Here is a 144,179-nt window from a genome sequence, read left to right as displayed (position 1 = left end):
AACAATAATTCAATGCACATTGCAATGACTTTAGGGAAATTGCAGGAATAATTGCAATTTGATTGGGCGGAGAGAACGCGACGCGTGCCTTCCGTTTCGAGAAATCCAAGCCGAATGGCGATTTTGTGACAATGGTCGCTGCAATTCGCCCAGCATGTCCCACTTTTCGCCGCTGTGCGCGGGATTTAAATCATACGGCGAATTGTTTAAAAAATTCAAATGTTTGAAAGCATACTTTTCTTATTACAAAAAAAAAATCACACCAATCTTCCTCGAGAGATTTTTATTGAAAATGTCACTAAACTATCATGTATAATATAAATTCTGTTTTTAAAAATAAAACTCGCCCATGACGGCCTAATGAAATACTTTTCAAATTGGCTCAAAACATAAAAGAACAAAATATCTTCTGCTGATTTTTTTTTTTGCTTACAAGAGACCAGATAAAAATGGGAATTTGAGATGATTTTCTCGTATGTAAGTAGATTAATAGTATTGATTTAATTTTAATAAATGTGTACATATATTCTAATAACACTCCCCTTGCGGAATCCTCCGCCAACTTTCACAAATCCACCATCCAGTCACAGAGCTTTTTCTTTTTTTTATGTATTTATAAATATGCCAGCAATATTTTCATGTGATTTTTAACGTGTTTCTCTCACTCTGTGTACATCTTCTGCTCACTGTGAAAATGGATCTCCTGAATGAAAAAAAGAAGAGCCTGAGAATAAGACTTGGAAGAAGAAAAAAATAAAAAAAATACCGTGTATTATTTTGTGAATGCTGCAAAAACTGCCCAAATCACTTCGTTTGCATTCGCCTTAGCGGCCTCCGCCTCAAAATCTAAATCCAAAAGTTCCCGGACACGCCTCATGGCCAATTCATAGTCATCATCGTTGAGTGGCGAAAAGGCATTCTCCAGGACATCACTTGCCTGTGCCAAGTATATCAGAGACAGCATTCTCTTGTCCATGCGTTGTGGATCATTGACCCACTTTGAGAGAACTGCATCCTGGATCTATACAGAAATAAATCTAGAAATCACCTCTCTCAAAATCGCTCCCAACCAATTTTACCTTCTTGACGAGTTTGCACTTAATAACATTATCACTGAGTGGATGTGTAGTCATGTCGAATAGGAGAAAGTTCTGCTTCTCTGTGGTTAGGACACCCTTCTCCACCAGATTCTTCGCAAGGCGCTCCCGGACATTCTTTAGTTGATACCGCAATTTAAGCGGATTCCACGTTTCTCCACTGAGGTACTCAATCCAACTCTGCACCGTCTCCGGTGGATCTGTCTCCTTAATGTGCTTCAGAGCCTCATCCAGGAGCACATCACCAGTAGGTGTATCGGACTTGAGGCAGAGTTTCCGCGAGCACAGCCCCTTCCGACGCATTCCAGCGCGCTCTAACTCCACACGACCCCGAATTCCCAATTCAATCAGAATACATCCCCGGAGGCCGCTCGAGATACAATCATTCCAAAAAGATGTATACCCCTGAAAAGTTTCACATTTAAAAATATTCCTTATTAAAAATTCACTTTTTCAATATATAATATATTTTTCTTTTTAAACTTAGCATTCAATACGAACAAAATATCTTTCCTTGATAAATAAAAAAAGGAGCTATTAATCTCATTTCAATTACACTATGCAACACGGTTTTTTTAACGGAGATCTCACATGGTACGTTTGATAGAGTCAAGTCCCCTGATTAAGAATCTGGTCTTGGTTTTGCTCCTATACGTAACAATTTTTTTTTTTTAATACTTTTATATTTTTTCTGCTTTGCCTTACATTATCCGTTATATCTCAGGTTCTAGTGAACGGAACTTGAAAAGTGTGGGTGCGTTGGAAAGCTCATTAGTCGAGCTTCAATTTTGATTATTACAAAAAACCTTGTAAAACCACTCCTTCGGGGTGTAAAATTGAAGTTTCTCTAAAAATTACCAAAAAAATGGTCCTAAAGTGAGGTTTTAAAAATTTGTATAAAATGAACTAAACAAAATATTAAAAATCCAATGAAACCAGGTGATAGGCCACACTTAGAACTACAATTTTGTTCATCTGAGACATCGGGCTCCGATCACTCTAAATGCCTCTTTTGTTGGTTTTTGCCATTTTCCAAAAATATGAAGTACCTATTTTAGAGCAAATTCCCTAAACATTTCTGAGAAAATATCTTTTAAAACTTATGTGAAACATACATAAATGTGGAGATTCTTCTTTGAATCGATCGGGGGACCATCAACATGTTTTACATTTACATTCCCAATCAACCCTCGTTAAAAAGCTTCCAATTTTCCTTTAAGTAATTCAATTTTTGTTTCTATTTATTTCCATCCATCCATCTAAGACTATTTCTAGTAGAGGCTAATTTTAAATGAAAGTACGATCTAAAGTCATTGAAATATATTTGCGAAATGATCGCTGATGCGTTTTCTATCTATCATAAAAAGCATTCTAAAATGAATTTAGGGGTTTCCTCTCGCGGTTGAATGTTGATTAGTGATATTAATGAAAATCATGTTGATGGTCCCCCGATCAATTCAAAGAAGAATCTCCACATTTATGTATGTTTCACATAAGTTTTAAAAGATATTTTCTCAGAAATGTTTAGGGAATTTGCTCTAAAATAGGTACTTCATATTTTTGGAAAATGACAAAAACCAACAAATGAGGCATTTAGAGTGATCGGAGCCCGATGTCTCAGATGAACAAAATTGTAGTTCTAAGTGTGGCCTATCACCTGGTTTCATTGGATTTTTAATATTTTGTTTAGTTCATTTTATACAAATTTTTAAAACCTCACTTTAGGACCATTTTTTTGGTAATTTTTAGAGAAACTTCAATTTTACACCCCGAAGGAGTGGTTTTACAAGGTTTTTTGTAATAATCAAAATTGAAGCTCGACTAATGAGCTTTCCAACGCACCCACACTTTTCAAGTTCCGTTCACTAGAACCTGAGATATAACGGATAATGTAAGGCAAAGCAGAAAAAATATAAAAGTATTAATAAAAAAAAATTGTTACGTATAGGAGCAAAACCAAGACCAGATTCTTAATCAGGGGACTTGACTCTATCAAACGTACCATGTGAGATCTCCGTTAACAAAAAAAGTTGTGAATTTGTTGCATAGTGTTATAATATTGAAAAATTTAATTATCAAAGTGGTGAGTGAAAATAAAAAAGTACATTTCATAAATTTTTCTTCAATTTAGTGGCCCAATAAAGTTAAAATAATGAATAGATATATACTTTCTCTAGATAATTATGATGATATTTTAAAAGGCAAAAAGCTACAATTTTTTTTTATTATACACGCATCAATTTTTCTCGTATATGGCTTAAAAATTAATATTACTTTATTCATTCGCAATTTTACATGACATTATTTTATCTGACGATTTTTTTAATTTATTATTACTGATATTAATTCATTTTTTTCAGTAAATATTGTCAATTTTTTGATTTTATGTAAAGTCGTTATTCAATCTATTCAATAAACACAAATTGAAATAAATGTTATAATTTTGTAACATTTGATTTCAGGAGTAGGGGGAAGTGGGGCCACTTTGAAATTAGGATTTTTCTCTTATTAACACTAAACCTAGCAAGACCTGGTCAAAATGACCGGTTTAAAATCAACACATATTTAAACGATACAATATTATTATTATTAATATTTTTATTATTATTATTATTATTATTAATAAAACGAGTGCTATTGAGAAAAGTCCTCTTGAAAGCACAAAGAGTTATAAATGGTTTAAGATATAGGGTTAGCGTCCACCGCCGTCTTAGTGTTGGTGACCAACCTCCAGAGCTAAAAGGTGGAAATGCTCCTTCGTAGGTTGTATAAGCCATCTGAGCAAAACAAAAACCAAAAAGTATATACTGTACAAAATTGAAAGTAAAAAGTGAGAAAAAAACGAAAGACAAGTACACAAGACGACAGGAAGAATCGAATGAGCCGCTGCTTCTTCTCTCTGAGTAGCTCATTCCAGAGTCACCCCCATGACAAAGAGTGAGCAATGAAGAATGCGGCTCCCCGACCTGGGGACAACGAGACAGGAAGACCTGGCAGACGAGCCCGGCTGCAGTAGCTCAGCCAGATAACCAGGCTGACCGCATTGAAGCACCCGACATAAAAAAAAAGACTGCTCGTGACTGCAGGAAGAGTGGGAAAGATTGCCCCAATACAACAATATGATAATGAGAGACATGGTCGTAAGGACGAAGTGAAAATATGAAACGAATGCAATTATTAAAAGTTACGGTCAAGCGCCGAAGCGAGGCTTTATCGCACGAAAAAAATAACTCAACACCATAGGAAAAAAGCGGAAGAAGCAGGGCACGAACTAAAAGTAGCCGAATATCCTGAGGGATGAAGAATTTATGTCTTCTAAGTGTATAGAGGGAAAAAGTTCACTCTCCTACTGATGTAGGATATATGGTCGTCCCAAGCCAAAGAATCGTTGAAAATGACTCCAAGATTTTTATGGACGTTTGGGATAATTTCACCATTGAGATTAAGAGGACTAGGAGAAGGACGGGATCTCCCACACGAGATGATCAAAGCTTGGGACTTTTAGGGTTCAAGAGCAGTTCATTTTAGAACTAGCCCAGCAACTTACTGAGCTTAGGATGCAATTCGCCTCAGAGAAGCAGACGTCCGGAGCATTATTATTGCCAAAACAATAAATGTCTATCTAACTATCAAACTTTATGAATCTCTTAAAATATGCATGTGATATATTTTTCAGGGTTTTTTAAATTTTAATTTGCCGCTCTTTTCAAGACAAATTTGTTGACTACCCTACCCTGTTGCAGTTTGTCATTTGACTGAAAACCGACCAAAAATGGTCGGTAGGTTTAGTGTTAATTGAGTCTTATCATGATATAATTTAGCTCCACAAGCAGATTGAGAAGCTAAATTACACCATGATATGGCTCAATTCCATTTTAAAATAGGAGAATAATCCCAATTTTAAAACTGCCCCACATTCAAAGGTGCCGCACTTCCCCCTAAGTATCGCCTATAAACTAATTTTATGTCACGCCTCTTTAAGTGTGTTGCCTAAGTAAAATTGTTCTTTATAAACTCTTAATGACTTTTATAGGATAGTGAAACTCTCTTTACAAAGCAACCATGACCACTTGACCTAAAGACAATGATCTTTAAAAAATGGATCATGTCCCGTACGAGACTCGTATTTAAAAATAAATTTATAAAATTTATTTTATTTAAAGGACATTCTTTTCTAAACATTGTCCAAATCCCGCAACTGCTAGTATTTTTTTATACGCCGCCATATTTATTAATTTTAAACTTTTTGTCTCTATAGTGGAATTTCAAGCGTATAGGACATCTTCTAGGCTTTGGTAAGCTAAAGCAGTCACTTTTATTGGCTTTTTAGGATTTAATAGGCCATTTGCCTTTAATAATCTAAACCTAAGTCAAAATTTTCCAAAAAAAATCTGAAGTAAGTGTAACCTAGATTAGGTCCACTAGGGTAAAGTGGGATAAGTTGGACAGTGGTACAAGTTGGACAATGGTACAATTTGGACAGGGCTTTTTGTCTTGATAAATTTATTACTTCATTTTTATTTGTATATTTTTTATGCTTTAATTTTATAATTTGGTTCCTTGTGTTTTAAAACAAATTTTGTACTGTATTTATCAAGAAAAAAGCCATGTGCAAATTGTACGGGCGAATTGTCCAACTTGTAAAACTAATTCCAAATTATACATTTTACCCTACTTCGTGACTTAACAAAGATATTCGGAGTATGAAGTTGATGCCAAAGCATATCCAAGTATGAACCTGCATTTGGATAGGTCAACTTATTTCTATATCAGGCTGAGATCGACACCCCTTACCCCTTATGATTTGCAAAGCTTTTCTTGGTAATTTAATACGATTTGTAAAGCGGTCTTCAGACTATAAGAGGTTTAGTCCAGTTCCCGACCGTCTCAAAATCCTAAAGAGCAACCTTCTTTATTGCTTTTTCAGAATTTTATATGTCATTTGTCATTAATAATCCAAACCTGTCAATTTTTTCAAAAAAAAAATTTTTTCAAAAAATTTTTCAAAAAAAAATTTGATTGTTAAAAAAAATAATAGTTATGCCATGCCATATGGCTAAGTCTCAGATCTAAAGCACGTATAAGGCTGTAAAGCTAAGATGCAAAGCTGCACTCGACTATTAAAAGCCATATAAAATGCAAAGGTTTTATAATTCATTCTGTATATTGGTGTAGGGGAGACCGGGGAGGTTGGGACATCTTTTTCATGTTTTGACTTTGAGACAGTATTCCAAAAAAACACGATAGTGTATTACAATTTCTATGGTCTATAAGGATACTTATGGGTATTGACTTTATAAAAAGTACTCGATAGAACTTGGAAAACAACTGAGTTTTCTTGGAGAAGATAAAACATTTAACTTAACGCCTTGTCAGAAACCTCCCCGATGTGGGGCAGTACAGGACGCAAAAGGGGATGTTTGGGACGCGTTTTGCATAATCAAATAAATCAAAAATATACAATTTTTAGCAATCTTTAAAAAAGTGTTCATAGAATTTAAACAATAAAATTGAGGATATCCATTCTTCTAGTCAAGATAAATCTTCATATTGCCTACGCTTGAGTAGTAGATAAATTCCATTTATTTCAATAATTTATGAAAAAATCGCCTTGTTCCACACTACCCCTGTCCTAAACCTCTCTGGTATCCCCTAATGTTCATTATAAATTCTAGATTTATTGGGGTGTTCTATGTTATAGTAATCAATTGCTTTCAGGTCCCATACAAACATTTACTGAAATTGAAAAAAAATGATCAGTATAAAAAGTTAGTGAAGTATTCTTGGCAAAGAGAAAATCTAAGAAGTAAGGAATCACTTTTTCTGATCACTTTTAATTTTTTTTAAAAGAGCCAAATGAAATTTTTTACTGGTTAATCCACTGATCTACTGCAGAAAAGCGTTATTCTTTGTCTCGAAGGAAAGTACATTTCTCAGCAAATAAAGTTCTTCTTTCCACGTTATTTGCAAAAAAAGATTAGATTTAAACTGATTAAAGTAGCTACGATTAATTTAACCAAATTTCATTAAAGTGTTGGACAGACCCTAAACCTGGCTTAACCTAATTATAATCAAAATAATGATTATATGGCCAACTATTTTATCCGGATAAAAACAATGTCTTTCTTCATAAATTATTGAGTTCAACAAATTTAAAAAAGTCACAATAAAATTCAGTTTTTTTTTTTAATTTTTCAATATACAAAATCACTTTGTCGTCTTAAGAAATCAAGGTCGTCACTTTTTTCGATCTATCACGTTTCAGATTTTTAATTCAGAGCTTGAAAGTCGAGCTTCAGTTCACTCGATCTATATTATTGTTTCAATTTAGAATCATTGGATAAGGACAAGATCTTATTCAGTTACAAGGCAATGCATTAAGTAGTCTTTTTTATTTAATTTTCCAAATCCAAAAAAATGAGAAATGTAAACTCTCTTGCAAGTTTTTAACTAACTGGATTTCTAAAAGTAAGATGTTTTAAAAGAAAAAAAGGTTTAATTTTTTCTGATTGTTTATAGGTGAACAAGGGAAATTCTGTAATAGTAAGACAATATCATATGACAAATTTTCGTGGTAAAGTCAGGAGCAAGACAGCATTAAAGCCCAGCTGGTACAGAATGGCCATTGCAAGAAGCTCTCTATTAAGGTTTTTGTAAATTATACAGATTTATGATAAGTTCTTCCGGATTTACCATATAAAAAATTTTGAATTTGTCATATGACATTGTTATACTCTTGCAGAATTCCCCTATAAGTCACACAACTTTTCAATCGACTTCACTAAATGTTTAAAGCACGTGTAAAGCCCTTGTAAACACCTAAATTCGACACTTCAAGACAATTTATGATTCGCATTACTACGAAATGAGTAATTATTTCAAGTGCTCTTGATTTAACGAATCATTGAACGTCGAGTTTATTTTTATTAGATTTAAAATTGGTATCAAATAGCCCAAAAAACTACAAAATAGGGGAAACTGGGTTACCACCAAACACGGGGTAGCACAAAACACTAATATTTATTTCTAAACTACATGGAATATCTAGACCATTTCTTCAGTGAACAAGCATCCCTATAATGCCTAAAATTTCTATAAATCTTGCCCTGTGAAGTCGAATATCGCATTAAAAAATTGCAATGTTTGGTGCTACCCCGTGTTTGTTGGTGCCCCAGTTTCCCCTACATTTTTTAACATATTTTTTTTGTAAAAATTTACAAAAAAAATCGAAGTGGCAAAAAGTTCTTCCTCCACTCTACCATAGATGTTTACGGATGATATATTTATTGGACAAACAATTCATATAATATTTCTTAAGAAGAAATATTTTAAATAATTTGAATATCAAAACATAAAATATTTTATTAAAGTTACATAAAGTTCAATGTTTCGACTGACACATTTGCAAAGGCGATAAAACCAAAAAAAACGACAAAAACCCTTTTAAAATTATATCGGTTGAGTTGTAAAATCGAGAATAACTTTACAATCACAAGAATAATACAATCAGTGGTCCCCGATGCCTTTTTTTATTACAAATCTTGATAATTTTATAGGTTTTGCAATGTTTACGATATGATAGCCCTATCTCTGAAGAACCAATTGCTATCAAGACATTTTGCTATTGTTGCCTTATCAAAATTTTATATCGAATAACCTAACCAAGAAATTTCCATCCTTTTAGTAAAAACTGTGTTATTTCACAGAAGTGTGAGAATTCTTAAACTATTTCTTTATAACTTCGGTGCTGATTCCAAGAAGTTTTCAAGGAATTCCGTTTAATAAACACGAAACTTTATCCCAAAATCTGACCTAAAATTCACGATTGTTTGCATTATCAAGAATCTTTTTTTTTTGATTTTCTTTTAATACACAATTTTTAGCCACGCGTTAGAACCTGTACTTCCATGAAAAACCCGAACATATTGCCAAAAACCAGGAAGTACTTCCTGGGTGCTGGGTGCGATAAAAAGAATGAAAAGAGCTAGAAACCCGTGAAAATGATAACTTCTATCCATGCCAACAAACCTCTTTGTCTTTGAGTCCAAGCAAGAGAACTTCTTCCATAAGTGTCAATCTTGTCTCCTTGGAATCACAATCATCCACATCGTTTTCATTATCGTTCCTCTCATCATCATTATGATTTGCTGATGAATTTGATGCGCCCTGATCGGAATTGCCTGGATTTTCACTCCGATTTTTTACACGTCGCACAAGACCCTCACTTCGATTCATGTTTTTCCACACCGCTACACTGTCAACCGCACCAAATTTATTTACAAACTATTCATTAATACACGTACCAAACACTTCACAACTTAATTCTATGGAAATGATAAGTTTTCACACAAAATTTTCGTGTTGACGTCGAGGAATTTATATTTTTTTTGCACCTTCTCCCCTTTTCAACAGAAGACTGACATTTTTAACATCTTCTTCTTCTTCTCCACATTGTTGTGCAGTGAATAGGCCTTTCCAACAAAAGTCCTTCCAAGTAATTTTCTTCTACGTGTGCTATTTCGCAATCAAAAAAGTGAGAAAAAGGTGATGAATTTTACTTTTCCACGTTAATACCCCTTATCATTGCATTTATAAGTCTATCTGCATTATAAAAATGTAATTACTTAGTGCAATATTATCAGTGAAATTGAAAAATTCTTCCATTCATAGAAAATTGAGGTTAGATTAGTGAAGTAAAAAAGTGGCATGTTTTGATATTTTTAGCTTCTATTTTTGGAGAGAAAATTAGAAAAAAATGGTAGTGGATCCAACGGAAAAAGGTGCTGAGACCTCTGCAGAGGCTCAATCTAAGAAAGCCGCCAAGAAACAGGCAAAAGATGCGGCGAAGGCAGCTAAAAAAGCTGAACATAGAGCAGCAGCCGGCAAACAGGAGGATGTTCAGGAAGAATCTGAAGATTACTCAGCGGGGAAATATGGTCAGCCCGTTATGATTCAGTCAGCTGAAAAGTTTCCAGACCGTTCTTTCGTTCATGTTTCTCAGCTGACCCAATGGGTTGGCAAGGAGCCCGTCTGGGTGCGCGGAAGGGTTCATACATCCCGGAGCAAAGGGAAACAGTGCTTCCTGATCCTCAGACAGCACAGTAACACAGTGCAGTGTGTTATTGCTGTTAATGATGTCGTATCGAAGCAAATGGTGAAATTTAGTGGAAAGTAAGTTCAGGTCGTTCAGGTAGTTCTTGGAAGTTATTTAGCAAATCTTTATGGTTTTATTGCCTTCCCCGTTCAGCATTCACAAAGAGAGCATCGTGGATTTGAGAGCCAAAGCTATTTCTGTGCCTACAAAAATTGAATCATGCACTGAACAATCCCTGGAATTGTCTGTTCTCGAGATTTATGTGGTTTCTGCGGCGAAAGCTCAACTTCCACTGCAAATTGAGGATGCTGCTCGTCCTGAGAATCCAGATGTGAGTAATTTATTTTGCGATAGGGTGAAGCCTACACTTATGGATGTTATACACTTATGGACAGCGTGCAAAAATCTTAAGTTCTTACGTAAAATAGACTTCGAAAAGTTATAAAATTATTAGTTTATGATGTAATTAACAATTTTTTTGGCCTTTCGAAAACTGTTTAATGTAATAACTTAAGATTTTTGTGTTGTCCATAAGTGTGTACAACATCCATAAGTGTAGACTCCACCCTACCAAGAAAAGCCAGTGATAAGCCTAGATCAGCTTATAGAGATCCAATTCCTTAATCGCAAATTTGGATTGTGGCAAACTCGAACGATATTTATACATAAATAATGCAAATTCCGTTTAATAATCACGGAAAAAAATCTTTACCCAGAGCGTAAAAAAATCTTCCGTTCCCAGTTATGTGCATAACGGATTCAATGCGTGTCATATTTTTATGTTTTTTCGGTTAAACTTTTTGACCGAGGCTGCAATGTGATTTTGTGCTCTCTGGGACAGGATAATGACACGAAAAGCATTAATGTATTACTTTTTGGGTAATGCGTTATTTAATAGTAGTAAAACAAATGACTTCAAACAACAAATATTTTATTTATTTTTTGGTCTTGAAGTACAATACTACAAACTGTTTTCAAAATTTGAAAATGATTGTAGACCATCATTTTCAGCCTCTTCAGTAGAGGAGTATGAACACTGAAGCACTGGCACAATTATCTTATCACTTTCTTGTTCTTGAGAACTATTATTTGAATCGATTTCTGTCACCGTACTTGTCCAAAATTCCTTGACTCTCTTTCAGAAAGGATCCCTGGGCCCTGCTTTCATGATGACCTCTTTTAATCCTTCATAGGTGGGGCCCATCAGGGTGTCTTCATTCTCGTATCCGGCATCTGAAAAATGAAAAAAAAATTGAGGTTAAAAGATAACATTTCACTTTTGCTACAGTATTTTCAATTAATTTTATCAACTCACCTTTAAAATCATTTACTAACTTAGAAAATCCAATTTCCTTCCTGCAGTACACTTGTTACACTGTCCATTTTCATCTTTTATTCCTCTAATTTTTCACACTAAAAACTTTCCAAGTGCGGACTGGACTCTGTCTGATGCAATAACTCGCCGAAGTGCTATGTCGTGTCTGTGGAGTAAAAGACCATGAATGAAAGAGACAACTCTATGAATATTTGCTGAGCTGGGTTATACACTTTACTTACAGCAACAAAATCCTTACCAGTGGCTTATTTTGTCGCGCTCGGTATTAAATTATGACCAGTGATCACCAAAGACAATAATGCTTAACTGGAAGCGACAAAATCACTATTGCGGCCTGGGATATAATTTATTACAAACGCAAAAAATCATTAAATAGTGGTTTTATGCTGATTACTGTCAGGACTATGACTGAAGGAAACAAAGTGTATTTCGCTCAGGGTTATAATTATCACAAGCCCGTACATTGGATTGGCCAGTAAGGCTAGCCTTACCCAAACCGCTCGCAAATTTTTCTCCGTGAATTCTTAAAGGGATGAAAAAATTGGATGAGAAATGTATAAAAGTAACTGAAAATCTCTAAAGTCGATTATCTCGGAAGCTATGAGATATAGAGGCTTCAAACTTTACATCCATTTAGAGCCTCTTTCAGGCTTGATATGTGCAAAATTTAACTTTAAAGTAAGGAAAATTGGAAGAAAAATGTATAAAATTGTCTAAAAAACTTTAAAATCGATTTTCTCAGAAACTATGAGAGATCAAGCCCTCCAACTTGACATCACACTTATCGTTTAGGCTTAAGAAGTGCAAAATTCGCGAAAAATTTAATGATCTGCGAAAATCCGTGAAAAATTTTCCGCTTTTTCCCCACCCGACGCTACGAACAAAATTTTTTAAAATTGCAATCTTCAACTTGAACTATCTCAAGAAATCATGGAGCAATCTCCAAATTATTTTTAAAAATTGGTCTACTCAATTAGCGCTACAACATGAACATAAAATGGTTCAAATTGCATAGGCCAATTTCGAGAAAAGCTAGAAAACCGGTTTTAAACCGGTTTAGAACCGCTTTTTCAAAAAACTAATAGGACAGAAATCGTCGTACGCGCAAATAGATATATTTTAAAAAAATTATGAAGATATCTCTTTCCAAACCGGAGATATTGCGTACTACGGACGGCCGGACGGACGGCCAGCCGGACCCGAAAATGGCAGAGTACTATTTTCGGCATCAGGGTTGTTCAAAATATATACCCTGTGAATTTCAGCTCGTTGGGAGCACTTTTAGAAAATCGGAGTATCACTATACGTGTGATTAGAAGGAATCACAGCTAAAAAATATATTTGGTCAGCAAAAATAAATAAGTTTGTTCAGTAAAAAATACAAATCTCTCCAAAAATGGGCTTAATTTTTCTATCCATAAAGATCGAAACTTTGATGAAAATTTTACTGCCTTTAAAAGTTGTAAATTTAGTCACTTCTCAAATTTTACGTTTTACTGCTACAAAAATGATACTTACTATACTCATACAAAAATGATCTTATAAAAACTCAAAAACAATTAAAAACCCAATGGGGGGCAGGGCAAAACTATTGCCCCCACTGCACTACATTCAAAAATGAAGTAAAAATGGGTATATAATTCGTAATTATTTTTACTTTCTTTTTATAACATAATTTCAGTAATATATTTTTCGAAAAGAAGGCAGTTGTCACGTAATTTTTTCATAGAATTAGGGTAAGTGTGCCAAATTTCGGCATAGTTGCATATAAGCACCGAAGTCCTAAGTTTGAAATGCAATATTTTTAATTCATATTGATATTTTTTGTTACTTCCTTTTCGGGAGGGTTGTGTGGAACCTTCAAGACCAGTTTATTATCTTTGTTTTCTTTAAATCACTTCCTAAAATAATGAAAAATTAATAAAAATATGGACACTGCATTGGGTAATATTTCGGCCACTTTGAGTGAAATACCGGCCAGCTTGTTTCTGACTACCTTTTGTGAAGCAACGGATAGAAAATTTCAAAACGTCAAACGGAAAGAGTTTAATATTTAGTTTCATACGTTTATATGACCCACAAGCCCTGAGATCTTCCGTGTAATTTGTCCTGAAGGTCTGAAGAATTTATCTTGGCATCTCAAATTCACGCGCAGATTCCCGTAGCAATTTGCCCTTCCTGAACTCTTCCAAGGCCTTTTCCACTTCATATTTTTCATAGAAGCGATGGTTTTTTTTCTCTGAACATTGTAGAAATCAGAAATTGAAAAAAAAAACAAAATTAATAAAAATTTAGGAAAGCAAAAGATGTTGCCGAAATAGGCAACACTACCTCATCGGAGAGACGCTCACAAAGTATATACTTTTTTACGCGAAATACAGGATCAAGCTGGGATATTTTTTCCCGAAATTTTAAGATTGATTCACTATTAACATGAATAGAAACAATCTTTAATGAAAACTAATCAATTTTCATAAAAAAAAACACCGAAGACATATCTTCTGCACCTCACCACAAATCAGAAGACTGCTAAAAACACAAGTGATCTGTCACTTTTTTTGTAAGACTCTTTCCACACTGAGTTTTTACAACACAAATTATACCTAAATTTAACTGTCTTTGTGTTAATACATCCTAAAATGAATACATATTTAAAAGCAAAATGAATTCATTGACTATTCGAAGATTACATAAATAATTTTAATTAATTTATTTGCATGGCCGAAATTACACTCAAAGTGGCCGAAATTAGAAACTGGCCGAAATTTGGCACCATTACCCTATTATGGGAGACAATGCACTACTCCGAGGTACAGTGACGAGCGTTCCTTATCAATTACCTATAAATTGGGCGTAGGCTAATCTATGGTGAAAAGTAGGACCACCTTTATTATCCCATTTTATTTGTTACGTTTTTTTTTCAAAATAAAAATTATGTCCCCCCCCCTGCCAACAAAATTTGAGATATAGCCCCCCCCCCTTTAACCGAAATCCTGGGTACGCCCTTGTATATCAAATAATGTGAATTGCAGGATCCAGAAGGACTCCATATCCGTGTTAATCAGGATACACGTCTGGACAATCGTGTCTTGGACTTGAGAACACCGGCCAATCAGGCCATCTTTCGGCTCGAGGCCGGTGTCTGTCGACTTTTCCGTGACATTCTTACTGCCAAGGGATTCACCGAGATCCACACGCCCAAGATTATTTCGGCTGCCAGTGAGGGAGGTGCTAATGTCTTCACGGTGAGCTACTTCAAGGATTCAGCTTATCTGGCTCAGTCTCCTCAGTTGTACAAGCAAATGGCTATTGCAGCAGACTTCGATAAAGTCTTCACAGTAGGCGCTGTTTTTCGTGCTGAAGACTCCAACACTCATCGTCATTTGACGGAATTTGTGGGCTTGGATCTTGAGATGGCTTTTAAATATCACTACCACGAAGTCATTGAGACAATTGGGGCTACATTCACGGCAATGTTCCGGGGATTGCGTGATGAGTATGCTCAGGAAATTGCTGCTGTCAATCAGCAGTACAAAGTTGAACCTTTCCAATTTCTCGATCCACCGTTGAAGCTCAACTTCTCCGAAGGTGTGGCTATGCTGAGGGAAGCTGGAGTGGAAATGGGAGATGAAGAGGATCTCTCGACACCCAGCGAGAAACTTCTGGGGCGTCTGGTGAAGGCAAAGTACGGTACTGACTTCTATATTCTCGACAAATTTCCATTGGCAGTGAGACCATTCTATACCATGCCTGATCCCAAGGATTCGCGATACTCCAACTCCTACGACATGTTCATGCGTGGAGAGGAGATTCTGTCCGGTGCTCAACGTATTCACGATCCTGAATACCTTACGGAACGGGCAAAGCATCACAATATTGGTAAGCTTTTTAAAAATTTTATCGATTGGGTGGGTTTGATTTTATAGGGACATCTCCCAAAAAACTTGAAAATGAATCAATTAAGTATTTTAATTTTCGATCAAGAGATTGATAATTCTAATTTTGTGACTATTTGAGAAATTAAAACACAAAAGGCATCACTTTACAATCAAAGGGTGACTTTAAAATGTGTTCTTTTCAAATTTGATCGAATATTCCAATTATTGGTCGAAATTTTTAATAAAATCTTAAGATTCTGTTAGAATATATTTCTCAAGCAATCTCACAATGCAAAGAAAAGGAAAAAACTACTATTTAATTTAGTTTAAAAATACATTTTGAATTGTAATTGCAAGTGTCCCACTTTCCAAAGTTTACCCTATCTTTGTTTTGAGTTGAAGAAATTTGTCCATCATTTACAGCCAAAATTTCAAACCTCGAAATCTCTAATAATCCAAATACTAAAAGCGTAATCACACAGAAGATTATATAGGGTAAATGTCCTAATTCAAAACCATTTCCAGACACTTTTACTTTGACAGAAGATTCAACACATTTCATATTTTTTCTGAAGAGAATAACATAAATTTGCTCCTTGACTCTTCAAGAATATTACTGTTTTTAGTGACAATTCTTTAGATATAATTTGAAAACTTCTTAATACAAGAAAAACACACAAGTGCAGAATGTTTCTATTGGAAACAAATTAATCCAAATGGAGACAAGGGAATGTTTCTAATTGGAGACAAACAGTGTAAGTGAAACCGCGACGAAAGGCTTTCAAAACCTTGTTGAATTACTCTAGAGTGCAGGATTTTTTTTTCTTATTCCTGGTCTTTTCACCTTTCCCATCTAAAACAATTAGAAAATCTCTCCAAAAAAATCATATTTCCGGGGTTTCCTATTGAAGCATTTGCAGACACTTCAGAAAAAACCTTTTTGTTCAGGAAATAGGTTATTATTTCATTTGAAAACTTCACGTACCGTTAACAATAAAGATTAGCACTTAATTTAACCAAAATTAGCCAGAAATATGACATAATGTTAAACAAAACGAATAAACAACAGTCACCTCATTCTGTTTTTCATTGGAAAACATGGTCGATTGATGAAAAATTCGATGGTAAATGGTACACTTTTAATTTTTCTGAGAAATTAACAAATTAAAATTTGTGAATATGAATGGATTTTCGCTTTATTTAGAGCAAAATTGACTAAATAATGAAATTGTGGTATAGAAAATATATAAATATAGTAATTTAGTACTGTATTTATCATAAAAACAGTGACGTTTCCATTTGGAGCAGGTTTTGAATTACCTTAATTTACCCTATCAAAAACATTGTCGCCCGAATTTCTCTCTAATTCGGGTGACATTTCGGTCCCAAATGCCCGAATTTGAAAGAGTCTACTGTAAATTTAATTTGGTGTGATGTTTAAAAGAAGAAGAAGAAGAGTGCGAAAAAGTAGGATAGACATGTACAGATCTTTAGAGAAAGAAAGGGATGTCAATTTCGACTTTATGAAATTTTCCCAATCTAAAAGGCATGCCGATGACATACGTTTTCTGTTATAAAGTTAAAATTTAGAAAAGAAAAAAAAACAGAATCTATTACAGCTATTACAGAGTTAAAAAAATAAGAATGTAACACATTATCTTCTGGCTAAACATTGAGTAAAATCTGATATCATTTGAGGACCATATAGCTTGCAAAATTTGTACACTGATAACAAACTATAATAAATCAACTTTAGACAATAAAACTTTTCAGTTGATTCCATCGCGAAATGTGCAATTATAAGAGCCATTATTTAGATCAAAGGAGAATGGTCAAAACTATATGGGCGCTGGTCCCGGAATCGCCACAAACGAGAGTAGGCGCATTTTGTAGGTACTGATATAAGATTGAAAAATTGCCGTGACCCAGGACCATAAACGCTGGGAGTCCTTGTAAAAATGCCTTTATCCTTTCGATAAATCGCTGTTTTGACAACGAATTATACAAGAACGGCTAAAGTGATCTTGATGAAATTCGGTATAGGGTCACTGTATGACTTAAAGTTTTTATCCATGCATACCACCCCCTCCCCCCACCCTCCATTCTGATAGCCCCCATACAAAATGGGGGCACTTTACCTTATAACTCCTTTCTAAGAGGAGGTAGAAAGCTGAAATTCGACAAGGGAACAAAGCTTAGGGAAGACTTTTAAACCATGTATAATATCTCCCTCCTCTGTCCCCCTTTCTGGTAGCCCTCATACAAAATGAGAGCATTTCACCTTATAACTCCTTTCTGAGAAAAGATAGGAAGTTGAAATACAGCACGGTAACAAGGCTTAAAGAAGACTTTTTAACCATACTGCCCAAACTCTTCGTCCATCACCCCTTCTGGTAGCCTCCATACAAAATAAGACTATTTTACCTTATAACTCCTTTCTAAGAGGAGGCAGAAAGCTGTAATTCGACTAGATGTCTATAAATGCATATAAAATCTAGAAAATTATTGTTAACGTTATTAGTTATTCATATTTTTTCATTCTTTTACAAACAAACTACTTCTTCTCAGAAAAGAGGTCAAAATGTTCTCATTTTGTATAGGATTACTAGAAGGGGTGGTGGAGGAGGGGATTAACATGCATGGTTGAAGTGTCTTCCATAAGCTTTGTTCCCTTGTTGAATATCAGCTTTCTACATCCTCTTAGAAAGGAGTTATAAGGTAAAGCGCCCCCATTTTGTATGGGGGCTATCAGAATGGAGGGTGGGGGGAGGGGGTGATATGCATAAATAAAAAGTTTAAAACATACACTGACCCTATACCGAATTTCATCAAGATCATTTTAGCGGTTCTTGTATAATTCGTAGTCAAAACAACAATTTTTCGGAAGGATAAAGGCCTTTTTTACAAGGACTCCCAGCGTTTATCGTCCTGGGTCCCGGCAGTTTTCTCAACGTTATATCAATATCTTCAGAATGCGTCTACTCTAATGTTTGTATGAAGATGAACCAGCGCCCATATACTTTTGATCATTCTTCATCATTGTAAAAACAGTTTTTATGCTCTGGAACTGTTCCTCCATGGTTTAGAACATTGATCCCAGAACAAAAGTTGTTACCTATACTAATGTCTATCCAATGACATAGGTCCCGTTCGTGGCGATTCCGGGACCGGATTTGACCATTCTCCTTTAAACATTGTTATTTAAAATATGTTCATAATTCTTGTTACATTTCACGAAATTAGAATTTTGTTGGATAAATAATTTTATTTTGTCATTAATTGATCTTTCGTAATATTTATTGCTCGAATTTAAATAGAGATCAGTTTAACCCGCTTTTTATGAAAGGTGAAATTCTAGAACGTAACCAGTCACAACTGATTACTGTCTATTTCGTTTGTCGATTGCCTGGTTAATCGGAAATTTAGCAATGGCTAAAACCAGTTATTTCGAACAACACTCCAAATTTTGCTCTAAATTAAGCGAAAATTCATTTATATTCACAAATTTTAATTTGTTAATTTCTCAGAAAAATTAAAAGTATCTTTTCACCATCGAATTTTTCATCAATCGACCATGTTTTCCAATGAAAAACACAATAAAGTGACTGTTGTTTATTCGTTTTGTGTAATATTTGTGTCATATTTTTGGCTAATTTTAGTTAAATTAAGTGCTAATCTTTATTGTTAACGGTACATGAAGTTTTCAAATGAAATAATTATCTATTTCGTGAACAAAAATGGTTTTTCTGAAGTGTCTGCAAATGATTCAATAGGAAACCTCGGAAATATGATTTTTTTGGAGAGATTTTCTAATTGTTTTAGATGGGAAAGGTGAAAAGATCAGGAATAAAAACAAATCCTGCACTCAGGAGCAACTCAACAAAATTTTGAAAGCCTTTCGTCGAGATTTCACTTACACTATTTGTCTCCAATTAGAAACTTTCCCTTGTCTCCATTTGGATTAATATGTTTCCAATAGACGCATTTTACACTCGTGTATTTTTCTTGTATTTAAGAAGTTTTCAAATTATATCTAAAGAATTTTCACTAAACAATAACATTTTAGAAGAGACAAAGAGCAAATTTATGTAATTCTTTTCAGAAAAAAAATATGAACTTAATGTGTTGAATCTTCTATCAAAGTTAAAGCGTCTGGAAATGGTTTTGAATTAGGACATTACCCTATGCAACGATTTTTCATTCATCTGCGTAGACAGTACAGATATTGAGTTTACACACTTATTATATCGTAAATTGGATGAAAATCGCTTAATAATGCAAAATCCGCAAAAACCACATCATAACTAAAAGTCAAATTATGCCAAATTTGAGCATATTTGATTCATTTTATAATCGTAATCAAACTTAAAAAATGCCAATAAACTTTTTTCAAATGTTACTGCTGCCCGAATTAAAAAGTAGCCCGATCTTAAAAGAGCCGATTTAGCGAGAGTCTACTGTACTTCAGACAAATTTGAGATAGATGTATAGTCAAGTGTGCTAATCTGGGCGCTACGCTATCTGGATCGTTTATGACTAATCCACTTAAAATAATATTTTTATTTTTATTTCCGTAATATAGTCACTACAGTAACATAATTTAACTATTTAAGTTTGAGAAAAGGCAAAAATAATATTTTTATCCATTAAATAAGTGAGTGTAATCGACTCATTTCAATCTTGTGCCAGCTGGGTTCTTCACTAAAAATTTTCTAGTCAGTGATATTTTCGCTAATGACAGCTGGTTGACTGAAAACATTTATTGTTTTTTCCTTGTGAAAAAAAGTATTTTAAATCCAAAGATTTAATTAAAAGTGAATTAGCGAAAAGGCGATCCACTTAGTGCATGCTGACTTATTTCAGTATTATCATTATTTTATAAATTTTCTTTAATATTTTTGATAATTTTTTTTAATATTATGTTTCTGAATGTAACAGTGAATAATTCTATAGATTTCGAAGAAGTAAAAAAGAATTTCATCAGTCCAAAAACATGTGTTTAAGTGGCACTCTACGGAAAATGATCCAGTTGTTTTCCTCATAACTTTAACACTTTTTAGGTGTAAAAATATATAAACAGTTTTTATTGTTAATTTTACACCTTTTTAAGTGTAGAAATAACATGAATAAGGGTAACTTTAACTCCTAATACACCTAAAAATGGGTAATATTTACACCGTTTTCGGATCAATACTGGAGGGTAAAATTATCATTTCCGGAATGTTATTTTAACTTTTTCGGATTTCTCTCAGTGTAGAAAGAAAATGATGCGAATTTTTGGAATTCATGAAATTTTACTAATTTAAATGATGTGGCGGAGGCAATCGAATTTTGCTACATAAGTAATTTTTATAAGTAACCAAAATAATTAAAAATTCATTTTACAATTAGAGGGTCTTGTCTTGATTTCTAAATTGATTTCTTACTTTTATTACTTTGTGTTTCATGGCAACAGACATCAGTAAAATTGCTGCCTACATCGAAGCTTTCCGTTTTGGATGTCCACCTCATGCTGGCGGTGGTATTGGCATGGAGAGAGTGGTGATGCTGTATTTGGGCTTGGATAACATCCGCAAGACTTCCATGTTTCCGCGTGATCCAAAGCGTGTTACACCGTAAAGGGCATATTTTTGCAGGTGACGACTTGTGGCACTTGCCATATAAAATATTCATGCGTTTATCGATTTTTTCCACCCTGTTTTTTTGCGTATATAGATTTGGCAAAAAAAGAAGCGGCATGAAATATGGTAATAAAGTGAGGTGGACAATGAATTTAATTGTGTTTTGGACTAGCAAAATGATTATTGAGTGGAGTGTTTGAAAGTTCTTTTAAAAGGGCTTGTGCTCTGGGGTATTTTGAGTGACAATTTGGGCGGATCCTGACAAAAAATCCCTAGAGAATCCATTGAGGGACTTCCACACCGGACGCAAATATTCACGTGTAATGAATTCATATCGAGGTCAATCATCGATTTTTTTACACATTAACGTCACAATAGAAATAATATCAATTGCCACACAATTCAGTTCAAAAGTGACCACCGACGAGAATATATCGGAAAGAAAAAGGGAAGAATACAGCTGAGAAGAAACCATTCGTAAAAGAAAAAGTTGCTCAATTTGCACAAGTGCAAAGTGGGGAGTCACTGGTGATAAGGGGAGTGATAACCATTTTCATTGCGATTAGATTAGGCGTGAAAAGAATAGCGTGAGATTGTCGCTTTTATAAAAGACAGAGCAAAACAATTTGCTGGTATTTTTAGAAGAGTCAAAAGAGAAACAGTTTTTTTTGCAATTTTTCCATCAGTCAAGGAAAATTGTGCTGAATTTGCCGGGCAAAAATGGCCAATTTGGTGGGAAATGTGAAAATTCTGCAAGAGTTAAAAGCACACACAAGTGATGTCACATCAATTGAATTCTACGGAAGTTCACTCTTGATCACGGGTTCTAGGTGAGTTTCCCGAGCATGCAAGGTACACGCAAGGCAACATCTCAAGCATCTCAATTTGAAAAATTTCAGTGATAAAACAGTGAGAGTGTTCCGTTGGGTGGTGGGCAGTGGCTTCGTGGAGGAGAGCTTTTCACCCCTCACTGGTCATAAGTACGGTGTAACAAGTGTAAAAATGTCGCCTCAGGTATGTGCTGCACTTAATTTTCTCCTCAACCTAATTGAATTATTTATGAATTTACTCAATCACTTTTTTTCCTGAATTATCCTTAATAAATAGCCCCAACAAAATCATTGCGGCAAATTCAAATTATTACTTGGTCCTCCAAAGGTTATAATTTGAAGCTTGTGTCGTAAGGTCCATTAGGAAATTGAACTTGCTAGAACTAGAAAAATATTAGGTGCGTGCATGGGGCATTAAATAAAAAATAAAACTTTTCTTCCAAATAATCCCTTGATTGAACCTTTAGATTCTTATTTTAAATTCACTAAGACATTTTTTTTTCTTAAAGATAATTCGTGACATTTCCCACATTAATATTGCATGATACAATGTTCAATAAAATGTTCTTTACATTGAAAGACAATAAAATATTTGTGCATAACTTTGATAGAAAGATTGCGTGTCGTTTCTTTTTAGATTAATTTAATATCAAGTAAATAAATATTACAAGACGAATATTGGATTTAAATTAAATAGATAATTTTTTATGTTATTTAAATTTTAAATTAAAAATTTATTGTCAATATCCTCAATACTTAATTTTTTTCCTTTGGGGAATTAAAATGTTTTCGTAATATTTTTCGATGAATTGTTATTTTCTTTCAGGGCAGAATCACAGTGACAATAAAATGCTCACCGTATTTCGTTAATTTACGCATTTTTATTGCAATTCTTATGCAAATCCTCGATTACCGTATTACCTTATCTCAGACTCCGTGGCACTAGGTGAAAATTATATAAGAAAATTGAAGAAATAAAACGAAAATGCGATAAACGGTGAGCAAAAGAAATCTGTAAGAGAAATTAATCGTACAGTTTTTTTTGCTCACCGTTTATCGCATTTTCGTTTTATTTCTTCAATTTTCTTATATTATTTTCACCTAGTGCCACCGAGTATGAGATAAGGTAATACGGTAATGGAGTAATTGCGTAAGAATTGCAATAAAAATGCGTAAATTAATGAAATACGGTGAAGCTACGGCGAGCATTTTATTGTCAATGTGATTCTGTCCTTGTTTAATTTACTAGATCCTCAATTTGAAATCCGCGTTTTTTTATCAAAAGAAAAACATGAAAAATTTCAGAGGAAAATCCAAAAATAATTTCTTCAAAATACCGGTTCTCTTTAGCTACACTTTTGCCATTTCTTTGGTACTAAATGCATACTCTGAAGTTATCATGAGAGATTCTTTGATCAAAACTATCCATACACCTCATACACCCAATTGTCGACTTCTTTGAAATTGGTAAATTGCTGCTTAACCAAACCATGTACCATTGACCGAGACAAGTGATCAGAAAAGCCCAAGTCTAGAGAACACAGCAAGAGCGGTAGGACATCCGAATTCAGCGTTTTGATGTTGACCTGGATCATGGAAGTGCAATTCCACGGAGCGTAGTCGTATTACTTGACCTATTATGGCTGTTTTTCGAGAAATATTGATGCAAAATCAGTAAAAAATTGTTAGTAACAAGTCCTAAGGACAATTTCGCTCAATTTTAGTAGTTCATAATGCATAATTCTTCGCTAGTCCCCTCCAAGTACACTCAGAAAAATAAACGAGTAAAACTTACTCGAATCGATGTTAAATCAGCTCATTTTCGTTGTGATTTTCGATTAACTATATTTTAAAGTTGATTTTACTTCTATTTAAGTGTAATATTCAGAAGAGTTATTTCAACTTTTTTGTTCTAAAATTTACATGACAAAAGAGTCTAAATAACTCATTTTAAGAGTGAAAATAATTCGTTTTAAGAGTTAAAATAACTCGTATTAAGTGTTAAATAATTCTTTTTTATAATAAAAATACCTAACTCTTTTTCAAAACGGGAAATGGAAATTTTTTTTTTGCAATTTTATGTTTTTTATGTTATCATTTCCTTTATTACTTTTTCTTGATCTTAAGTTCCCCATATTCCGAGATATCACATGATGCACTGCACATGTCTTCATGAAACACTGTTAGGAATATTTCTAATTGATGTTCCATATGAACTTTGTCACACGAAAATCTTCTCGACTGAAGTATATTCTCAAAACGAAAACTCTTAAACATATACTTCAGTCGAGATGAAATTTTACATCGAAAAAAAGTAATAATTACATCGATATCCGACGAGATAATTCAACTCGCACTTAGAGTAGTTTTAACTTTGTTTACTAAAATTTACAACGAAAAAAGTAACATTTGCATCGATATCCTTCGAGTTAATTCAACTCGGGCATAGAGTTGTTTCAACTCTACAGATTTTTTCTTAGTGTAATGAGCATTGTCTTCTTTCTGGAGGTTATTAAGCCTTCTTGCAGATTATGATCCTTCACTATAGGTGAAACTAAAAAAGTTTAGGGTTTGGGATACTCCAACAATGGCAATTTCTTATCGCCTTTACCCCCTTCTATCATACATCAAAGACAAAATTTCGGAAGTGGATTTTTGAATTTTGAATGTGAGTTTTTAATCAACTCATGCGGCACCCATTTTCCTTCATTTTGATTTTTTCAATGGAATGCAAACCCTTGAAAATATTTTATCGAGACCCATTTAATGCCTTCGAAAGCTAATTTTATAATCTTCATACAGAAACGCTTAGGGGGAAGTGGGGCACTTTTGAAATTGGGATTTTTCAACTATTTTTAAGTAAAATTGAGCCTTTCTTATTGTGACATAATTTAGCTGCACAAAAACATATAGACACTGAGAGAAATCCGAAAAAGTTAAAATAACATTCCGGAAATGTTTATTTTACCTTGCAGTATTGATTCGAAATCGGTGTAAATATTATGCTTTTTAGGTGAATTATGGGTTAAAGTTACCCTTTTTCATGTTAATTTTACCCTTAAAAAGGTGTAAAATTAACATTAAAAAATGTTGATATATTTTTACACCCGAAAAGTGTTAAAATTATGAAGACAAAAAATCGTCTCGATCATCACCAGACGCGCTGGCCTAGAAAGGAAACATTGTGTCTCGAATACTTAAGGTTGCCTTAGCAGAGAATTTATTGCTAAGGCGGAAAATTTAAGCTCTACACATTCAAGAATGAAAAATCTAGGATCTGTTTTTCAAATAAACCCAATGAAAAACATGGTTTTGGATGGGGAGGAGGGATGAAGGGAAAAAGACACTCTTAGATAATACTGACGGAGATTCGTCGAAGACCGGAAATCGATATCTCTTACCGTTTAGCCTCGAGTCGTGTCACAAGCTTCCCAACAATTTAAAAAAAAAAATATTTAAGAAAGATACATCAATTTTATGGGTACTTTACTGATTAAGTCCGATGTATTCGAGTTGGAAATTTCAGGATCTTTCAAAAAAAATCCAAATTTATATATAAGCAAAGCAGTTTAAAAATAGGCCTTCCAAAACGGTTAAACAGACCTCTTCGAAAATTCGATATCTAAATGTTTTTCGACTATAAGTTTCTCATGGCTCCGGCACACCATTTAGATCAGAAAACTTGTCAGAAAAAATTCATGAAGTCGAAATTTGAATCCTTTTCTTTCTCACATGCTTTGCATATGTCTATCCCATTCTCTCGCACTCTTCTTCTTCTTTTAAACATCACTCGAAATTCAATTTAGCCCAATCGAATTTGGTATGCGAAAGAATGAGACAGTCATATGCAAAACACGTCAGAAAGAGAGGGATTCGAATTTCGACTTCATGCAATTTTGCTGATCTAAAAGGTGTGCCGAAGCCATAAGGACGAAATATTTATACCTTGTCTAACTCCAACATATTCGAAAATGATAAAAATTCTAGCGGCCGTTTTCGAAATAAACTAAAAATAAATAATAATCCATATAGGAACTACTATATAGAGGAAAATGCTCTCCATTCGAACGTTCATGCCTTCGATTAATGTGACTTTCTATTGTTTTCGTAATATATTTACACTAAATTATCACGGAATTATCAATAATTGATGATAAGCTAACTAATATTTAATAGAAATCTGTAAGTCTCTTAGGAAAACTAAAAGAAAATTCACCTTATTCGAAGGCATGAACGTTCGAAGGGAGAGTACTCTCCCCTATACCCCACGAAATTCTGATAAGCTCACTTTGTGAATATCATCGAGCTTAAACTTTTCCAAAGTGTTTTTAGGAACTCCTTGATCACTAATTTTATAATAAAAAATGTATTTATTTACAAAATAGACTGTTTTTATCATTTTCTCTGGATGTTTTCAAGCTCCAACCAATCAGTGAACCCTATAGGACTAAAATATTTAATTATGCGAATTTATTATGCTTCGTAAAAGCGACATCAATTGAATGAAGACAAAATAAAGAAGCAAATAATGTTCACTAATTTTTTTTATTAGCTAATCAGTTTAAATTATGGCATCAACCACCTCAAAGCTTCCAGTGGGATATTGTTCATCTATTTCGCGAAATTTAAATGCACACCGATTCCTTTCTGCCTGATTTCCAATCTCGTGGTAAAATTGAGCCATAAATGCATAAATATCTTTGACTTTCACATAAGCTCCAAGTTTAGTGAAGAATTGAATGGCTTCTGTGAGCAATGGTTCACACTTTTCCATCTCCTGACGCCTCTTTGATGACTCAGCTGCAGCCACAGCACATCTCGCGAAGAGAAACATGATTTTAGCACGATCATAGATGCCACCATGCTGAAGAATTACATCGAGTGCTTTGTGGCAAGATTTCAGAGCTTTTGCTGGCATTCCCATGGCCAGAAGTTGATGGGCAAAGAGGGCATCAATAGTGGCCACTTCATAATCAAAATGCTTTCGGCGTGCAAATTCATGAACCTCAATGAGGACGTTTATGACTTCTGATGAGGGAATGAGGGCTGTGGCGTGAAGGATCATAGCACGTGTCCACACGAGGGGTTTTTGATTTGGCAGAGCCTTGTCCGCAAGTAGATCCTGAAGCAAATCATGGGCTATTGATAGATTTCCTCGAGCAATGTTGAGCGTGACACGTTGAAGGATGCTCAAATTCTGAAAATAGAAGCAGCAAATAGAATTCATTATGTCAATTTCTCGACGAAGTAGAAAAAAAATATTTCAGCGCGTTTTATACAAAACTATCATATGCCATCATATCGACAATATTCAGTAATAGATATGCCTCACTTAAGTTCTTTCTTGTTTGGAATATCGGCTAACATGGACTTGGAGCTCATTACGAGTAGTGGGCCTACATATTTAACTCATTTACTGTTAGCAAAAACATGCTAAGAATTCATCAAAATCAATAATTAATCCAAATATTTTTCTATTGAAATAAAATGTTGGAAATCCTGAAAAAAAAATGAAATTTGGATCTGCATTTAAAAAAAAATTTCTTCTAGGATATAAATTTGTTTTGCAAATTCATGCAGTGAGAATGACCAGAACAATTTAGATTCGCTGAATACAATTCCATTATCCGTTTTAGGATAATAATAATAATAATTTATTCAAACTCTACATTTCCCACCCTCCCATGCGTCTGCCGCCGTCTTAGCGTTGACGATCAGTCTCCGAAGCTAAACGGCAGAAATGCTTCTTCACTGGCTGTGTAATCTTTCAAACATTTGATGTTACAAAATTGCATTTTAAATGTTACAATGGCACAAACTTAGCGCAAATGCACAGGGATGTAGAGTGCGTTTTTTTTGTAGAGTTAGCGCATAACCAAAAGGCTGTTCGCGTTCTCTAAATGGAGATAAGATCTCCGGAAACTTAAAATTATTTAAAAATAGAAAGATAAATGAAATGAAAAGAAAAACTAAAAAAATAAGACCAAACTATGTCTCTTTTAATATTAATAATTGGCGTCACTGAAATTGAAATCCGAATGAACCCTTGTCAGACGGACCCCCAAACAAGTAACCGCAGGCGACTCCAAACCAGACAAAGAACGACGCCCCCGGCCATTTTCATACCCCGCAGTCCACGCCCCGGCGCCAGAGCGTCCCTCCCACAGAGAGGGCTCATCAAATTAGGAGGGAAAGAGAAAACCAGTTAAGCTGAAAAAGAGAAAACCTCAAAAAAACAGAACCGCACAAACCCAGGGAGTACGGTCAAATTCCTGGGACGCCCGGCGCCATACAATCCATCAGGCGACTCCCCAAGGGTAAAGGCGGAAATATACACGAGCGACGACGCCGAGCTATACCAAAGTAAACCAAAGTAAAGTTTTCTTAAGTTTTTTTCCTGGTTCCAGTTTGCCTTTTCCGTCCTTCTAATGCCCTAGACACATATACGGTTTAAGCCGACAAACGACTTAATGTACCTAATTGTAATCAAAATACTGATGAGATTACATTTCCATTAATTTTTGACTAATTCGTCTCTTGGCTGAAGCCGAGAACCAGCTTAGTTAATGGGAAACTGATGGGGATTTAGTCAGATCATTATATCAGCCGTCTCTTGGTTTAAGTCGTAAGTGGTCTAGGGCATAAATCTGTAAGACAGATTTCCTTGTTAAAAACAAGTTCCGAAAAATGATTTCAAATATGTATTTCTGATTCAAGGAAAAAAATTGGTCTTCGACAAAGTTGTAAAGCGTGACTCTACTAAATCAAATTAAAATACCACGAAGAACCTGATGCTTATAAATCGTTGGTTGCGTCTACCTCTGTCGTATCTGCATTTGATTTGTATCTGCATTCGGTGCAATCTACAATGCAGACGTCGCCTCTTGCGCGAAATGCTGATACAAAAGAAATGCAGATACGACGATACGAAATATTTGTTCCAACAATTTTGAAAATTTTCGCAAAATTAAGTTTTAGAAAAAAGCTCGATAACCACGACAAAAATATTCGGTAAAGTGTTAGAGAGCTAAATTTTACTTACAAAATGCTTTTTTAGAATTTGTCACCGGCCTGAAACTTTTAAACGGTAAGAGATATCAATTTCTGGTCTTCAGTGACCCCTAACCCGTTCAAAACAATGTTTTTTTTTTATTTATTTGGAAGACAGTTCTTGAAATTTCTTTTTTTTCGGATATATTTTGAGGTGAATATTTTGTTATTCATACTTATGACCGAAAAAGCATTCAACGCCGAATTTTCGAAATAAAAGTTCAACTAGCCAGCGAGCACCAAATGCTAACCGATGTCAATTCAGCTGAAAATATTTGTATTTTCAGCTGAATTCCGCTAATCTTTAAACGAAACTCGCCAGACAGTGCCATTTTCATATATTTGGTTAGCACTTTTTGTTCGAGAACTGCTGAACGGTCAGCATATTTTTTCTGACCAACTCAGCAAGAATATGCTGAAAACGCTACCTTTTTCAGCTAACTGTGCTCGCTGGGCACCTTTAAGGGCCTATTTTTCAACCGATTCCCTTAAATTTGGTTTTTTTGAAAAGGTCTTGAAATGTTCAATCCAGCTGCATCGGTTTTAAACGGTAATGAACTCGTAATTTATTTAAATTTCTTTTTTCCAAAAGTTTGTTACCGGGATAGAAGTGAAATGGTTAGAAATATCGATTTTCCGTTTTCGGTGACCTCGCCATAAGTCAATATTAACTCCAGACGTTCTCCACATACCTTCGCTTCTACCGGAGGCAGCCAAAATCCCAAAAGAAAAAATCTCGAATATTTAGCATTTGAAATTTGAAAGGGATTTCAACGTTCGGGATTTTCGCATATTCGAGATTTTGACTTTCGGGATTTTGGCATTCCGGGATTTCAGCTTCAAGATTTTGCCTTTCGGGATTTTGACGGGGACCCTGTTACTACCACTCCAAAATCATATTTTTTGGTTTATTTCGAACACGGCTACTACAATTTCTATATTTTGATATGTTTTGAAGATAGCCCAGGTGAATGTCCATGTCCATACATACCTTTGACCGAAAAAAATCAAAATTGAATTTAAGTCGAAAATTATTTCAAGTCTAAGTTTGGATTAAAGTTACTTAAAGTTTAAAGGTAAAATTCTTAAAAATTTTCAATTTATTAACAATTGCAAATTTTGAGATTATTTTTTGGTAACTTATGACTCCGGCACACCTTTTAGATCAGGAAAATTTTATAAGATTAAAATTCACATCCTTTTCTTAAATGATTAGCGTACTATGGAATGAAGTTGGCAAAGTATCACATATTTGTGAATGACATATATAATATAAATCGGAGTCCGATTTTCTTAAAACTAATATCAGATAAATATGTAATAACTCCGATTTTGTTCCGGCCGGGATTGCTACCCTTAGGCCCTTGACACACTAAGGACTTAAGCCGAGGGACGGCTTAGTGCAAAATGATAAAAATATGGTGTAATCATTATTTCGAATATAAGTACGCTAAGCCATCTCTCGGCTAATCCTCAAGTCTGTCAAGGCCCTTACTCTTTTGCACTCTTCTTCTTCTTTTGCACATTACACTAAATTCAATTTAATTCAGTCCAATTTTGAGTCCGAAAGAGTGAGATATACGGGATATGTTTAAGTCTCCTGAGAAAGAAATTGACTATAATTTCAACTTCATAAAATTTTTGTGGTCTAAAAAGTGTGCTCGAGCCATTATGAACCAGTTTACATCGGTAATATAATTCGTGGAGAGTTTTATAAATCGGTAATATAATTCATGGAGAGTGCGATTAACTTTTTTTCCTCGTAACTGTAACACTTTTTAAGTGTAAAAAATATACAACATTTTTTTATGTTAATTTTACACATTTTTAAGGGTAAAATTAACATGAAAAAGAGTAACTTTAACCACTAATACACCTAAAAAAGGGTAATATTAACACCTATTTCGGATCAATAATGCAGGGTAAAATTAACATTTCCGGAATGTTATTTTAAATTTTTCGGATTTCTCTCACTCAGTGTAGGATGCTTTGCCATGCCTTTTTTTGAGAATTTGCTAATTATACTAAAAAAATCTTTAAGGATTTCTAATATTCTAAAATTAAAAAAAAAAATAGAAGACTAAAAAAAATAGAAGATTAAAAAAAAAGAAGTAACTAAGGGAAGGTATAGGTTCAATAATACCATTTCTTTCTTTCACTTTATAATTGAGGATAATTTACCTGTACCCGAAACCTCAAGTCAGTATCTTTCACCGTTTCTCTCTTCGGAAATATTCGAAATATTCCTTACTAAGGAAAAAAGCGAGAGATCCATTTTATCTAGTTCCCAATTCATGTTTGTGAAATAATTTTGTAAAAAATAAAGATTGTTCTTAGAAATATTCAACTTGTGCCAACAAACCTACCCGAAAGGCTAAAGCACTTTAGAAAGGAATGCGCGATAGAAAGAGGATTGTATATCAACATCAATTAATCACCTTATCGAGTGGATGAATGCGACAGCACGCGATATTGGCTTTTTGCCATTCGCCCATATGGATGGCCTTGGTGGAGGCAACATAGAGTTCTGTGAGTGTCCAGAGGCGTGCATTGGGGTCCCTTGGGAAGCATTTGCGGGCATACTGGAGGACAGCATAGGTGCGAAAGTGATCCCCATTGAGACTGAGCCAGAGGGCTAGGCAGCAGATGGCATGACAGAGATTTTCTCCATTGTAAGCTTTGCCCATATTGGTCATGTTGGCATTCAGGAGCACCTGACTCGTCAACGAGGCCAAATCGTTGCGTCCATAGAGAGTCCACAGTGCTGCCTTCTCGACAACACAGTTGGCTATGAGTTCCTGCATGGACTGTTGGATGTTGCAATAATCACTCCACATGAGCAACTCAAACTGTTTGGCGGGCTCAAAGCCCATCTGGGCTACAGATTTCACAAAAAATTGGATACCAAGAGAAATTGATTTGATCACATTGGCCTCAACGGCTGTGGCGGAAATACGATCAGGCACTTGAATCTTATGATAGCTGAGCAAGTAGCTGAGCCAAGAATTGGCTAGCTGAAGGCATGTCCGATCACCGACTTCCTGAGCCAGCATTATAGCCTCCTTTAAGCTCACGTGAGCTTCCCGCATATGACCAAATTGGGCATGCAAGATAGCCAAATTGAGACTTAAGTACTGATACCCTCTGGATTCCACTGGTGACAAATTCTTCACGGCATTCCGATCAAAAGCCCGATGGAGATTCTCTACTGCTCCCACATAATCCCGCACACGGACACAGTTCATATAGTTGAGGAAATGAGCATGGGAGTATAGGGGATTGTCCTTGATGATCTCAGCCAATTTGGCTTGGAGCTCCCGGGGATTGAGGGCTTTGGTCTCATTTGATTGCAACAGTGCACACTGTTGAGCTACAAATAGTTCAGTCTGCCTCCGGGACCACCTGCTGAACTCCTTGTCACCTTTTGGACGTCCCACAGTTTCCTCCTGCTCCTCCAGATCAATCATTACTCCGGCTTCCTTCGATCCCAGGGCAATTGCTCGGACGTCCTTCCTGAAGTATGCACAGACATTTTGATACAATTTCATCAGCTCAGGAAAAGTCATCCGATCCAGCGTGATGACAAATCTCCTTAGCAAAAGTCCACCAATACCCAACTGAGTAGATCCACCGGTCGGGGTGGCCGTATCGTTCATGATCTTCTCCAAATTGGCCGGCAAATCATGAAGCATCTCCATTCCACCCTCTAAAATGTTTGCAATGACTTTCTGGAAGGCTTCTAAGTGATCATCATGCAGACGATAGGTGGTTGATATGAGATGATCATGGAGTTCCTTGTAAGACATGTCTGGGTATTGTATTAGCTTCAGCAGGAGAAGATTGAAGCTTTTCCGGTACTTTGGCAAAAAGTCCATGGCTCTCTTTGAGAGAAATTGTCGCAATTTTACGTATTCCTGCAGCAATAGTGCCACAGCTAATTTATGGGGTGTTATCACGTAAAAACTTTTGTGAACATAATTTGTAGACCAGGCATTTAGTGCCTCTATTTCCCTCCACTCACTCATTTTTCTGCCCTCCCTGCGCAGGTGTTTTCTTCCAGGTGTTTTTCCACAGAAATTTTCACATAGATAAACGATATAATGTCTTTTTTGTATATGCACCAGACACTTATAAACTATTCAAGACCTCTTTTATAATGATTTTCTCACTTTTCCTATTGATTTATACAGTAATTTCTTGCGGAATAAATTGAAAAACAATGCACAACTACACTGTGGCACAACACAAAAAACACAGAGGCGAAATTTGTGACAATCACATAACCTCAATATTTTTACGGCGAAATTCCCTTTTACCGCCAAAAACTAATTTTAATTTTCCCGCGCTTTTTTTAGGGAGGAGTCTTGGCGAGTTCATCCGTGGATGGAAGCATTATCCTGTGGAATATAAATGATGGTCAAAAAAATAGCGTGCTAAACCAAGAGGCTGGAGAAGCAATTAGAGCGTGTGTCTTTAGTCCAGATGGATCTGCTCTCGTGAGCTCTGATGATTCTGGTGGTGTTTGTGTTTGGGGACAAAATAAGGCCTTCATCAAGTAAGTACACTTGCTACCCAAAGGAATTCTTACTTTTGTAAAAGAAATTCTCATAAAATTTCACAATTTTTTTTTCAGTTCAATCCGCGTTCATGAAGAAGCTGTTCATACACTTGCCTTCTCACCAGATTCATATCTTCTCCTTACGGGCTGCAATCTGGGCAATTTGCGCTTCTTCATCATTGATCATCCTATCGAAAGTAAGTTTAGAAGTTTTCTTCAGAATTTCTCACAAACTTATCTAAGCTTTTGCTCTCTGTTGGAGGTGAAAAATTTATTGCTGACTGCTCTGTGGACAATGCTCATGATTTGGGAGTGCTCTCGGCGGATTTTTGCAAAATCATCCGGAGTGATCGTAAGTATAGGGTGGAGTAACCATTTATCGCCACTTCACTGAGTAAAAAAAGAGGGTGCGATTAACTTTTTTCCTCATAACTTTAACACTTTTAGATGTATATCAACATTTTTTAATGTTAATTTTACAACTTTTTAAGGGTAAAATTAACCCTCTAACGGTGTTTTCTTTAACTCTTTCGTCTCCTTTGGGACTCTGGGTACCCATGGAAAAAATAATTTTTTTAGATTATTTAGAATCGATAAAATTCCGATTCTTGTGGATGATTACAAACTATAAGGATGTCCAAATCTAGGATATTTTTTGCAGGATCCCAATTAACTCCTGAGCTAAGATATTCTTGGTCAAAAATCGTGAATTTTCGATTTTCTATCAAGTAGTAGAAAGTATCATATTTGACCAGTAAGACTTACAATAAAGTAAGTTTTACTGAAATTCGTTCGCTGGATATGTTGTGGTCCGGAAAGAGTTAATATGCGAAAAAAAAAGTTCTAAAACAATGTTTTTTAGGATAATTATGGTCCAATAAAGTCGATAAAACCATCCATTCTTCATTATCTCTTTTAGTTTAGGCGCTAGGTGAGAAAATATAAAAAATTTTTGAAACTCTTTTTGCTTCTAAAATTCACATTTTTAGTTTTTTCAAATTTTTTAAATAAAATATACAAAGTAAAATGACATATCTTTCAGTAAAAAATAAATTTAATTTAGTCAGATAACTTTAAATCGGTATTTTTATGGAAATTGGAAATGAGTTTTTTGCACAAATATTTTTTGTTGCTTTTTCTCTGACTTGTCACACAAAACTGGGAATAGCAACAAAACGAAGGGTCAAAATAAGCTCAAGCTTTCAAGAAATGTTTATGAGACTATTATCGAGGACACTATACTACTTTTAAATAAATAAAACCTTTATTGTCGCTGTAAATGTGATTTTTGTGAAGACCGCCTGGAGGCGGTCTTACCCGTTAGAGGGTTAACATGAAAAAGGTAACTTTAACCCTTATACACCTAAAAAGGCTAATATTTACACCGATTTCGGATCAATACTGCAGGGTAAAATTAACATTTCCGGAATGTTATTTTAACTTTTTCGAATTTCTCTCAGTAGTGTTGTAGAAAAATGTGAAATTAGGGGTCAATTCAGGGATTTGGCTGGTTTGTTTAGCTGATTTAAAAACAAATGTGCGTAGCAATTCACAGATTACGAGCTTTCTCCAAAAAAGCTCTATCCAAAATCGTAAATCAGTGTATAGTATTTGCTGTTTGGCGGGAAATTAAAATTTCCTCAAACGGGTCTGCCATTTTGTTGAATTTATAATGTTGTGAACTGAAATTTGAAAGAAAATATGTCTATAATTCACAATTTGCATTTCTTCAAGTGTCAAATTATCTTAATCAATTTATCGGCCTCCGTGAGAGGTGGTCGAGAATAAATCAGCGACTAATCAGTAATTTTCTGATTTCACTGATATGTTTGAATACGAAAACAGCTTAGGAGCTTTTTGGAGACTTTTTTAAATCACACAGTAAAAAAATTTAACACTATTATAGTGTGTAATCTTTCACACCACTATTATAGTGTTAAATTTGGAAAAAAATGTTTAATTTAAAATTGTTAAATTTAAAGTTGTTGAATTTGGAGTTGTTGAATTTTTGTGTGTAAACTCAAAAATTGTTGAATTTTCATTGCATTTCGTTTATTTTAGTTTTTTTGCCTTTTTAGACATTTGTAATGTTTTTTCCTGTACTCGGGATCCTCTCTAATGCGAGATAATTATATCTGATGCTCGGATCTTCACGATATACTTATTATGCATATAAATATTTGATGTTCTGTATGACTTTTGTCCAATGAAAAGCATCCCGACTGAAGTATATGTCTTAAATGGAAATTCAACAATTTTTACACAACTTTTGTTTAAAAATTCAACAAATTTGATTGAAATACACAAGGCTTCACACTATAATAGTGTGAAAAATTATGATCAAACTATAATAATGTTAATTTTTGATCATGTGACAAAAAATACCATAAAGTTGTGTATTCTTTCACACTATAATAATGTGAAAAACTATAATCATACCATAATAGTGGTAATTTTTAGAATTTTTCAACAGTTTTAAATTATAAAACATTTTTTATGACTATACTTAATAGTGAGAAATTTTACACAGATCGCTATTAAATAATTAATTTATCCGATTTCACCATATTATAGTGTTAAAATTTTACACATATTGAAATTAAACAACGTTGTTGAAAATTTTTCAACTATAATACTGGTAATTTTCAATCACATGACAATAAATTACCAAATTATTGTGCATTTTTTAAACATTTTTAAATTAAACCACTAAAATAATCGATTTCGCACTATTATAAGGTAAAGTGCCCCAAGTCGACCGGTTCCTCAATTCGACCGGTAATTCGATCTAACATTAATAGGTCAATTATTCCATAAATAAATACGAATCAGTGACAATTTTATAGAAATTCACCATTATAACATTCAAATATTGACCACAGGGTCGAGTCGAGGAACTGGTCGACTCGAGGGCACTTTACTTTAGTAGTAAAATTTTACACATTTTTTTTACTGTGCAGCTAAATCAGCAATCAGTAATCAGTTTGAATTGAAAAGCAGGTTTATAAATGTGTAATCCAGAGGTGTGCAAGAAACCGTTGAAACCGAATTAACGTCAAAATAAGTTTGTTATAGTAGCGTTTTGACCATTGACGTACATGTTTCATTTGACGTTAATTCGGTTTCAACGGTTTCTTGCACACTAATCAGCTGAATCTGTGAATTGACCCTTAATTTAATTATAATTTTTGTACCTTTGTTATAAGATAACTCAGATTTGACACAAAGTTACTGAGATGTATTGGCTTCAGATTCGTCAAAAAAAATAGTACTCCAATTTAACGCTGGACTAATTAAAATACCGATTGTTATTAACAATGCAAAAATAACCTCTTCGTCGCCATTTTTTATCACTTTTCGCCAGTTTTGTAACAACTTCTCGCCACCCTCTTAAAAACGTCCAAACTCGATTATTTTAGGCAATATTATGCAAAGTATACATTCAGGATTACTTTTTCCTAGGGCGGAGCATTCTCATACATTTTCCGTACAAAAGTATGGTACATTTTTTCTTAAGTGATTTTTAAGTTTTAGTATAAAACCAACTGCAATCATTTTAAAACTTCTACCAAATCAAAGAGTATCTAATGTTAAGTTATGTTATTGGCTCAAAATTTATACAGTAGACTCTCGCTCAATCGGCTCTTTTTCAATCGGGTGACAAATTATGTTGACAATTTTCACGTTTAATTATGAAGCTAATTTGCTCAAATTCGCTGTAGTTCTTCCTATTTTATAATTAATTATTCTTTATAATTAAGCGCTTTTTGTGGAATTTACAAAGGCTTTGACGCCTAAATCTATCGATAAACCGGATGAAATTTTGCCCCAAATGCCCAATTGAGAGAGAGTCTACTGTAATGATTGCATGAGGATAACAGTTCCTAAAACCTATATGAAAAAAAACGTAAAATTCGCAATTTTTTGAATTTTTCTGATAAATTTACTATCTGTAACACCGGTAACATTTTAAATTCATTAAAAATATATTTTCTGTACATGTGCCTACCATTTCGTGTTATATTTATTTTTGTGGGATCTAAGACTTAAAAATTATAAAGAATTTAAGAAAAATATACCATTTCTGAATTAAAATGCTCCATTCGTTAGTTAATCATCCTAGGTTTTTCCTCAAGACCGCCTTGTTATTACTCACTTTTTAAATGAATTTTCTTCAATTTTATTGGTGAAATCAAATTATTAGACTTTTGCAGAAAGTATACAAAGAAGGTTCGACAACTGAGAATCTGTGAAGTGAAGTTAGCGTCGCCTAATAAAAAGCAATGGCGATATGTGGTAAAATCAATTCAAAACATTACCACTTTCCGCCATGCCTCATTTTTACATAAAAATAATATTAAATGAAACATTAATTAACTAAATACAAATTTTATGTATTCTAAGAATGTAATTAAACATTCAACAGACAGATTATTTATTCAAAAACATAAATTTTGTTCGATAAAAATTTGATGGCACTTGTTATATTTGGTAAGAAATATTGGATTCGATGCACTTGCTTAAAATATTGCTCTAAAAAATGCTCAAAAAACTTAAATCGAAAATGAGTAATTATTATTTTTTGGCTCTATACGCCACGGTAAAAACTTTTGGACACTATTAACTTAACTGTTCTTACAGTTAAGGCCTATAATTCAGTCGAGATGGATTTCGATGGTGAAAGTTCATAAGGAACATCAAATAAAAATCAACTTAAGAGTGTTTTATACAGACGCGTGCATGACGAAATCATATGCGAGTGCTGGTAGCAGAAGAGGAAGGGAATCTCGAATTAAAAAAGTGAAACCATGTTGTAGCACGAAAATTGCCACAGATTTGGCGTCCTCTTCGCTTCGTTGGTGACGGGTGACTGAAGTGTGAGAGGAGGAAGGATACGATTTTATACTAGACGAGCTATTTTTTGGAATAAATTCGTTACTAATATTGGGTATATTTTTGTTCCTCCTAGAAGATACAAATTTGTTCCAAAAATTATGGTGTCCGTGGACGAGCAAATTTTTGGAACAAATACGTTCCGAAATTTTTTACCGTGTATAAGTATGGCGCGAATTGGGGTACTGGCGAAAATGGTGATTCCACCCTATCTGTGAATTTGGATACAAAAAATTAAGATTTTAACTCAACAATTTTTTTGCAGCCTCTGATCAACGGACACAGATCTATACTCTAGTAACTTGTGGCACAGATCACTATCTGAAAATTTGGCGATTGTTTGTTGTACATGGTATTCATGAGGCAGAGGAACGACGAACTAAATTGGTGCCTCAGACACCTCAAGAACATATCTGTGGATCATCTACAATTTATTGCACGGAACGCATGAATGCTGAATGTGTCCTTAGTTTCAATGCCCATGGAAGTTCTGTGACATGTGTAAAATTTAATGCAAGTGGAACCCTTTTGGTGTCCACCAGTCTCGATAGAATGATCAAAATTTGGGATATGCAAGGAAATTGCCTCAAGACACTCTCTGAACATACTCGCTACGTAAATTGCCTGACAATCAATGCAAATTCCACAATTATTGCATCCGGATCCAATGATCGTCGGGTGATTGTGTGGGATTTAACTGGAGACTTGAGTTTGGACTCACATATTTCAGAGATGAGAAGTCTTCTGTTTCGTCTGGTGGCAGACAGTGGATCAGATTTACCACTTGAATTTATCTGTCCAATAACGCATGAATTGATGAGGAATCCTGTGACGTTGGAAGATGGTTTTACATATGAATGTGAAGCAATTGAAGAGTGGTTCAAAATGGGCAAGAAAACATCTCCAATGACAAATCTTGAGCTCTCATCCGTCGATACGATTCCCAATAGTTACTTGAAGAGCAAAATCGACAAGTACCTGAAATCACTGGATTTTGACTCTGTGGACACTGGATTCTAATGGAGATTAATCAACATTTTTAATATTCACGTGATTTGTAATTTCAACTAATATTGTGATTTTTACACTAAAAAAAATTGAAAATAAAGAATGCCCGCCAATATCAAAAAGGCCTTTTCGCTTTCGCCCTCACGAATAGTCTCGCGGAAAAGGTTTGGAATTGCAGCTAAGTTCACACTGAAAAAATGGCCGAGTGACATTTGTGTGAAAAAAAAATAATTTGCGTTTCGTGAGAAAAAATACATTTTGGTGAAAATCTAGTGAAAAAAGTGCAATAAAGTGATGAGTGAATTGTTAGAAAGGTTCATAAAATAATGTAGAAGTTCTTTAGTGTAGGAAAAATGTGATAATCAAGTGGACGAGTGAAGGAGAGTGTGCGAGAGAAAAAAATCGATTTCTTTGTGGACATTTTCTATTCTCGTGCTGTGACGGAAGTTTGAGTGGCTGCTGCTGCTCTGTGGAAACATGATGGAAATTGTGGGTGAATATGAGTACAACAGCAAGGATCTAATTGGGCATGGAGCTTTTGCTGTTGTATTCAAGGGGCGCCACAGGAAGAAGCCCAATCTTCAGGTAGCCATAAAGAGTATCACAAAGAAGAGTCTCGCCAAAAGTCAGAATCTCCTGGGGAAGGAGATTAAGATACTGAAAGAGCTCACAGAGCTTCATCATGAGAATGTTGTGGCATTGTTGGATTGCAAGGAATCCCAGCTCAATGTCTACCTCGTGATGGAATATTGCAATGGAGGAGATTTGGCAGACTACCTCAATGGCAGAGGCTCTCTCAGTGAGGATACAATCCGCTTGTTCCTGGTGCAATTGGCTGGTGCCATGAAGGCACTCTTCGCCAAGGGAATTGTCCATCGGGATCTGAAGCCACAGAACATTCTGCTGTCACACTCGAACGGCAAGACATTTCCACCACCGTCGAAGATCAAACTGAAGATTGCTGACTTTGGCTTTGCCAGATTCCTTCAGGATGGCAATATGGCAGCAACACTCTGTGGATCACCCATGTACATGGCCCCGGAGGTGATCATGTCCCTGCAGTATGACGCCAAGGCGGATCTCTGGTCGCTCGGCACAATTGTGTTTCAGTGCCTCACGGGAAAGGCACCATTCCAGGCACAAACACCCCAAGAGCTCAGGAATTTCTATGAGAAAAACGACGGACTGGCTCCAAAGATCCCACCAGGCACCACGCCAGAGCTCACAGATCTGCTGATGGGTCTCCTGAGGCGCAATGCCAAGGATCGCATGAGTTTCGATAGATTCTTCAATCATCCCTTCCTGCAACGTCCAGTGACACCGCAGACACCCAAAGCACCATCTCCCATTCCTACGGCTCCAGCAGCCGAGCCCGAGAGTGCAGCAATTGCGTCCAGTCACAGTTCCGGCAAATCCTCATCCAGTCAGGAGAGTTCGGATGACTTTGTACTGGTGCCCAATAATCTCCCGAGTGATGCCACAGGTGTCACTTTTGAGCGTAGACAGAGTCGAGTGTCCCTGGGAGGATCTCCGCAGGCTCCTGTAGCCGCGAGTCCACCATCCAGACCGAGCACTCTGCCAATTTCAGAACCTAAACCCGTGCCACAGCCAATGCGCACGGCCACAACAATCCCACGCAGCCAGCCCATTACGATGAAACGCTCAGACAATCGAACTGGGCCAGAGATCAGCTCAATCTCTCCGCCGGCTGTGCAGTTTGTCATTGGAACACCCCCGGATGGCAAACGTCGACGATCTACATCGGCAGGCTCCCTGTCAGAGTCCCCTCAGATTTGGACTGAGACACCTCCGCCGCCTCCGTGTACATGGCAAGTGAGTCCAGCTGCATCTCATCAGTCACCCCTGCGACGCTATCCTTCGGGATCGCCAGTCCTGGCTGCTAAGATGCCCATAAAGTTGGCCAGTCAGATTGTCTTGCCGGACTTTGTGGGCTTGGGAGGTACGGCTGAACACCCAATCACCTTCCATGCCCCTGAGTTACCTGCAGAGACAATTCTGGAACGTGAGCACAATGAGACTCTAGCCAAGCTTAATTTTGTCTTGGCCCTCACGGATTGCATTCTCGAAGTGGCCGACGCCAGATGTGCTCCCTTGTCAGCTCTCATGTCTGCTGATGCACCACCTATCACACCACATGCCCCCGAACACTGCAAACGTGCCGAGCGTCTCGTGCTACTCGTCAGGTAAGTCGCATTTTTTCTGTATTTTTTTTCAGTGCTAGTACACTGAGAAAAAACAGGGGTGCGATTAACTTTTTTTCCTCGTAACTTTAACACTTTTTTTTTAGATGTAAAAATATATCAATATTTCTTAATGGTAATTTTACACCTTTTTAAGGGAAAAATTAACACGAAAAAGGGTACAGTAGACTCTCTCAATCGGGAATATAGGGCAAAATGTCATCCGGTTTAGCGATAGAATTGAGCGTCAAAGCCTTTGTAAATTCCACAAAAAGCGCTCAATTGTAAAGAATCATGATAAAATAGGAAGAACTACAGTGAATTTGAGCGAATTAGCTTCATAATTAAACGTGAAAATTGTCAACAAAATTTGTCACCCGATTGAAAAAGAGCCGATTGAGTGAGAGTCTACTGTAACTTTAAACTTCATTACACCTAAAAAGGCTAATATTTACACCGATTTTGGATCAATACTGCAGGGTAAAATTAACATTTCCGGAATGTTATTTTAACTTTTTCCGATTTTTCTCAGTGTACGAAGATTAATTTTTCGTTTTATACACTCAGAAAAATCCGAAAAAGTTAACCCTCTAACGGGTAAGACCGCCTCCAGGTGGTCTTCACAAAAATCACATTTACAGCGACAATAAAGGTTTTTTTTTATTTAAAAGTGCTATAGTGTCCTCGGTAATAGTCTTATATATAAACATCTCTTGAAAGTTTGAACTCATTTTGACTCTTCGTTTTGTTGCTATTCTCAGTTTTGTGTGACAGGTCAGAAAAAAAGCAACAAAAAATATTTGTGCAAAAAAACTCATTTCCAATTTCCATAAAAATACCGATTTAAAGTTATCTGACTAAAATAAATTTATTTTTTACTGAAAGATATGTCATTCTACTTTGTATATTTTATTTAAAAAAATTGAAAAAAACTAAAAATGTGAATTTAAGAAGCAAAAAGAGTTTCAAAAAATTTTTATATTTTCTCACCTAGCGCCTAAACTAAAAGAGATAATGAAGAATGGATGGTTTTTAAGACTTTATTGGATCATAATTATTCTAGAAAACATTGTTTTAGAATTTTTTTTCGCATATTAAAGAAAACACCGTTAGAGGGTTAAAATAACATTCCGAAAATGTTAATTTTACCCTGCAGAATTGATCCGAAATCGGTGTGAATTTTATGCGTTTTATGTGTATTAGGTGTTTAAGTTACCCTTTTTCATGTTAATTTTACCCTTAAAAAGGTATAAAATGAACATTAAAAAATGTTGGTATATTTTTACACCTAAAAAGTGTTAAAATTATGAGGAAAAAAAGTTAATCGCACCCCTATTTTTTTCTCAGAGTGTATGTTCATAAAAGTTCTTAAATCGACTGAACTTCAAATTGCATTTTATTGCACGTAAATGCTTAAATTAATTGACAAAAAAGTGCTAAATATTGTGGGTGAGGGATAGTTGAAGAGAAGTCAATCCGGAAGGATTGAAAAAGTTTAGAAAAATTCAGACAAAGAAATATAGAAATTGTGATCTCTTTTCCCAATATTTTCCGTACATAAAATATCAATTTTAACCAGCTTATGTTCCAACATTTATGCAGCAGTGAGTTTTTAAAAATATTTCTGAGTTTCGCAGAGCAGCTTCGTTTATTTTGAAGAGGGATGTGCTTTGAGAACCGTTTTCTATAAGTGAATTTGGTCAGCAGACTTCAATATTCTAGATCTAGGCGAATCAGTCCAGGCATGAACCCTTAAAGTTTTGAGGAAAAAAAAGATATCAAAAAGAAGAGTAAGGGAAGACGATTTTATTGATTGCATAAGTTCGTAGGACTTTTACAGAACTGTCGTTAAAGGGTATCTCATAGCTTACCTCCCCTATTTTTATTTACTTTTTATATGCACTAGAAAGATTATAGTGTCTTACGTCCTTGTAGTAGGAGAAGATTGTGCAGCTTCGTACGGAAGAAAATGTCCAAGATTTAAGTTTTTTTTTTACTGAATGCCACACAAACCGAATCTATTATACCACTATCTAAGAAAATCTTTTACTTATAGTAAAGAGAGGTAATCCCGATGCTTTTCATAGAGTGCGACTTTAACACTTTTATTTTTGGACTTATGAAATATTTTTTTCCCATTCCAAATCAAAAGAATTATTCTTTGTTTCTTTTGGAATCGTGATAGAAAAAGAATTTTAGTAATAATATTGAAGAAAATAATAAAATTACGATAATATTTATATGCGCAAGAACCTTACTGCGATGCTTTTTTTTCTAACTCCGTTGAATTCGATCAAACTCGGATGCTCATTTTAAGGAAAAGTTTAATGCATAAAAATGAGACGATATTAGGGTAAAGGCTCATAATTTTGGCCAGTCTGCTTATAAGCATCGATGTACCAAGTTTGATGTGCGATATTTTCATTACTAATTGACTTTTTTTGTTACTTTTTCAGAAGGGTTGTTTAGAAACTTGGCAAGCTATTTATCGTCTTATTTTTACCAAAATTAGTTTTAATACGTTTAATTAATGAATTGATACGTAGAGGTGAATTTGACTCGAATTTTGGACAACTTGCTTATTAATTTGGACAACTTGGCTGTAAATTTGGACAGCTAATCCGCCTCAACAGGATACCCATTGTTCTTTATTTCATGAACCAATCTTACCAAGTCCTCTTCCTGTTCATGTAAGGGAAACGTAGAATGTCACAAGAAGCCCGGAAACTTTCCATATCATTCATTAAAGTGAGTTGACTTCGGTACTCCTAGTACGTGCGGATTAACGCATTCCTTGACCTTTCCGGGAGCCTTTAAAGGCTTTTCTCACTACATCTCTTTCGTAGAGATGATGCTCCTTTGTTTCTCCAGGCATTTGTCCAGCCTAGAGTCATCACAAAAGCTAAAAATTCACGAAATTTCGTGAGAAAAACACCTGTCCAAAATAATGAGTAGGGGAGACCAGGGTACAATTAGCCAGGGGAAAAGTAGACCGTGGATTTTTCTCATATCCCACAAAATGTACATTGAGCAATGTGTTTTTTAATGAAAGTAGGAACACATCCCCATATTGCCAGAAATATTTATAAATCTCATCTTGTTATCCTACAATTTAGAAGCATTTTTATAAAATGGGTATAAAATTGTAGTTTTGATGTTACAATTTTTTGGCCCAGCATTTGGTTTTCTAAGTTGTTAGTCAAAATCTCATAGTTTTACTTTATTTCTTGTTTAATAAAGTTAGTTAAAAGATATTTTTCACTTGGACAAGAATTATTTACTTTTTTATATAAGATGATAAACACTGAAACAGTCCTTGCCCTCAGGATGATTAAAAAGTGGCTTGGAAAATTTCAAAATAGAGATTTATCCTTTGAAAGATCAACTCCATTTGAAACGCTTGCGAGGTCGATTCATAAGTTTCACATCTTGAGTGAATCGGACAAGGTAAACAGTAAGAAAGTGGCCATTTCTCTCCTCGTAAGTTACGATAAGATGCCTGAATGTTTTAGATTATTTGGTAACATGCGATGAGAATTGGACCTAATTAAATAACTTATAGCCGAAAAGGTCCTGGAATTAACAACCAAGTTTGTTGCAAAAGCTGATTTGCATTCATTGAAAGTGTTGCTGTACAATTAATGGGATTCAAGGGAAATTGTTCACTTTTATTTACTCCAACGCGATGAAACAATCACAAAAGATAAGTACTGTGACTAATTCATTAGGTTTAATGCGCCCATTGAATAAAAACGAATGATTTTGGCCAAACAAAGGGCATAATCTGCGAAGATGACAACACTAATCGTGCGCCGAACAACAGACGTTACAAAGATTTCAGGAGTGAAAATCGGAAGTTCAACAGAACCTAGATTATTCTTCAGGTATTGACCCTTCAGATTATGATATGTTCCATTCTCTACAGAATATAGTTTGGTGCGCAAAAATATGGACTCCGTGAAAGCTGTCTAAAACAATCTTGCAAACTTTCTTCAAGAAAAAAAGACTCTTTCTTAAAAACGGGTAGCAAAGCGTCCCAGGCTTTGCGAAGTGCTCGAACTCGTGACTTAGATGCTATCCCTCAATTTTTCGCAATGTTTTCGCCGTCCGCTTATTTTAGCGATTAAGAGTTTTCCTCGTTTCGCGGATTTTTTCCCGGTTCCCTAATTTTTTCTCAGGTTCAACATGTGGAATTCTTCTCGTCCCACGGATATTTTCGTGATTCACGTTTTATTGCGTTATTCGTGTTTTTTTTCACAATGCAATGGTTCAGGGATCTTTTCGCGGTTCGCAGAAGATTTCGTGATTCACGAATTTTTGCGACCCGATGACTTTTTCCTGATTCAGAGATTTTTTTGCAGTTTGCGGAATATTTTACGGCTCGCAGATTTCTTCCTTATCCGCGGATTTTTTCGTAATTTGTAAAATTTTTGTTGCGGGTATTTAGCGGTCTGCAGATTTTTTCGCGATTTTTGTCATGCTTCAGGGAGTTTTTTTCGGTTAACGGTTCAATTGCTCGAAATCGAGATTGCTCGAAAACGCGTCGTGAGATTTTTTTCATTTTTGGATATGTTTTAGAGATTATCCAGACGAACATTTCGCCCTTATACGACAATACCGTTGAATCATTCCTAATAACGGTTTTTCAAGGTCAAATGTTAAAAAGACACTAGAGAGCGAATTTATCAAGCAAATGGGGTCATGTTTGGGGTAGTTGGAAAGGTCTTGAAATTTCCGACAAAACTAAACCGGTTCCAATCGATTTTGAATCGGTAATGAACCGGTTCATAACCGATAAAAAAATTTTATCTGAAAATCAATCCTATTACTTTTAAAACTATTTTGGGGGATCTTTTGAGAGATTTGTGAATCGGTTCAAGTCGGTTGAGAACCGGTAAACGGTAAATGATGCGGAAGTACTTTTGCTGTATAGCATCTAAGTCACTAGTTGGACATATTTTTCGTTTTTTCACGACTTAATTCTTCTCGTAAGGGTCCCATTCGCTTTTTTGTTTGCCAAAAAAAAAGAAAATGGTCTGAGGCAAAATTGTACAAAGCTAAATTTTCTATAAAAATATGCTCATTAGAATCCACTCGGGTTATCCAAGAATTCGTGAATAAATAAAGTAATCATTTTTTCCCTCCAGATTTCCCTAAAATATGATTTTTTTTGCTTTATTTCGTGTAAGCAATTCTTACTGATATTAAATTCTGACCTATTTCAAATTCCTTAAACACAAATATATCGATAATCCCAAAAAAATGAGAATCTTCTGCCAAAGGGGATGTGGAAGATGTTCTTTTTTTCTAAATTTATCTTTATGGCTGAAATTTATTATGGGGGAAAAGAGCGTCAAAAGGGAGAAATGTGTGATAAAATTGTGTAATTCAGTGGTTTTTCTCTGTTCTTTCAGAGCTCTGCACCTTCTACGGTCGGGGATGCACTTGGCACAGGAGCAATTGCAACAAGGTCAACTGAAGCCATCCAATACTGTGAAGAATGGTGAGTTATTATTTTTTTTGCAAAATTTGGTATTGTGCAATATCATTTAGAGGGTGAATTTTCTATGATGCATTTGTCTATTTGTGTATAGTTTTGCAAACGATGAACAATAAGTACCGATCGACACTGTATGAGTCAAAGAAGCTGAATGGTACGGGGTTGCTGAGAAAGGCAACTGCCAGCAATATAACAGCCGATAAAATTCTCTATGATCATGCAATTCAGATGTGTCAATCGGCAGCTCTGGATGAGCTTTTTGGCAATCCAGAAGATTGCTTTGCACGCTATCAGACGGCTCAGATTCTTCTGCATTCGCTAGCACAGAAGTGTAGCAATCCGCAGGATAAAATGCTGTCGTCCAAGTACAAGGATGCTGTGGAGAAGAGATTGTATATTCTTCAGCAGCAGGGATATATTTATTCCACCCAAGAAGATGAATTGGCGTAAGATCTCATGATGGTTACTTTATTTTCTCTAGAGATTTCTTAAAGGAAACAAACAAAAAATGAGGTTGTTTTATAAAAAAAAAGAAGGAAAAATATCGATTGGGTGGAGAAATTGTCGAATGTACCATTGAGTCATCACACGAATCTGCGAAGAATCCTGGGGAGAATTTGCATAAAATCACATTTTATACACTTCTATGATCTCAATTTCAAAGAAAATGGGCTTATAATCACCTTTAAAATTAACATGAGATTATTTTCTTTAAGACAATTCTCCCATTTTCCCCTCCTCGAAGTTAACACTCCAAAGATTATCTTTCTCACACTAATTTTTTCTTCATCAAATGCGTGTGATGATTGTCCATAAAATTATTCAGTCATTGATGATTCTCAGATTAAAAAAAAAGAAAATCTTAAATAAATCCTCACCGGAAATTACGCGAAATGAATAAAAAAGAAAAACAAATTTATTGGATAACAAAAAAGTAATCATTAGTATTTTTGGCTTTCTGCAAAAAAAAAATCTATGGCATTATCGAAGAATGGGTAGAAGAAACGTATGTGAACTGTAAAAAAAAATATTCCTATTCTATATAGTTTTACGGTGAGAGTATCGTGAGGAAAACTGTTGAGAAAGTTGACGTGATAAAGTGATGTTTTATTTGGTGCATAAAAAAAATCACAAAAATATTACGATTTGGGTAATAATGTTCATTTTTAGGATTTACTCCTTTTATTTGGATCATGATTTTCCTTAAAGAAAAAATAAAGAAAATATTCCTTATACGATAGGAAGGAAACTTAATCCGATGATCTGCTTGCTAATATAGAAACTTGGCTTTAAATCATCTCGATAATGAGATAGGATTCAATTTAACCCTTTATCGCTGATTAAAATATTTATATATTTCATTAAAAATTCTTTCATAAATAAAAAAAAACATGGTAATTTTAAAATGTTAAATTTCTTTGATCCTTTTAGCTAAAAGTCAAAATTCAGTGTGTTGGTAAATTTATGCAAATTGTGTTGTTTTTGCTCCGGTACACCTTTTAGATCAGGGAAAATTTCATAAAGACAAAATTCACATCCCTTTCTTTCTTAAAAGCATCGGCATATGTCTATCCTGCTCTTTCACACTCTTCTTCTTTTTTTGAACATCACACCAAATTAAATTTAGTTTAATCCAATTTTTTTGAGACCGAAAGAATGAAATAGACTTACGCAAATCTTTTGGGAAAGAAAGGGAAACGAATTTTGATTTCATAAAATTATATCGAGCTAAAAGGGGTTCAAAATCATTTTTAATTGCTTATTCCTATTGGAGTCTCGGGCCCATGATATCAAGGTTAATGCCCTAGACACACTTACGACTTAAGCCGAGAGCCGACTTAGTGGAAAATGATGGAAATGATTGTCTGTCAAGGCCCTAATAGCCCATGCCTGTCGATCCTCCGCCACTTCTGGAAGATGTTCTGGTTCAATCCCAAGGCGCTCCAAGGCGAGATCTTGAATTTGATTCAGCCATATTTTTCTAGGTCTGCCCCGATGTCAAGGTCTCTTCTCTATAGCTTGTATAGCTTTTCTGAGGAATTTTACATGTATAAACACATACCAAAAATTTCATAAAGCTTAGCCCTTTCCTTCTCTAAAAAAAATCGGGAAAAGCAGCAAATTTTTGGCCCCCTAATTCAGGTTGCCTTCTTAAATCTTCATGGCATTTTCCAAGAAAAAGAAATGGAACTACGTCATCGCTTTGGAGAGACAAGTTATGGTTATCATCCTCATTTGATTTCAAATTAAGTTACATCTATTTAATCTCGTATTTCGTTAAATACATTCTTATCGCTCTTATCTATCGGACAAATCTGATGGTTTTGTCTCAGTGTGTCCTCAACAAGATGTTTTTATGGTCTCATAAAGCAAGGAATTGGTTCAATTGTCTTCTACTAGGACGTAATGTACCACTAATAGGGTGGTACAAATTGAGATCCTTGGTAATCCTAGAGATTTTCTTACTTTTTCTCAATTTTGTTTGATATCCTCTGAATTTTAAAAATACACCTTTTACTTTTTATTTCTTAAGTAAGCGACCTTCCGACTAGAGGTTTAGTCCGTTATAGCCAACGGCCGCAGCGATTCCACTGGATTTCCAGCAGCCTTTTCTGCCATGTCCGCTGATTTTACCGCTCAAAATCCGCGTAAGCTTCCGAGATGGAATTTGACGCTAAATTTCTTCCTAGCGTTCCATGGACGGTTGCGGAACTCCGTATAGGACCGTCTAATAAGAAATGTCCGCGAGTTTCCATGGACTTTTCTCTAACGAATATTTCCACGGCTTTTCCTATGGATTATTAGCGTATAATCGGTAGTCAGCCCTTTAAAAATTCGGAAAAATCCTCTATATATCCACGAAATTATCCGTGGAAATTTCCATGCAACGGCCTTAGATGCTTCCGTGGTTTAATACTACGGAATTCCACGGCTTTTCCAGTGGATTTTTTAAATATATTTTTCTTCAAAATAATTCCAAAAATTGATTAAAAATTTCGTGGAACTTACATAGAGAATTTCTACACAAAAAAAACATCCACAAATAAATGGACGATCAGTGCCAATTTGGCAGCTTAGAACTTGGAGAGTATTCATCTATCAGACGAACACTCAATTGTTCTACTTTTGAGTTGAAAATTTTGCTACCATATCGTTCATTTGAGTATGTCTCGCTCGCAAGAATTATAGCGTTAGGGCGAAAAATAATTGCAGAATTTTCGCGCTTACTTTCATGGAGTCTTGGTCGGAAAGATATCACAAAATATACTCGGAATATTCAAAGGAAATTTTGAATCAATTTCCAGGGAATGCTCTCAGATATGTTGCAAGAAAATTCCTCGGACTTTTTTTCTAGGAAATCCACGCGAAAAAAGCTGATAACTCCGCAGAATTCCAAGCGGAATATTAGCGTTTATTTCCACGGAAACTCTCGCGGAAAAATAGAAGACAAATTCCAGGGAATTTTCTGTTACTGTGAAACTTTGCGCCCGATCGGCTACAGGATGCCCTTAGGTTCTGACATCCCAGTCTTTGTAGCAGATATCAAGGCAATGGTATTCTGTGCTGCAGAATCTGGGAAAAAGTATGCAGATTCCACCACTATTAAAGTATTCTCAGACAGCCAAGCGGCTCTGACAGAGCTCTAGTTGCTCTCATATGTTCCTCAAAATCAGTTCTTGAATGTAGGCAGGATTTGAACAAATTGGGTAAACGACGCGACACCGTAATTCTTATACCCTAGACCACTTACGACTTAAGCCGAGAGGCGACTTAGTGAAAAATTATGGAAATGTACTTTAATCGTTATTTCGAATATAATTACGCTAAGCCGTTTCTCGGCTAATCCTCAGGTCTGTCAAGGCCTTTAAGGTCCTTGAAAAAAATTATAAATCTTCCGGATAGTGGAGTGACTTTTCCCGGTCAATTTCGCGGTCTCAGGATAACTCGCATTTGGATTCTTGATATGAGTGTCAACTTTTATATCTTTGCGTGTTCTCCATATTTTGCAATTATTCAGTCAATAAATAAATATTTTTTAAAGCAAAGAAAACGCTCAATTTCTTAATTGTAGCTTCTATTGTTACATAAATAATTGAAAAAGAATTGAACCTATGCCGCCCAATTGAGAGGTTTATTTTAATGATAAAACGAAATTCTTTTGAGCACCTTATCGGTCAGATTCATTGTCCACATTGAAGGGTTAACGCATATTGCTATCAAGATCACAATTTCCTCCCATAGAAGCGCATCTATCATCTCCTTTAAATATTTAATTTTATAAATAAATTTTGTAACTGTTTAGTTAATTAGAATTCCTTTTCTATTTTGGCGCAGAATCACATTGACAATAAAATACTCGCCGTAGCCTCACCGTATTTCGTTAATTTACGCATTTTCATTGCAATTCTTACGCAAATTCTCAATTACCGTATTACCTTATGTCATACTCGGACTAAATGAAAATAATATGAGAAAATTGAAGAAATAAAATGAAAATTCGATAAACGGTGAGTAAAAAAAAACTGTAAGAGAAATTAATCGTGCAGTTTTTTTTTGCTCACCGTTTATCGAATTTTCGTTTTATTTCTTTAATTTTCTTATATTATTTTCTTACAGTGCCACCGAGTATGAGATAAGGTAATACGGTAATCGAGAATTTGCGTAAAAATTTGCAATGAAAATGCGTAAATTTACGAAATACAGTGAGCATTTTACTGTCAATGTGATTCTGCCCGTATGGTTGTCCCGTTTTGAAAATAATTGAATTATTACAAAAACCTTAATAAATAAAAGTAGTTTTCTGCTTACCGAGTTATATTGATGGTCCAAATGAGGTCTCGCAGTTTTTAAAACAAAATTACAATAATGAACATTTTATTCCAAATCGAATGTATTTGTGTCCTCATTCTATTTTTCACTGAAATCTTTTCTATATTATAAGATTTTTTGTTTTCTCTTAAAAAAAACATAAAATGATAAACTAGTGGGATAAAAAAGTCTACAATTGTATTATGTAAGAGACAATATAGATGATAATGATGAAAATAAATTTAAAAAAAAGATATCAGTAATGGATGATACCTAAACAGAAAATGACAAAAAGAATTATGGCAAGAAATAATTCATTAGAATGTTGTAAATATAAAATATTTTATTGCTTGAAATAAAATCACAGTGAAAATTGCTTCATAACACATTTATTTTTTCTTTTCAATTTTTTTTAACATGACATTTGTCTTTGTGGAGGAGAATTTCCATGTTTCCAACGAGGGTAATTTTAATCGTTTTGTTTTTTTTTTCTTAACACAGCTCTTTAAATGCAGACTTTCTTGTTTTCTTTTTTTTTTCTTTTGTCTCATTCCCCTTAAAGTCTAATTATTGTCTCAGAACAATTACAATGCACTTACATTTACGAGAATTTTTTTTTGTAATTCTTTTTTTTCTATCTTTTAGTTTTTGCACCCCAAATTCAAAAGAAATTTCATCCCTTTTCTGTCGTAATTATTATTTTTTTCTTGCACCCCGCATCGAATAATTGACAAGATTTTCTTTTGATAATGAATTCAGACTTTTCCACTAAGTTTAATTTTTTTTTTCATGCAGAAATATCCCAAAATATGGGGTGCATGTAATATATTTTTCCTTTAATTTTGTTTTTTTACGACAGAACATTTGAATTCCTAAACATCTATTAAAGTGTAACAACAATCTCTCTGTCTAAAGTATAATATTTCTTTCCATTTTAATTGTCTGGGATTTCACTCTCCTCGGAGGGTTTTCTTTAACTCTTTCTTTTTGTTATTTCAATAAATTGGATAAAAAAAATGAATTAAGAATAGACATTTCAGCGATTAAAAGTGCCGAAAACAAGTAACGACTTATCTAAAAAGCAGGATGGAATATCTGTCTGATCCCATTTTCCCACTTAATGACTACCACATTACCACAGATTTTTCAACTAAAGCTTTTCATTTTATCAGGAAAAAAGTTAAAGTGGAATATTGATGTGCTCACGAGATAAATTCTCGCACTGCCCTTCTCTTTCTCTGCCCCCTCTGCTCCGTCCACTTCCTCTCTACGGCATTCGTGTGGGATCAATTACGCCTCCGGGTCCTGGAAGAGCACTGGGCTGTCCAATCAGATAGGAATCCACTTGACGTGCCGCCTGACGCCCCTCAGAAATTGCCCATACCACCAAAGATTGCCCACGACGACAGTCTAAAATAGTTTTGTAAAAGAAAATTGGTGGCTTTATATATTGCTTAAAGAGTCGCCTTTACATGCTTCTTTGCATTCAAATGGCTTCTTAATTCTAGCATCACGTTCATAATGCCCCTCCCCCCTTTCTAAGGTCAATACACTCCTGGAATTTTAGTATCTTTAACTTTAAAGACAAGACTTTTGAATTTGGGATTTTCCTCTTATTTTCAAATGGAACTGAGCCATATCATAATGTAAGTTATGATGAAGTTGCCTCACTTTCAAAGGTGTCCCACTGCTCCCTACATATTTTTTTAGCGCAAAAATAAAACCTGTGATAAGCCCAGATAAGCTTATGATTGTTTAAACCGCATTTTGGGAACTAAAATTCAAGCCTCTACTACATTTTCTAAAATTTGAATCTGATCTATGCCATCACAGGATATTAAAAAAATAAATAAATAAAACAGGACCTCATCTGGATTGGACCAACACGAAAAGTGTAAAAATACAATGAGACCGAAACATAATTTTCTTGTTTGTTACTTTCAAGAAATTGATAATGGCTGCAGGAAATTCAGCAGTATATGGTAAGTCAATTGAACTGCAACTTTGCAGAACGCATTAGGGTAAGTGTGCCAAATTCCGGCCAGTTTGCAATTCCGGCCACCTTTTTTGTTCCTCGAATTTCCATGAATTTTTAGATTTTAAATCCTCTAGAGATTATACAATGCAAAAGAATAACAAAAAATGTACCTTCGACAAACGAGATGACGTGAAAAAGATATTGGAAGAATTCCCGAAGGGCAAGGAACTATGAGAATGAAGGTGGCCGAAATAGGGCACCAAAGCTATGTCTATATTTTTATTTATTTTAAAATGTATTAAGAATGATTTTAGAGAAAATAACGACGATAAACTGTCTACAAGGTTCTAAGTAACACTCCTTATGTAGAAGGAATAAAAAAAAAACAATTTGTTTTAAAGATATTACATTTCAAACTTGAGACTTTGGCGCTTGCATGCAATTACGCCGAAATTTGGCACACTTTCCCTATAATTTTTTATTTTAAATAAACTTTGTTACTATAAATTAACCCATTCAGTCAATGTACCATAAATACTTGAAATAGATTGTTCATATAATATTTTGGAATTAGTTTCATACAGATTAATAGATGATTTTTTTGAAAAGAAAAAAAATTGTGGAGCTCAGAAGTAAAATGACACATATCCTATGGTTAAAGCATAGAATATGTGTCATTTTTCCTCTGAGCTCCACAATTATCTAACATGGGGGCGCGGGAACGCTTCTCAAACACGCGTCTTAACGGTCACTGAATTTAAATTCTGCGCATTAATTTATTACAAACTCTATTGCTTTATGGCGTTTACACACTAGACAAATTTATGTCCATATTGAAGTTTTTTTCCTGCTCAAGCGTAGCGAATTCAAATCAGGAAAGAGGAAAGAGGCCAATTTGTTGCGAGCGCACATATTTGAATTTAAAACTGTGGAATATGTTGCCCTGTTGTGGCGACGAGGGCGAGGAGAGGAAGTAAAGAAATCAAGAGCAGTTGTTTCCGCGAAGCAAGAAAACAATAACAAAATGTATTTTCATCTCTGTCGGACTATTTTTCTCAAGTAATTGAAGAACTAAAGTTACTAAAAATCCATTAACGATAGCAATTCGAATAAAAATTGCTCAGGAATAAATCATCTAAAATCACTCAATTTGCGGAGGATGTATAATACCATGGTAAGGAAAGGGTTAATGACCGATAGAAATCAACTTACACATCTCGCAGATTCAAATCCTTCTGTAACATAAAGTACTCGTTACACGCATTCAAGAATGTGCAGGGGGTACAAGTCGACTTCTCTGGGCCACTAAAAAGCTGACGGGTGTGAGTTTAAAAAATTGGCTCTTTTGCGTTCGGGATTTTGGATATTCGAAATTCTGGCTTTTCTAGGTCTTGACCCATTTGGAATTTGGTTTTTCGAGATTCTGATCCATTCGAGATTTTGGCAATTTGGAATTTCGACCTATATGGGAATTTTAGCTTTTTCAGGATTTCAGGGCTCAGAATTTTGACGTTCAGATTTTTAGTTTTCGGGAATGTAGCGTTCGGGATTTTTGCTATTCGGAATTTTGGCTATTCAAGATTTGACCCATTCAGGATTTTGACTTTTCGCTATTGCGATCCATTTACGGGATTTTGGAGTTCGATATTTTCGACCGGGACCCGTGCTGGACACACCTACCACTAAAGCTCACTCAGAAACGATTAAGCTCAAACATAGTCAAATCCGTTCTCTATCTCAGAGAAAATTTCCTATGATTTCTGATTTTATCTTTGGCAATCAACTTGGCGAAAAAAACTGGTAAAGTTGTAACAACTTAAGTTTACTTTTTCATTCTAAATTTTTGGAAGTTAAATTTGAAACAACTCTACATGCGAGTTGAATTAAGTCGGAAGCATATCGATGTACCTATTACACTTATTCAATGTAAAATTTCATTTAGACTGAACTATATGCTTAAATGTTTTCGATTTAAAAAAACATACTTCAGTCAAAACGATTTTTTTTGACAAAGTGTATATGGAACATCAAATAGAAATATGATATAACAGTGTTTCGTGAGCATATGTACAGTGCATCATATGCGAGTATCTCGGAATATGGGGTTCTTCAAGATCAAGAAAAAAATTAGAAAAAGGAAGATAAAGAAAAAATAAAAAAATAGTGAAAAAAGCAAAAAAAAAGACTTTAACTCCTTAAAAAAAGTATTTAAACTATTTTAACTCTTAAAAATTATTATTATAAGGTAAGTGTGCCAAATTTCGGCGTAGTTGCATGCAAGCGCCAAAGTCTCAAGTTTGAAATGTAATATCTTTAATAGAAAATGATTTCTTTCATTCCTTCTACTTTAGGAGTGTTGCTTAGAACCTTGTAGACAGTTTATCGTCTTTATTTACTTTAAAATCATTCTTAATACATTTTAAAATAAATAAAAATGTAGACATAGCTTTGGTGTCCTATTTCGGCCACCTTCATTCTCATAGTTCCTTGCCCTTCGGGAATTCTTCCAATATCTTTTTCACGTCATCTCGTTTGTCCAAGCTACATTTTTTGTTATTCTTTTGCATTGTATAATCTCTAGAGTATACAAAAACTAAAAAATCATGGAAATTCGAGGAACAAAAAAGATGGCCGGAATTGCAAACTGGCCGGAATTTGGCACACTTACCCTAATTCTTTTTTAATGTAAATTTCGGGATAAAAAGAGTAAGAGTTACTGTAAAAAAAGTTGAAATAATTCTTCTGTATACTACAACGGAAAATAAGTAACTCTGTCAAAAAATAGTTAGTCGAAAATCAAATTGAAAAAAAATTACATCTGTTCGAGTTTTCTAGCTTTTTTAAGTGCAGATATTAATTTCAAAAATTCTAAAAAATATGTTTTTTTACCAAGATTTTAAATATTTTGTTCTACTGTAGGACGATAGATTATATGAATTATAGAAAAATACTTATAAAAAAATGATAATATACATAAACTTACCTCCAGCTGCGAAAACCTTGGGATTGGAAGTGCCGTAGGATCCATTGACGGCTTTGATGTTGCCACGATTGTCCAGTTCAAGACCTAATTCAGTATAAAATAATAATCATCAAATTTCCTGAATATAGACAAAAAAAATGTCATCAACTTACCCAATTCATTGGGTACATTTTTCTCTGGTCCCAAGAATCCCATAGCCAGTAGAATCAAATCTGCCGGGAAGTGTTTTTCCGTGCCAGGCACTTCCTTCATGCTCCATTGTCCAGTTGGTGTCTTTGTCCATTCCACCTGGACCGTATCTACACCTTTGATATGCCCCTTCCCATCGCTGATGAATGCCTTTGTCGTGGTAGAATACTGCCTTGGATCTTTACCGAATTTCACGCGAACCTCCTCATGCCCATAATCCACACGGAAAACTTTTGGCCACTGTGGCCAGGGATTATCGGCAGCACGTCCTTTTGGTGGTTCAGGAAGAATCTCAAAGGTTACAATGCTTTTGGCACCTTGTCGCAAGGATGTAGCAATACAATCACATCCCGTGTCTCCACCTCCAATAATAATGACATCCTTCCCAGTGGCCGAGATGTTCTCAATGGCACCACCAAGCTGTTTCTTCTGTCCAGACTCCAAGAACTCCATGGCAAAATGGATGCCACCCAGATCGCGATTAGCAAGGGGCAAATCTCGTGGCCATGTAGCTCCCGTAGTCAGTAGAACAGCATCGTAATCTTTAGCCAATTGAGCTGCAGATACATCTCGGCCAACATTGACTCCAGTACGGAATTCAATGCCTTCAGCAGCCATGAGATCCACTCGACGCTTCACTACGTCCTTGGACAGTTTCATTGTGGGAATGCCATACTGCAGGAGACCTCCAATGCGATCATTTCGCTCTAAGACAGTCACCAAATGACCAGCACGATTGAGTTGCTGAGCAGCAGCAAGACCTGTTAAATCATTACATTATTTTAACTTCAAATTCACTATGATCAATCTGATATATAGGTGTAGGTATATACCGTATATACCTTTTTCCTATCAAAATATTTCAACTAAACTTTTTTTTTAATTTACGTGACCTTCAAAGCATTTTCAAGAATTTCCACAAAATCGAAAAAAAATCTTTTAGAACTAAAGGAAAATTGTCTTTGACAAAGTTGTAGAGCGGCAAATTTCCTACAAGAATATGCTTTTTAGGGTAAATTAGGCTAATTCAAAACCTGCTTCAAATGGAAATTTTTCGCTACTCCAAATGGAAACGTCATTGTTTTCACGATAAATCCAGTACTAAATTACTATATTTATATATTTTCTATACCACAGTTTCATTATTTAGTTAATTTTGCTCCAAATAAAGCGAAATTCCATTCATATTCACAAATTTTAATTTGATAATTTCTCAGAAAAATTAAAAGTGTACCTTTTCACCATCGAATTTTTCATCGAACGACCATGTTTAGTAATTTTAGTTAAAATAAGTACTAATCTTTATTGTTAACGGTACGTGAAGTTTTCAAATGAAATAATTACCTATTTCGTGAACAAAAAGGATTTTTCTGAAGTATCTATTTGCAGATACTCAATACCGGAAATATGATTTTTTTTGGAGAGATTTTCTTATTGTTTTAGATGAGAAAGGAGAAAAGACCATAAATAAGAACAAATCCTGCATTCAAAAGCAACTCAACAAGGTTTTGGAAGCCTTTCGTCGCGGTTTCACTTATACACTGTTTGTCTCCAATTAGAAACTTTCTCTTGTCTCCATTTAGATTAATTTGTTTCCAATAGACGCATTTTACACTCGCGTCTTTTTCTTGTATTTAAGAAGTTTTCAAATTATATCTAAATAATTTTCACTAAACAGTAACATTCTAGAAGAGTCAAGGAACAAATTTATGTAATTCTTTTCAGAAAAAAAAATATGAACTTAATGTGTTGAATCTTCTGTCAAAGTTAAAGTGTCTGGAAATTGTTTTGAATTAGGATATTTACCCTAATGGCCGCTTTTTCGAGTGAAAATGCTCTTAAAGTGAGCTAAATCTTGGTGCTCTGGAATTATTTTTGGTGTTATGCTTTTTTCTTTTATTTTTCTTTATAAATCGTGTAAATGGGAACAATAGTCCGAGTCCCCCTTGCCTCTACAACAATATGCCCTTGCATATGGACCTTTGATAAAACATGAAGGGATTTTTCTCCTAAGACAGTCGGACATCAATTCTTAATATTATCAAAATCCAGTCGAACAAGTTTGAGTATCACATCGTAACTGTGTTATCACACTTGCACATTAAAATTTTAATATGATTCACATTAATTGTCGCTGGTGAGAGTCCAAATGTGTAATTTGTGTGTTTGAATCATTTTATATTCAAAATTTGATCTATTTGTTGATAAAAAGGTAGACTTGGCCCGCAAAATTGGATATAAATTGATTTATAGCATTAATGCGAAAAATTAATGCGGGTTTCTCTTTAATTTTTTAATGTGAAAAATATTTATGCTTTAGGTAAATTTAAACTTATTTTTGCAGGCCAAGTCCACTTCTTTATCAATAAATAGAAAATCCCCAAATATTAAGTGACTCAAAGACACAAATAACATATATGGACGCTTACAAGCGACAATTAATGTGAATCTCATTAAAATTTTAATGTGCAAGTGTGATAACGCCGTTAGAGATTTAAAAAAGATTCTAATTAAAATTCAAAACACTTACCAGAAGGTCCTGATCCGACAATCACGACGCGTTTTCCAGTACGTTCCTCAGGTACTACGGGAACAATCCATCCTTGCTCAAAGGCGTGATCGATAATGGTGCACTCGATATTCTTAATGGTGACTGGAGGTTCAGAAATACCAAGAACACAGGCTCCCTCACACGGAGCCGGACATACACGTCCTGTGAATTCAGGGAAATTATTGGTCTGCAGCAATTGATTGAGTGCTTCACGCCAATCCTCATGAAAGACCAAATCATTCCACTTGGGTATAATATTGCCCAGTGGACATCCATGGGAGTTAGACTGACAAAATGGCACTCCACATTCCATACAACGCGCTGCTTGACGTCTGAGATTGCGTCTTACATGTGGGAAATTGTACACTTCATCCCAATCCTTTTGTCTGGCAACTGGATCACGATAGAATGTTGTTTCGCGTTTGTACTTAATAAAACCACGAGTTTTGTCGAGAATTTGTGTGAGTTTCTTCTTCTCCATGGCTACATCCTGAACAGAGTCCTCAATGTCTTTTACAGCTGCTTCATCGGCATGATTGTGCCCATTTTCAATTGATTTCATCTCTGTGTTCAATTGTGCCTCTAGAACTTCCTCCTGGAGAGCTTTCAATGCTCTTTGGTATTCATATGGGAATACTTTGACAAATTTCGAGCACACTGAGGGCCAATCTCTGAGAATTTCACCAGCAATCACAGAATCCGTGTGCTCTACAAATTCCTCAAGTAACTCTCGGACCACCTCAATGTCATCCGATTGTTCAAGTGGGAGCAATTCCACGGATTCAGTGTTTGTCTTCCCACGGAAACTGCCATCAACGTCATATACATAGGCAATGCCCCCGGACATTCCAGCGGCAAAATTACGCCCTGTGAGTCCGAGAATCACCACCAGACCACCAGTCATGTATTCACAACCATGATCACCTACTCCCTCCACCACTGCCGTCACTCCCGAATTCCTCACGCAGAATCTCTCAGCGGCAATTCCGCGGAAGAAGGCCTTACCCTCAGTGGCTCCATATAGACATACATTGCCAACAATGACATTCAAATGGGACTCAAATGTGCTTTCCTTGGGCGGTGTAATGATCACTGTACCACCAGACAATCCCTTTCCCACATAATCATTACCATCTCCGTGTAACTTAACAGTGACACCACGAGCTAAGAAAGCACAGAAACTCTGCCCAGCTGATCCCTTCAGATTCACATGAATCTCATGGCCAGCTGGCAATCCAGCTTCACCATATTTGGACGCAATTACATAACTGAGGGTAGATGCAAATGCTCTTTCCTCATTGTGAATCTCCATGTCCAACACAATTGATTCCTGCTGACCATCAATAACAGGACGACACTTCTCAATTAATACATTGTCAGCCCTTTTTTCCAACTCAAAATTTTGAGCCACAGAACCACCAATAATATTGGTACCTGGACGCAAGTCCAGAGCATTCTTCAGCAAAAGAGCAAAATCCAGGGTTTTTGATTTATCAGACAAGGCGTCCGGACGCACTGTTAGTAAATCTGTACGACCAATTAGCTCTTGGAATTTGCGCACACCCAAATCAGCCATTATGCGACGAATCTGAAAATTTATTTTATAATTTTCTTAACGGCATTAAAAGCAAAATTTAAAAGTGGTTTGCAGTAATATTGTGACTGTGAATTAATTATTTAATCGTCGTACTGATTCGTGAGTGATTGGGATTCAAAAGTTTAAGAAATAATAAATTTAATTCAAGATAAAATATGTGATAAATGCATTTCTTCATGATCCTGCAACAATGAATTCTTTGTTACCCTATTTTTGTTTATACTAAAATCACATTCTAAATAAATTTTATTTAATAAAAACTAATAAATGTTGTACATTTTATGGAGGGGTCACTTGAAGACGACAATAAGATATCTCACACCGCCTAGCCTATAAGTCTACATAGAATGGACAGAAATGATATTTTATTTAATCTTTATAATTTTTCTTAACCCTTTAACGACGAGACAAAATCAACAATAAAAATTTAACCGTTAAACAAAATAAATGAAACGTCTTTTTATCTGACTTTGGAAAATCCAACATATTCTGATTCGGCGCATTTTTCACCTCTACGAGCGATAGGGACAAAAATAGCCTAAAATTTTAAGTAATTATTCTGACTATACCAATGAATAATAATTTTCTGTCTAATGAAAAATAGGGGGGACTGGGGCAAAAATTCACAAATTCAATATCTTCTAAGACAAAAGAGATAGCGGCTTAATTTTTTTTCCATAGATGACCTCCATAGACCTTCTTCGAAGTCGTAAGTATTTTATAATTCCAACAAGGAATTTATAAAATAAAAAATATTGAAATTTTTAGTTCTATTTTTGAAATATTTTCCTTGCAGAAGATATCAATTTTGACCTACTTATTTTCCAAAATTGATGCACTGGTAAATATTTTCTAAATAATTTGGATTCTTTAAATACGAATCCGCTATCTATTTTAGAATTTCACAAAGGTTCTTTTCTCCAGAAATCCTTTTATTAAAAATGACCACTTGGGGTAAAAAGTAACAAAAGGTATGGAGCAAAAAGTAACACAGACCAAAGCAATTTCTGATGTCTCACGGCGAGAAGAAACGTCATTTCCGCGTCTCGCCGCTTTTTGTTTGCATTTGTCAAACGATTAGCAGTCTCTTGTGTTTTTTCTTTTCTAAAATAGCTTGGAAAGCGCTTTTCTCGTTCAGATAGTGAAAACTGTGTTTTAAAAAGGTGTAGAGGAAAAAATTTCCTATGAAAATATGTCACCTAGCTATTTTTTTTAATTTATGAAAGCCCGTAACAAAGCAAATCAAAATGTGATAATATCCCATGTCTGATACTATTTGCCCCAGCATTTTTGAAAATGGTCACAAAATTACCTTAATTAGAAAACAGCTCGATAAATGTATTTCCTTACAAAATAGAGTGAAATGACTTTCACAAAGTTGTAGAGCAGTAAATTTCCTATAAAACTGCACTAATTAGAAATTTCTGGGGCACTAGGGTATACCATAAGACCTGCAGGTCGAAATTTCCCTGTTTTCTCTACGATAATTTTTAAGAGACTTTGATATAATGATACGTAAAAGAACTTGCAATTTGGTATATTTGCAATAATTGCAATGCAAATATAATACAGTGATATATTTTCTATATTATTTATCATTATTTAACCAGAAATTAGAGTTAAAAGAAAGTGTTTCAAATAGAAGAGTTGATGTAAAATTATTTAGCTGTTTCTGTATATTTAAGTAGCCAATAAAAACTCCAGGAGGGGAGAAAAAATTAAGGATTTTTTGTTCTTAATACAAAGGGGTTAAACACACTACGCAAAGAAAAAGTCAAAATATATATTTTTAAATTAATCTTCAGTAAAAACGTACATAATTGTGCATGAAACCCGCACAGCTTAAGTTAAAAAAAAGGCTGTCACTGAACTGGCACTGATTCGGCATAAAACGATTAATATTATGGCCAAATTGCGCGTAACTTAAGCTTTAAATGATTTCACTTGTATGTAAAGCACACACAGATTGAAAACGAAAAGGATAAATTACAAATAAAAAGCGCACAGCTGCAGCATAAGACGGTTAAAATTGAGTATAAAATCGTCACAGCTTCCGAACGGAATGTTTAGCAATTTTGTTCGTTTTACTTGAATTCTGTGCGGATTTTGTTAAAAATCGATACAACATCGTAATTTTTGTATAAATTTTTGTTTAATACGTTAGATTCAGTATAATAACAAAGCACGATTTACATTAATTGAATCTAAAATTCTCTAAAATGTATCGGACGCAAAGTGTCTTGGATTAAGGGAAAATGGTATGTTGTCTGAGATTAAAATATGGAATGTTAAAATAAAAAAAAACTTACATCTTCAGCCAGCATAAAGAAGAAATTCACCACGTGCTCTGGCTGTCCCGTGAATTTGGCCCTCAGGACGGGGTCCTGAGTGGCAATGCCAACAGGACAGGTGTTGAGATGACACTTGCGCATCATAGTGCACCCCATGACGATCAATGGAGCTGTACTGAAGCCAAATTCATCAGCACCAAGAAGAGCAGCCACAACAACATCGAATCCCGTCCTCAGTTGTCCATCAGCTTGAACAACAACTCTAATGTTTTTGTGTGTTTTTATGCATATCACACAGCGTGTATTATAGTAGGGGGGTAGTAGGTTAATAAGTGAAACACGTGAGAAAGAAGGGGGTAATAAAGAAAGAGAAAAGAGAAAAAAAGAGAGATACCAATTAATGAGATTCAAATGTGCACAGTTATGCTTTTTTTACAAAATGATTTAAAAAATGATTGCATGATATTTAAAAAAAAAAATAATAAATAAAATGTATTTACTAATTATCCGATCACTCTCTGTCTCTCTTGCGCTTGCCATCCCGCCAAACATCTCATCTCATCTCTTTGCCGCTCGTGTTTCATTTTCTCTCAAACCATCCAACATACACCACCCCCAAAACACTGCGAGAGTCTGAGGAGACGTCTTTCGCGTGGCGCTTTTCGAGACCCCAATGCAATGCTTTTTTTCCGATCAGAGGCGCTTCGAGCGTTCTTTCGATTGTGTTTTTAATGTGGCGATTTCATCGTGATTTTGTCGACTCACCTAGAACGTAAATCATTCAATACAAGAACTTGATGTGTTTCGGCAATACCGAGTTCCCATGGCAAACCAGCAGCTTTTATTCCTGTCCACGAACTCGCACCAGTTCCTCCATCATGTCCGGAAATTGTGATATGTTCAGCTTTGCCCTGGTTTCATACATTACAACAGTTAGAGATATAAAACTTTAAATTAAAGTCTAACTAGAACAATCTCTAGTAAGTTTCTTTTTTATTAAGATTTTTTGTGAGTCTTTCATAATCACACACAAAGAGAAATCCGAAAAAGTTAAAATAACATTCCGGAAATGTTAATTTTACCCTGCATTATTGATCCTAAATCGGTGTAAATATTACCCTTTTTAGGTATATTAGGGATTAAAGTAACCCTTTTTCATGTTAATTTTACCCTTAAAGAGGTGTAATTAACATTAAAAAATGTTAATATATTTTTACACCTAAAAAGTGTGCAAGTTATGAGGAAAAAAACTTAATCGCACCCTCTTTTTTTCTTAGTGCAACTATTGATTTCAGTCTCATTTTGTGATCAAACTCATATTCACTGGTGAGATATTTTAAACACTCTTTCGAAAAAGCAATTTAAACACTGATTCAAAAAAAATATCAAACATTTTTTTAACTACTGACTCAAAAATGAAATTTTTCCTACAGCCTTCTAAAGTTGTATTTTGCTATAAAAAGTTAGAAGAAATGTTTTTTTCTGACCCTCAATTTTTGACCTTCTTGTCCTTAAAATCAAATACATTCAGTAGAAAATAAAAAATCTGGTCAGTAAAAAATCAAATTTGGTCAGTAAAAAAATAAAATTTGGTCGGTATAAAATAAAATTTGGTCAGTAAAAAAATCAAAGGTCGGAAAGACGAAATATGAAATACGAAATGGTAAAAGACGAAATATAATAAAATACGAACTTTCCGCAATACGAAATGTGCAATACTTTTTATCCGGATATGCAAAGTTTTAACTTTTATTGATTTCCTTTTAGTTTTTCATTGGCTAAATTATTATTCACTGATCATATTTAATTTTCCACTGATTAAATTTCACAATTTACTAATTTAGAAAAATTTATTGACCAAATTTGACTTTTTACCGACCAAATTTGACTTTTCTCCGACCGAATTTGATTTATTACTGACCAAATTTTTATTTTATACTGACCAAATTTTATTTATTACTGACCAAATTTAATTTTTTTCGATTTTTTTAAAAAGTTTTTCACTGACCATATTTAATTTTTTACTGACCATATTTTACTTTTTACTCGCCGCATTTGATTTTTTACTGACCAATATTTCATTTTTTTACTGACCAATTTGATTTTTTTACTGACCAAAAAAATTTTGCCATTATTATTCTACTGATTTTTTTTGCACTTCTTATTGTTTTTCTTCATTTTTAGGGTTATAGGTATTAGAGTAAAGGCTCATAATTTGGTCCAGTCTGCTTCCAAGCATCGATGTTCCAATTTTGAACTGCGATATTTTCAATACTAATTGACTTTTTTTTGTTACTCTCTTTTCAGAGGGATTATTTTGAAACTTGGCAAGCTATTTATCATCTCATTTTTACTAAAATTATTTTTAATACGTTTAAAAAAATAATTTGATATGTAGAAGTGAATTAGGCTCTTATTTTGGACAAGTTGGCTAGTAATTTGGACAACATGGCTGTAAATTTGGACAGCTAATCCGCCTCAACAGGATGCCCATTGTTCATCATTTCATGAACCAATCTTACCAAGTCCTCTTCCTGTTCATGTAAGGGAAACGTAGAATGTCACAGAAGCCCGGAAACTTTCCATATCATTCATTAAAGTGAATTGACTTCGGTACTCCAAGTACATGCAGATTCGCTCATTCCCTGGCCTTTCCGGGAGCCTTTCAAGACTCTTCTCGCTACATCTCTTTCGTAGAGATGATGCTCCTTTGTTTCTCCAGGCATTTGTCCAACTTAGTCATCACAAAATCTAAAACTTCACGAAATTTCGTAAGAAAAGCACCTGTCCAAAATAAGGAGTATCACCTCATTGGTAGGGTAAATTAAGCTAATTCAAAACCTGCTTTAAATGGAAATTTTTCGCTATTCCAAATGGAAACCTCATGTTTTCATGATAAATACAGTACTTAATTGTTATATTTATATATTTTCTATACCACAGTTTCATTATTTAGTTAATTTTGCTCCAAATAAAGTGAAAATATTCATATTCACAAATTTTAATTTGTTAACTTCTCAGAAAAATTAACAGTGTACCTTTTCACCATCGAATTTTTCCTCGATTGACCATGTTTTCCAATGAAAAACACAATGAGGTGACTGTTTTTTATTCCTTTTGTTTAACGTTTATGTAATATTTCTGGCTAATTTTAGTTAAATTAAGTGCTAATTTTTATTGTTACGGGACGTAAAGTTTTCAAATGAAATAATTACCTATTTCGTGAACAAAAAGGGTTTTTCTGAAGTGTCTGCGAATGCTTCAATAGGAAACCCCGGAAATATAATATTTTTGGAGAGATTTTCTTATTGTTTTGGATGGGAAAGGAGAAAAGAGCAGGAATAAGAACAAATCCTGCACTCAAGAGCAGCTCAACGAAGTTTTGGAAACCTTTCGTCGCGGTTTCAGTTACACTCTTTGTCTCCAATTAGAAACTTTCCCTTGTCTCCATTTGGAGTAATTTGTTTCTAATAGAAGCATTTTACACTCGCGTATTTTTTGTATTTAAGAAGCTTTCAAATTATATCTAAAGAATTGTTACTAAACAGTAACATTCTAGAAGAGTCAAGGAGGAAATTTATGTAATTCCCTTCAGAAAAAAATATGAACTTAATGTGTTGAATCTTCTATCAAAGTTAAAGCGTCTGGAAATGGTTTTTAATTAGGACATTTACCCTAAATGTCTTAAAAAATTTCCCATTTTTCACACGAAAAATCTAATTCACAAGGCAAATCTCACTTCAGGTTAAATGTACAAATCACCGCTAACGTGAATCAACACAATATTCAATGAATATTCAATAATATCACTCAAAAAAAAGTAAAGAAACATTGCTAGTACTTCATCACAACTAAATAAGAATGAAGTAAACACGAAGTTCTGTCATATTTTTCGTAAGCAATTGCTCACACTGAATTTTCAACAAAGCAATTTCAACTCAAATCATATTCAAAATTTAACGTATTTAGTGTTAAAATCTTCCAAAAAGAACAAGTATTTAGATGCAATTTATTATTCATCAAATATTGGAATAAAAATCCATCATTTTAGTCAATTTATTTTTAGTGTCCAATTTTATCCTCAAAGTGTCCAGAATAAGAAACTGGATAAAATTATGAGCCTTTCCCCTATGTTGTATACGAAACCTTTCTAGAACTACTCGAACTTAAAAACATATTGAACCATTTTAAGGATATAACTGCACTGAGAGAAATCCGAAAAAATGTTAAAATACCATTCCGCAAATGTTAATTTTAGCCTGCAGTATTGATCCAAAATCGGTGTAAATATTACCCTTTTTAGGTGTATTTGGGGTTAAAGTTACCCTTCTTTCGTGTTGATTTTATCCTTAAAAGGTGTAAAATTAACATTAAAAAAGTGTTAAAATTATGAGGAAAAAAAGTCAATCGCACCCTCGTTTTTTTCTCAGTGTGATAGTGTATTCGAGTAACAGCTAATGAAAGAATCACAATTTCCATAGGCTAAAATAATCTTACAAGTAGCCTTACCTTTGCAACACCAGCTGCCACAACACCAACTCCAACCTCCGACACCAATTTCACGCTGATCCTTGCTCTTGGATTGGAACATTTGAGATCATAGATCAACTCAGCCAGATCCTCAATTGAGTAGATATCGTGATGTGGCGGTGGTGAAATTAATCCAACTCCAGGTACAGAATGTCGAGTACTGGCAATATCTTTGGTCACTTTATACCCTGGCAATTCTCCACCCTCTCCTGGCTTAGCACCCTGCGCCATCTTGATCTGCAGATCATCAGCATGGGCCAAATAGGAGGCTGTAACACCAAAACGTCCACTTGCCACTTGCTTAATGGCTGATCTCTTATTGAATTCCGGATCCTGATTGAGATACCGATCAGCATTTTCACCACCTTCACCTGTATTACTCTTTCCACCGAGTCGATTCATTGATACAGCCAGAGTACTGTGAGCCTCCAGGGAAATACTTCCAAAACTCATGGCTCCTGTTGCAAAACGTTTAACAATCTCTGATGCTGCTTCCACTTCATCCAGGGAAATCTTTTGTCTATTCTCCACTAGTTTCAGCTGTCCACGAAGTGTACATTGTCTCACACTTTCCATTGTACTTGCACGGTACTTCTCGTAGGCACTCAAACTATTGGCAACAGCAGCTTCTTGAAGAGCAGCAATTGATGCTGGATCATTGATATGTCCCTCTCCTCCAGTTCGCCAGTGATACTGACCAGGATTTCGCAAAATCTTCATATCAGGTGAACCACTTCCATAAGCCATACTGTGCCTTGTTAGTGTCTCCAAGGCCATAATCTTGAGATTTACACCACCCAAACGACTCTGAGTACCACGGAAGCACAGATTTACAACATCCTCCCCAATGCCCACAGCTTCAAAAATCTGAGCACCCTTGTACGACTGAAGGGTACTTATGCCCATTTTAGCCATCACTTTAGCTATTCCCGTATCAATTGCCTGTGAATAAGCCTGATAGATCATATTGTCGGACAGATCTCTGGACAATACTCCATCCTCACGCAATGCTGATGCCATTTCAAATACCAAATACGGACAAATGGCATCAGCTCCGTAGCCCAAAAGGACACACATATGATGAACTTCTCGTGCTTCAGCCGTCTCAACAATTACTCCCACTTTCATACGCTGACGCGTCTCAATAAGATGATGATGCAGAGCTCCGAGAGCCAAAAGAGCCGACAATGGGCATCGATCTGCACCTGCCTGACGATCAGACAACACCAATAGTTGATATCCCTGTTCTGCTGCTGCTTTTCCCTCAAGGCAAACTCTCTGAAGAGCATTACTGTAACCATCAGGACCTTCTTCGCACGGAAAAGTAATATCCAAAATCTTTGTCTTCCAATCCCTATGACGATTGCGCTTCAGAATTTCCGTATCAGTAACACTCAAAATGGGATTATTCAACCAAATTCGATGTACTTGCAACGCTGATGGTTGCAAAATATTGGCTTCTGGTCCAATTGGACACTGTAGTGACATGACAATTTTTTCACTGGAAATCAAAATTCCCATTGAATATCAAATTGAAGAATTTTCCTAAAAAAAAAAGAGATCCAGAATACCTACCGGAATGGATCAATTGGTGGATTTGTAACTTGGGCAAAGAGTTGCTTGAAATATTCATAGGGAAGTGGTTGAAAAGCCGAAAGACACGCAAGTGGAGCATCATTTCCCATTGAACCAAGAGCTTCCTTTTTATTCTCAATCATCGGCATTAGTAGCATATTGACCGTCTCAGTGGTATAGCCAAAAAGTAGAAGACGTGGATCGAGAATTCCATCACGACGCTTCACTTGACCATTAACACCATCCATCAAACGATCACCGCCAGCCAATAAATCAGCTCTTCGGATGTCATCGAGGACAATCTGATGAAAAACTCTTGTCAACTATTTGTTTTTTTTTAATACTCCCTCCGTTCCGAAATAAGTCGTACGTTTGACGAAAAATTAGGGATTAAGGAATGGCTTCAGAGAATGTTTTTTTTATTTGCAAATATCTTGTGTATGAACTATCCTCCATGTCCAGGGATAATATGGGGATCCTATCACGATGGTAAGTTGAGGAATCGATATGTTGAAGTTGTCCATTTTTCGCGTTTTTTTCAAAGAGCTCCGGTAGATAGTTAATTACTAAAAAATGGACTGTGATTAACATTACAGGCTAGAATTTGTTCTAAATTTTTAGTATGCACAAGTAGAGCTCAACAGCTATTACCGATATGGGATTTTTATATTGTTCAAATTTTGCAGAATGAGCAATAAAAAGAACATCCTTTTTTATGTGTTCGAATATCTGAATGCAAAATGGTGAGAGATAGGGACTTGGGAACTTCAGTGGACCCCCATAAGTTGACCCTGGGACAATTTATATGTTTCTCTAAAACATATACAGAATTGAAGAAAAAAATCGCACGACGTGTTTTCGAGCAATCCCAAAAAACATGATTTTGGAGGGGAAGGGAAGGAGTGGGGGCAAAATAAAGGACATATTAATGGTCCCAGGGTCAACTTATGGGGGGATCCCCCGAAGGTCCCAAGTCTGTATCTCTCACCATTCTGCACCTAATTTAGATTGAAAATAAAACTCCAAAAATAATACATTTTTAAGACATTCGTTCCTCAACAAATCATCAAGACTGGACCCCAATATTAGTACTGGACATTAGCAATAGTTCTTTACAAGAGATAATTGTTGATACACAAAACATTTACCAACAAACTTTCCTTAATCCCAATTTTTTCCCAAACGTATGACTTATTTCGGAACAAGAATTTTTCCCAAACGTACGACTTATTTCGGAACGGAGGGAGTACTTTTTAAATGCAATTGCACATTGAACAAATTAAACTACATTAATTAAAACTTTAACCCTGGTATCACATAATAATTTTAATGTGAATTCACATTATATTATATCGATAATGAGCATTCAGAAGGGGAATTCTGTAATAGTATGATAGTGTCATATTTGTCTGGAGAAGCACAATAAGCCTGGTGAGCGTCGAACATTGAGAGAAATCCGAAAAATTTAAAATAACATTCCGGAAATGTTTATTTTACTCTGCAGTATTGATCCAAAATCGGTGTAAATATTACCCTTTTTAGGTGTATTGGGGGTTAAAGTTACCCTTTTCAATGTTAATTTTACCCTTAACCCTCTAACGGTGTTTTCTTTAATATGCGAAAAAAAAGTTCTAAAACAATGTTTTCTAGGATAATTATGATCCAATAAAGTCGAAAAAACCATCCATTCTTCATTATCTCTTTTAGTTTAGGCGCTACGTGAGAAAATATAAAAATTTTTGAAACTCTTTTTGCTTCTAAAATTCACATTTTTAGTTTTTTCAAATAAAATATACAAAGTAGAATGACATATCTTTCAGTAAAAAATAAATTTATTTTAGTCAGATAACTTTAAATCGGTATTTTTATGGAAATTGGAAATGAGTTTTTTTTTGCACTAATATTTTTTGATGCTTTTTCTCTGACCTGTCACACAAAACTGGGAATAGCAACAAAACGAAGAGTCAAAATGAGTTCAAACTTTCAAGAGATGTTTATAATAAGACCATTACCGAGGACACTATAGCACTTTTAAATAAATAAAACCTTTATTGTCGCTGTAAATGTGATTTTTGTGAAGACCGACTGGAGGCGGTCTTACCCGTTAGAGGGTTAAAAAGGTGTAAAATATACATTAAAAAATGTTGATATATTTTTACACCTAAAAAGTGTTAAAGTTATGAGGAAAAAAAGTTAATCGCACCCTCTTTCTTTTCTCAGTGAATGATCATTGCAAGGAGCTCTATGAACTGTTTCGTAATAATATAGGTATATGTCAGATTTAAGATTAGTTCTTTTCCGGATTTACTATTAAAAAATTTTTAAATTTGTCACAAGACAATGTCATACTGTTACAGAATTCCCCTACAGATGTGTGATTTCTGTCACTGAATTACTTAATATTTAGAATTTGTTCTATCTAGATAAAAAAGGTAGACTTGATTTGCAAAAATAGGTTTAAATTGACTTAACTTAAAGCGTAATTCTTTGTGGACCAAGTCTGCCATTTTATAAATATTTATGTCAAATTATAAATGTTAAGTGATTTAACCCTTTCAGGACGATTGGGTCACCGGTGACCCAAAAATGAAATTTTTCCTATAGCCTTCTAAAGTTGTGTTTTGTTCTAAAAAGTCAGAAAAAATGATTTTTTCTGACCCCCAATGTTAGACCTTAAAGGGTTAAAACACAAATCACACATTTTGGTGGATGCTCACCTTTAATAAATTAATGTGAATAACATTAAATGTGTAATATAATGCAAGTGTGATAACATTCTAAAAGAATTTGAATTAAAAAAAAAGTATCCCAAGTCAAATGCAAACATACATTCTTGATAGCAAAATTAAAAAAATCTCAACAAACTAAATGAAATGATTTTTTTAATGTTTAGAGAGATATTAAAAATTAAAAATAATTTGTTTTCTCTTAGTAATCCATAAGTTTTACTATAATGGCCTATGAGAGCAAATGCTTATACGAAACAACATAACCTGTATGGTATAAAATACAGAAAAACACTAAATCAAACAGAATAATACAAATAAACAATTACGGTCTATCTAAACAAGGGTATTTCGATACACAATGTATTGAACTATGAACAACTCATGAGTCTTAGAAAAGAAGTGTATTTTCTGAAATTTTTATTATAAAATTTTGAAAATCTTACCAACCTGATTTTTGGGGATGATTTTTGAAGGAAATTTACTTTGCGGTGGACAGGATTTCTCAGAGTATATTCAACGAAAAAAAAACTAAATATTTCTTGTTAGCTGATGACTTCAACTCGTACTCAAATGATAATTTTTTTATCTTGATCACAAGATTATCTTAGAAGACAAAACGTGGTGTAAAATGCACCGCAAATAGTATTTTTTTATAGTATAAAATTCCCTCAAAAATCCAAGTTTCATTTTCAAAATATTGTACCGTTCAGTAAGTACAAGTTTAACTCAGCAGCTAAGAGGAAATATATGTTTTTTTTTTATTTAAGATGAATATAATCTAAGATTCTAAGAAATCTTGTCCACCGCAAAGTATTTTCTTTTTTTCAAAAAGGTCTTCGAAAATCAGGCCACAATGGCTAAATTTTTAAGTTTTTTAAATGAAAATTTCAGAAAATACAGTTTAAATGCTGTAATTTTTATATGCTTTAGAATATGAATTAAAAAAAATTATTATGTTGAAAGTAAAAATTAGAGAAAATATGCTATTTTCCAGTCTTTTTTACCCACGTAACCCCTTAATGTTAGATGTTCTACATTGAATGATAGGCAAAAATTAATTGGGGTAAATCTTCGTCGAAAATGTTCAATTCAAACGAAAGATTTAGAATAATAATATTTACTTCACTGAATGAACGGAAATGTTTATTTTATGCCCAACGCACAATAACTTTTGTTTATTAAACATGTTTTTGACATTTCAATGAGAGTGAATGAGATCTAGATCTAGTCATTTCGCTCATTCTCATAGAAAATTTTGAAAACATGTTTACAAACAAAAGTTATTTTGTGCTGGGCATTACCCTGAAGTATTCATCCGAAATCGGTGTAAATATTACCCTTTTTAGGTGTATTAGGGGTTAAAGTTACCCTTTTCATTTTAATTTTACCATTAAAAAGGTGTAAAATTAACATTAAAAAATGTTGATATATTTTTACACCTGAAAAGTGTTAAAATTATGAGGAAAAAAAGTTAATCGCACCCCGTTTTTTCTCAGAGTTTAAATAGGCTTCTAGGGTGTTTTCACCAGTTATCCACTTTCCGCCACTTTAACAAAAATAGATAATTTTTCATAATAAATAATATGAAAAGTTAGAATTTTAATTCCATTTTGTCTGAGATTTTTGACTATGTTCAATGTCAAATTAATGAATTAGTTCGTGCTTTATAAATTCAGTAATTTTTGAGAAAGACATTTTATTGAACTGATGACTTTTTGAAAAATAAAGTTAAACCAAAAGTCAATTATTATTATAATAATATAAAATTAATTAACATTATATTAATATTAATATAATAATAAATTAATAAAGTCCACTTTCTGTAAATATGGCGAAAAGGGATTTATTTATCTTCAAGAACCTTAAAAATCTCAAATAAATTACATTATCAATTTCCTTTATAAAACGCACTGCTTGTAATAAAGTTTTAATATTTTATAAAAGGAATAGCATTCGTTGTGAATCAAAAAAGGTAGTTCTACACTGAGAGAAATCGGAAAAAGTTAAAATAACATTCCGGAAATGTTAATTTTACCCTGCATAATTGATCCAAAATCGGTGTAAATATTAACCTTTTTAAGTGTATTGTGGGTTAAAGTTACCCTTTTCTATGTGATTTTAACCTTAAAAAGGTGTAAAATGAACATTAATAAATGTTGATATATTTTTACACCTAAAAAGTGTTAAAGTTCTGAGGAAAAAAAGTTAATCGCACCCGCGTTTTTTTCTCAGTGTAGAAAAGAACGATATCCAAAGAAATTGATGCCCTTGAATATTTTCCCTTTAATTCTAAACGGTGTCAGAAATATATTTATTTTTTTAAGTATTATGTTTTTTTTTTGTTCCTATTTTTTTCATTCTACTTTCAAACGAAAAATCTGCAACAAATTCTACAACAAAATCAACAATGTTTTTTTTCTCAATTATTAACCATTTTGACTCACCATCTAGACATAAAAGCGTTGAGTAGCATTGGAAAGATGGGGTTAAAAATTTGTTATAAGTCACTGCGAAACACTGATTCTGGGAAATTCTGGGGGTAGAAATTGGCTTGTAATGAGCTCTTACTCACCTTCTCGTTGAGCCACTGGGAATGTGGACGAGATTTTGCAATACGCTTCTTGAGTTCCACATCTTGAATCAAAGCCTTCTCTTGCGTATCCACCAAAAGCATTCGGCCCGGCTTTAGACGAGACTTCAGCACGACATCTTCAGGTGCAACATCATATACACCAACTTCTGATGCCATAATAAGGAGATTATCCTTAGTGACGTAGAAGCGTGATGGACGAAGACCGTTACGATCGAGAATGGCACCAATGTATCGTCCATCAGTGAATGAGATGAGTGCTGGACCATCCCAAGGTTCCATCACACAAGCTGACCATTGGTAGAAATCCCTCTTCTCCTGCGGCATAGTTCTGTCATTTTGCCAGGCTTCGGGTACCATGGTCATAACTGCCTCGGGAAGATCACGATTGCTGGCCATTGTGAGAAATTCTAGCACACAGTCGCATGATCCCGAGTCCGAAAGATTGGGTTCCACCACCGGAAAAAGTGTCTTGAGCTCGTCTCCAAACACCTCACTCTTCATTACACCTTCACGTGCCTTCATGAAATTCACATTACCACGCAGCGTATTGATTTCTCCATTGTGAGCAATCATTCGCAACGGATGAGCTCTCTCCCATGAAGGAAAAGTATTGGTGCTGAAGCGTGTGTGCACCAGTGCCAGGTAGCAGTAGAAATCGGGATTCTTCAGGTCCAAATAGTACTGCCACAGTTGGTCAGACGTGAAGAGACCCTTGTACACAATTGTCTTAAGTGACAGTGAACAAATGTAGAAGCGACGTCCGGGCTTGGACAATTCGTGCGTGGCACGTTTTCGCAGCACAAACACTTGCCGCCTGAGCTCCTCTTCAGTCAGCGTAGACGTCTCGGACGCCGTTACAAACACCTGACGTGAGAGTGGCTCACTCTTTCGCGCCACGGCACCAATTGCCTCACTGGCCACAGGAACCGTGCGCCAGCCCAGAACACTCAAACCAATCGTCTCACTCAAGATGTTAAACTCCTTCTCCACTTCGGCATGAGTATTTCTGTCCAAGTAGAGAATTCCAGTTGCATACTTCCCAAATTCCGGCAGGATCACACCTTCGGATGCCCTAATTGATAGAAGCATAAGAAGCATTGGATAATATTTTTTCGACATTTTGATTCAGATTTGAGAGACTCTACTGTAATTGCATATGTTCGTAGGCAACCTAAAGGTAAACTTCAACAAATATTTTTTTTAGAAATATAGTTTATAACTATAGAGTGTGTCAGATTTCGGCCAGCTTCTAATTTCGGCCACTTTGAGTGTAATTTCGGTCATGGAAATAAATTAATTAAAATTATGTATGTAATCTTCAAATAGTCAATGAGTTCATTTTGCTTTTAAATATTTATTCATTTTAGGATGTATTAACACAAAGACAGTTAAATTTTAGGTATAATTTGAATTTAAATTTCGCTCAGTGTGGAACCTTACAAAAACTGTAACAGATCGATTGTGTTTCTAGCAGTCTTACGATTTGTGGTGAAGTGCAGAAGGTTTTCCTTCGGTGTTTTTCATGAAAATTGATTGTTTTTATTAAAGATTGTTTCTGTTTATATTAACAGTAAATCAATCTTTAAATTTTGTGTGAAATTTCCCAGCTGGATCCTGTATTTCGCGTAAAAAAGTATATACTTTGTGAGTGCCTCTCCGGTGAGGTAGTGTTGCCTATTCCGGCAACATCTTTTGCTTTCCTAAATTTCTTATTCATTTTATGTTTTTTTTTCAATTTCTGAGTTCTACAATGTCTAGAGAAATAAACCATCGCTTCTATGAAAAAGATTATGTGGAAAAGGCATTTGAAGAATTCAGGAAGGGTAAATTGCTACGGGAATCTGCGCGTAAATTTGAGATGCTGCTCTTCAGGTCTTCAGGACAAATTACACGCAAAATCTCAGGGCTTGTGGGTCGTATAAACGTATTAAACCAAATATTAAACTCGTTCCGTATGACCTTTTGAAATTTTCTATCTATTGCTTCACAAAAGGTAGTCACAAACAAGGTGGCCAGTATTTCACTCAAAGTGTCCGGAATACTACCCAAAGCAATGTCCAGATTTTTATTAATTTTTCAATATTTAAGGAAGTGATTTAAATAAAAATATGGTCTAAAGGGGGGTGAATGCGTAACGTATACCCTCTTCCCCCCAATTCCGATGTTCACCTCCAAGAGGGCGAGATGCCTGTTAGGCCCCGGCACACCCAGATGCGTGACGGAAGATTGGGTAACCAACCCCAGTGGGATGTCACAAATCTGGGGCAGACGAACAAGGGATCTGGTCCTTCTAGAGAGGGTTGGGCGAGGGGCTGACAACCTTTCCCCGTAAAAGCAAGATTGTACAGAAAGACAGAAGGAACCTCGGATACGGAGCGAGCCAACGACGACGACCCAGCAAAAGAAAAACGGACAACGATTTAAAAGTCTTCACATGGAACGTACGCACTCTGTACAGAGTTCGAGCTGCTCAGCAGCTAGCCGATGTCCTGTCCAAATACAAGGCTGATATAACGGCTCTTCAAGAGCTTAGATGGACAGGAGAGGGCGTCCTGGAAAAAGGGAGTTATAATATTTATTCTAGCTGCCACCCTCGACATCATGTGCTCGGAACAGGCTTCCTTGACAGCTGAAAGATAAAGCCTGCTGTCATCGGTTTCGCCTCGATAAGTGAAAGACTATGTACTCTACGCGTGCGAGGTATGTTTCAAAACATAACCCTCATAAACGTTCACGCCTTGTTTGATGAACTTCTCAACGGACAGCTCAACAATGGGTTGGAGGTCCCAACAACTCAAGGTGTTGATACTATACTAGAGCCACCTAGTATAGACGAGGTTGAAATAGCAATCCGTCGGCTTAAACACAACAGAGCGTCAGGAGTAGACGGAATTTCAGCAGAGCTGTACCAACATGGGGGCGCCCAACTACACCGAGTTGTTCATCAACTAGTGCTCCGTGTATGGGAAGAATAGGTAATGCCAGACGAATGGAAAATTGGCATTATCTGTCCTATACATAAGAAAGGAGATATCACAAACTGTAGCCACTATAGGGGTATTACGTTGTTGAGTACCGCCTATAAGATATTCTCCTCTATTCTGCTTGGTCGAATAGCCCCATTCGCTCAGACCATTATTGGACTATCCCAATGTGGTTTCACTCCAGGCAAATCAACAACAGACCAGATCTTTTCCCTTCAGCTGTCTATGGAGAAGATGAGAGAGCATGACCAAGCACTTCTCCATCTCTTCATCGATTTCAAAGCAGCCTACGATAGCATAGGCAGGGTAAAACTGTACGAAGCCATGGGAGAATTCGGCATCTCGAACAAACTGATTAGACTGGCTAGGATGACCATAACCGATGTGAGGAGCAAAGTAAAGGCGAACGGATCACTGTCACGAGAATTTTGCATGAACAACGGACTCAGACAGGGCGACGGACTATCGTGCGTCCTCTTTAACCTGGCACTGGAGAAAGCGATCCGTGACTCCGGCGTGAGCATGAGGGGGGTCATACTCAATAAGTCCACGCAGTTCCTAGCCTCCAAGCCTACGCTGACGATATTGACATTATGGGGTGCAATCCCAGAGCTGTATATCCAGATTGAACATGCGGCACGAAATCTGGGGCTACAGATAAATGAAGGCAAAACGAAGTACATGGTGGCCTCGTCAGCAGCAACTCCCCAACATCTACGGAGAGCAACGGTCAAACAGGGCTCCCGATGGGGGACTACAACTTTGAAGTTGTCAACTCCTTCGTGTAACTTGGGTCAACAATCACAGCCGACAACAACATCTCAACATAAGTCCGCGCACGGCTGCTGAAAGCCAACAGAGCCTATTTCAGTCTATCAAGAGTTTTCCGGTCCAAAAACTTAAGCATAAAGACTAAGCTACTGCTGTATAGGGCTATGATCCTGCCAGTCCTCACATATTCGTCTGAGACGTGGGTCCTCAGCAAACAGAATTGCGAAATCTTAGCCGCGTTTGAGAGGAGGATCCTACGACGGATTTTTGGCCCCATATGTGAGGAGGGACGATTCCGAAGTCTATGCAACCGTGAGGTGTATGAGCGCTACCGAGAGCGCTTTTTCGGTCCTGACTATGAGAAGGTCCTTTAAAGGACCAATCGACTTATGTGAATAGTAGGGTAAGTGTGCCAAATTTCGGCATAGTTGCATGCAATCGCCAAAGTCTCAAGTTTGAAATGTAATATTTTTTAAACAAATTGATTTTTTCATTCCTTCTTCTTAAGGAGTATTGCTTGGAACCTTGTATACAGTTTATCGTCATTATTTACTCTAAAATCATTCTTAATACATTTTAAAATGAATAAAAATGTAAACATAGCTTTGGTGCCCTATTTCGGCCACCTTCATTCTCATAGTTCCTTGCTCTTCGGGAATTCTTCCAATATTGAATATTCAGATATCTGTTACATAGAGCAATTTTTCCAATTTACTTTTCATCTTCTTGTGGATTTCATAAAAGCCACCATTTGTGATCTGTCTAGATCTAAAATGCTATAGTCTACCCAACATTGACCTTACTTTTTAAGAGCTCTTGAAACTCTCAATATTTAGATATTTCTTAGAATATTCTTGTATAATATTCTTTAAAAAGAACAATCTTGCTCTGTAAATATTTGAACGAATTTGCATAACAGTAGCGTCTTATTGTAAAGTCTTCCATATGGCTTATTTCACGAAAAACAAAAATGCTACTTCAACTGTTCTCCCTCCTTGGAGTATCAAGTTATTGCATTATGACGAATGTTTATTGGAGATGAAATGATATTTATACAGGCAAAATTCCTTTGCTATCACCGAGTTTCTTGTAAAAATTGCTTATTAATCTAAATATATACTGATCTCATATTTCAGTAATATAAACAATAAATTCTTCTGCATAATTCGTTTTGTATCACTTTATAATCAATTTTAAAATAAAAAATAATATCGAATTTCACTAAAATAAGTAACATTTTGTTGAACTGGGAAACTCAAAGACGAGCAAAGAAAAAAATTTGATGATATTTTATTGTCGACAAAGTCACTGACCTACGCAATTCTTTGATTATACCTCAGAGAGAAAAAATTGTCTGACTCGTCTTAAATTTACCAAATATATAACAAAAAAATTGATATTTGAATCATTTGAGGAAGAAAATAAAGAGACAAGAAAAATTTCCAGGCTCTCTTTTATCAATTTCTTCAAATTTCGTTCATCCTCTCCAAAAAAAATTATCACTTAGAGTTTTACGACAAAATTTACAGACTTTTTGCTAATGGAATTTTCTTTTTTCATTGCTTTATTATTTTGGATTATTCTGCTTTCTGCTATCAGGTATACAGCATGATCTAAAGGCATGGACAATAAACTGGGACAAACTTTATCACCCTTCTAAACCCTCGTCATGCCAATTTTCCACAATCTAAAAATAACACCATAACTGCTATTTGACCCCACTTAGAGATCATCTTAGTAATTCTCTTCTCACAAGTTGATTCTCACTTCCAATGCGCAATTTGTTCATCAACCATTCCATTAGTCGTCTGTTCTTCCGTCCTCTTCCGCGGAACAACACACAAATATAACTAAGAAATTTTAGAAGTTACAAAAAAAGGCAACATGTAAAACCTCGAAAAATTATTTAGTGTTTCGCCACAAATAAACCATCACTCGATCTTCACGTGCAACACAAATGATCTTCTGTGTCATTGCGTTTTTCAGGCATTTAGTGAGTATAGATTAGGAAATTCCGTCGTATATTTCTCATTCAAAAAAAAAAGAAATAATAATTTCGTTCGGCACAAATCAATTTTTTGTTAACTTTGAAATAAAATTAAAAAAAAAGAACATAGGCAGTCCAATGTTCACCACAAAATTTGTGTCAATTTCAGCAACGAAGAACAGTCTTCTGTGCATTTTCTTCGTGTGGGCTCAATTACTACGACGTTGGAATTAAATTACCAGTCTATTTATAGAAACAGTATAAATTTTATTGAATGAAAAAAAAATTAAAATATTCATTCATTCGCAGAATGTTATTCTTTATCAAATTTTATCTATCCCTAAGCGACGGTCAATTTATTGGTAAAGTGATAAAAAAATACGCAAGGCGCGTAAAGATTCCTTATCAAAAAACAGACACAAACTCCACTTATTTTACAAATTACAATTTTCTTTCTATACTCAATACTCTCCAGAAAAAAAAATCAAGAATGAAGTGGAAAGAGTGTGAATCTCTATCATTCACTTATTCAAGTGCTCTTCAACAGTAAAACATCTTGATCAGTTATTAAGATTCAATTCGTTTCCTGACTGATACTCGTTTCTCCAAAAAAAAAATCTCCAGACACGGAAAAATTGCACCTTGACCCCAATAATTCAATGTCGCAGCAGGTACTTTTCCGTGGCAATTCACACGTCTCATTTTTCCATACCAAAAAAAAAGTATTTTATTGGGGATAAAGAGGTAAATAATTCGCAGATTGCTCGATGAAGTGGTATATCATATCGGGCTGTATTGAAAATTAATAACCCATTTTGAAGTAATCGGGAATGTTTATTAATTGCTACAAAGGTATTAAAACTTATGTTTACAAAATCAAAATCTTCAAAAAAAACTTTTAATTTTTTTGCCTTTAGGGCAGAATCACATTGACAGTAAAATGCTCACCGTATTTCGTTAATTTACGCATTTTCATTGTAATTCTTACGCAAATTCTCAATTACCGTATTACCTTATCTCATACTCGGTAGCACTAGGTGAAAATAATATAAGAAAATTCAAGAAGTAAAACAAAAATGCGATAAACGGTGAGCAAGAAAACTGTACAATTAATTTTTCTTACAGTTTTTTTGCTCACCGTTTATCGTATTTTCGTCTTATTTCTTTGATTTTCTTAGATTTATTTTCACCTAGGGCCACCGAGTATGAGATAAGGTAATACGGTAATGGAACATTTAGTTAAGTCAAGTCATATCATGTTCAATCATGTTTGTATGATTACCACTGAATTCTTATTTTTTGTACTCCCTAATAATTCCATTTCATATTTAAAATCTTGAAGACTCATTAAAGTTGAGAATAAATTAAAAGAAGTTGACACTTTTATTGCCTTCTGCACTTGGACAAGTTAAAAGGGAGAAATTCAGAGAACCCATAAATGAATCACAAGGAAATGGTGATCTCATTATTTTTACTATTGAATCACAAAGATCTTGAGCAGTGGCTCAAAAGTTATATAAGATGTAAAAACACAATTTTGGATAGAATAAAGTGGACATCGAGAGAAGCAAGAAGTCTTCTTTATTTCTCAACATTCTGATTTCCCCGCTCGGAAATCATAATTATTTGCGTAAGAATTGCAATGAAAATGCGTAAATTTACGAAATACGGTGAGACTACGGCGATCATTTCATTGTCAATGTGATTCTGCCCTTATCCTAATTTTAATAATTTTGAAATTTTTCAAGTAAAATAACTTGCTAAGCTTTTGCAATGAACTCTCAGAATTATTTTGAATTGAAACATAAGACATGAAGAAGTGTTCTATGAACCTGTCTAAAACTATCATCCAAGCAAAATTATCAGAATCATTAGAATTAATCTTATACTGAGAACGTTATTATTGTAATGAGACTACTAAAAATCTCAGAAATCTATTGCAATTATGTTACATATCCAGACGCAGAAACATGGGACAGTTCAGGGAGCTGAAGTACATTTTTTAAACTCTTTTTTCAAACGCTTATGAAATATATATATTCAAGTTCAATTAGTTTCTAGTCAGTATTATAGGCTATTTAAATTTAGACAACACGTTTTCCAATTAGTTTTTAGGGCACAATAGAATAATTTGAAAATCGAATCTAATTCTGATAATGAAAAATAACTCTAAAGTATAGGTCTTGTACTTCTTCGTGCTTTTCTTTTTACCTTTATCCATCTGAAAAACAATGAGAAAATCTTAAAATTCAGGATTAGATTCGTTTCCAATTAGCCTATTTTACTAACTGCCGTAATCAAGAAAATGAAGAGAAAAAATATTCTGGAAAGTTTCATTTTAATATAATTTTACAAAGTTGTTTACAGAACTCACACTACAAGTTCTATAAAATTAATGATACCTAACGGTTTTAAAACACTTGCTCATTAAAAATTTAATGCACTTCATATTGATTGTTGCTAATGAGCGGTCAAATGTGTGATTTGTGTCTTTGACTCACTTAATATTTAGAATATAATCTATTTATTAACAAAAAGGTAGACTTGACTCGCAAAAATTGGTTTAATTTAACTGATTTGCGAGCCAAGTCTACCTTTTATTCAATTAATAGATCAAATTTTAAATAATTAATCACAAATAATGTGAATCGCATTAGATTTTAATAAACAAGTTAGGTACCAGTGTAAGAGTTCATAAGGCTCAAAAACTACTTTGAGAACATGGAGTATTTATCCTATTTCTCTCAAAGCGGTAGGAACAAAATCGTGAAGGATAAAACTGAATTTTCCTGAAACTGCTCATGTACACAGAAAGCTGCCTTACATAAGACCGCTAATGTTGACATTGAATAAGATGCTTCATTGCTGATTAATTAACTTTATTCTTGATTAAAAATGAAAAACAGGAAGGTCTCAATTTGTCCATTTCACTGCTTGAACTCCATTGAAGAAGCAGTATGTATAATCTCTCAATTTTGAGTTATTATTTGGACATCCTGCTCCCTAATGACTTCTACACACTAGACAATGCTATTAAAGAAAACTTCCTATGCTTGTGCAAAAAAAAACATGTAGAGGCCATAAGGCTTCTACACACTAGGAACAATTTTTATAAAAAATGCTTTTTATAAAACGTCAAAATTTTTCAAAAAGGGATTTTTCTACGAAATCGCTTCCAATATGTAGAAGACATATTGTTGTCATTGGTCACATTTTGGTAGAATTTTGGAAATTTGAAGTCTCGCGTTTTTTTGACGCCACGCTGGAAGGAACGTTGAAAGCTCTAAAGCCAAACAGTTAGAGATAGAGACTTGGAACTGGGACCTTCGGGAGAATCCGTCCAGTCAACCAAGGGACCGATAATACAGTAAACTCTCACTAATTCGGCTTTTTTAAGTTCGGACTACTTTTTAATTCGGGCAGCAGTTAAATTTGAAAAAAATCATCTACATTTTTAAAGTTTTCTAATGAAGCAAATAGGGTAAATTAAGCTAATTCAAAACCTGTCCCAGATGGAAACTTTTCTCTATTCCAAGTGGAAACGTCATTATTTTCATGATAAATACAGTGCTAAATTATTATATTTATAAATTTTCTATACCACAGTTTAGTTATTTAGTCAATTTTACTGAAAATAAAGCGAAAATCAATTCATATTCACAAATTTTAAGTTATAAATTTCTCAGAAAAATTAAAAGTGTACCTTTTCATCATTGAATTTTTCATCTATCAACCAGTCTAATGAAAAACACAATTAGGCTGATTGTTCTTTATTCGTTTTTTCTTACATTTGTGTAATATTTTGGACAGAATTGTGTGAAATTAAGTGTTAATCTATTTTCTTAACGGTACGTGAAGTTTTCAAATGAAATAATAACCTATCTCGTGATCATAAAGGGTTTTTCTGAAGTGTCTACAAATGCTTCAATAGGAAACGCCGGAAATATGATTTCTTTGGAGAGATTTTCTTATTGTTTTAGATGGAAAAGGAGAAAACACCAAGAATAAAAACAAATCTTACATTCAAGCGCAACTCAACAGGGTTTTGGAAGCCTTTCGTTGCGGTTTCACTTACACTATTCGTCTCCATTTGGATTTATTTGTTTCCAATAGATTATTGAATTATTGAACATAATCTTATTTCAACACCTTATTTTAACTTATTTTAATGTAAAGTAATCTTAAACTCTTAAGGCCTCTACACATTGGGAACAGTTTTCATCAATAATTGAATTTTTGACAGAATTTTAACGTTTCTGCTTACAGCGCTGCAGGCAATTTCCTTCAAAAAAACAATTTTTGACAAGAATTGTTCCCAATGTGTAGACACCTTTAAGGCCTCTACACATTGGGAACAGTTTTCATCAAAAATTGCATTTTTGACAGAATTTTTGACGTTTTCACAGCAAAAATTGTCAGCACTGCTGACAATTTCCTTCAAAAATAAAATTTTTGACGAAAATTGCTTCCAATGTCTAGAGCCCTTTAGTTTGCAAAAATTCAAAACGATTTTTTTGGAAGTTGTCATACTCTGAAATACTTTGCCCAGAGAGCGAAAGACGGGGCTTTTCCTGAGTCATGCGTCCTCTCTGCAGACTCTTAATTTTCCTTGCTTTATAGTATTTGTACAGAAGACATATTTTGTCCTATTTTAAATTAAATAAATTGAATTGAATTTAAATTCATCCAATCTAATTATAAGAAATCTATTTTTCATTAACCAAAAAAGACCGACTTTAACTTATCATTTCTTATCACCCTAAATCCTTAAGACCTATCAATTATAGAAATGCTCTTCACACACGACGCTTCTGCGAGTCTAATCAGCCAAAATTACACACAGTAAACTTTTTATTACTCAGACTTTTCACGTCTCCCTCCCAACCAATTTTCCCATCTATACATTGACCGAATTTATCAGCAATATCCAACGTGCTCACCAAATGCAACACTCCCAATCATTGTCTGTCCCCGTGTTAATGTGAATGAAAATAAAAAAAAAGCGAAATAGCCGATCGCCATAAAACAAGGTCAGTAAACTTAATTAGTCACACTGTGATCCAAAGTGACTACACTGCCACAATCTATATATATACACACAAAAATATGTGCAAAAATTTTGTGGCTTATTTACAAGTCACTTTGAAGAATTTTATCAGTCGGCGACCGTTGATCTCTTTTTTGCGCATATTCACCATGAACCAGACACCGTGAAAGTAATTAAAAAAAAAAGAATCTGAGAATTCCCCAAGAGGAAGGGAGCCTGGGAATTGAGCAGCGTACGCAATTTTTCTGCACAACACATTTTAATTGTTGTTGCAGCCAATGCCAAGGTGAAATGGTGAAAGGAAGGTGGGTCAAGTTGGAGTAATGCCCAAAAATGCTACTGATTTTTGGCATGATACAAAATCATGCAATTTCACATAACAACGGCGAATTCTTAATAGTTTTTTTCCTTGATCTTCACCCCGTAAAAATCATAAGATTGTATCAATTTAACAATATTTCTTTAAAAAAAACTCTGAAAATTCACCAAGAGTAGATAGAAAAAAGGAAAAAAATATATATTATACTCACATTTCCTTAGCGTAGAGATCATGCGGAATGGACGCAAGAACGCCTGCTCCATCTCCAGTATCGTTGTCACATGCACATGCGCCTCGATGGATCATCCGTTCGGATAGAGTTTGGGCATCTCGCAAAATCTATCACAGAAAGATCCAATCTTTACGTTAAAAAAAACAATAAATTAATGGTAAATTGATATTGAATTACCTTATGCGATGATTTTCCATCAATGGACACAATAAAACCAACACCACATGCTTCATGTTCATTTTCCGGATCATAGAGTCCCTGCTTCAATGGTGCTTCCCATGCCATCAATTCCCGTCTATCAGCATCATTAAGTGGTGCCATTCCTCGCTTCACGAGCTCAATGAGAAAGTCAAATTGATGCTTTTATTTTCTCTTTTTTTTCACGGGATTTGTACAAGCTCAACAAGCACAGAAAAAATTACACAAAGAGTTGTGATATGTGGTAAGCTCTGATGTATAGAAAATTTAACGAGAATCCACTTTTTAGGAAGTTGTCTATAAAGACAAAAAAGAGAAGAAGATATCACAATAATTGTTTTGCAAAATATAAATAAATAATTTCCGAAGATATGTTAAGAAATTTTTAATAGGAGTTCAGTGCCAGTGTCACTTGGCGACAGAATTAAAAGAAAATGGGCAATGAAAATGATGATGATTATTCCTATAAATATACCCAATATATTTATTGTCTTATTCTATCACTTTCTGGGAAATGTTTAACGTCAAGATCACAGAAACTACGTTGAGCACTCTTCTGATTGCAACATCCTACTGAATTGAAAATTGATATTGCTGGAAGTTTGATTACAGAGATGATCAACAAATAACGATCATTTGCGATCAGCTGCCATTTTTTTCAAATAAAAAGAAATATATGACATATCCGATGTTTATTTAACTGTTTCTCTCTCTCTCTTCTCTATATTCAAAGTTGCTTTTGAGCTGAATGATGTTTTGCATTTTTGGACAGCAATAAAAACTTTGCGATCATTCTGAAACTGAATAAAATTATATGGATGTCAAAGTCCGCGAGACTCTATCGTCTATTCTACAATATTGCAACGTAGACATTTTTTTTTCTCTTAAACCATTTTTTTTTCTGAAGAAATAGGGTAAGTGTACCAAATTTCGGCCAGCTTGGAATTTCGGCCACATATTTTGTTCCTAAAATTTCCATGATTCTTTTGTTTTTGCATTTTCTAGAGATTATACCGATTATACAATGCAGAAAAATAACAAAAAAATCGTTTCGACGAGCAAGAGGATCTGAAAAAGGCATTGGAAGAATTCCGAAAGGGCAAGGATCTATGAGAATGTATGTGGCCGAAATAAGCCACCAAAGCTATATCTACATTTTTATTAATTTTAAAATGTATTGAGAATGATTTTAAAGAAAATAAAGACGATAAACTGTGTACAATGTTCCAAGTAACACTCCTTATAAAAAAGTAACAAAAAAAATCAATTTGTATTAAAAATATTACATTTCAAACTTGAGACTTTGGCGTTTGCATGCAACTATGCCGAAATTCGGCACACTTACCCTATAAGAAGTAAAAAAGATCAAGTGGAAATTTTTGCCGAAGCGCCAAATTGAAAAAAAAATCCTAATATATTTATTCATCTGAGAAGTGTGAAGAAAAACGTATAAAATCTTTACACCACGACTAAATTAGCGCAACCATTTTATTATAGAATAGTCACAACACGAGTTCTTCACGTGGTACGAAAATCTATTCCAAGGATTTTCTTACAATCATGTGTATTTTTTTTATCTCTCTCTAAAAAAAAAACCTCAAATTCACAAATTTTTCTCAAACACTACTAACTTTAAAAAAAAAGTGTTGAGTGTGACATCGAAAATGAATATGTGGAATATGATTATTTTTTATGCATAATTTTCTTATCAGAATTTTATCATTTTATAGTATTACAAAGCACTACCACCGCGTTCTATTTTAACTACACTCAATTCAACACAATTCTACTTATTTCATCATACACTTTGGCTTGAATGTTTACAAAAAGTATTGTGTTGATTTATCAAGCCATATGAGCTTTGCAAAAATATTGATGACACTCACAACCGTCATGGAAATGCGTTAACACTCTTTCCAATCACTTATCGCATATTAAATTTCATTATCAATCTCTATATTTATTATATACAAATTTCCTAGATATTGCGCATTTTTCTATAAACAATGTTAAAAGAGAAACAAAAAAAAAACATTGCTATCGTATTACATTTGATTGTATTAGAGGTAATTTTATTATCAAGTCGCAATAAAATGTGGTACATATTTAGATTTTCTAATCATTTCATAAAGTAGATCACATTTTATCACATTCAGCATTCCACACAGTTAAATTGGATTAAAATTCATAAATTTTCAGAAAATGAAAAGCTTAATGCTCAAATTAAAAAAAAAAAATTGGGAAAGACATTTTTAATTGAATAAATAAGTATTTAAATTTAGTAGTATTCTATTTAATGTAAGGTAAAGTGCCCTCGAGTCGATCAGTTCCTCGACTCGACCGGTGGTCAATATTTGAATGTTTGATGGTGAATTTCTATAAAATTGTCACTGATTCGTATTTATTTATTGAATAATTGACTGTATTAATGTTAGATCATACGCCAAATATTAGTGCAACTATAAATAAATTGAATAAATAACTCTACCGGTCGAATTGAAGGCACTTTACCTTACTATATTTAATTTTTAATCTCATAAGTTTTTAAATTGGTAATATTTATTCATATTAATTTAAATTTTATGTGTTTTGTAATAATTTATGCACCAATATAAATTGAATTTTAATTCATCCATAAACACAGAAAGTGTGGCGATGGAGAGTAAATTCTCATTGGAATGTTTGAACTCATGAATCAGTTCTATTTGTACCCATAATTATATCGCACTGTGGAAAATTTAGAGGCAAATTGAGAATTTGAGTGTTTTAAGATAAGGACAGTCTATAAATTATTTTATCTGTTCTTGGAATAATTATAAATTATTTTAAGAGCTTTTCAATAGCAGTAAGGAATAATGTAAAAGGAAGCTTGATACTTTTCCTTCTAAAATACTTATTTTTTCAGTTAAATTAAGAATTCAGTTAAATTCAGAAATTAGTCAGAATCAGTCAGAAATTGCTTAGTTTTTTGTTACTTTTTGCTCTATACCTTTTGTTACTTTTTACCCCAAGTGGCCATTTTTAATAAAAGGATTTCTAGAGAAAAGAACTTTTGTGAAATTCTAAAATAGATAGCGGATTCGTATTCATAAATCCAAATTATTTAGAAAATATACAAAAGTGCATCAATTTTGGAAAATAAGTAGGTAATAATTGTTATCTTCTGCAAGGAAAATATTTCAAAAATAGGGCTAAAAATTTCGATATTTTTTATTTTCTAAATTCCTTGTTCGAATTCTAAGAAACTTACGACATTGAAGAAGGTTTATATCGGCTATATATAGAAAAAAAATTGAGCCGCTATCTTTTTTACCTTGGAAGATATTGAATTTTTAGATTTGTGACTTTTTGCCCCAGTCTCCCCTACTAAATACACTTATTTTCGATTTGATATATTAATGTAAAAACAGCATTTTCTGCACATATTTTCCAAATTTCTACACAATTTATTCATATATTAATATTTAGAAACTTTGATTTAAACTATATTCTTATTTAAAACAAGAGCATGAGAAAAATTTTGTGAAGTATCAAAAAACACTTTAAAATTTTTACGAAAAGCATGTTTTTCAAAATCCTCTACATAATTAGAAGTACACTTAGCGAAATTTAATTAAGATGTGATAAAGTGGGTGGTGTGGGTCGTGTGTAGATCCGATCAAAGATGAAGTATATGGTGATATGCATATTTTGAAAACAACATTTTAATTTAATAACCATCACTAAAAAAATATATTTTGTAAAATTGTTCATAAATATTTGTGATTTTCTACTGGGGACGTACGAAATGTTTGTAAATCGTAAAACCCAACAAACAAGTTCGTAAAAGTTTGTACTTTTTCACAAACATTGTTCGTAACATGATCACTTGACAAACATTTTATGGTCTTTTACAAACATTTGTTCGTAGATTATTGTTTGTCTAGCAAAAATTTACGAACAAATTACAAAATTTTACGAATATTTTTTGTGTGTTTACGAATATTTACGAACAAATGTTTCTAAAAGTACAAAAAATGCTCGTCAAATAATTATTTTACTAACAATGTTTGTGAAAAAATACAAAGTTTTACGAATTACGAGCATTTCGTAAGTCCACAGTGGAAATTCACAAACATTTATGAACAATTTTACAATATTTTTTCTGTGCAAGTCTAGAACTTCATAAACAAAGTCTTAGGTTCTTGACACACTTAAGATTTAAGCCGAGAGACGGCTTAATAGAAAATGATATAAATGTGGTTTAACTATTATTTCTAATATAATTACGCTAAGCCATCTCTCGGCTAATCCTCAAGTCTGTCAAGGCCCTTACAATGCAATATGATTATTTACTAAGATAGTAATCTGAAAAGCAGTTAAGGGTTAAGTTATCTTCTATATGATGCGATCGAATGAATAAGATTAAAAAGAAACTACCACTAAGATCTATTCTATTTTTATAATAAATTCTCATCAATGAAGTGCAGAGAGGGAGAGAGAAAAAGACTCACCATAAAAATAAAACATCTTCCCAATGGTTATTTTATAAAAGAAAATTACTAAATCGTACAACCTTCAACTTCAGTCAATGAAGTGGTTCAGTTCACATAATTGCTACATAGAATCAGTCGCGCAACATCTTTACTATATATACAAATGACATTATGTACATAAAAATGTATTGGTATATAATACGACATGACGATGAAGGGAGTCGCGACGATTGAGCAATTCTGAGACTGGTATTCAACTTGAATTGCGTGCTAATGTAATGATAAATTCATGTCTAAATAATATTTTTTTTGAATAGAAAGAAATGCCTCAAAATACAATCTCAGAGGTCATTTTTCTTCTTCACACTTGATCTAAATTCTTCTATAGATTGTGTCAGCCGACAAATTACTCCCGGAAGCTACAATTGAGTAATCACTCCACTTTTCTGACGCATTCAAATCAAATTGATCTTTAAACAATCATTTACAAAAATTATGACTGATAATAATTTTTATCTCAATTTAACTTTTTGATTTCTTTTAAGATTTTTGAAAAAAAAATGCTCATAAGGCTCAAATGTGCAAGAATTTTTAAAGTTCTCTTATAAGAACAATATACGTCGTCATTACTCTTCCATAAATTCCATTTTTTTTATATCTTTCAATAGAATAATCTAAAAACACGAAATTGTGGTAAATTCTAATATCCATTCTATAGTATTTTTTTGCACGTGATTTTTTTTATCATTGCCATTCAATAAAAATTTTCGTGTGGTTTTTATGTCATTTATCCATTTAGATTACATAACAATATAAAATGAGTGAAATAGTAAAGTCTTGCGATTCTTCTATGAATGATTTCACAGCATGAAAGGTTATTTGGAGGGCACATCAACAATTTTACATAGGAGCACTGTATGTCAAAGAATATTTATTGGATGCACAAAAAAAACAACGCAATATTGCGCTTGTTCACTTAATACAAAATTTAACCCTCGCACATTGCAATTTTCTGCACTTTATAAATAACACTTTTGACGACAAGCATTTTTGATGAGAAAAAGCACACACAATTGAGAAATTATCCGTAATTAAAATGTATTTCAGGAAATATATTTTAGGTAGGAATATGCTTGTTGATACAAAATTGCTATAAATCTAATGTCTACAATAAATCACTACCTTTTCCACCTAAATATGAACTAGAATTGCGTGACTGAAAGAAAAATATTTCAAGAATTCACAGGATAATCCACAAGGAATTCTCGTCAATGGCACCCACCCTAAAATTTCAGCAAATTCCTTGAATTTATTGATATTAAATAATTTTCTCTTCTATTTACCCACAATCACTGAGAGAAATCCGAAAAAGTTAAAATAGCATTACGAAAATGTTAATTGTACCCTATTGATCCAAAATTGGTGTAAATATTACCCTTTTTAGGTGTACTGGAGGTTAAAGTTACAATTTTTCATGTTAATTTTACCCTTAAAAAGGTGTAAAATTAACATTAAAAACTGTTGATATATTTTTACACATAAAAAGTGTTAAAGTTATGAGAAAAAAAGTTAATCGCACCCTCTTTTTTTCTCAGTGATCCCACTCATCGAGACTCACTATGGAAGAATTTCTGGGGCCAATGGAATAAGCCAAAAAAAAATTATCACTAGAGGAAGAACCTTTGTGGATATTGACAGTACATTTCCAAAGTTTTATCTCTCCTCCAATTTCAGAAAATTTCCATTATTATTTCCCTATTTACTTCTCGTGCTATTTCAAGAGCTCTTGAAATTTCTTCTTAACCGAATGTTAATTTTTTCAGTTTTACAATTATTATAAAAAAATCGTGATTATTGCAGCAATACCAGTTTCAAGTCTAAAAGCAGTAATAATGGCGAAATTCCTATATCATGCGACAGACAAAATATTATTTTTATGTAATATTGTACCAAGAATAAGAAAAAAATGCCTTAATATTTTTGGTATAATACTGTAAATACTATGAATTCATTTATAATAAATCAGTTATGTTGATAGAAGGCTACCAAAAAAAACCAGCTCATTTGTAGTGTTCTTGGGAAATAACATTTTATTAAAATGCTCTTCCTCATTTTATTAAAACTGTAAGGCCCATATCGTGGTAATAAATCAAAAACAAGCATTTAGAATGTGTCTAATGAATAAAAAAATACTAGGAAAATTCCTTGATGATGTCGTGGCAATTCTGCATCATACATTACATCGTGTGCCAAAGAAACCCGATTAATTCCGACCAATTTCACGTGAATGTCTCTGACGCTGAGGAGTGTTTTATTTTTTTTAAACCCTGTTTCGTACATAAATTAATAATTAAACACAGATGTTAATGACATTCGAGAATCTGTAAATATTTGGCTGGTTGTTTTCCCATCAGAGTCTTTTTGGGTTCTTATCGTGAAAGACAGAGAGAAAGCATACTCATATTATACACAAAAGATGCAGCTAAAGTTTTCTTATTGCAATCTCATTTCCCATACAACACGCAATGGTCGAGAAATGCGTATGAGTGAGTGAGGAAAAAAGATTGTCTGGCAATTTAGAGAGCTATTTTAGTGATCTTCTAGGGCCCAAAATAGACCATCATCTTCCCGTTCCGCAGAATATCAACTTTAAGAAACCTCAAAGAGAAAATCATTAAAGACGTATTTCTAAGGAAGTTTCGAGGACAAAATCGTTTACAAAATCAATTGATTGCTTTTAAATGTTTACAAGAATGGCAAAAAAGTTATAGAAAGTTTATTTTTGAACTGCAAATTTTGCCGAGAACTTTGTTTTAGACTGGGAAAAAACCCCTATCAATATACTTTCAAATTGTTTGAGTATCAAAAAAAAGCACTCGCTGTAGATTCCAAAATTAAAAGTTGAGGAACTTTGGATGGAATTTTTCAGTGACTCGTCAATCATAATCTCTATCGCAAAATGTGACACATGGCCAGAGCGGAAGACTAGCGATAGAAAAAAGACAGAAATTCCCGAGAAAACGTGATGAATAAAATGGGACAGAGTATAAATAGAAAAGTCTGAGCTGGAATAATGTCTGCTTGGTAAATTAACGTTTTCTCGCAATAGAATAGGATCGAGAGTTACGAGAAATACTATTATTAATATCAACAACTGTATATGAATTTAGACTTAGCGCCATTTATAAACTCAGTCGCTCAGAGCAAGAGTGGGCTACAATTTAATAAGAAAAGGCATCCAAAATAGGCACCTTTTGCTCCGTGAGCAACTATTGAAATTCAAAAAATCACAATCTTATAACGAAATTTCTATAACCTTACAAAAAGTGAATAATATTTGTTGAAAAAATGAAGGTCTATAAAAGTACCATTTTTCCTTGAAAAGAGTTCAAAGTAATATTACTATTAAAACTCCCCAGAGAGGGCAGTAATTCTTCGATTTTGAGTTAATTTCGATTTTATACCCCCTAAGGGGTCATATTTGGTAGAACCAGAGAAAGGACATTTCCACTAGTTTAGACTACTCCATTGTTTAGTCCTGGAGGTTGGAATCAACGCTAAGACGGCGGTAGACGCATGGGGGGTGGGAAAGGTCAAGAATGAGATGAAATAAATTCAATTCAAAAAATTTTGGGAACCTGAAGTTTCGAGTTTCGAGTTTGTATGTTACCACAACTACAGATCAAACGGTTAGAGATATACGGGCCTAACTCTTTCGTCTCCTTTGAGACTCTGGGTACCCATGGAAAGAGATTTTTTTGACTATTTAGAATCGATAAAAATCCGATTTACAAACTATTAAGGATATCCAAATCTAGGATATTTTTTGCAGGATTCCAATTAACTCTTGAGCTAAGATATTTTTGGTTAACAATCGTGAATTTTCGATTTTCTGCTTCCTTGCAGATATTGTGACTTTTTTCATATTTCTAGACCTGAATAAGGAAAAACCTCTCGGGGCCAATAAGTATACACAGTAAAAAAAATTACAAGTATAATCGTTAGTTTGCTTTTTTACTACGATTATTCTTGTAAAGTTACTCAAATTATGTATTTGAGCGAAACGAGTAATCTGAAAATGTGTAATTTAAATTTTATGTCATCATAAACTGTGTAATTAATTAAATGATGAAATTTTGGACTTTTAAGTAATGTTCTGTTGCTAATGCGAAAATAGAGAGAATACTGTAACGGAAGTGTTTTTTTTTACGTCTCACGGTATCAAATTTCACTTTATTGTTATATATTACGTATTTTTTCACCGTACGGCGAAATTAACGAATAATTACACAGCTGTGTACATTAAGTTACAGATTTCGTGCAACATTACACAGTTTTCAGACTAAATGTGTATAAATTACATGAATGTGTACCAGTGCACACAATTACACGTTTAATGTAAAATTTACAGTGAAAATCATGATAAAGCAGCCAATTTTTTTTACTGTGTATGATAACTAACAATTACAAATTGCATAAATTAAAAAGAAATAAATCTTTCTTATATTTTCAAAAACCTTGTTCAAACTTTTTGGGTACGCTCGGCCCCAAAAATCTAAACGTCAAATGTAACGGTTCCCGAGGTTCTCGCCACTTGTTTTTTGATGTCAACCAACAAAATTCCAAGTTCGACATTTTTGCCAATATGGCCGATAATTTTGACATTTAGCAGCGCGGGAGATAGCTTTCAGGAAAGTTTTTCCTATTTTTCTTGTTTAAGTGATCAATATCGTAAAGAAGTCCTTTGATACGAAAAAATAGTTTACAAAATCGCTAATATTGACTTTGGGAAAATTTAAGTTCGTCTCATGAGCTTTCCAATTTCTCAAAAGGCGAAAAAAATTCTTTCTCTGCAAAAATATCATATTTGACCATTAAGAGTTACAATAAAGTGAGTTTTACTGAAATTCGTTCGCTTGATATGTTGTGGTCCGGGAAGAGTTAAGATCTAAGGCTTAGCCAAATAACTTAACTTCTCTAACTGGTTGTTGGTCAAGGTTCTTGGTAAAATTTTGATTTAAAATTAAATATTGAAAGTGAAGTGATTTTGAAACCTTCAGTACCCTTTAGAGCCTTTAGAGAAGAATCACATTGACAGTAAAATGCTCACCATATTTCATTAATTTACGCATTTTCATTGCGATTCTTACGCAAATTCTCGATTACCGTATTACCTTATCTCATACTCGGTGGCACTATGTGAAAATAATCCAAGAAAATTGAAGAAATAAAACGAAAATTCGATAAACGCTGAGCAAAAAACTGTACAAGAAATTAATCGTAGTTTTTTTGCTCACCGTTTATCGAATTTTCGTTTTATTTCTTTAATTTTCTTATATTATTTTCACCTAGTGCCACCGAGTATGAGATAAGGTAGTACGGTAATTGAGAATTTGCATAAGAATTGCAATGAAAATGCGTAAATTAACGAAATACGGTGAGGCTACGGCGAGCATTTTATTGTCAATGTGATTCTGACCTTAGTCTGAAGACCACTATAGAGAGTTGGTAGTTGGGAGTTGGGAGCTATAGGGAAAACTATACAGAGAGAGTACCCCTCATAAGTCAGTATATTGCTCGAAAACGCATCGTGCGATTTTTTTTAATCTTTGGGTGTTTTAGAAGTTCTATAGGTGGTCAAATCAAGGTCAAATGTTAAAAAAGCTCTAGAGAGCGTATTTCTCAACCGAATGGTATCATATTTGGACTCATTGGAAAGGTCTTGGAATTTCTGACAAGCTTAAACCGGTTTCACGGTTAAATTAAACGTGAAAATTGTCAACAGAATTTTTCGCCCGATTGAAAAACAGCCGATTGAGCGAGAGTCTACTATACGTAGCGCGTTACAAGATTTGCAGACCAAACTGTGTTAAATAGTGATTTGGGGTTTTGAGAAAACCATCTTACAAATTAATGCTGTGATGAAAAATATTATCTGTCAAAATACGTTTTTAGTTTTTTTTTTTTTTGTGGAAATAGTTCTTTTCTTATTTCACGATAATATTTCAGAACATATCCTGACAAAAAACAAAATTTCGTTGATACTATGTATCATAATGATCTTGAAACTTTCCTTTTAATAGATTTTAAAGGTTATATGCTAATGCTAATAGCCATTTTACGAAAATCGAAATACAAAGTCTAAAGTTTGAAATGTAATATCTTTAATAGAAATTGATTTTTTTATTCCTTCTACTTAAGGAGGGTTTCTTAGAACCTTGTAGACAGTTTATCGTCTTTATTTTCTATAAAATCATTCTTAATACATTTTAAAATGAATAAAAATGTAGACATACCCTATTTCGGCCACCTTCATTCTCATAGTTCCTTGCCCTTCGGGAATTCTTCCAATGCCTTTTTCAAGTCATCTCGTTTGTCGAACCTACATTTTTTGTTATTCTTTTGCATTGTATAATCTCTATCGTATGTAAAAACTAAAAATTCATGGAAATTCGAGGAACAAAAAAGGTGGCCGAAATTGCAAGCTGGTCGGAATTTGGCACACTTACCCTAACAATCCTGTAGGGGAACTCAGTAACGATATGACAATGTTTATGACAAAATTTTGTGTTAAATTCCATAGCAGGACAACATTAAAGCCCAGTGAGCATGAATTGGCCATTTTAATGAGCTCTTTGAAGCTTTTAGTAACTGATATCAATCGGTTTTCCGATTAGTTCTTCCGAATTTATCACACAAAACTTTTAAATTTGTCATGTGGCATTGTCATATTGTTACAGAATTCCCCTACTAATATTTTATGTTCTCGATTAATAAAGTGTAAAACCTCAAAATTCTAGGTAATATGATTTTGAAATCATGAAAAATATAAAATTAAATATATTTTTAAACAAATTTGTTTAAATAACTTACACAGGCTTCTTTCTTATTGGCTACGTGCTCTTTAGCATGTCATTTCAACTCAATGATTCTAATTCTTGGGTATCTCTCTAACCCATTTCCATCAATTTGCACAATCTTTAGCATAAAAATGTTTCTGAGAATTTGCACAATATTTTTGCAATATTGTTTCTTATTGATTTTTGTTATTTGAAAGCATTCCTTTAATTTGCCCAAAAAATATGTTTGAGCCTTGGATTTAAAAAAAAAACTTTTCATTGAAAAAATATTAAACAATTTGCAATAATTTTATATTGGCCAACATGAGAATCAACTGTCCAGTATGTCTGGCCCCCTTATCAGTGGATTTTTCCAATCTTTCAGTACATTTTTATGAAATTTTCCACGAGAGTTCCCATCCAAAAAAAGCAACTGGAGAGAAGTGGGATTTATTGATTTTTCCCTCAGACACCCATCTGTCCGCCCACGACGCAATTTTCCGTGACACTGGCGTAGGTGGGTGGCCAACCACCCACAGGAACAATTGGGGCACCCTTTAACTAGGAATTAATTGGATTCTGGATGTACCTTGTCAATTTTCCGCTGTTTGCTCTGCTTAGAAAGATTTTCTGATCTCTAGAGATGCAAAATTCCACTACACAGAATCGTCTTTAGAACAAATTTAACAGAATTTTACAATAAAAAAAACAATTATGAAAAAACTGGAGTTTTACAAAAGAAAAAAATGCAGTTTTTTTAACTTTTGTCCTTGACTGTCCTTCGACGGGATATCGACCCGCTGAGGGGATGTTGGGCAAATCACCAACTCGACTTCACAGTATTTCCCACAGAAAAAGTCTTTAAAAATGCCAGAAAAATGAGATTTCAGCTCTCGATAGAGATGTTCAAGCACGATATTCGATGAAAAAAAAAGAAAGCACACACTTCTTTTTCTGATGAAAATGGTCTCAATCAATGGCCAAAGAAATTCTCAGAAAAAGAACACACTCTTAGTTCAACTTTATGATTTCGCACAAGAATGATTCGATTAACCGTTAAATGGTATCACTATCAAGTCAAACTTGCAATTGCGATGGTAAATTGGATATAATTCACTGGTATTGGACTTAGAGAACTTTTCTCACTTCAACAACAAACGTCTTCACTCTGCAACTTGTAGCGGCATACTGGCATTCTGAATTTTCATCGGCGGACCGAAGATCCCCACGGAGTGTGAGCCGCAACCCTATAAATACACACACTACTCATTTTAGGAAAAGTCATCGGAACAATCCAGTTTCAAATACTGAATTGTCCTTTGTAATTCTACTATTTTATCCAGTATTTTTTCAAAAATTATTTTAGATTTAATAGGAAAATAAATAATACAGTAGACTCTCTTAAATTCGGGCATTTGAGACCGCAATGTCAACCGAATTAGAGAGAAATTTCGGGCGTCAGGTTTGAAATGTAACGATTTTTCGTTCATTTGCATACTCATATTGAGTTTACATGCTCATTGCTATTATAAAATAGCATGAGAACCACTTAAAATGCAAAATCACATCAAAACTAAGACAAATCATGACAAATTTGAATATTTTTGCTTCATTTGATAATCATAATCAAACTTGAAAAATGGCAACAAACTTTTTTCGAATGTAACTGCCGCCCGAATTAAAAAGTACAGTGCCCGCTTTGTAATCCAGATGATTGGGAGACAATATGACAGATGTCTGCTTCGTAATCCGGATGGATTTTTTGAATTTGTTCAACGTCTCGCAAATATAATACAAGTTTTTTTGTAGAATTAGAATAAAAGTTTTAAAAAATATTAAAAAGACATAATTAGAGAATTCTATGCTATTATACTTCATTTATTAAACAAAAACATCACAGGATAATTCATTTTCACTGCTGAAAACCTTGAACACACATTTATACATGACCTTAAAAGTATTTTAAATGTAACCGTCGATAACTCGTCCGGATTACGGCGATCCGGATTAAAGAACGGGAACTGTAGTCCGATTTTAAAAGAGCCGAATTAGCGAGAGTCTACTGTAAAATCAATAAATTTAAAATAAAAACAGTTCAAATAGTGAAATGTATAAATAGTAACTTCAACGGCTATTCCACACAATTTTAAGTCAAATTAGAATTATATTACAGCATAGTTCCTCAAATTTGAACAATATTTTCAAAAACGTAACGGAATTCATGTAAAATTCACTTTTCCTAAATTAAGAAAAATAACTTTAGAGAATTTTATCAATTGAATTTGTTGTTAAATAAGTGGAATTTGTTGAGGAAATTGATATAATACGACAATATTGAGGAAACACCAGAGAAAAATTATTCTAATTCAGACTCCATGCAAAATTTCTTTTACATAACCTCATATTTTACATTTTAAATGCAGCCGTCGTTCAAATTTCAGGTGTTCAAATTTGAGGAACTCGACTGTACTCCGGCAGATATGTTGCTCCTGGGACCGAGATCTACATACAACTGGTGAAAGTTTAGTGGTTATTCGACATTCGGGTAATGAGATATTAAATTTTTCGAAAAAAAAACACGGGCAGCATAGGAAATCGCCAACTTTGCCAATTTCAAATGGAACTTCTTTGGAAAAATTCTCTCTCCTGAAAAGTTGTTATTCTGAGAAAGAATAGTATGGAATGGAACCGTCGATATGGCCTCTCTAATCTAATTTCCCAGTGGGAAGCGGGAACAGTTAGATAAGAAAAAGGCAGCGTTCTTTGCAAAAATATACTGAAAACGCTGCCTTATTCTGCGCGCTGGGTGGAAGGGAGGCAGGCCTGAGCTAAAATAAAAGCCGAAGTGAATTTGGTGGTGCCAGTTGGGATTCTTCGAAATGCCGCGAAAATTCACGTAGAGAAAATGAGAGGTTTTTAATGTGAAAATTGCTTAATTCCTTTAAGTTAAGTCATTTTCACAAAAAAAAATACTTTTTTATAATTTAGTTGATTAGTTATTTGGGTTATGTGTAAATAATTGTCCTTATTACAACAAAAACATTGGGAAGAAATTTTGAGCTGAAAGGCTCATATTCTTCTTAGGTGTCTCAAAATTAAGGATAGGTTTGAGAAAAATCCTTTTGTACAACACTATTTTGTTTAATAAGGAATGCAAAAGTACGTATTACGAAAAGGTGCAAGACCTGCTAATAAGCATAAATAAGAGAAGAAAATTTTTTGTAGTATTTCAGAGATTTTTTTTCAACTGCAGCCCGCCAGGTGCCAGATGTTTGTCAAGTGAGTATTTGTGTCTCTATCTCTCTTTCAAGTTGAATCTCGCGCGATTTAGGAAGCTTGTCATTTGAAATGATATTTTCTTTAAATTTAGTGCTGTTTAGTGAACAGCCATCCGTCTTCCGACAAAGATATCAAGAAGACAATTTACTTTTATGAGAGTTTTTCTTTCTATTATGTCTTTGACGCAAAGATATTCATCATGGCACCCTGAATAAACGGGATTAATGTTACCAGCACGGCTATCTGCAATAGTTTCATTAGAATTATCAACACAAAATTTCCGATATTACACGACTTTTAACGAGCACAGGTCTGGTAGAGGTAGGCAGATGTTCCAGAAGTGAAAATATAGTAGTTAATTTATCGGTTTTAGTTGATATTAGAAAACTTGATATTTATCCCCTTTTTCCTATGCATGTCAGCATTTATTGGTGAAGTAAGCACTTTTTGCCATTTTTTAGTTTTATGTTCTTGGAATTTATTTAAATAAAAAAAAACAATAAGTTCCCCATAGCAAAATAAAGCGGAATAAGGACTCACAAGGAAAAAATCCTCGGAATTTTCCAGTATTTTTACTAAGTATATTCCACGGAAATTCTACATAGTATATTTCCAAGGAAATTCCCATGCATTTACAGTGGATTTTTTGTGTGGAATATTTCCCAGGAAATTTACGCGGATTGAATATGGATTTTTCCACCAAAGAAAATGGAGAACAAATGAAACTGTCACATGCATCTCATATTTTCATTTCCCTATTTAAAAAAAAATAGTAAATTTCACGAGGATTTTAATATGTTTTATTGAATCAGCGATAACGAATTTACACTTTAGATAAGACAAAGCTATCATACAAAAAAATTATTTTCCTAAAAAAATACATTCCATGACATAAAATCACATATAGGTCCGCAGTCTGTTTAATGTTGTCACTTCACTTTATCTACACAAAACGCAGCGTCGCATAATTAATAATATAGGTAACACAGAAATCACTAAGATATTTGCATGAAATTTGCGATCAAAATAATTCATCTATTTTGTAGCGCCACGAACATTTTATAGCGGTAAAACGAAAAAACAAACGTGTGGAATTTTCTTTAAAAAAAAACTATACGGAAAGATATTGGAATTTTCCGTGGAATTATTCCTTGGTAAAGCCAAAATGGCACACACAAATAATGTCTTGAAAGACTAAAAGGCCCCCCACTTAAGGATCTCGGGTCCGTTTCTCAATGGGCGCATATGGCCTATGTCGTCGCGCGCCTCAAAACAAAACACAATAATAATAATAATATTCCTTGGATTTTTCCCAGGAAATAAGCAGGAATTTTCCTACAAAAAATGGGGCGTGTTGCTGTAAAATCCATGGAAAATCCATAGGAAAACTTTTGAAATATTCCATGGAAAATTCCAGTGGAATCCGCAGACTTTCACGTTTAATTTTCCATATAAACTTTCCATGGACTTCCACTAGAAAGTGACGCTGGATTTCCATGGAATGTTGTTTAAATTTTCCATTGAATGTCCATTTTCCATGGCCTCTCCTTGGAAAAATTCCATGGAAGGCTTTGCGGGAATTTAGCACCCAAAATCCACGGAATGAACGGAATTTGACGCAAAATTTCCAATGGAATTTCCTCGGAAGTTTGCGATGGGGTTGCTTAAAAATAATATTTTTGATCATGATTTTTTTTATTTGGTATTGATCATGTTGATCAGCAAAATGAAAAAAATAAATGAATAAAAGTTGTATGAGAACATCAGAATTTTCCAATGACTTTTAACGGACACGGACAGTTGAGATTTTTTTTGAAAAAGTGTGAGCCTAAAAATTTCCCAGGGCTCCTGTAAATATCCCACTGCTCTGCTGTACCGACCATACTTTGACGTTTGGCGCGTGTGTGTTTTGTTTTCTTGTTGTGAGATTTGTGCATAATCACGCATTTTTCTTGCTTTTTGAGTGAAAAGCATTATTAATTGGCTCACTATTGCGTAGAGACTGAATTAGAATAAGTTGAAAATGGGCGAGGAAGAAGGACGTTTCGATTCTGTGCTGTTTGCCATGGCTGAACAACATCCTGGTGGAGTCCCTGATGTAAAGTTACAATACTCTGTCACATTTTACTCGTTTTTACTCTATTTTCGCTTTTATTTTGCCATATTTGCAGCTCTTGGCTACAATTGCAGCTTTTCTCAATCGAAAGACAGACTTTTTCACAGGAGGTGGCAACTGGGAAAAGGTAAAACTTAGAGAAATGTTTTGAAAAGAAAAGTTAGGTTAGGGGGTCGTCTGGAATGTTCTGTGACTTCTGTGATCATTGCAGATGCTGCTAGATATCTTCCGGGTTGAAGGTAACAAAGCAAATGCTGTGGCCGAAGAGAAGAAACGGGAGCGAGAAGCGGCTGAAAAGAGGCGTCAGGAAGCAATTCTCAAGAAGAAGAAAGAAGAGGAAAGTGCTATGAAGATGAAAGACAGTGGTGCTGCAATCACTGAACTTACGGATGAGGAGGCTGAGAAACTACAAAAGGAGATTGAGAGGGAGAGGTTGGTAAACTTAAATATACAACATTAATTCGAGTTTTCAATATTTTCTATTTATTTATTTATTTTTTTATTTGCAGGAAAGCTCCTGAGGAAGATACTAGTACTTCTCAGCCATTGGATGATACGGAGGACGATGTGGATGAGAAAGAAAAGGGAAAACTGCGTCCGAATTCAGGCAATGGATGTGACTTGGAGAAATATCGATGGACCCAAACGCTTCAAGAAGTAGAAGTATGTTTAGATTTTTTTTCGTATAGTTTTTTTTTATTCCTTACGAATATCACAGAATATAAACGAGTTAATAGAAGAAACACACACTTTCCGGATAGATTGATAGATCGTAGGCCGTAGATACTGCCTGTAGGTGGTCCTTAGGATTCCACTAAGACATTGGCAGGTTGATATTAAATTAAGTTACAAGGTGATTGAAATACATAAATATAGTTTGTCTCTATCAACATTGGAGACAGTTAAGTTTTGGGCGAAAAAAAATACTCTCTTGGTAATATCGTAAAATCCATGCGTCATCTGGGATGCCTCTCAATCACTTTGGCATGTCTCGAGCGCGCACTGCAATGAATAAAATGCAAATTAGAATGTTTTCCCATACAAAAAAAATATTCGGAGAAAAAATTCTTTTAGTGCTTAAGACACTCACTCTCGAGCAGAAAGACTGCCGCAATGATGCCAATGAGGAAGACAAAGCTCATGCTAAGAATGAGAATGGTTATCTGGTGGCCTCTTGTGCAGAATCCACTCTTAGCAATGTGCTGTTGTCCACCCATTCCATTCACCACGGTGAAGTGCGTGGAACTGGCCATCGAGACGGAATCCATATCTTTGGTTTTACCCTCCTGGGTTGGATTTGTGTCCTCCAGGGTTGGTGGCAGAGTAATATTGGAAAAGTATCTCGATGATGATCTTCCAGAGGGGATTGGTACACACGTTGGGGTCTTTCGCAGTGTTCTCTGGGTGAATTCCTCCAGATTTGCCACGGTCAGTAAGAGTGAGCCAGAAGAGGCGCTCTGTAATTAAATATAAAAAAAATTTCCTTTTAATACTTTTTTTAATAAAGCGTTTTAAAAAAATGTCTCCGAAAAATTATGTACTGGAGAGACCTACGGCTTAAACCGAAAGACGGCTTAACGTTAATTATAATTGAAATTATGGCCTCAACTCTGAGACCAAGATCAAGAAAATTTCAAGATTTTGGTATTCTGAAATCAAAAAATCAAGATCAAGATGTCAAATCTGTCAAATGTCTTGGAATCTTGAAATCTAAGAAACAAACCGTGTGGATATCAAGATTTGCAATTCTGGAACCAATGGCCTCAATTCTGAGATCAAAATCAAGATCAAGATCAGGAAAATTTCAAGATTTTGGTATTCTGAAATCAAAAAATCAAGATCAAAATGTCAAATCTGTCAAATGTCTTGGAATCTTGAAGTCCAAGACACAAACCGTGTGGATATCAAAATTTGCAATTCTGGAACCAATGGCCTCAATTCCGAGACCAAGATCGAGATTCAGATCAAGAAAATTTCAAGATTTTGGTATTCTGAAATCAAAAAATCAAGATCAAGATGTCAAATCTATCAAATGTCTTGGAATCTTGAAGTCCAAGACACAAACCGTGTGGATATCAAGATTTGCAATTCTGAGACCAAGATCAAGATCAAGAAAATTTCAAGATTTTGGTATTCTGAAATCAAAAAAATCAAGATCAAGATGTCAAATCTGTCAAATGTCTTGGTATCTTGAAATCCAAGACACAAACCGTGTGGATATCAAGATTTGAAATTCTGGAACCAATGGCCTCAATTCTGAGATCAAGATCAAGATCAGGAAAATTTCAAGATTTTGGTATTCTGAAATCAAAAAATCAAGATCAAAATGTCAAATCTGTCAAATGTCTTGGAATCTTGAAGTCCAAGACACAAACCGTATGGATATCAAGATTTGGAATTCTGGAACCAATGGCCTCAATTCTGAGACCAAGATCAAGATCAAAATTTCAAGCTGTCAAATATTTCCAAGATCAAGATTTCATATTCTGACGCAAAGTATTTGAGGAACTTAAAATGTCTTAGCTAAGAATCAAGATTTCAAGATTTTCCACACTTAAACGTCACTTCTGACAAATATCTTCATTTCTTTGCAGAATTTATTGAAATTTCGCCATATAAATTTAAAAAAAAATAATCATAGGTTATATTAAATAATATACGACAGGATATTATCGGGACTAAAAGAAGCGCACACAAAACTTGTGACGTGTAATAAACCCTGAAAGCCTAAAATGCTTATGCAAGATGTCATTCTTTTGCAGGTATTTTCAGGGTGTTGTGCTTCAAAACGTACACCTAAAAGGTTTTGTACCATTACGATTAAATTACAAGATCAAACATAGTATTTTTCATAGTTATTCTCTTTTTATGTCATCTCTTGTAGAAACATTCTTCATCAAAAACGATTTCCGCATGAAACTCTTCAAATTGTTAGTATCTTGAAAATTCCATGGACATCCGAGAGGTTCTTGGAGTTATTTCAAGAAAACAAGAAATTTGACGTCTTAAAATCTTGAAATATTGGTTCTAGAATTGCAAATCTTGATATCCACAAGGTTTGTGTCTTGGATTTCAAGATTTTAAGACAATTGACAGATTTGACATCTTGATCTTGATTTTTTGATTTCAGAATACCAAAATCTTGAAATTTTCTTGATCTTGATCTTGGTCTCAGAATTGAGGCCAATATTTCAATATTTCAAGACGTCAAATTTCCTGTTTTCTTGAAATAATTCCAAGAACCTCTCGGAGGTGTTTGAACGAAAAATCTACGAAGGTTCAAAGTTGATTTCATTATTATTTTCATTTCATCTTTATTAGGTCTAGGGTAAAGTGGTACAAGTTGGACAGTGGTACAAGTTCGACAATGGTATAATTTGGACAGGGCTTTTCGTCTTGATAAATTTACTACTTCATTTTTATTTGTATATTTTTAATGCTTTAGTTTTATAATTTGGTTTCTTGTGCTTAGAAACAAATTTTGTACTGTATTTATCAAGAAAAAAGCCATGTCCAACTTGTACCGGCGAATTGTCCAACTTATATCACTAATTCCAAATTATACACTTTACCCTATAACATTTTTTGAAATATTCTGATATGCAGAGGGTGATCCGAAGAGGAATCAATTTGAAGGATTAAAATAAAATCATTTCGGGCCTTGAGTCCTGACAGGATGAAAATTTTAAATTTCGATATTCCTCAAAATTAATGTAACAGAAGTGTCGTAGTTTAGTAATACTACTTTGAAAAATAAAAGCTTTATATTTATATAGAGTAATCCGAGTAATCATAAAAAATATAAAATCAAAAGTACAGTTAGCTCTGGAACAAATAGAGAAAAGACAAAGTTCATTAAAAGTTTTGAATTCATATTTAAAAACGATTAACGTGAAGGAAAGATCATAAATCACTACCAATTAAAATATTTTCATACTACACAATTGCAAGTTTTTGAGTTAATTACCAGGTGCCCCAAATCGGACTGCAATAGCACTAACTAATATTAGTCTTGGATTTGTCTGCAGGTAAATAATTTAAAGCAAAATGCTTCAAATTTTTAATAATCCCTGTGAAACGTGTAAAACGTGTAAAGTTTAAAGGGGTTCGAAACAGTAAAATGGAAAATATAACAAGTGTCCCAATTTTGTACATTCTTTTAATTTCTTTTTTTTTAAATTGCATTTGATACTAAAGTGGTCATTCTGGGGTAAAAAGTAAAAATGTCTACTTAGTAATTTCTTTTTTGGTTGACTTGTCGCCAGTTCGCCTTTTCTGCCTTTCTTAAACAAAAAAAGAGACTTTACTAAACAAAAATAGTTTGTTTTTTAAAGTAAGACTAAAATGATATGCGATAAAGTTAAAAAGATTTAAATTTTTCAATAATATATATCTATTATTTACTGCATGATTTTTATCGCTTACGGGAGTCCATAATGAAGCATAATGTGACAAATTAAGCCACGCCTTAATTTGAAATCATCCACTAATGGCCCGAAAAGCACACTTTTATTCGAGGTAGAGGATAATTGTCAGGTTATTTGGTTCAGACCTTGGGGAAAAATAAAATATTTATATTGTTTAAGATTCCTCTATTGCCCTCTCTTTCAGGATGAGCATTTAAAAGAAAACAAAAATGTTTTCACAAATTACAATATTTACTCATTTTCGTAATAGTCTTGGAATTAATGAATTACTCTAGAAATCTTCATTAAAATTTTGGGAAGATGATTGCAAGTGCGAACTTGATTCTGCAATCAAGATAGAGATCAAGATCGGAAAAATAGTTAAGCTGAATTATTCAATCGTTTTTGCTCATCAAAATTTATTGAGCCACCTATTCCAAGCTCATTTTCTATTAACTGAAACCATAAAATTAAAGAAGCAATGTTATTGCTATTCTACTGCACTATAAATTCTTTTCTTTGATTATATCGATCATATATCGATTTGAGATCCCCCTCTCAATTCTGAGTAAAGAAGACTTAAACTTAAACATTTGAGTTAAATATTAAGTGTCAAGAATTAATATTCTTAATTCTGAGTTAAAGTCTAGAGAAGCTTCATCTGTTCCAATCTTGCATCAAAGTTTCTGTATTCAAAGTTTTAGAAGGTTTTCCTAAAAAGCTTTAACACTAAACCTACCAAGACCGGTCATATTGACCTGTTCGAAAACTTTTTAAAATTAACACGTATTTAAACGGTGCAATATCGTTATAAAACCATATAAATTTCTTAAAATATGAATGTAATTTTTCATTGTTTAATTTTATTTTTTTTTCCTCTTTTCCAAGAAAAAATTTGTTGAGTATCCTAACCCTACCGCGGTCTGTTATTTGACCAAGCGCGCTAGGAAAAACGACCAAACACGGTCGATAGGTTTAGTGTTAAAATGTATCATAAAGAAAAGTTTATCATTTCCGTTTTAGCTTTAGGGCAGAATCACATTGACAATAAAATGCTTGCCGTAGCCTCACCGTATTTCGTTAATTTACGAATTTTCATTGCAATTCTTACGCAAATTCTCGACTACCGTATTACCTTATGTCATACTCGGTGGCACTAACTAAGTGAAAATAATATAAGAAAATTGAAGAAATAAAACGAAAATGCGATAAACGATGAGCAAAAAAACTGTACGATTAATTTCTTGTACAGTTTTTTTCTCACCGTTTATCGCATTTTCGTTTTATTTCTTCAATTTTCTTATAATATTTTCACCTAGTGCCATCGAATATGAAATAAGGTAATACGGTAATCGAGAATTTGCGTAAGAATTGAAATGAAAATGCGTAAATTAACGAAATACGGTAAGGCTACGGTGAACATTTTATTGTCAATGTGTTTCTGCCCTTATTGTGAACATATTTATATTTTAGCTTAATAGACTAAAGAAATTTGACACTTTAAAATTAAAATCTATCGGAAACTTCTAATAAACCCCTAAAGGGCGGTCTGATGATTCAATGATATTTTATAATAATTGAGGAGTATGACGTATGCACATTTTTCACTTTTTTCATAGGATAAAAATAGTTCTATGAAACTATTCGTTATATAATTTAGATTTTAAACAATAAGAAAAGATTATAATTTTCAATAATTGGTCCGTGAAGACAATGATCAATTGATCATTGTCACAAAAGAAAAGAACCCACAAGAAAAACTACCACTTAAAATGAAGGGCCCACAAGAAAACTTAACATTATAAAAGAACACTTGAAACTGGGACTGTTTGCCACGACAGAATGCAATAAACTGACCCTCTCGTGAAATTTTGCCCAAGAACTTGCAGCTTTCCGTTCATTTTATTTGTTTTTTTACCTTATAGAGTCGAGAATTGCACAAGAACTGTGTATAGTCTTGGCAGGAAAATTGTGAAATTTTCATTAAAAAATATTTCTTCATGAATTAATTGTATATGCTCTACAATTAATGTTTTTTCTTCACATTCTCTCAAATTAAATGAAGAAGAGAAAAGTTATTTTTTGTCAAGGTTGTAATATCTGGTTAATTCTTGCGTGAAAGGCGTGAAAGTGTTCTATAGAAAAGAATACTGTGTTCTTATTAGAATTTACCTGAGTACTCTGATTGCTGTCTGAGGATCCTTGGGAAGATCTTGAGCCACGCTTTGGGTTCTCAAGTGTATTTTGGCGGCGCGTGGTGTCACCGAAGCGTGACTGAAGTTCACGGAGACGATTCTCCTGTTCGGATCCGGTACACGTGTGAATCCCTTCCGGTGGACGACGCATTTGAAACTCCCTGAGTGAGGAGATGTCTGATGAATTAGATCCAATACTTTGTCCACTTGATGATGTGTGACTTCCGCTAAGTGAAGCTCTCGGTATATGCCATCTTTCATTCATCTACAAAAAAAATAAGAGATCCACTTTAATCATCCATTCAATTAATCTTGTAGCAAATGTTTTTTTTTCTACTGTACAACAGTCTCACAGACGCCGCAAAAATCCAGACATTGTCCTTGATAATGAAAATGAGAGGTGTGCGTAATCAAGCATTTTTGCAAAATGATCATCTCGTTAGAGAATGCAAATTATATAATTGAGTTTGAAGCCTATATAGTCACCTTTTTTGCTCATGAACGTCGTAAATCGCACAAAAAGTGGATTGAAAGGCAGAAGTGTACAATGAAAAAAAAATCCCACCTCTAAACTGTATTAATGTTCACTTTTAATTGATGGATTTGAAGAATTACTAAGTCAGCAGGTGAAGGAATTTCAGTGATCATAAATGACAAAGCGTTTGTACCAAAAAAAAACCAAAGTTTAAAAAAAAAGTTCGGTGGCAAAGAACCCAAAACTCGAAGATTGTTATAAATGCGATAAAAGCTTAAACACCTGTTGCTACCTTATATTTTAAAACGTGTTTGAAGATTTATGCATTAGAACTTATCTAGACATCTGATTCTGATTCTTTAGAAATATCTCAGAATAGCAAGAACAAGCTTCAAGTCTACCTTTATACATTGTGCATTCGAGTTTGTGAATTTGCATTATTTATACAGTCCAAAAAAACTTATAAAGAACTAACAAATAATAAAATTTAGGAATCTGGGATAGAACATGACTGATTTATTTCTTGAGCTGAAAAAGAGAGTAATAAATCAGGAAGTTTTCATTTAACTTCCTTTTAAAGTACTCTCTAGAAGAACTAATATTTCAAAATATTAGTTCCTTTTTATTAGGGGAAATGCTCATAATTTTGTCCAGTTTCTTATTTTGGACACTTTGAGGATAACATTGGACACTAAAAATAAATTGATTAAAATGATGGATTTTTATTCCAATATTTGATGAATAATGAATTCTATCTAAATATTTATTCTTTTTGGAAGATTTTAACACTAAATACGTTAAAATTTGAATATGATTTGAGTTGAAATTGCTTTGTTGAAAATTCAGTGTGAGCAATTGCTTACGAGAAATATGACAGAACTTCGTGGCTTACTTCAGTCTTATTTAGTTTTGGTGAAGTACTAACAAAGTTTGTTCGCTGTTTTTGAGTGATATTATTGAATATTCATTGAATATTGTGTTGATTCACGTTACTGATGATTTGTACATTTGACCTGAAGTGAGATTTGCCTTGTGAATTATATTTTTCGTGTGAAAAATGGGAAATTTTTTAAGACATTCACCAGTGAGGTGATGATTCTTATTTTGGACAGGTGTTTTTCTCACGAAATTTCGTGAAGTTTTAGCTTTTGTGATGACTAGGTTGGACAAATGCCTGGAGAAACAAAGGAGCATCATCTCTACGAAAGAGATGTAGCGAGAAATGCCTTGAAAAGCTCCCGGAAAGGTCAGGGAATGAGCGAATCCGCACGTACTTGGAGTACCGAAGTCAAATCACTTTAATGAATGATATGGAAAGTTTCCGGGCTTCTTGTGACATTCTACGTTTCCCTTACATGAACAGGAAGAGGACTTGGTAAGATTGGTTCATCAAATGAAGAACAATGGGCATCCTATTGAGGCGGATTAGCTGTCCAAATTTACAGCCAAGTTGGACAAATTAATAAACAAGTTGTCCAAAATAAGAGCCAAGGTCACCTCTACTTATCAATTCATTTTTAAACGTATTAAAACTAATTTTAATAAAAATAAGACGATAAATAGCTTGCTAAGTTTCTAAACAACCCTTCTGAAAAGAGAGTAACAAGAAATGTCAATTAGTATAGAAAATATCGCACTTCAAACTTGGAACTTCGATGCTTATAAGCAGACTGTCCAAAATTATAAGCACTTCCCCTACTTCTTTTTTCTTTTATTTTTTTTCTGCGTTTCTTTCCTTATGCTTCTTCTCATGCACGCCAAACTACTGTAAACAAATGCCCAAAGAAATTATATTATGTACAGCCCCATAATGTACCTATGTTTTCAAAATGTTCTATAGGAATGAGTGAAATGGCTAGATCTAGATCTCACTGACTCTCATTGAAATGTCAAAAACATGTTTATTAAACAAAAATTATTGTGCGTTGGCCATTATTTTTTGTATCACTGATTTACAAAAGAATCATTGTACGAATTATCCCAATTTATATTTAAAAAAAAAACTTTAAGATTTACGAACCATCTTTCAAGAATAAAAAAAACTTTACTGGAAATCGGATACTAAATTTAATCCCTATCGTCTGGAATTTTGAAAAATTACTATTTTTTTTAAAACAACAAAATAATACTGCTCACTTCAAGCTCCGAGTATATGCTCTGAAGTTTAAAACACAATTAAAAACATTTTTAATTTTCCGTTCAATTAATTTTGTTCATCATTTAAAGATGCAATAAAACGCGTATTTACCGACTATGGCTATAAAATGCAAATTTGAAGATTAATTGCTCAATATAACTTCAAGCGTAAATTAGTTTGGTTTTTTTTTTTGGGAACATATTTCTAAAGGGTGATCTACTTGGGAAAAATGCGGGAAAGCGCCTTGAATGATTGTATCACGAGAGTGACACATTTACAATTGAATTTAAATCCTCTACTTGTGCTAAATACTTCTCAATAGTAATCACGTTTGGTGACAATTGATTGCAAGAAAATAGAAATATGTGAAGTATAATGAATCACATGATATGAAAAAAAAAATTGTAGGAAGTGAATTAAATGTCGAGTTTCTTACACCCTCTCAAGATTTTTTTTTCTCAAAGTTCATTAACATTTAGCGCATATGAATATGACTTTAATCTCTCACGCTCAATTAATTCAGTTTAGCATTTAATATGAAGTGTGTGTGTTGAACATTTTGTTGTCAGTTATGTTATATAGGCTCTGGATCGATAGAAGAATAAAAGAAACGAAGAGAAAATTTTGATCATTCTGTTGTCTCTCTACCTTTCAGTTTCTGCGCTTTAAAGAGTTTGTCTTTTGGATTTTGTGCTCAAAGAATGCAAAACCGTAACAAAGATCACAAATTGATTTTCTATACAGTAGACTCTCGCAAATTCGGCTCTTTTAAGATCGGGCTACTTTTTATTTCGGGCAGCGGTTACATTTGAAAAATGTTTGTTGTCATTTTTCAAGTTTGATTATGATTATCAAATGAATCAAATATGCTCAAATTTGGCATAATTTGTCTTAGTTTTGATGTTATTTTGCATTATTGAGGGATTTTCATGCAATTTACGATATATATGAGTGTGTAAACTCAATATCTATAAGCACATGTCGCCCGAATTTCTGTCTAATTCGGCTGACATTTCGGTCCTATATGCCCGAATTTGAGAGAGTCTACTGTATATATATATATTTATAATATGGGAAAAAATATCTCGATATCTCTCTCTGAAAATTTTTATTGGCCAGATCCGTGTTCTATTCGGGTGTCTGGATGACGAAAATTGCGGGCGTCGTGTTCACTTTTAATGTCAAACCAATATATGAGTGGTTTTTTGGGTGAGAGATTTTATGGATGGGAAAAGAGGTTTTTCTAAAGAATTCTACGTGGTTGTATGTCTCGTGAGTTTTTTGGCGCCAAGAACAACCATCTCTTTAAGCAATTTACGACTTGATTTATAAGATCTCCACTTCTTTTTTCACGCAAAATATTCAAATTGGAAATGGGTTTTTCTCCACAAATCTTTCTCTCTCTCTCTCTCTCTCTCTCTCTAAAGCGTGTGGAATTTTTTGGATATATGCGAAAATGATGAGTTTGTTTATTGATTATGTCTTTTACGAGCACATATAGGTGATAATAAAAGCTCCTTCAACTCAGAAAAATCTCATTATCATAACATATGAATAACAATGTGGAATTTTGAATATATAAGGTTACAAATATTTGATCTCATTTTTTTTTTTTTTTTGGTTTTGCATTGAAATTTTCTCATATCCGCTCTCATGGGTTTGGAATTCAAAACAAAACATCCGAAATAGTGATCTTCAAAGATGTATAACATTTCTCTGCGTGGGTTTAAAATGTCTGTATTGACGCCATTGGTATAATGGGACTGTATAATTAAATGGTATTAACAAGGTAGTTCATCTAAGTTGAAAAATCTTTACAATTTATTCATTTGTGAATCAATTTATGTATATAAGAGCGCAAAAGATGAAATACAACAATTTGCTGAGACATTTCAATAATAATAGGTCAGGAGGGTATTTTTTGAGGTAACCTACTAATAGCATGATTAAGTACAAGTGAAACTATTTTTGAATTTATAAGAGATTTTTTTTATTGAAACCATTCATATGAAAGATTGAAGTTTAATATACAAAAAAGTGCATTATCACTCTGCAGCAATTTCCTGTGACCATTATGCCCATTATGCTAAAAGACAACGACAATCTATGTTACTTATGCAGCTGAAGAGTATAAACGTAAATTAATTTTCAAAAACTCTGATGAACAGCAATTAAATGATCTATTTGTGTGATCTTTAGCCAATAAATTCAATGAGTTGCAGAGTTTATTATGAATTGCAGAAGCCATCTGCATGTTTCGCTATATAGCCAAGAGAGTCAATCTACTATATATAGGCTATATAGCTAATTATTGTGAAATATGAATAATTACTTGTGCCACTGAAGCAGCAATTTGTTGATGGAGTCTCGATAGTGCATTGAAAATCACTCTTAAAGCGCTTGATGATTGTGATCATGAAGATTTATTGGTCCTCTCTCCCTCGTGATTATTATTGTGCTTCTAATTGAAAATACAGAAGAGCTTCTTCTTCTGATCTTTCGCATGAGAAAATTGACCTATGGGATATTCATTTGCCTATATATATATTAAATTATATATTATATAGTGTTCTTAACAAAATATTATCTTGTTAATCCGGTTGGGATGTTTCTTTTTTTTTGGTGGATTCTTACATAAATATAGAGTGGAAAAATTTAATATAGTGATGTATTGGTATAACTCTGAAGAGTGTCTAACATAGGGGCAGGACATTTCCTATGGTTCCCATATGTTTCTAGCGAGCCGAAAAAATTTTTGAGTTTATTAGCTGTTTTCTGTCATTGTAGAATGAATTGGCAAAAAATACTAATACAAAATGAAAGCCAATTTAATAACGAAGAGGCAACCGAAAACCCTAAATTGGCAACCTACGTAGTTTTGGAGATATCTCGTGAAATGTGTACGAAAACAGGGAAAAAATTGCACTAGAACCGGTCGCATTTTTCAGAGCTAATGTCACCCCCCTCCTGGTCTAACATGTATAAAGAGATGAACCTTCACCTCCCACAATTTGGCGCCACAACTTAAAAGCTAAGCTTTTGAATCTCGATGATAATTAACTTCATTTATTTTTTGTCTATACAACTCACAAGATGTGAATATATCAAAATTAGATGCTAATTCAATTTGTGTGAATGTATATATAGAAGAAATATTCCCATCCAATTATTGATTTTTAGATAATTTTGGAGAGGACATCCTCTTTCAATAAGTCTTTGAGATATGTTGACTCTCTTGGGAGGATCCCATTGATCCAAAAGCGATTAACATCGAAAGATTATCGATGATTGTAAAAATTCAATGGTATTGATTTCACAATCAGACCGTGTCGTTGTCCTTGTGTCAATGGAAAGACTCTCAAACTAAATGACTTAATTATTCAGTGGTGCAATTAATAATTCTTCACACCATCTGGAAAAAATAAAGAATGACTATTTAAAAAGGTGTTTTCTGCACACAAAATCACCGCATACAGCCATAATTCAATAATTGTCTAATCCACACAAGATCAATTAGCTCTATGCTTGCGATTATCTCTATACCAGGATATTTATGATTAATATCAACTCTTTAAAATTGTGCAGTAGCACAGCCCGGAAATTCATATCAGGTGGACAAATTAGGCAAATTATAGCATTTTCCAATTAAATTTGCATGGCATTCACGCCTGAATCCGGTGCTAAAAATAGCATATTAGAAAAATTATAAATAAATTCCCTTGTGAGTCAGTGGCATATTCCACTATTAGAAACAATTAAAAGAAGTTAAAAATTCAAAAAAAAGAAAGAAAAAAAATTGTTGAGTTGATGAAGAAGATAAATAGAAGGGGAAAGACAATTTGTAGGACATAAATGGCCAAATTGCGAAGATGAATGCATAGTGAAGAGAGACGCTGAAAGAAAAATAAATGTTCTGTTCCTCTTTTAGTTCTCTCGCCAGGTTTGTGCGGAGGTTTTTTGGGAGTTATTTTTGGAAAAAGACGAAATCCGGGTTCGTTGCTTGAAATTGCATTGAAGTTTATTGATTCCTCGCGGTGCTCGATATTTTTCTCGTCTCTTTTCTCTCTCTCGCCACGAGGCATTTTTGTCTGGGCCGTCCCTAAAAATAATTCTGTGCTCGTTTGTGAATTTAAATTAACGACAGGGAATACCATAAGTATAAAAAAAAGAGAATCAAAAACAAGCTACTAGAAGGGAAAATGAAGACAAGGAAAAAACAATTATTTTTTGGAAGTGAAAGAGAGAGAAAAAATGATCTTCCCTAATTGACCTTCTTATAAATACATTGTTGAGAAATGTGTTTTGTGTTTTGCCTTTTTCACCACTTAAATTGTAGTATTTTCCATCTTCACGCAAGGTTGGAAAAGCAATCACATCTTGTGGAAGTCTTTGGAGGGCTTTTTGTCTTGTCCCCAAACATTATGATTTGTTAAACAACAAATCCGTCGATCATCATCTAAATAAATGGTACTGCATATGGGATGAGATGAGATATTCTCAATTAAGGAAAAAACAACAAAGACTTAAAGAATGCGTGTTTTTGAACATTCCAATCCGGTAATGGATCATCTTTCATCAGGGTCAGACAATATTTTTTTCCCTTTGATTGAACTTTTTTGTTGTTGTGTGGGGTCTTTGAGTACTTTTTCACTTCTTTGCACACGTCATATTGCATTTTAGGCTATTCTTGAGGAAGTATCTAACAATTTGTGACATTTAGTAATACTTTTTTATCCGGCTTTAATGTGTTTTTGTCGGGATCATTTATTACTCTGGCTATCTGTCTATTTTTAGACACAATCTCTCAAATGCCAATGAAGTTTGTTGGGAGAGGAGGGGGTCAGGCAAAAGGAAGATGATTGCGAGATTTGATGTCTTGCATTTTGGACACGATTATCATGTTGGCATTGTTTTGGCATAGAATTAAAGTTGAGTTCGAGGTTAAATACTCAAAAGATTTATGTTTTTACATTTTTTCAATCAAAGTTAATCTGTCAGAGCTTTTATCAATAAATTTAGTCTTCATCTTTATTAACTGAAGATATATACAGTGGGACCTCGATAGAGTCAACTGATTATTTCCAGGCCTATTGACTCCATTGGATTCGGTGACTCTATCGGAGTCCTAAAAAAATCAATTAAAATGTGAAATTTTGATATAAAGAGGTATTATTTTGTGTTTATACTATAGATAGGTAATTGATAAATTTAATACGATAGTAGAAAATTTTATTTAATTAACTCATAAATTCTACACCCTCTTGCCCAAAAAAATCGTATGTTTGGGCAAAAGTTGGAGATTAAGAAATGATTTTACAGAATGATTTTATTATTAGTAAGTATCTTAAGTAAAAATTACTATCAATGTGATAATATTGAGGTCCATCCACCATGTTAAGATAATTAAATGGTGTCTTAAAGATTTCTTTTTTCACTTTTTTTAGACGAGCTCCGGTAGACATTTAATTGTTGAAAATTCTTATGCAATTAACGTTATTAATTAGAATTTATTTTAAACTTATATTGTGTGAAAGAAGAGATTGATAGTTATTCTTTTCGTTATGACATAACTATGGCTCTAAATTTAACAAAAGCAGCAATAAAACCAATTTTTCTCATTTTTTCGTTCTGAAAAATGAGCGCTAAACAGTTAGAGATATCTACTTGGAGTCTTCAGATGGCCCCGTAATAAGTCAACCTGGAGATTATTATTATGACCCTCATTTCCTCCCTACCCGTACCATTCACCACAAAAATCGTTTTTTTATGTGATTACAGAAAAACATGTCATACGGGATCATAGGGCTTAATCAGACAATCTTAAGACAAGAAAGAAAAGACGAGAGAACTTTTATCAATCGGTTAAAACGCTTAAAATCACGAAAAGAAAATTATTTTGTCGAAAATTGATCACACGGTTAGGGTAAATGTCCTAATTCAAAACCATTTCCAGACGCTTTAACTTTAACAGAAGATTCAACACATTAAGTTCATATTTTTTTCTGAAGAGAATTACATAAATTTGCTCCTTGACTCTTCTAGAATGTTACTGTTTAGTGAGAATTATTTTGATGTAATTTGAATCTTAAATACAAAAAAAAATACGCGAGCGTAAAATGCTTCAATTGGAAACAAATTAATCCAAATGGAGACAAGGGAAATTTTCTAATTGGAGACAAACAGTGTAAGTGAAACAGCGAAGAAAAGCTTCCAAAACCCTGTTGAGTTGCTCTTGAGTGTAGGATTTGTTCTTATTCCTGGTCTTTTCTCCTTTCCCATCTAAAACAATAAGAAAATCTCTCCAAAAAAAATCATATTTCCGGGGTTTCCTATTAAAACATTTGCAGACACTTTAGAAAAACCCTTTTTGTTCACGAAATAGGTAATTATTTCATTTGAAAACTTCACGTACCGTTAACAATAAAGATTAGCACTTAGTTTAACTAAAATTAGCCAGAAATATGACATAAGTGTTAAACAAAACGAATAAACAACAGTCCCTTTATTGTGCTTTTCATTGGAAAACATGGTCGATCCATGGAAAATTCGATGGTGAAAAGTACACTTTTAACTTTTCTGAAAAATTAACAAATAAAAATTTGTGAATATGAATGGATTTTCGCTTTATTTGGAGCAAAATTAACTAAATAATGAAACTGTGGTATAGAAAATATATAAATATAGTAATTTATTACTGTACTTATCATGAAAACAATGACGTTCCCATTTGGAATAGCGAAAAATTTCCATTTGGAGCAGGTTTTGAATTAGGTTAATTTACCCTAATATACGAATTTTATCATAATATTGTTTTTCTTGTTTTCAAAAGATTACATTGATACACCCAGATTGATGACATTAGCTCTAAAAAATGCAACCGGTTTTAGTGTAAAATTTTCATTGTTTTCGTACACATTTCACGAGATAATCTCCAAAACTACGTAGGTTGCCAATTTAGGGTTTTCGGTTGCTTTTTCGTTATTAAATTGGCTTTTATCTTCTATTAGTATTTTTTGATAGTTCATTCTACAATGACAGAAAACAGCTAATAAACTCAAAAGTTTTTTCGGCTCGCTAGAAACATATGGGAAACATAGGAAATGTCATGCCCCTGAATACACCAAAACACTGATTTTAATTTCAAAAAAGTCATACAATATTATTAGTTCAATAATAATGGAAAAGTTGACTCTTTCGGAGTCCGTAGAGTAAAAAATAGCTGTTGACTCTATTGGAGATTGACTCTATCGGGGGTCGACTCTATCGAGGTCCCACTGTATTTTTTAATTGATATTTGTTTGAAATTGAATAAAATGGATAATTTTTCATATGAAAAACTTTTCGAACTGTCAACAGACTTTACGAATATAAATTAGATTTTATGAGAATAAAAATTGTTTTTTTTTTTCAAATGTATCATAACAATTTTATTGTAATTCGCCCAATAAAATCCCTGCTGAAGTGCAGTGTTTAGTACCTCACAAATTTGGTATAATGGTCAATTTTTGATATTTAGAGGTTAATCTAGTATATAAGAATGATCATGATAAGAAAAATCTATGAAAACCGATTGAAAAAGGTGTTGAGGTAGATGGAAATTTTTTGTATAAAAATAAATCCACACGAATGTGGTCAAGTTCATCAGTTGAGATAACATACTCGACATATTGAAGAAAAGAAAGAAAAAAAACAATCATTTCGATTTCAGCTTCGTGTTCCATTGAATGTGAACTTCAACGTGAGATCGCGCGATGTGGTGGTGAAGATTGGCAAGAAAACACTGACGGTGGGTCTTAAAGGGCAGGAGCCAATTATCAATGGAGAACTCTGTGCTGAGGTCAAGATGGAGGACTCTGTATGGGTGATTCAGGATAAAAATCATATTCAATTGAATTTTGAGAAAGTCAATCAAATGTCCTGGTGGGATCGTCTATTGACGACTGATCCACCAATTTCTACGCGTAAAATTAATCCGGAGCCATCGAAATTGTCGGATTTGGATGGAGAGACCCGGAGTCTTGTGGAGAAGATGATGTATGATCAGAGGCAGAAGGAGATGGGACTGCCCACGAGTGATGAGCAAAATAAGCAGAATATTCTTAAGAAGTGAGTCACATTATGAGTGACAAAATTTTTACAGTATAAATACGAACTAATCATCATTTTTCATGCTTGTTTTTTGTTTTCTTTCTTTTTTTATCTTTTCAGATTCATGGAACAGCATCCGGAAATGGATTTTTCCAAATGCAAGTTCAACTAAATGTTGATGCATCAAAAAACCAGGTGATTAACAAATACATTTTTTTCTCTCAACATTCTCTATAATACACGAATTATTGGAATTTTTATGTCACACTGATCAGCCGATCACATTTTGTTCTGTGAGAGTTAGATCACACAGCAATAAATTGATAATTGGAGATGCAAGAGTCAGTTAATTATTGTATCAAGTTCCCCCTTGTGTAATTGGTAACAAGAAGTAACCATATATATTCTTTAATCGGTATTTGAAGCCAAACGTTTTGAGCTACAATGGCATTAGTAGTGTATCCAGTGAGAAAAGTGGAGATTATTGCACAATTGTGCCAAGGTCATGGTGTACGAGCAACAACCATCGAATTAATAAAATAAATTGTGTACAAAGGAATATGTGGTAGCGTTCACATTAAAATAAGGTACAGAAAATTACAATATAACACTTCTTTGGATGATCAGTATGTCTCAGTCAGAGTTTGTCTTATTATAAGTACTCTAAAATAAAAAAAAAGAACATATACTTCATCTCTTACAATGCCAACCGTTAATGCAACGTGGTGCGCAAAAATGCAATTGCAGCAGTTTGTGAGGCGAATAGACTTAACACAATTGATCGATGGTGCGATCTTCAAATCAAATTGACTCACACTATAGATCGCACGCGCGCGTATGCTCGCGCGACTGCAAAAATCCAAATATGGTGCTACTTTCGATGTTAGAAAAATACCAGAAAAATTTGTAATGTGTGTGGGATGCCAATAGTTGATTCTTCGGGTGAAGATTCTTGAAAATTATTCCACACATAAAATATCGCTGTGTCTTTGAAACTTCAATCTAAACCAGACACTTAATATTGAAATCTCTTTTCTCGCACCACCAACGAGTTAATTATCTCCGTGGTGGCACTTTAATATGAAGTTAAACAAAAACAAAAAAAAGACAACAAATTGATTGGTTTTGTGAGCCATCATTTGGGGGCCAGAGTGCACTTCTGTACGAGTGATCGAGTGATCTTCAATGATTGCCATTCTTGAGCGTGATCTTGTCAATGATCATTGGCTCAATTTGGCTATGGGTTTAAGCAAGATGAATAAAAACAAATAACAAAGTAATAAGGTGGGCCAGATCGGGCTGGTGATGACGTAGATACTTTTTGGAGGTTACGTCATAAATCATCTGCTCGTGTCTCGCGCCAAAATCTCATACGAATGAAATGTTGGGAATATATCAAAATTATTAGTTTAATTGTTAACAGTAATGACTATTTTTATCAATTAAAGGCCTGAGCTAAAAGAAAAGCCGATTTGAATTTGGTGGTGCCAGTTGGGATTCTTCGAAGTGCCGCGAAAATTCACGTTAAGAAAATGAGAGGTTTTTAATGTTAAAATTGCTTAATTCCTTAAAGTTGTCATTTTCACGAGAAGATCCTTTTTATAATTTAGTTGAATATAGTTATTTGGGTTAATTGTGAAAAATTGTCGATATTACAACAAAAACATTGGGATGAAATTTTGGGCTGGAAGACTAATATTCTTTTGAGCTGTCCCAAAATTCAGGATAAGTTTCACAAAAATCCTTTGGTACAACATTACTTTGGTTAATAAGGAATGCTAAAGTACATATTACAAGAAGGGACACGACCTGCTAAGAAGCAAATATTTTGTGGCATTTTAGAGATTTTTTGCAACCGCAGCGCCTCCAGACGTTGGTAAAGTTAGTTATTTGTGTCTCTATCTCTCTCTCGAGTTGAATTGCGCGCGATTCAGGAAGCTTGTCATTTGAAATGATATTTTCTTTAAATTTCTTCATATTTCCGCAAGATTCAAGTAAAAGGATGTGTAGTGAACAGCTATCCGTCTTCCGACAAAGATATCAAGAAGACAAATTCTTTCTATATGAGTTTTTACGTCTGTTATGTCTTTTTGGCGCAAAAATATTTATCATGGCACCGTGAATGAGCGGAATTAGTGTTACCAGTATGGCTATCTGTAATTTCCATTAAAATTATCATCACAAAATTTCCGATATCACACGACTTTTAACGAGCACAGGTCTGAATTAAACTAATATTTGATGTTGTTTCTGTTTTTCTCATACTTTTTTGCCACAAAATTCTACTGGACAAAAATTATTGCTACGAAACCCGGCAGACCATACACCATATAAGCAAATAGTAAATGTGTCAGAACATTCAATACTCATATAATGTTCTTTGGAAAAACTCAGATTAAGTAAAATATCATAGAATTCAAAGCATAAAAATCACGTAGAATTCCAAATTGATATAAAATGCCGAGTTCAAACATTCTCAACAAAAAGCAAATATTAATTTTCTTTAACTCTTTCGCGTCATTAGGGTCATATATGACCCGGGGAAAAACATTTTTTTTTACTATTTACATTAATTGAAATCTATCGGTTTGTGCACGATATCATAATAGAAGGATGCAAGATTCTTAGCTAATTTTCTCAAGACTCCAGATATTCAGGAAAAGAAAATATTTGAGATCAAAAATCACTAATTTCGAACTTTGTGAAATGACTCTTCTTTTTCAAAATTTTTGTATTAATTTTTTTCAGCAAAAGGTTCTTTAGAAACACAAAATAGAATATCCAAAGATTGTATATTGCATATTTTGATATAATAAACTACTCTCAATTTTCCAAAAAAGCGTGTAGAATTTTCCGAGTCATGGTCCCTATGGTCCCCAAGGGTAACAGTGTTTTCGTCCCAAACCTATAGCGAAATGTAGTTGGGACATTGTTTTTCTTTGTGAAATGCAGGTGGGACATCTTGCTCCTGGACATTTCATCTTATATCTGATGAATTATAACATATTTTGTAATATTTTAGACTATTCTGCAAGCGTCCAATATTGTGCAATTGTATTGTGTGTGAATAAAGGGACAGATAATCCTAACCGGCTTATGTAGGTGAGATTCTTAACGTGAGCTAACTCGGAGTGCATGCAAATTCGATTTGATGCTGAAGTAGGGAGACGCCATTCAGTTATCTTGAACCAAATTCGTGAAATTATACAAGTTTTGTATTTGAACCAAAATGTCAAGGATTTGGATGAACTGACAGAAAAGTGTTATATGGGTGAAATGTAGACCAGAATGTTCTCTATAATTTTGCCGTAGAACTTGAACTCATCGATTACTCAGAAGCCAAGATAAGCGAGGTTTTTTGTTTCTTAACTCGTTTTTTCATCCAGAGTGCCCCAAGTAGTCATTTGTTGAACTTCAACTATATCAAAGAATTGTTGTATTTTGCGGGACTTTCCATTTAAACCCCTATTTTAAGTGTCTTGGTGGAGTAGAGGCAGTCAAATTGGCATCTGAGTGATTTCAAAGCGTTATTATGGGAAAAATCAATTTTTTCACACTTAAACGGCAAAATCGGAGTGATAGCGTAGTCTGAGCAGAAAATGATGTATGGACGAAATTTAGAGACAAATGTGCTCTACAATTATGTTGAAGTAATCATCAAAATCGGTTTAGCGACAGTCGAGATAATTGAGGTTATGTGATATTGAAATTGGTTTTTCGACTGTGGCGCCCCTGGTGTTGGTCCCACGAAGTTCAAATATTCTAGAAAGTTGTAGCATTAGGTGAGATCTTTCGTTTAAGCCCTCATTCATCAAAATCGGTCACATAGAACCGGAGATATGATTTTTTGAATTTCGTGAACTTTGACCCCTCATATCTCCGGTTCTATTGAAACCACAGCGCCCATACGCACCATTTTGGAAACGTCCTAGACTGGACTACAACATACTAAAATTTCATTAACTTGCACAATGCCGTTTTTGAGAAAAGTGACTTTGAATTTCGATGAATTTTGACGCTATCACAGCGCCACCTGTGGTGACTTTTTGAACTTCCATCTGAAAGTGCTCATCGAGACGAAACCAAAAAGGTAAAATTTAGGTCGCTATGTTAATTAGAACCGGAGATAGAGGCCGGTCAATGTTCGAACTTTGACCCCTTATAGCTCGGGTCAGGGGTTATGGATCGACTTAAGGTTTTTTTTGTTTGATAGGTATAATCAACGGCTACAACATACTAAATTTTCAGCCCGATGCACAATGGAATTTTTGAGTTATTTAACTTTTAAGATTTAAAAATTTTCTTTTTAAAAAAAGCGCCCCTAGCGGTGGTTTTATGAACTTGCGATGTTAGAAGGCGAAGTGGCATTTCACGAGAGCTTTCCAAAAAGCCCTCACTTTTTAAATTCTGATAATTAGAACCGGAGTTATGGCCATTTTAAGAAATTTTTTTTGGACCCTTATAGCTCGGGTCAGGGGGGTCGGGGGACCTTAAGTTTGGTATTGATGGAAAGCTCTAAGGCCCAGCTATAACATACTAAAATTTGAGTCCGCTGAATGCCATAGGGGCGGAGCTATTGAGAAAACAAAAAAAGGGGGGTCTTCAAAATGGCGGAAGGAGGGGTGGGGGGTGGGGGGTCTATGCACCAAGTTGCAATTTTCACCCGATATATAACCTTTGCCGAAAACCGCAAGTCGATATCTTTTTTAGTTTAGGAGCTATTAAGCTCCAAAGAGCGGCCGGCCGGCCGGCCGGCCGGCCGGGAACGTAAATTAGCCACATATATATTCGTGATCAGGAAGTGCTGAAACACATTTTGGCCAAATTTGAGGTCGATCGGACGACATGAAATTTTGTTAGGATTATAGTAGGTGAGATTGTTAAGAATCTCACCTAATATGTAGATAAGTTTCTTTTTGCCAAATACCACTCAAAATATTGTGACAGTGACTGTTCAAGGGATTACCAGGAAGATTCCTTGAAAACCAGGAGTACAGTGTTCATCAAGGCAATCCAGTTTGCCATAGTTTTGGCCAAATTAGTAACTTCAAGCAAAAAAAACTCTTAAAAAGCCCGTGATATAGATTTTGAAAATGGTATGTACACTTCCCTTGAGGACAATAGGGTCATATATACCCAAATAGCAATTTGGAGTTAGATTACCGTTGGATGTATGTATTCTGGATTCTAAAATCGGTTCCTATGACGGTCGTCAGAGAGTCGAATGACGGTAAGTGGGGAATAATATAACGGTAATTACGGAAGTCATTTGGCGTCATAATAACTCTGAAATTACTCGCTCACGACTAAAATATGACGCCGACTTCCAGTAATTTCCAGTGTCCCTATAAAAAATCTTCCCCTCATTGGGTATATCTGAGGGGTAATTTAACTTGTCAAATGGCAAATAAAACTATTCAGTGCTGTAAATCCGCAAAGTAATTGATATTTTCGCGTGTTTTCTCAACAATATTATAGTGTGCATTGGGAGAAAAAGCTCCCCCGGTAAAGATGTGTGTTGTGATTCGAAAAAGTACAGTGCTGACAGAACTTAACTGAAAATTAGGCAATTTTTGACATGATAAACACACAAACATTTTTCTGTAAAATGAAATTTTGTGGTTCAGGAGTTTGCTCCAGTTTCTGTAGTGTCCTGTGATTAAAATTTTGTGTCGAAAAGACCTATTTAGTGAAAATTTTAAAAGATTTTTTTTGTGTTGTTGCTATTCAGTTGGAAAATTTTCAACATGTCGGATGCCTCATTCAGGAATAGTCGAATAGCAAAAATCTTCGCAAATGTGTGTAGTGAATTAGGGGAAAAATAGAGAAATTTACATAGAATGTAGTAGAAAACGACAGAAAATGTGATGAATTGTTGAGAAAATAGTGTCTACGGTGGTAGTGCAATACAAAGTTGTGAAGTGTACTTCACGTCTTCATTCAAAGTGCGTACGTCGATTTCGTACATATGCGGTAGAGAACGATGCCAAATGCATTATTTTTGGCGCGTCATTTTTTGTACGGAAAAAGACCGTCGTTTGGAGTCGTTTTTGTTACCGCATGGCAGAGTAAATTTTAGAACCGTAAAATAACGATAATATTGCTAATTCAATCTTGTCAATTAACACAATATTCAATGAATATTGAATAATATCACTCAAAAAAAGCGAAGAAACATTGTTAGTAGTTCATCACAGCTGAATAAGACTGAAGTAAACACAAAGTTCTGTCATATTTCTCGTAAGCAATTGCTCACACTGAATTTTCAACAAAGCAATTTTAACTCAAATCATATTCAAAATTTAACGTATTTAGTGTTAAAATCTTCCAAAAAGAACAAATATTAAAATAGAATTCATTATTCATCGAATATTGGAATAAAAATCCATCATTTTAATCAATTAATTTTTAGTGTCCAATTTTATCCTCAAAGTGTCCAAAATAAGAAACTGGACAAAATTATGAGCCTTTCCCCTATGGAAAACCTAATGTGGTCGTAATAGTAAAAAGGTGTTTTTTATATCAAAATTTATTATATTATATTTATTTGAAGTTCATTAGCCGAAGCACAATTAATATATTTTCATTTATGAATAGAATTAATTAATCTTTACAAAATTATTCGATCTCTAATTTTTCTATTACAAATGTTTGACAAATGTTTGTTACACTGTACCAGTCGGGGAAAAGTATCTACGTCACTGGCAGTTCGATTTGGCCCACCTTATACTTGAAGCATCTTGGGGTTTAAGGTAAGAAAAAAAAAACAAAACATTTTCCAATATGCAACAGCAGCAAAAATATTTACTTCACACTCTATTCCAACCAACAACTCATCATCACATTCTTAGCATTCTGTTGGTAATTTTCAAGTGTTCAAAATGAATGTGAATGACTCAAGATGAGATATTGTGCATGACAAAAAAAATTCAAGATGCCACAAGCGACAAAAAAACGGGAGAATCACATTTAGAGAAAAATATTCTAGCGGTAAAGATAATTGGTGTGGTTGGTTTGGTATAAAATTATTTTCATCACGAAAAATTATATTAATTCATGCAGTAACGGATTGAGCATATTTTGGTTTTTTTTTTCTTGATATGATCGTACGTGATGATCAAGTGTGTAATGTTAAAAAATTGGAGATTAGAGGGACAACATTTTTTTTGCTTCAGTGCACTTTAAAGACAGAGAAAGAATGCGGAAAATACAATCCGCCAAAAATTCTAAATGAAAGACAATTGAAAAATTGGATTCAATGTGACTAATACAATTAAATACGCATATTTAAATGATCTTGTTTCTCTATTTTTTTGTCGTTCTGTGCGCCAGCGTGCAAAGGAGAACAATTGCAAAATGATCAATTTCAATTGTATCAAATGAATGTTATAGTTGAAATTAAATGCTCTTTCGCCGGTGCAAAAGCCAATCGATTGAGAATTATTCTTGCCCATTAGGCCATGTTGTACTATGGTCTGTGTGTGTATATATTTTAAACATTATATTTAAGTCTTTTATTAAATATTAATAGGTCATGCCAGTTACTCTGGTGAGAGACAATTGCATTTTGCTGTGAAAAGTCGAAGAAAAAAAATAAGAATTTCCGCCTTCTTGCAAAATTAACTGCACCTCATTCGCTTGAAAAAAAAAAAATTGCTATCGCGCTAAAATTTTCCAAGATATTATCATATTTTTATCGCGAAAAAAAAGTTAGATAACCAATGTCAAAATATTTGTTTTTTCTCCTCACATACATTTGTAGCTCATAAAAAATTCAATGTAAAACAATAACCCAACACCATGAGTTGATTATACTGTGTCTTCAGGAGAAGTTGTTAAGTGATTTTGTTAACAAAGCACGATGAATTTTTTTTTGTGGTGAGCATGTAAAGAATTTAACTAACATTTCTTTTGTAATAATTTGGCACTTGTTTTTTTTCCTCTAATTTTCTCACACAGCTTGAACGCCTTTTTTTATAACTTTCGATCTCAGTGTCTCTCTTTTATTTTTCTTATTTGCTCAGGAGATCACATTATTGCATAACATGATCCACAATCGACAAGTTTTGTTAAAGAAGCATGTCTTATTTAGATAAATTGCGAAAGACCTTTTTTTTCAAGTGTAAAATACTCTATTTGTTGGTACTTTTTTTTCATACCATCATGATGTATGGGAGGGTGCCCAGAAAGACGTTCAATTGTGATTGTTGTGAAAAAAAAAAATCATGGTCAAATAGACACTTGAGATGTGAAGATCACTCCTTTTATCTTGACACAATCACTCAGGAGAGAAAAAAAAACGAAGTTGTGCATAATCTTTCGATTGAGACATGAAATCAAACACGGAAGTTGCTTTACTATTTAATTAGCCAATTCTTCGAGAAGAGGGAAAAAAAGATTTAACGATAAATTTTTAACAAATATTTTTCCACATTTTTTCCCTCTGTCGGTCAATCGTCAATTGTGCTACTCAGAAAGTGGGAGTGAGATTTTCAGGGTTTTTCGCTAAAACGATGGTACTTGGCATGATCAGAAATTGTGTTTTCTTTGCACAGCAAAATATTTACCCACGGAATTTTCCAGGAATTTAAAAATCTCTTTTTTCTTGCGCTTTTCTGAGTGTAAAAGAGCCATTTGCTGGAGATAATTCAATTATCTTAAATAAAAAAATATATATATTTCACAATATTTTTCAGTGGTCAGGGATTTGTCTTTCTGAATATTGCTTTTTCCACAGCGATCACGACACGCTTTTGTGATTAAATTGAGCATGATCTGGGTAATGTTTAAGTTCACATAATAGTTGTATAGTGTTGCAAATGAAGACGTGCACTTCAAAGAATACAAAAAAAAAGAAATGAAAACAGTTGTAAAAATAAGAAATATATGTCATAAAATTGAGATGTTTCAGAAGGAAAAAAAATATGAAAAAGCATCGAAGAATTTACAATTGTGGCATACATTTCAATAGAATATTTACTTTTTATTGGAAGGGAAAATTTTTATTTGTGGCTATAAATAACATGAGATTCTATTTTATTCTTTCACAGTTTAGAATCTATATTTTTATTGTCTCAGGACTTGAAACAATTAATTAATTCTTATATATATTCTATGTAGACGGTATTAAAATACAATAAAATATAGCAATTTATAAAACGTATAAAATAAATAGTTACCTTCAGATTAAAAAAAAACTTGAGTTTTATGTAATATTTTAAAAAGGTAAAACAGTAGCCGTACTCACTATGGCGTTGTTATCTCGTAATCTCCGTAATCTGTTATCTTGTTATAATTTTTCATTTATAAAATACATTGCGAGAACATAACGAGATAACGAGATAACGATATTACAAGATAACAGCGCCATAGTGAGTACGGCTAGTATATAAAAAGCCGAACGTTAGATTGTTATACGGGCTTCAGACCTAAGACTTAGCCATATGGCTTAATTGCTCTAATTTCTTATCAATCACGATTTTTTGGAGAAATTTACCTTAGGATTGGATTATTAAAGATAAGAGACCTATAGATTCTCAAAACGCAATAAAATTGCTCGCTATTCAAGATTTTGAGACCTTTGGGAACTGGGCTAAACCTCTAGTCGGAAGACCGCTTTAGACAATATGAAATAATTTAGATAATTTCAATAACTTTGTAACACTAGGGGAAAGCGCACTACCTTCGGACGACTCAAGCTTCGGACAACTCAATATTTCTATGTTCTTAATGGATTATTTCATAGCTCTTTTCTGAAAATTTCTGGCTTTAGACTAGCTATTAAAATGTACTTATTACGATGGGTCAAATTTATTTAAAAGATATTTTTTTTTAAATCAAATGTTCGAAGCTTGCGTCGTCCGAAAGCAGCGCGCTTTCCTTTCAAATTCTTCGGAAAATTCAAATTTCAATTTAAAAATATGTTTTTTCAAGCCCTATACCCACTCGCTAAAGGAAAATATTATTTTATTTTTAATATCTGATAAAGAAATAAATATCCTAATAATAGAAAAAATAGGTTTTGTAAGTCTCTGAAAATCTGATTCCAACAACTGAATTTTGAAATTAAATGAAAGTTTTACAAGATAACTAAAATTTTCTATTTTCATATTCGCTTAAAAATGTTAATAAGTCTTTTATTATGACAAAAAAATATTGCAATATAAAAAAAAAATCTTTTCTCAGCCTTCTAAAAACTGATATATAGAGGAAACTGGCCTACCTCTAAATATGCTAGACTTTGGATATTAGTGTGGTGATTATTTTGACTATCTGGTAGTTCTTGAACATGGCATTTTTCTACTTTTTTATGTAAAAATGCACTTTTTTAAACAACCTTTGGCTAGAAAGCGATCTTTCGTCCTCTCTCAATTCTGTCCGGCCATTAGATTGTAACAAATAACATACTGCCTGCTAAGGGACATTTCCATCGTTTAATCCTGGGAGCTAGAATCAACGCTAAGACGGAGATGGACACATGAGAAGGGGCGTAAAAATACGAAATCAGATTATGAATGAGAAACAAACATTTATTTTTTAATTTTAACTTTGTGTACAAAATGGAAAGGCAGCAGTTCGAGGACTGAGAGTCAATTTTTTTGAGACGCTCCGCAACTAGCAGTAGAACTCGACAAATTTTTATCCGATTGACTTGAAATTTTTAGGATAGATGCACTGAGAAAAAAAAAGAGGGTGCGATTAACTTTTTTTCCTCATATTTTTAACACTTTTTAGGTGTAAAAATATATCAACATTTTATAATGTTAATTTTACACCTTTTTAAGGGTAACATTAACATGAAAAAGGGTAACTAACTCCTAATACACCTAAAAAGAGTAATATTTACACCGATTTTGAATCAATACTGAAGGGTAAAATTAATATTTCTGGAATGTTATTTTAACTTTTTCGGATTTCTCTCAGTGTTCGGACGATTTATGCTTCGCACAATTCATTTTTTCAGTGTGTTATAAATGAATTTGTCCCATTATAATATTATTTTTTAATAGACAGTCCAATGCCTCAAATTTTTAGAAAAGAGTTATTGGTGATATCCATAAGGAAAATAGAGAAAAAAAATGAATTGTGCGAAGCTTGAGTCATCCGAAAGTAGCGCGCTTTCCCCTATTCCTTGTCATTTTACTTTTATTTTGTGGCCTTCTTTATCTCTGTCCATCTGAAACAGTGAAGAAATCTCAAATGTTCCAAATTGGAAATGGTTGCAAATTACTCAATTTTACCCTATTAACCATAAAGGATGCCACTACCCTACACTTCATTTATTTATTTATTTATTTTGAAGATCTTTTTATCTTAGAATTTTTGTGTTAATGAGTTTCTGCTGTAATAATACCACATTATTTTCAAACTTATCTCTTAAATATTACAGTAACTATTCTACAATTTTAATTGTGTTCCTTCAATTCATATTTAAGTTATTCAATTACTTTTAAAGTCTTTTATCGTTATGCTTGTTTTTATGTCTAAAACTACCATCATGATTTGAATGGGAAAATGGCAAAAAAAATCAATCAATTCAAACAGACTATTGAAATTGTAATGCAATATCATTTTACATTGATAATTTGCAACCTTTAGCAACAAAGTGGTTCTCTGACAGATTTATGATTTTGGTGCATTTCTGGGATAATGAAAATTGAAGATGTAAGCTTCTTTTGCTAAGAATTATGATTATTGGATATTAGATGCATTAGGGTACGGTGTATAGAAACTTGTATAACATTGTGGCAGAAGACACCATATTTAGTTTTTCAATCAAATTGATCCTCTAAGCTCCAGAGATAATCTCCATGAGATACATACTAATTTGCTCTTAAGCATCAACACGTAAATCAGCGTGTAATTTGCAATTTATTGCTTAAGAAAAAAAGGTGAGAGGGAGTGGTGGTGTGATCGATTAATTATCTTGCTGATTTTTTATTCAATTACTCTCAAGAGAATGATGATTTTGTGAATAATTGCTGATGAGAAGAGTGAGGAGGAAAAGGAATTGAGAGGTTGGTTTTCTCATGTTAGATTGCAAGTGTGAAAAATTTTCTGCACGTTCTTAATAGATCAATTGACTTATTTTAATGTCAATCATAAAATCTTAACACATTGATTCCTTTTGATGTTACGCTTTAATTTTAGTTCTTTTTTTTTCTTACCCTCGCCGAGCGACGTCTTAATTGCAATAACCGGGTATAGGTAATAAAGCTTTGGAATTTAATGGGAATGTTCACAATATTGTGATTTATTGATTGGTTTCAATATAAAAAAAAGGAGACTCTTTGCTACACATAATTCAAATGGAAATTAATGAATGAAACATCAAGATAACTTGACAAACTCCGAAGATCACTTACGATCACTTTTTATTTTAATATTTATTAAATAGCACTGACTGCTGACTAAATGAATATATGATCAACTCACTTCCATCTCATTTAAAAGAAGGTTTTGTTCTATGTGATTTGTGAACAATGCGACAATTTAATTAACAAGGTGTTTCCCCTCATTTTTCGGCGGGAAATTTGTGGCACCAACATTGAGGGCCTTTTTTTGTCTGTTTTTCGCGTTATTTTCTTCGACAGTAGTGGCTCATAAGCGTATTCTCATAGTAACTTTTATGGGTCAAGAGTCTCACTTTTAATACAAAGAATATTTTACAATGAATTTTTCTTAATTAATTTCCTCTCGCATTTCCCCTTGGTTTTTTTTAAATGCTTGGTTGTTCTTATGTTAGAGATTTCACAGGCTCTTCATTAAATTTTTATCACCAACTACAAACACTTTCGAACATTTTTGAGCAGGCTTGATAAATTACACTATAATTTAATTTTGTAGCATTTGCTTTTAATTCCTCGTCTCTCAGGGGATAATAAATGAAAAACTAATTGAAGGCAATTAATGGTGTTGAAACTGGCCCAAAAAAAAAGATGATTGCAAAGCAATAATGTGTTTTCACGGGTTATTTTTTTCCAGGAAGAAGAAAATGATTTATAAGCTTTTTTTCACGCAATTTCCTTTCATATGTGCCATACCTTCAAAATTGGTGCATCCACATGGTATTTCATTTTTGAACTAAATTTTCTCCCAAATCGATTTACTCTTTTTCGCGTTTTACGGTCTTTAATGTTTTTTTTGTTGTCTTTAAGTAATTGCTCAATTTACCACAAAATCGTCTATTGAGAAAATGAATGTAATCTTCTAACTCATAATGGCACACAAGAATTTCAATATATTAAAATTCACAAAAAAAAGAAGAAAATTAGAAAAAAAAACACTCTTATAAAGATCGCGATCTTCACTTTGGGGAATGTTGAAAAGAAGAATGCCTTGATCACCAAAAAAATTCGTGTTGGTTTCTCTTGGAGCACACTCCGCGACAACGGCTGTGCTTCGACTGACTGGCATGGGTGAGATGCCGGCTCAGATATATTCCCTGAGCTTGAAACAGCTGGAACTTGAGATACAGCAAAGCCCCAACGATCGTTGCACGATCGACTGATCACCACGAAGAATTAAGAGGAGAAACAAGACCACAGCTGTTTCCAGTATAGCCATTCTAAAATCATTCTCATACCGATCTAATGAGCATTAATTAATTACATCGTTCGCTTTTTACTCCAAACACGTGGATCCGCAATCTTTTCCGGTCCTTTTTCTAAAAGCCATACTCGTGGTGTCTGCAGAAAATGACACGGGATTCAAAACTATATCCCTGGCAATTTAGATCACTGATCTCTCAATACACGAGGCGCATACATAAGTTCAGTGGTGACGTCAATGATGTTTGTTGATTAACCCACCGAAGTTCTTCTTTAACATTTTTTTTTGCCGCAACTGCTGCGTGGAGTATTTTACAGATATAATGTCCCCAACTTGTTGCTTCGCATTTTTTTCCTCTCTTTGATTTGTTTAGTCGACCATTTTTCACGATCAATTAGTTGCTCATGCAATTACAAAATATTTCTTCGTGGTATTCCCCAAGCATTTCAGATCTTTTTTTGTTGCTTTCTCGTGAATTTGATAATATTTGTCATATAAGATTGCGTGAAGATGTCCAACAACCTTGTCAAGGTCGTACAACTATGAATCATCTCGAGTGAAATTGATTAGCAATTCAGTGATCACAAGACATCAGAAGAGAATTTAAGATTATCATAAAAATGGGAATTTTTACCGTTTTCCTTGAAGATTTCATCAAAAATAATACCGGTAAAATTTGCTTTTAGAAATTGGGAGACTTTCCTTAGAAGGAATATTTGTTTTTTTTCTAAAATCCGGATCGTACTTTCCGGATGTTGTAAAATTACTATTTATCATAATTTTAAACCACATAATTCATTTTCTGTTTAGACAAAAAAATTTCTGTTTATTTGGAGTCAGCTTCTACTCAAACTCGTTATTTATTATTGGATATTATTTTGAATTTAAAAGATTGCGCCTATGAAAATTTATTGAACTGGAACTGTAACTGATTGAAATTTTACTTTAAAAAAGACATAATATAAGAATAAAAAAATGTGAAAATAAAATTTTATGATTCCAAGACACTAAAATATAAAATAAAGAATAGTAAATGCTCGTATTAGGACAGATCCACAATCGGTTTGATATAGGATATAGGAAAAAGAAATATGAAATTTTCATTGTGCAATAAAAAAAATCAAAGAAAAGTTGTTAACGTTTTTGATAATAACCTAACAATAGATTGATTCTTTTGCAATCTGAATTTTTAAGACACAGTACAAATGAACGATAAAGAAATAAATTTGAACAGAAATAAAATAACAGTGAAATTATCATGCAAAATAAGACATCACTGAGAGGAATCCGAAAAAGTTAAAATAACATTCCGGAAATGTTTATTTTACCCTACATTATTGATCCGAAATAGGTGTAAATATTACCCTTTTTAGGTGTATTAGGTATTAAAGGTACCTTTTTTCATGTTAATTTTACCCTTAATAAGGTGTAAAATTAACATTAAAAAATGCTGATATATTTTTACACCTAAAAAGTGTTAAAGTTCTGAGGAGAAAATGTTAATCGCACCCTCTTTGTTTTCTCAGTGATAGGGGACTACATTGAATGTCCTATGGGAATGGGAAGATGGGGTTACATTGAATATCCTATTTTATCTCATATATCCAAAGAAAACTGGGCTTCGATGTAGCACCACCTCTCTCTAAACATTTTAAACGGTAGACTTTTTTTTATTTAGGATTTTTACTGACCAAAATTTAATATTTTACCGCCTATTTTTAATTCTGATGTTGATGTCTCGCGGTTTGTCTATCTGTCCGTCTATCCATAACTAAAATTTGAGGTCAAACTGTTATGGATAGCTTCCTGGGATCTTTGCAGGACTACTCATTAACTGACTTCAATATAACATGGCCTTTATCCCCCCACCCCACTCTCTTTCAAACTCAAAGCATATTTTTTGAAAACCTTTATAACCCGTTACGATTTTATTTTTTGATTTTGAATATTGAAGTCCAGGATATAGTCAAAGTCAAGAAGGCGATACTGTATGTGTAGAGATTATGTGAACCGAATGAACTATACTAGGACTTTCGAAAAGGGTACAAAAAATCTTCCAGCATTAACTACGAGACCAAGAGGTAGACCATCTAAACTAAAAAGTAGTGCAAGTTTTGGACATTAGAATCAGAACCCCGGCTGATTTATCAGTATAATTATCAGGATGCAGAAATTTTTTCCTGTCTTTATTTGGGTTAAATTTGTGGGTTGGAATCACTTGTTCTGATTGTCGCTCTCTGTGCACAAACACGAAAACTCTTGGGCTGACGTACCAAGCGAACAGAAGCATATTCAATCACTTTCACAGTAATATTTATCATTATATTTATCATATCAGTATGATCAGTACTATGCCACTTTCAAACACTCAACTGACTGAACTGAACTTAACTGAAAAACAGGCATTTGCCTGATTAAAGTAGAAGAAGAAGAAAAAAGAATATATCGTATTTAAGACAGTTATCTATTCGAACATTTCATCCATTTTCGAAAACCCCAGTGAATTACCTGATCATTTAATAATGCTTGTTTTCAAAGCCAAATTTTAAGAACCGTCTAGAGAGTATATTAATTTATCAATCGATTGAGACAAGTTTTGTTCACTGCGAAGGTCTTGGAATTTCTAATTGGTCTGCTTCTAACCGGTAGTCAACCGGTTATTAAATTAACTAATAATACTGGCAACTAGGCCTTCCCGAAAGGGGATTTCTAGACATGCATTATTATGGGTTGTCATCAATCCCATCTCGCTGAATGCAATCCGAACTCCTTTAAAACCAGAAAAATCCTAAAGGGGATACTGAACCCAAGACACTTGGATCGCAGATGCGAGTTCTATTGAGTGAGTAACTATTGAGTGCTTACTGGTTATTAAGAGATTAATTAATAGGGGAGACTGAGGCAAAAAGTCATTAATCGAAAAATTCAAAATTCAATATCTTCCAAGGTAAAAAGATAGCGGCTCAATTTTTTTTTCTATAGATAGCCTCCCTAGACCTTCTTCAATATCGTAAGTTTCTTAGAATTCGAACAAGAAATTTAGAAAATAAAAAATATCGAAATTTTTAGACCTATTTTTGAAATATTTGCCTTGCCGAAGATAACAATTATAACCTACTTATTTTCCAAAATTGATGCACTGGTGAATATTTTCTAAATAATTTGTATTTTTTGAAAACGATTCCGCTATCTATTTTAGAATTTCACAAAAGTTCTTTTCTCCAGAAATCCTTTTATTAAAAATGGCCACTTGGGGTAAAAAGTATGATAATACCCAATGTCTGGTACTATTTGTCCCAGCATTTTTGAAAATCATCACAAAATTACCTTTTAGAAATTGGCTCGATAAACGTATTTCCTTACAAAATAGAGGAAAATTACTTTCACAAAGTTGTAGAGCGTAAAAGTTCCTATAAAACTGCGCTAATTAGAAATTTTTGAAGCGCTCGAGTAGCTTGTAAAAAAATAATATATCCGTTTTGTGACTTTTTGCCCCAGTCTCCGCTACTATAGGAAAAGCAATTTCATACAATTTTCGGGCAATATTGGCGATAAGCAATAAAAATTGGAATACTAAATTGAATTCATAAACATGCTTTTATTCAAATTAGGTTATAGCGAATTACATTTTTTCTTCATCCCAAAATCAAAAAAAACTTATTTTATGTATTGTCGACCATTAGTGTACCTATTTAAGCTGTTACTGTGGTAAATTTAAGTGCTTTTATTTCACTTCGATGAAACTTTAATTAAAATAATAATTTTAAAAATTCCACAGACTTTACCATTACTTTTTCAGCATTTTTTTTTTATTTTCAGACTTTGAACAATCACATAATGGTCCTGAGCAGACCAGAAATTAGCTGTGTAGTGTGCTTTTTTTTTAATTATGTCAATTCTTCTATAGTAATATCAAAATTTGTACAAAGAATTCTATTTCAAAAGTTATTTCTAGCACTTTTACTGATAAGGAATTGATGCGGCGTTAAATTGGTGTTAACTTAAGGGAACTAAATATGTTTGAAGTCTTTAATATCATTTTTAACAATATCCCTAACGAGTTGGTTGTATCGTGTATATAAAAATTTACTCTGCTGTTATGATTTTTTTTTAATTCTGCATATTTTCAATGTAATTCCATTACTAAGCTATATTTTTTCTCATTTGTGGAAAAGCAAAATGACTCAATTCTTGATCAATAAACCGATAATTTTTCTCGTATTATCATTATTGGAATTGCTCGAAGGTATTTGCAGCTGGTAGGTTGAAGAAAGTGTCACCATGTGCACTAATTCAGTTATTTTTATCTTTCCCCTTTGCACATGCTTGTATTTTAAAGAGTATTATCAAGAATTTCCTTCTAATGACCAATTGTGTTTATAAAAATATGCTCTATGTCTTATGTTTGTGGAAATTATTAAATAAGCACGTTAATGCACAATTGACGCTGTGATTTATTGTAAAGTGAAAAATGACCTAATTTTCTCGTCATCGACACGATTTATTTGATGGTTTGAAGAGGTGCACTTTGCGCACACATCACTGATGAGTGCCAACCTCAACATTCCCAATCGTCTCCCATCTCCCCCGGCCAAAGATGTTGTGCTAATAGTGTGGCATTTTCAGAACCCACAGACACAGAAAAGCAATTCATCTGTTTTTCATCTCAGGGAGTTGCACAATCTAGAAAAAAAATGCAACCATCGTGTCACGGTGTCGTGATGTCTTAAATGGATTTAAATATTCCTCCAGCTACAGGGCAATTTTAATTAAATTTATGTGATTCTAACAAATATATGAAATTACCACAATGATTTATGTCAATGTCTGGTGATTCTTGAAGCTCATTTTGCTCTTCTTTTTACTTTTTTTTTTTGCAAAATACCTTTGTGACGCTTTTTGCACCTTAATTGAGTGGTATTGAAATTTTTCGTGGGATTTGTGCGAACACCTTTTTCTCAAATTTAAATATTATAAACTGAGAAAGGTTCCTTCAGGGAATAGAAGTCATCACTCATTTTTCACCTACTTCGAATCAAATGTGCATAAATTGCGCTCAATTGTATTTCAAATACATTCGCTGGTGGCCAAGCCCTAAAAATTTCGAGGGGTATTTAGCACTCTTGCAAAATACCTTGAAAAGAAAAATTTGCGATCATCTTCAATTTTGAAATAATAGTGAAAAAGACTCCGTACATCTCGAAATTCTGCTGTAAAAATTAGTGCGAAAATGTCTTATACAATTTTATTAGCCATGAGCAAAAACTGGAAACATTTGACTTAATTGTCTGGACATGAAGTGTGTGTTAAAGTGGCGGTGAAGATGTCTAAGATAACTCTAAAATTTCAGTGAAATCCGCCGAAACTTAAGCCATTAATCACCGATTTTTTCTCATTAGTCAACCACTCCGCCTCATTGATAATTGAAGTAGCTGAAAAATACACTGAAAAATGGTTAGAACACAGAGATTTTGTCAATATTTAGAGTACAATGTAAGCTGTGTAAAGCCTATAACAAAAAAAAAATAGACTGACGACGCCAAAAACACTTGTGGTCAAAATTGATGCTAAAATAAATTTCCTTATTCAGGTATTTTAATTAAGTCCGCAGGTAATTAAACCTCATGCTAATGTTTTTTCGTATAAAAAAAAGTAGTTTAAAAAGACGAATATTTTGTTGATTGATAGAGAAGACCCCTTGATTAAATGGTGTTCATTGGAAGCTGTAAAATGAGAGTGAGAGTGAGCATTTTCACTTTTACCTATTTGAAAATCTGCATATAATTGACGATGAAAGACGAGAAATTTCAATTGTTTCTTAAGACATTTTTTGAGGTCAGGAGGAAAAATATCGGTCTCAGGTAATTCCCCATCATTTCCGGGGTGTTAAGTCGGCAAAATTAGCTATAAACAAACAAATATTCGAGGAGGTTTACTTTTAATTATAGGGTTCGTCGCTTAGCTATTGAAGTCTTTCGTTAAGGAACTTCGATGATTGACCTCTTTGGCGAGACGACGAACCATCAAGATTTATTTATTTTTTTAGATTCACGATTTTAAATGGGTTGAGATCAGAGTTGCAAATACCGTAGATAGCTGAAAAAGTTAATGTTCCTAATAATATTTATAATACATGTATGAACAAAAACTTTACTGATTCACAAAATAAAATGCAAAACCTTGAAAGATCCCAAAATTTCCTTTCCAAAATTTTCCTCATATCATCCCCTCAATTTTAAGATAAAACCTTAAACATTAAATTTTTAAATCAACCTTTAAAGGCTAATTTCTATTCCCTGATACAGATCTTTAATAAGTTAAGTGTATAAAGGGATAGCAGACGGTGGAGGAACTGAGCTAGGTTTTTCAGGACAATCCGTCCTTCCGGTGAGCGTTGGAATCTGTTGATCAAATCCTTTGAATCAAACACACAATTTCACCAGAGCTTTCGACCCTTATCGTGTCTTCCTTAGTGGTTCGTGGTTGGTCTTTTGTTTACGATTTTTGTCACTAATTCCTCTACTTTCTTATACATCAGTTTTTAGAATTTGGTTAGGAGCGACTGTTTTTCCTTCTTTTATACACAGCGAACGGACTGGCACCAGTCCGTCAATCAGGAAGACACGATAAGTGTCGAAAGCTCTGGAGAAATTGTGTGTTTGATTCATATGATTTGATCAATAGATTCCGACGCTCACCGGAAGGACAGAGTGTCCTAAAAAACCTAGCTTAATAAGTTCATATAAAAATCTTTAGGATATTTTTAAATTTTAAAGCAGAACTTCAAAATTCAAAAAATTGCGTGAAAAATCGGAATATTTAGATAAAGCGTCAACAGCTTTTTTATACACAGAATAGAGAATCTTTAATTTTGACACCAAATATTTAACTTAAATCTTTAAACGTTCTTTGCCTCTGAATTGAGAGGTGTCACGATCACGTAAAAGAGGAAACTCAAGGCGAGAGAGTTCAGTTTTTTGTTCTTCAATTTATTTTATTAGCCAACGAACGTTTCGATCCTGGATAAGATCTTGTTCAGGGCATCAAAAATCTGGGAAAACATATCTAGGAACTCCTACCTTAACTTGCGTTAAATATCCATACGGTCAACAACCGTATGTAACGAAAAAGAGTTCATTAGGGGAGACTGGGGCAAAAAGTCACAAAACGAATATTTTATTTTTTTTACAAGCTACTCGAGCGCTTCAAAAATTTCTAATTAGCGCAGTTTTATAGGAAATTTACCGCTCAACAACTTTGTGAAAGTAATATTCTTCTATTTTGTAAGGAAATACGTTTATCGAGCCAATTTCTAAAAGGTAATTTTGTGACTATTCTCAAAAATTCTGGGGCAAATAGTACCAGACATTGGGTATTATCATATTTTGATTCGCTTTATTACGGGCTTCCGTCAATTTGAAAAAATACCTAGAGGATATATTTTCATAGAAAATTTATTCATCTACACCTTTGTAAAACAGAGTTTTCTCTATCTGAACGAGAAAAGCGCTTTTCAAGCTATTTTAGAAAAAAACACACAAAAGACTGCAAATCGTTTGACCAATGCAAACAACAAGCGGCGAGACATGATAATGACGTTTCTTTTCGCCGTGAGACATCAGAAATTGCTTCGCTTTTTTGTTACTTTTTGCTCTATACCTTTTGTTACTTTTTACCCCAAGTGGCCATTTTTAATAAAAAGATTTCTGGAGAAAAGAACTTTTGTAAAATTCTAAAATAGATAGCGGATTCGTATTCAAAAAATCCAAATGATTTAGAAAATATTCAGGAGTGCATCAATTTTGGAAAATAAGTAGCTAATAATTGATAGGGTAAGTGTGCCAAATTTCGGCATAGTTGCATGCAAGCGCCAAAGTCTCAAGTGTGAAATGTAATATATTTAATAGAAATTGTTTTTTTTTTCATTCCTTCTACTAAAGGAGTGTTACTTAGAACCTTGTAGACAGTGTATCGTCTTTATTTACTTTAAAATCATTCTTAATACATTTTAAAATGAATAAAAATGTAGACATAACTTTGGTGCCCTATTTCGGCCACCTTCATTCTCATAGCTCCTTGCGCTTCGGGAATTCTTCAAATGCCTTTTTCACAAATTCATGAAAATTCGAGGAACAAAAAGGGTGGCCGGAATTGCAAACTGGCCGGAATTTGGCACACTTACCCTATTTTCTGCAAGGAAAATATTTCAAATATAAGGCTAAAAACTTCGATATTTTTTATTTTCTAAATTCCTTGTTCGAATTCTAAGAAATTTACGACATTGAAGAAGGTCTATGGAGGCTATCTATAGAAAAAAATTGAGCCGCTATCTTTTTTACACTCTTAGAAAAAATTAGTTCGTACGAGCTCATGTGCAGTTATTAGAACTATAAAATATAGTAAATATAGACCCAACTATATATTTAGTTTGGGTAACTAAATGAAATAGTTGACCACAGTTAGTTAAAGTATCCTTTTCATTTAGTTATCACAACTAAATCAAAATAGTAATGGGTACTATAACATATTAGTTCCAATTACTAAATAAATGGGGTTGATACCCATCTTATTGGCTGTAATAACTATATCATATTAGTTGTGGTTACTATATAGCATTCATTGTGATGCATATTTCTTATTAGTTGCATAAAATTCGAAAGAGCTTCAACGCATTACTAAAATAAAAACCACTCTTTACTATTGGAAAAGTAGTCATAACTTTATGAAAATATAGGCCTATCTATTTACATTGGTTGTGAGAACTAAAAGGAATTAGTGACCAATATTAGTTGGGATAATGATATCATTTAATTAACACAAGCAAATATAATTGTATGAAAGCATTATGAAATAATTGCCGCAACTTATCCACGTAAATATTGTCTTATATTCTCACTACTAATAAATTTATTATGAGTATAATGTTTTAAGAATATAAGAACTATTTTAAATAGATTTGATAATAATCGCCCGAACAACTAATTTTCATTAGTAATCACGTCTAAACTTTTCTAAGAGTGTATCTGGGAAAATATTGAATTTTGAATTTTTCGTTTTGAGACTTTTTGCCCCAGTCTCCTCTATTGATAATTAATTTTTATTAGAAGTTTAATTGTATTTTTCTAAGCTATATTAGACGATTTTTAAGTTCTATTTAAATTGGTTCAAATCGGTTTGTGGACCGGAACCATTGATAAAGAGTTTGAACCGCTGTAGAATTTTACTGGTTTAAGAAAAAAAGTATAGCGAGATTAATTTTGAGAAAAAGTTATTAATTTGAACATTCTGCAATACTGGAACGCTTTGCCATCATTTCAACTAAGTTTAGTTTAACTACTACTAAGTTAAGTTTAGCGAAGTAATAAGTTGTATTTTGACATAAAATCTTTTTGTGAGTCTTTTTATTTTTACTCACCATAAATATCTCAAAGTATTTTTAATAAAAGTTTTGATTATTGAAAGTAAATGAAAATTTATCATAGATCGGGTACAAATTCATAATTATTTTCTAACTATTTGTGCTAAATAATAATTTGTTTTTATAAAATTTGTTTTCTAAAAATGTAGTTCAATTCTTTTACTTAGAGGTGTTAATTATTTTTCTAATTTTATCTTATTCAGTTCCAATGAAGATAATTCATTGTGTGTTTTCTCATAGAAAAAAAAAGTCTTGATAACTTTAAAAGAGAGATCAAAGAAAATGAAAGGAGAAGAGTAGCAAATTTTCGTATAGATCACTCCTCAACTGAACTTTGATACGCTCTATTAAATCTTTCCGCATTATGTGTATAAAGAGATATTAACACAGTGTATGGGCTTCCATGCAAAAGCACCACGAAGCCGCCAATTTAACACTGTTGAGATTGATGAGCTTTTTGTCCAACATGATGAATATCTTTTTTTTTTTCAAGCACCATCTGTGGCGCTTTTTTGCTCCCTTGTAACCTAGTAAGTAAAAAAAAATAGCGATGTGTTTCAATCTCTTTTTTTCTGTCCCAACAACCTCTTCACTATGGATCGTTTTTCTCTTCCCCTTCATTGCATGATCATACAAGAGATCATGCTTCAATAAGAATAAATTATTATCTATAAAGTACACATCCGTGTCTAGTCAATTCCTTCATTGAGATGAGATCATACTTAGTCTATTGGCTATTTTTGTGTCTGAAGAAAAAGTCTCCATATGTGA

General features: G+C 33.9%; 9 protein-coding genes across 17 annotated transcripts in view; 4 read left to right on the top strand and 5 right to left on the bottom strand.

Annotated features, from left to right (window-relative positions):
• The window catches only part of LOC129801396 (myb protein), a 30,908-nt gene extending 30,783 nt beyond the window's left edge, over positions 1-125 (bottom strand). For 5 of the 6 annotated variants that reach the window (XM_055846367.1, XM_055846366.1, XM_055846368.1 and 2 more), the window contains exon 1: positions 1-124. This exon is cut by the window's left edge and continues 112 nt beyond it. The gene's annotated coding sequence lies outside the window, so the exon portion shown is untranslated. The other variant, XM_055846365.1, reaches the window with a different exon arrangement.
• Positions 126-263: 138 nt separating this feature from the next.
• LOC129801410 (Golgi phosphoprotein 3 homolog sauron) lies at positions 264-9,457 on the bottom strand. Its single transcript, XM_055846388.1, has 4 exons — positions 9,126-9,457; positions 1,080-1,502; positions 767-1,021; positions 264-703 (listed from the first exon to the last, which is right to left on the bottom strand). Exons 1-3 carry the CDS (start codon positions 9,330-9,332, stop codon positions 773-775), a joined length of 879 nt encoding a protein of 292 aa, XP_055702363.1. The 5' UTR covers positions 9,333-9,457; the 3' UTR covers positions 264-703; positions 767-772.
• Positions 9,458-9,552: 95 nt separating this feature from the next.
• On the top strand, positions 9,553-21,177 carry LOC129801401 (aspartate--tRNA ligase, cytoplasmic). Of its 3 annotated transcripts, none has more exons than XM_055846375.1 (5): positions 9,553-9,713; positions 9,822-10,268; positions 10,345-10,522; positions 14,560-15,406; positions 20,861-21,177. In XM_055846375.1, the coding sequence occupies exons 2-5, from the start codon at positions 9,853-9,855 to the stop codon at positions 21,022-21,024; spliced, it is 1,605 nt and encodes a 534-aa protein (XP_055702350.1). In that variant the 5' UTR covers positions 9,553-9,713; positions 9,822-9,852; the 3' UTR covers positions 21,025-21,177. The 3 variants fall into 3 exon arrangements, with proteins under 3 accessions (XP_055702350.1, XP_055702349.1, XP_055702348.1); XM_055846373.1 differs by having other exon boundaries at positions 9,576-9,641; XM_055846374.1 differs by having other exon boundaries at positions 9,566-10,268.
• Positions 21,178-21,244: 67 nt separating this feature from the next.
• LOC129801404 (WD repeat, SAM and U-box domain-containing protein 1-like) lies at positions 21,245-39,487 on the top strand. Its single transcript, XM_055846379.1, has 6 exons — positions 21,245-21,856; positions 21,926-22,040; positions 33,262-33,461; positions 33,540-33,661; positions 33,727-33,816; positions 38,623-39,487. The coding sequence occupies exons 1-6, from the start codon at positions 21,747-21,749 to the stop codon at positions 39,375-39,377; spliced, it is 1,392 nt and encodes a 463-aa protein (XP_055702354.1). The 5' UTR covers positions 21,245-21,746; the 3' UTR covers positions 39,378-39,487.
• On the bottom strand, positions 26,383-33,178 carry LOC129801398 (anaphase-promoting complex subunit 5). The gene is made up of 2 exons (XM_055846369.1): positions 31,345-33,178; positions 26,383-27,053 (listed from the first exon to the last, which is right to left on the bottom strand). The coding sequence occupies exons 1-2, from the start codon at positions 32,929-32,931 to the stop codon at positions 26,418-26,420; spliced, it is 2,223 nt and encodes a 740-aa protein (XP_055702344.1). The 5' UTR covers positions 32,932-33,178; the 3' UTR covers positions 26,383-26,417.
• A 50-nt stretch (positions 39,488-39,537) lies between the features above and the next one.
• On the top strand, positions 39,538-47,926 carry LOC129801399 (serine/threonine-protein kinase ULK2). The gene is made up of 3 exons (XM_055846370.1): positions 39,538-41,569; positions 46,981-47,069; positions 47,161-47,926. Exons 1-3 carry the CDS (start codon positions 39,843-39,845, stop codon positions 47,514-47,516), a joined length of 2,172 nt encoding a protein of 723 aa, XP_055702345.1. The 5' UTR covers positions 39,538-39,842; the 3' UTR covers positions 47,517-47,926.
• A 4,322-nt stretch (positions 47,927-52,248) lies between these two features.
• LOC129801393 (uncharacterized) lies at positions 52,249-98,936 on the bottom strand. 2 transcript variants are annotated; one of them, XM_055846360.1, is made up of 12 exons: positions 98,333-98,936; positions 86,409-86,726; positions 86,211-86,338; positions 74,871-75,963; positions 69,570-69,871; positions 67,974-69,495; positions 64,230-64,375; positions 63,483-63,726; positions 59,556-61,164; positions 56,989-57,786; positions 56,837-56,920; positions 52,249-53,285 (listed from the first exon to the last, which is right to left on the bottom strand). In XM_055846360.1, the coding sequence occupies exons 2-12, from the start codon at positions 86,550-86,552 to the stop codon at positions 53,143-53,145; spliced, it is 6,213 nt and encodes a 2,070-aa protein (XP_055702335.1). In that variant the 5' UTR covers positions 86,553-86,726; positions 98,333-98,936; the 3' UTR covers positions 52,249-53,142. The 2 variants fall into 2 exon arrangements, with proteins under 2 accessions (XP_055702335.1, XP_055702333.1); XM_055846358.1 differs by lacking the exon at positions 98,333-98,936 and adding an exon at positions 86,905-87,004.
• A 3,951-nt stretch (positions 98,937-102,887) lies between these two features.
• Positions 102,888-120,771, top strand: LOC129801408 (nuclear migration protein nudC). Its single transcript, XM_055846386.1, has 6 exons — positions 102,888-103,120; positions 103,194-103,265; positions 103,350-103,570; positions 103,648-103,801; positions 120,060-120,457; positions 120,560-120,771. Exons 1-6 carry the CDS (start codon positions 103,046-103,048, stop codon positions 120,609-120,611), a joined length of 972 nt encoding a protein of 323 aa, XP_055702361.1. The 5' UTR covers positions 102,888-103,045; the 3' UTR covers positions 120,612-120,771.
• LOC129801412 (uncharacterized) lies at positions 103,813-133,901 on the bottom strand. Its single transcript, XM_055846389.1, has 4 exons — positions 133,483-133,901; positions 109,717-110,004; positions 104,229-104,595; positions 103,813-104,140 (listed from the first exon to the last, which is right to left on the bottom strand). Exons 1-4 carry the CDS (start codon positions 133,513-133,515, stop codon positions 104,115-104,117), a joined length of 714 nt encoding a protein of 237 aa, XP_055702364.1. The 5' UTR covers positions 133,516-133,901; the 3' UTR covers positions 103,813-104,114.
• Between the last annotated feature and the right edge of the window lie 10,278 nt (positions 133,902-144,179).

This window comes from Phlebotomus papatasi, chromosome 2 (genome assembly GCF_024763615.1).
Source record: "Phlebotomus papatasi isolate M1 chromosome 2, Ppap_2.1, whole genome shotgun sequence".
NCBI lineage: Eukaryota > Metazoa > Arthropoda > Insecta > Diptera > Psychodidae > Phlebotomus > Phlebotomus papatasi.
Note: the sequence above shows the minus strand (reverse complement) of the source record. Positions and strands in the feature narration are given on the sequence as shown.

What these genes read in the sequence shown, in the direction of transcription:
- LOC129801410 (XM_055846388.1), bottom strand. Translation starts at nt 9,332, where the DNA reads ATGAATCGAAGTGAGGGTCTTGTGCGACGTGTAAAAAATCGGAGTGAA. An exon ending in TTGGACTCAAAGACAAAGAG is followed by an intron (nt 1,503 to 9,125) that starts GTTTGTTGGCAT and finishes GAAACTTTTCAG; the next exon opens with GGGTATACATCTTTTTGGAA. An exon ending in AGTGCAAACTCGTCAAGAAG is followed by an intron (nt 1,022 to 1,079) that starts GTAAAATTGGTT and finishes ATTTCTGTATAG; the next exon opens with ATCCAGGATGCAGTTCTCTC.
- LOC129801401 (XM_055846375.1), top strand. Translation starts at nt 9,853, where the DNA reads ATGGTAGTGGATCCAACGGAAAAAGGTGCTGAGACCTCTGCAGAGGCT. An exon ending in ATGGTGAAATTTAGTGGAAA is followed by an intron (nt 10,269 to 10,344) that starts GTAAGTTCAGGT and finishes TTCCCCGTTCAG; the next exon opens with CATTCACAAAGAGAGCATCG. An exon ending in GGCAAAGCATCACAATATTG is followed by an intron (nt 15,407 to 20,860) that starts GTAAGCTTTTTA and finishes TCATGGCAACAG; the next exon opens with ACATCAGTAAAATTGCTGCC.
- LOC129801404 (XM_055846379.1), top strand. Translation starts at nt 21,747, where the DNA reads ATGGCCAATTTGGTGGGAAATGTGAAAATTCTGCAAGAGTTAAAAGCA. An exon ending in CTCTTGATCACGGGTTCTAG is followed by an intron (nt 21,857 to 21,925) that starts GTGAGTTTCCCG and finishes GAAAAATTTCAG; the next exon opens with TGATAAAACAGTGAGAGTGT. An exon ending in GTGTAAAAATGTCGCCTCAG is followed by an intron (nt 22,041 to 33,261) that starts GTATGTGCTGCA and finishes CGCTTTTTTTAG; the next exon opens with GGAGGAGTCTTGGCGAGTTC.
- LOC129801398 (XM_055846369.1), bottom strand. Translation starts at nt 32,931, where the DNA reads ATGAGTGAGTGGAGGGAAATAGAGGCACTAAATGCCTGGTCTACAAAT. An exon ending in GCATTCATCCACTCGATAAG is followed by an intron (nt 27,054 to 31,344) that starts GTGATTAATTGA and finishes TTCTATTTTCAG; the next exon opens with AATTTGAGCATCCTTCAACG.
- LOC129801399 (XM_055846370.1), top strand. Translation starts at nt 39,843, where the DNA reads ATGATGGAAATTGTGGGTGAATATGAGTACAACAGCAAGGATCTAATT. An exon ending in CGTCTCGTGCTACTCGTCAG is followed by an intron (nt 41,570 to 46,980) that starts GTAAGTCGCATT and finishes CTGTTCTTTCAG; the next exon opens with AGCTCTGCACCTTCTACGGT. An exon ending in ATCCAATACTGTGAAGAATG is followed by an intron (nt 47,070 to 47,160) that starts GTGAGTTATTAT and finishes ATTTGTGTATAG; the next exon opens with TTTTGCAAACGATGAACAAT.
- LOC129801393 (XM_055846360.1), bottom strand. Translation starts at nt 86,552, where the DNA reads ATGGCACCACTTAATGATGCTGATAGACGGGAATTGATGGCATGGGAA. An exon ending in ATGGAAAATCATCGCATAAG is followed by an intron (nt 86,339 to 86,408) that starts GTAATTCAATAT and finishes TTTCTGTGATAG; the next exon opens with ATTTTGCGAGATGCCCAAAC. An exon ending in TCTTTATGCTGGCTGAAGAT is followed by an intron (nt 61,165 to 63,482) that starts GTAAGTTTTTTT and finishes ATAAATTTTCAG; the next exon opens with ATTCGTCGCATAATGGCTGA.
- LOC129801408 (XM_055846386.1), top strand. Translation starts at nt 103,046, where the DNA reads ATGGGCGAGGAAGAAGGACGTTTCGATTCTGTGCTGTTTGCCATGGCT. An exon ending in AAACGCTTCAAGAAGTAGAA is followed by an intron (nt 103,802 to 120,059) that starts GTATGTTTAGAT and finishes TTTCGATTTCAG; the next exon opens with CTTCGTGTTCCATTGAATGT. An exon ending in AAGCAGAATATTCTTAAGAA is followed by an intron (nt 120,458 to 120,559) that starts GTGAGTCACATT and finishes TTATCTTTTCAG; the next exon opens with ATTCATGGAACAGCATCCGG.
- LOC129801412 (XM_055846389.1), bottom strand. Translation starts at nt 133,515, where the DNA reads ATGAAATACCATGTGGATGCACCAATTTTGAAG. An exon ending in ACAGCAATCAGAGTACTCAG is followed by an intron (nt 104,596 to 109,716) that starts GTAAATTCTAAT and finishes ATTTAATTACAG; the next exon opens with AGCGCCTCTTCTGGCTCACT. An exon ending in GGCAGTCTTTCTGCTCGAGA is followed by an intron (nt 104,141 to 104,228) that starts GTGAGTGTCTTA and finishes TATTCATTGCAG; the next exon opens with TGCGCGCTCGAGACATGCCA.